The following is a 144,179-nucleotide window of genomic DNA, read 5'->3' as shown; positions in this document are numbered from 1 at the left end:
CGTCAGATCAACTTTGCATGGTCATATGCAGACATGCCTGGGCTTGATCCTGATTTAGTCATGCATCATCTCACAGTAGCAAAAGGAGCCAAACCTGTCAAGCAGAAGCTTCGTAAGATGCATCCTCAGATTGCCGTGCTAGTCAAAACAGAACTCAAGAAACTCCTAGATGTTGGTTTCATTAGACCAATTGATTATGCAGAATGGATCTCCAATATTGTGCCAGTCGGCAAACCAAAAGGGGGCATCCGCATTTGTACAGACTTCAGAGATCTGAATAAGGCATGTCCTAAGGATGACTTTCCCCTACCAAATATCGACATCATAGTGGATTTGACAGCAGGACATGCCATGCTTTCACTCATGGATGGCTTTTCAGGATACAATCAAATAAAGATCGCACCAGAGGACCAACATAAGACAGCCTTCACATGTCCATGGGGCACATACTGCTGGAATGTAATGCCTTTCGGTCTAAAGAATGCAGGAGCGACCTATCAAAGAGCAATGACCACCATCTTCCATGACATGATGCATACTATGATGGAAGATTATGTGGATGACTTACTAGCAAAATCACTCACTAGAGATGGACATCTCCACATCTTAGATCAAATCTTTGATAGACTGGAACAATATCATGTTCGACTCAACCCAAAGAAATGTGTCTTTGGAGTGACCTCCGGGAAGCTTCTAGGATACATTGTCTCAAGCAAAGGCATTGAGGTCGATCCAGCAAAGGTTAAGGCAATAATGGACATGCCACCTCCAAGGAATATCAGTCAGCTAAGGACACTACAAGGACGGCTTCAATCCATCCGCAGATTCATTGCACAATTGGCTGATAAGTGTCACCCATTCACACACCTGCTACACAAGAACATCCGCTTTCAGTGGGATGCCCGATGCCAGCAAGCATTTCAGGCACTTAAAGACTATCTCATGAATCCACCATTGTTGATGCCACCAGATCCAAGTAGACCGTTGTTACTTTATATCTCAGCAACAAGTACAGCACTGGGTGTACTACTGGCACAACATAATGCAGAAGGAAAAGAGTGTGCTATTTACTACATCTCTCGCACACTGGTGGGCTATGAACTCAATTACACACCTATTGAGCGAGCTTGCCTAGCAGTAATCTTGGCAGCCACTAAACTGAGGCACTATCTGTTAACACACAAGGTGCAACTCATTGCAAAGATTGATCCACTCAAGTATTTACTTAGCAAAGCAGCATTGACAGGTCGCTTAGCCAAATGGGTGATGATTCTAAGTGAATTTGATATTGAGTATGTGGACCGTAAAGCTATCAAAGGTCAGGTTATTGCAGATCAGTTGGCCGATGCACCACTCATAGGCGATCATCCTCTCATTTCCAATTTTCTAGATGAAGAGATATTCATGATCACAGAAGCACAGCCATGGAAACTATATTTTGATGGTTCATACACTAGGCATGGCTCGGGGGCAGGCATTCTGTTTATCACACCTCAAGGTGATAGCATCCCGAAGTCTTACAGGCTCACATTTCCATGCACAAACAACATAGCAGAGTATGAGGCTTTGATCACAGGACTCAGGCTAGCCATACAATGGAAATTAAAAGAACTACAAGTATATGGCGATTCCCAACTAGTCATTCGACAAGCAACAGATGAATATCAGACCAAGGATGATAAACTCATGCCATATAAGCAAATGGTGGACACTCTAAAGACATCATTTACTACTATCACTTTTGAGCAGATACCAAGAGATCAGAATCGAGCTGCTGACGCCATGGCTACCATCGCATCTCTCTTAGATCTTCCACAGAATTCAACACGCTACGAGTTCTTGGTAGAACAGCTTTGGATTCCCGCTTATGATATCCCCGAATCCGACATGATATGTCACCTTGTCGATTCTGAATCCCCATGGTACGGTGAGTTCTACACCTATCTCCGCGATCACACCCTTCCTCCCAACCAATCAAATAACCAACGTAAAACCTTCATTCGCCAAACTGCTCGATATACCATTATTGCCGAAACCCTATACCGACGCGGTCTTGATGGTACTCTCCTTCGATGTCTGGAACAAGGTGAGATAACAAAGGCTTTGGAAGAGGTACATGAAGGAATTTGCGGGACTCATTCAAGTGGTCCATCACTAGCCAAGAAACTCATGCGAGCTGGATACTATTGGCCATCTATGGAAAAGGATTCCTACTACTTTGTCAGGAAATGCAAGAAATGTCAAGTTCACGGCGACCTGATACATGCACCGGCCCAGGAACTGCAACCAATCACGACACCATGGTCTTTCTGTCAATGGGGCCTTGACCTTGTGGGTAAGATTCATCCATCTTCATCCAACGGCCATAAATTCATTATTACCGCCACCGAATATTTCACCAAGTGGATCGAAGCTGTTCCACTTACCCAAGTCACCGGCAAGCAGATCCCCTCATTCATCCTCAACTACATCATCTGCCGGTATGGTGTACCCATGTCCATCGTCACAGATAACGGTCTTCCTTTTAAAAATCAGGATGTCCGTGAACTTTGTGAGAAATTTCATATCCAACACCGCTTTTCCACTCCCTATTACCCACAAGGCAATGGTCAGGCCGAAGCATCCAATAAAAACATATTGAGGATCCTAAAGAAGACAGTCAATGATGCCGGCCGTGATTGGCATGTTCAATTGAATCCAGCGCTATGGGCATATCGAACTAGCATTCGGACCCCTACAGGTGCAACTCCTTATTCATTGGTCTATGGTGCTGAAGCTATCTTACCTATTGAGGTCGAGATACCATCCTTACGAGTTTCATTGCACAATCTCATCGATGATAAAGCATACAGAGTATCTCGTCTTCAGGACTTAGAGTTACTAGATGAGAAGCGACAAGATGCATACAATCACCTCAAAGCCTATCAGCAGCGCATGAGTAGAAGCTACAATCACTGAGTTAGATCTCGTACATTTGAGGTAGGTGATCTTGTTCTTTGCGAAAATCCTCGCAACCAACCACATAGAGAACATCAAGGCAAGTTTGAATCAAATTGGCTCGGCCCATATGTTGTCACTGCTGTATTCGGGTCCGGGGCATATCAGTTGGCTACATCAGAAGGAGAACCGCTTGCAGATCCAATCAACAGCATGCACCTCAAAAGGTTTTATACCTAAGGTGTACAGAGCATCAGGCTCCACTGCACATCAGAAAATACCAAAAACATTCAGAAAATGTCCTGAAGAAAATACAAAAACATTCACAAAAGTAAAGAAAAAAATCATGCATCCAAACGGTGAACAACCACTCCGGTGGCACCTTGGGTAAGTGCGATGGTGAAAACCTGGCAAACAGGCGCCACTCGTAAAGGCAATGGCTCCAGTATCTTTCAGGCTCATTGCGATCACATTCATGCACACATACATCCATCCATCCAAACCATGGCTTGTTATTTGATCTGCAATTAAGAAAATACTCCATGCGTCTAGCATCCCACCTTTTCATAGTCAGGTCTACAAACTGGGGGCAATACCCTTACCCTCGTGAAGGAAGTGGATTCTACATTGTCTCATATGATTCATCACGCTCTTCATTCAGGCAATCATCAGAAAATATCAAAAACATTAAAAAAAATGACTCTCAAAATACCAAAAACATTCAAAATTGTTTCACAAAATCCAAAAAACATCAGAAAACCCATCAAAAATCACACAAAAACATGGCAACACCTTGTACATATTCATCCGATCAGATACAAAATACTCACACAAATGACCACTTATCACTCGACCAACACAATCAACATCAACAATCCAAACTGTCTTAAACAAGGATGCATCCTTCCTTATCAAAACAAAGACAAGATGACATTTTCTTTGACAAGAAAATTATGTTAAGCTATCAAATACTTGGTTGATTTGTGAGTAATTCATTTGTTTATCTGTATCGGGATCTTTCAGCATTGTTTTGTATCGTTTGCGCATTATTTCCGATGAAGTACTGGGGCATGTACTAATGGTGTCTACGTGGGAAGTTCACCAAGCTACATGATCTTATGCAAAATGCAGTCATAGATCATTACGGCTTGCTGACTACAGCGTATACCTCGACCATATGAGCATGAACCATTACCAAGGATCCTTATTCTTTATTCTTTATGTATATACTATTTGTTTGCAGGTACAATGCTCTTCCTTTGGTTCCTTCTACCTCGTCCAAACTGGATAAAGGTTTTATTTCTTAATACGGTATGCACTTGTCTCAGGATATGATCAGCCTAAGATCAAGGAGGACGTTCCAAGTCATGCATGAACGGAGATAATCCTTGTCTGTTCCGCAAGCAATACTCAGGTCAACTTGATCCATTATATCAAGTTGCTTGTATTAACTTGCTATATCAAAATCCATGTAAGAAATACTCTGGTCATCTTGAATCTTTATGTCAAGTTGCTTGTATTTTCTTACAACATTTTAAAGCTCAATGATGAAAAATAATGCACCATGGATCATCATTCCATCTCATTTGTATATATTGCATTTCGTTGCATTCCACCCATCCATACATTCATAAATAGCTGCATATCATTCATACATAGTAATGACAATGGATACTCTATTTTCCTCTTCTTCCATAGGAATGAGTCATAGGTCCTCCATTTCTTCTAACATCGAACCCCCCCAACCCTCCCCATCTCAACAATCAGCATCACATACCCTACATCGTGTCCCAATCAACCTAATCAAGCCACGTTCATCACCATCCATCTCTAAATAGGAGGGATTGTGTTTCCTATCCTAAGTCATCCAATAAGTCAAGCCAGTTACTCTGTCTACACAGATACATCGACTCACACACACCTAGACTATCAACAGATACTCTGATCAAGTATCTTCGGGTCTCAACAGGTAATCGATTATGGTAATCCTAGACTACATCAGGCATTTATCACAATGACCTAGTCTCAACGGGGTTGCCATGATTCCCCACAACCATCCATCACACGCACATACTATCAATTGATCAACCAATCAAACACAATCCAATGGACAATTACATCAATTGTCTACGTCTCAACGAGTATTTTTCTTCATATACCTTGACTTCATCGGGCAATTACATCAATTGTCTAAGTCACATCAGGTCACTTTGATTCACTTACTCAGACTTTATCATGTCCAAGTGACCAACTGACATCAACTGTCACGCTTTGACTTGACCGGGGCAATTAAACCGATTGCACCAGATTGTCCAACCAATTTTGATCAATTGTATAGCATCAATCCAAACCCCACACTACATCTGCTATGTATCTCTTGCATGACCTCAGGGTACTCGCTGGCTTGTTGTTTCTTCATATTCACTCCATTTTCTCCCATTCTTTCATCATTAGTTCTAATTTCTTCTATTCTACCTCCCCTCCGCTTTTCATTCTTTTTCGAGAGATCGCCCGATTTTTCAAAAAAAATTCGGCCCATCTCTCGAGGGGGCATACCACCCATTAAATTTACATTTTATGGGGCATTTCTTCACACCTATTTTTCTTTCTTTGAAACGATGCGATAAACCACACCGTCTCAAAGAGGGGCAAATGTAGTCACATAAATCTGTCCACTTAATTAAATGAATACTTAGTATTTATTTGATTATTTAACCATCAATTAATAATTAATTAAATTAATATTTAATTAATTCATCTTAACCCTATTCTCCTATTAATTAAATAAATTATTCAATTTATTTGATTTAATTCACTTAACCAAATTCAGACCATTAATTAAATAAATAAATCATATTTATTTAATTAAATCTTCTCTCACATTTAAATAAATTAATATTTATTTAAAACCCCCAAAATCCCACCTCTCACATTTAAATAAATAAATCATTTATTTAAATCACCTTTATCCTCCACCCACTTGCATTTTCCTACAAATGCAAGTTGCACAATTATTTTAAATAAATAATTTATTTAAATCACCTTTATCCTCCACCCACTTGTATTTTCCTACAAAAGCAAGTTGCACAACTATTTTAAATAAATTATTTATTTAAAATCCTATTTATCCTCACCCACTTGAAACCTTTAATGGTTTCCCTTAAAGTAGTCAAACTTGATGGCTTTAAAGTCTTCAAACTTGATGGCTTCCTTCTATAGTCTTCTTAAGACTTTAATGGTTTTCCTTAAAGTCTTCAAGCCTTTAATGGTTTCCCTCAAAGTCTTCAAGCATTTTAAATGCTTTATCTTCATTTTTCTCATTTAAATAAATTAATATTTATTTGAATATTTATCCAAATGCAAATTACACCATTTAATTGAAATAAATGATTTTATTTTAATTGAAAATACCAAAATTTCTCCCACTTGCATTTTCCTACAAAATCCACTTGTATGCCTAAACCCCTTCTAGATTCTTCTAAACCCTTCCTAATTAGCCTAAATTCATCCCTTAAATATTGTCACATTCCTAAGCAAATTGGAGTCACTTCTCAAAGACTCCAAAGTCTTTGAAAAGCAATTAATGCTTTGTGTGTTCAACAAATTAACCCTCAAAGTCTTGGATAACCTTTGAAAGCTTCCAACCTTCAACCACTAAATGGCTCAAAGTCTTTGATAACCATTGAAGGCTTTCAACCTTCAACCACTTAATCCCCAAAGTCTCCAATAACCATTAATGGTTACCTCAAACCCTCCCACATGGTTAAAACATTTGTTTTGACTCAACCTCTACCCAACCCAAAGGTCTCATCAGGCCATTAATGCTTTGACCATGATTATCTCTTAAACATTTGCACAAAGGTTTATCCTTGGATTAACTCTTAATCCAGTGGGTAATCTTAATTTAGACTTGACCCTTGCCTTCTAGATAACCATGAGGTCTTCTCAGGCCTTTAATGCCTCCAACCTCTTCTCTCAACCCAATCCTATGTTGAAACTTGTCACCATTTTATTGGTGCCAATTGTGCACATGGATCCCCAACTTTCAATCCTAACCCTTGTTAAGATTGCTCAATCTTAACCCTTCATTTCCCTATTTCTTCTATAAATAGAACCCTTCTCCTCAAGCAAAAAGGGAAGCATTTTAGAGTATTGTTGTTATACTGGCATTAGCATAGAGCTTTTTCATAGCATCACTATCTACTCTAGCATAGTATTTAGCTTTTCATTTCATATTTGAAGCTTAGTATTAAATCTCAATCCTCCATAAGCATCCATAGTGCAAAAAGCTGCTGAGAGCTACACTCATTTGGGACTTGGAGAGGAGAGGAACAAGGGAGGAGCAACTATGAGCATCTTGATTAGCTATTTCATTTTATGTTTATATGCTTTCTATTTCATGCTTAATATCTCTCTTGATATGCCTGTTTAGGATAATCTTTTGTTGCTAACACTAACGTTTGTTTCTTGTGCTCTTGTGTGTGTTGCCATCAAACAGATTTTCTAATCCTTTTTGCAGAGCATCATAACCCATAACAACACCATATTGTTTCCTAACGGGTCATATGGTGTCCTAAGGGGTCATAGGACACCATATGAACCCTTAGGACACCATAGGACCCATAATGACACCCTATTGTGTCCTAGGTGGTCCTATGGTTTCCTGTGGGGTCATAGGACACCATATGACCCCTTATGACACCATAAGACCCATAACAACACCATATTGTGTCCTAAGGGGTCATATGGTGCCCGAAAGGGTCATAGGAAACCATATGACCCCTTACGATACTATACGACCCATAACAACACCCTATTGTGTCCTAAGGGTTCATATGGTGTCCTAAGGGGCCATAGGACACCATATGATACCTTATGACACCATATGACCCATAACAACACCCTATTATGTCCTAAGGGATCATAGGACACCATATGACCCCTTACGACACCATAACGACCCAGAACAACACCTAAGGGGTCATATGGTGTCCTATTGCCCCATAGGACATCATATGACCTGTTAGGTGTCCATACGAAGCATAACAACACCATATTCTGTCCTAAGGGGTCATATGGTATCCTAAGGTGTCATAGGACACCATATGACCCCTTAGGACACCATATAACCCATAACAACACAATATTGTTTCCTAACAGCTCATATGGTGTCCTAAGGGGTCATAAGACACCATATGACCCCTTAGGACACCATAGGACCCATAATGACACCCTATTGTGTCCTAGGAGGTCATATGGTTTCCTAAGGGGTCATAGGACTCCATATGACCCCTTACAGCACCATACGACACATAACAACACCATATTGTGTCCTAACGGGTCATATGGTGTCCTAAATGGTCATAGGAAACCATATGACCCCTTACGACACTATACGACCCATAACAACACCCTATTGTGTCCTAAGGGGTCATATGGTGTCTGAAAGGGTCATAGGAAACCATATGACCCCTTACGATACTATACGACCCATAACAACACCCTATTGTCTCCTAAGGGTTCATATGGTGTCCTAAGGGGCCATAGGACACCATATGATACCTTATGACACCATATGACCCATAACAACACCCTATTATGTCCTAAGGGATCATAGGACACCATATGACCCCTTACGACACCATAACGACCCAGAACAACACCTAAGGGGTCATATGTTGTCCTATGGCCCCACAGGACACCATATGACCCCTTAGGTGTCCATACGACCCATAACGACACCATATTGTGTGTTAACGCGTCATATGGTGTCCTAACGGGTGATAGGACAACATATGACCCTTTTGGACATGATACGACCCATTACGACATCGTATTGTGTCCTAAGGGGTCATATCATGTCTTAAGGGGTCACAAGACACCATATGACCCCTTAGGAAACCATACGACCCTTAACGACACCCTATTGTGTCTTAAGGGGTCATATGGTTTCCTAAGGGGTCATAGGACACCATATGACCCCTTACGACATCATATGACCCATAACGACACGTAAGGGGTCATATGGTGTCCTATGGCCCCATAGGACATCATATGACCCCTTACGTGTCCATACGACCCACAACAACACCACATTATGTCCTAAGGGGTCATATGGCATCCTAAAAGTTCATAGGACACCATATGACCTCTCAGGACACCATATGACCCATAACAACACCATATTGTTTCCTAAGGGGTCATATGGTGTCCTAAGGGGTCATAAGACACCATGTGACCCCTTAGGAAACCATACGACCCATACCAACACCCTATTGTGTCCTAGGGGGTCATATGGTGTCCTAAGGGGTCATAGTAGACCATATGACCCTTTAGGACACCATACAACCCATAACAACACCATATTGTCTCGTAAGGGGTCATATTGTGTCATAAGGGGTCATAAGACACCATATGACCCCTTAGAACACCATACAACCCATAACAACACCCTATTGTGTCCTAAGGGGTCATATGGTGTCCTAAGGGGACATAAGACACAATATGACACCTTAGAACACCAAACAACCCATAACGACACCCTAATGTGTTGTAGGGGATAATATGGTGTGCTAAGGGGTCATAGGACACCATATGACCACTTATGACACCATACGACCCATAATGACACATAACCGGTCATATGGTGTCTTGTGGCCACATAAGACATCATATGACCCCTTGGGTGTCCATATGACCCATAACAACACCATATTATGTCCTATTGTGTCATATGGTGTCTTGAGGGGTCATAGAACACCATATGATCGCTTACGACACCATCCGACCCATAATGACACCATATTGTTTCCTAAGGGGTCATATGGTGTCCTTAGGGGTCATAAGAAACCATATGACCCCTTAGGACACCATACAACCCATAACGACACCCTATTGTCTCCTAGGGGGTCATATGGTGTCCTAAGGGGTCATCGGAGACCATATGAACCCTTAGGACACCATATGACCATAACAACAACATATTGTTTCCTAAGGGGTCATATGGTTTCCTAAGCGATCATACGAAACCATATGACCCCTGAGGACACAATACGACCCATAATGACACCCTATTGTGTCCTAGGGGGTCATATTGTGTCCTAAGGGGTCATAGGACACCATATGACCCCTTACGACACCATACGACTCATAACGACACCTAAGGGGTCATATGGTGTCCTATGGCCCCATAGGACACCATATGAACCCTTAGGTGTCCATACGACCCATAACGACACCATATTGTGTCCTAATGGGTCATATGGTGTCCTAAGGGGTCATAAGACACCGTATGACCCCTTAGGGCACCATACAACACATAAGAACACCCTATTGTGTCCTAGGGGGTCATATGGTGTCCTCTGGCCCTGTAGGATAGCATATGACCCCTTAGGTGTCCATATGACCCATAACGACACCATATTGTGTCCAAATGGGTCATATGGTGTCCTAAGCAGTCATAAGACACCATATGACCCCTTAGGACACCATACAACCCATAACGACACCGTATTGTGTCCTAAGGTGTCATATGGTGTCCTAAAGGGTCATAAGACACCATATGACCCCATAGGACACCATACAACCCATAACAACACCCTATTGTGTCCTAGGGGGTCATATGGTGTCCTAAGGGGTCTAGGACACCATATGACCCCTTACGAAACCATACGACCCATAATGACACCTAAGGGGTCATATGGTGTCCTATGGCCCCATAGGACATCATATGACCTGTTAGGTGTCCATACGAAGCATAACAACACCATATTATGTCCTAAGGGGTCATATGGTATCCTAAGGTGTCATAGGACACCATATGACCCCTTAGGACACCATATAACCCATAACAACACAATATTGTTTCCTAACAGCTCATATGGTGTCCTAAGGGGTCATAAGACACCATATGACCCCTTAGGACACCATAGGACCCATAATGACACCCTATTGTGTCCTAGGAGGTCATATGGTTTCCTAAGGGGTCATAGGACTCCATATGACCCCTTACAGCACCATACGACACATAACAACACCATATTGTGTCCTAACGGGTCATATGGTGTCCTAAATGGTCATAGGAAACCATATGACCCCTTACGACACTATACGACCCATAACAACACCCTATTGTGTCGTAAGGGGTCATATGGTGTCCTAAGGGGCCATAGGACACCATATGATACCTTACGAGACCATACGACCCATAACAACACCCTATTATGTCCTAAGGGATCATAGGACACCATATGACCCCTTACGACACCATAACGACCCATAATGACACCTAAGGAGTCATATGGTGTCCTATGGCCCGATAGGACACCGTGTGACCCCTTAGGTGTCCATACGACCCATAACGACACCATATTGTGTCTTAACGGGTCATATGGTGTCCTAAGGGGTGATAGGACACCATATCACCCTTTAGGACACCATACGACCCATAACGACATCGTATTGTGTCCTAAGGGGTCATATGGTGTCTTAAGGGGTCACAAGACACCATATGACCCCTTAGGACACCATACAACCCATAACGACACCCTATTGTGTCTTAAGGGGTCATATGGTGTCCTAAGGGGTCATAGGACACCATATGACCCCTTACGACACCATATGACCCATAACGACACCTAAGGGGTCATATGGTGTCCTATGGCAGCATAGGACATCATATGACCCCTTACGTGTCCATACAACCTATAACAACACCACATTATGTCCTAAGGGGTCATATGGTGTCCTAAAAGGTCATAGGACACCATATGACCCCTCAAGACACAATACGACCCATAACAACACCATATTGTTTCCTAAGGGGTCATATGGTGTCCTAAGGGGTCATAAGACACCGTGTGACCCCTTCAGACACCATACGACCTATAACAACACCCTATTGCATCCTAGGGGGTCATATGGTGTCCTAAGGGGTCATAGGACACCATATGACCCCCTAGGACACCATACAACCCATAACAACACCATATTGTTTCCTAAGGGGTCATATGGTGTCATAAGGGGTCATAAGACACCATATGACCCCTTAGGACACCATACAACCCATAACGACACCCTATTGTGTCCTAAGGGGTCATATGGTGTCCTAAGGGGTCATAAGACACCTTAGGACACCAAACAACCCATAACGACACCCTAACGTGTTGTAGGGGGCAATATGGTGTGCTAAGGTGGCATACGACACCATATGACCACTTACGACACCATACGACCCATAATGACACCTAAGGGGTCATATGGTGTCCTGTGGCCCCATAGGACATCATATGACCCCTTAGGTGTCCATACAACCCATAACAACACCATATTATGTCCTAATGGGTCAAATGGTGTCTTGAGGGGTCATACAACACCATATGACCCCTTTCGACACCATCCGACGCATAATGACACCATATTGTTTCCTAAGGGGTCATATGGTATCCTTAGGGGTCATAAGAAACCATATGACCCCTTAGGACACCATACGACCCATAACGACGCCCTATTGTCTCCTAGGGGGTCATATGGTGTCCTAAGGGGTCATCGGAGACCATATGAACCCTTACGATACCATATGACCATAACGACACCATATTGTTTCCTAAGGGTTCATATGGTGTCATAAGGGATCATACGACACCATATGACCCCTTAGGATACCATACGATTCATAATGACACCCTATTGTGTCCTAGGGGGTCATATTGTGTCCTAAGGGGTCATAGGACACCATATGAACCCTTATGACACCATACGACCCATAACGACACCTAAGGGGTCATATGGTGTCTTATGGCCCCATAGGACACCATATGACCCCTTAGGTGTCCATAGGACCCATAACGACACCATATTGTGTCCTAATGGGTCATATGGTGTCCTAAGGGGTCATAAGGCAACGTATGACCCCTTACAACACCATACGACACATAACAACACCCTATTGTGTCCTAGGGGGTCATATGGTGTCCTTTGGCCCTGTAGGACACCATATGACCCCTTAGGACACCATACGACCCATAATGACACCATATTGTTTCCTAAGGAGTCATATTGTGTCATAAGGGGTCATAAGACACCATATGACCCATAATGACATTGTATTGTGTCCTAAGGGGTCATATGGTGTCCAAAGGGGTCATAGGACACCATATGACCCCTTAGGACACCATACAACCCATAACAACACACTATTGTGTCCTAGGGGGTCATATGGTGTCCTAAGGGGTCATAGGACACCATATGACCCCTTACGACAACATATGACCCATAACAACACCTAAGGGATCATATGGTGTCCTATGGCCGCATAGGACATCATATGACCCGTTAGGTGTCCATACGACCCATAACAACACCATATTATGTCCTAAGTGGTCATATGGTGTCCTAAGAGGTCATAGGACACCATATGACCCCTTACGACACCATACAACACATAACGACACCTTATTGTGTCCTAAGGGGTCATATGGTGTCCTAAGGTTTCATAAGACACCATATGACCCCTTACGACACCATATGACCCATAATGACACCTAAGGGGTCATATGGTGTCCTCTGGCCCCATAGGACACCATATGACCCCTTAGGCATCCATACGACCCATAACAACACCATTTTGTGTCCTAACGGGTCATATGGTGTCCTAAGGGGTGATAGGACACCATATGACCCCTTAGGACACCATATGACCCCTTAGGACACCATACGACCCATAAAGGCACCGTATTGTGTCCTAAGGGGTCATATGGTGTCCTAAGGGGTCATAAGACACCATATGACCCCTTAGGATACCATACGACCCATAACGACACCCTATTGTGTCCTAGGGGGTCATATGGTGTCCTAAGGGGTCATAGGATACCATATGACCCCTTACGACACCATACGACCCATAATGACACCGAAGGGGTCATATGGTGTCCTATGACCCCATATGGGATCATATTACCCCTTAGGTGTCCATACAACCCATAGAGACACCATATTATGTCCTAAGGGGTCACATGGCATTCTAACACCATATGACCCATAACGACACCATATTGTTTCCTAAGGGGTCGTATGGTGTCCTAAGGGGTCATAAGACACCATATGATGCCTTAGGACACCATACGACCCTTAAAGACACTCTATCATGTCCTAGGGGGTCATATGGTGTTCTAGGGGGTCATAGGACACCATATGACACCTTAGGACACCATATGACCCATAACAACACCATATTGTTTCCTAAGGGCTTATATAGTGTCATAAGGGGTCATAAGATACCATATGACCGCTTAGGACACCATATGACCCATAAAGACACCGTATTGTGTCCTAAGGGGTCATATGGTGTCCTAAGGTGTCATAAGACATTATATGACCCCTTAGGACACCTTATTGTGTCCTAGGGGGTCATATGGTGTCCTAAGGGATGATACGACACCATATGACCCATAACAACACCCTATTATGTCCGAAGGGGTCATATGACACCATATGACCCCTTAGGACACCATACGACCCATAATGACACCATATTGTTTCCTAAGGAGTCATATTGTGTCATAAGGGGTCATAAGACACCATATGACCCCTTACGACACTATACGACCCATAATGACACCGTATTGTGTCCTAAGGGGTCATATGGTGTCCAAAGGGGTCATAGGACACCATATGACCCCTTATGACACCATTTGACCCATAACGACACCCTATTATGTCCTAAGGGGTCATATGGTATCCAAAGGGGTCATAGGACACCATATGACCCCTTATGACACCATTTGACCCATAACGACACCCTATTATGTCCTAAGGGGTCATATGGTGTCCTAAGAGGTATTAGGACACCATATGACCCCTTACGACACCATAACAACCCATAACGACACCTAAGGGGTCATATGGTGTGCTATGGCCCCATAGGACACCATATGACCTGTTAGGTGTCCATACAACCCATAATGACACCATATTGTTTCCTAATGGGTCATATGGTGTCCTAAGGGGTCATAAGACACCATATGACCCCTTAGGACACCATACGACCCATAACAACACAATATTGTTTCCTAGGGGATCATATGGTGTCCTAAGGGGTTATAAGACACCATATGACCCCTTAGGACACCATACAACCCATAACGACACAATATTGTGTCCTAGGGGGTCATATGGTGTGCTAAGGGGTCATAAGACACCATATGACCCCTTAGGACACCATACGACCCATAACGACACTAAAGGGGTGATATGGTGTCCTATGGCCCCATAGGACACCATATGACCCCTTAGGTGTCCTTATGACCCATAACGACACCATATTGTGTCCTAAGTGGTCATAAGACACCATATGATCCCTTAAGACACTATACGACCCATAACGACACCTAAGGGGTCATATGGTGTCCTAAGACACCATATTATGTCCTAAAGAGTCATATGGTTTAATTTTTATGGTTGTGGCTATCAAACTATAGGGTATAGAGTATAAATTTATCAAAGGTTAAAAAATCTCAAAGGAAGCCATTTGGCATAGCCAAATGGGCTGCACAAAAAAAAGGTTATAGGGTATAGAGTAGAAATTTATTAAAGGTAAAAAATTTCAATGGAAGTCATTTGGCACTAGTCAAATGAGCTGCACAAAAAAAGGGTTATAGGGTATATAATTAGTGTTTAGTTTAAAGTAAAAAATTTCAGTGGGAGTCATTTGGTGCTAGCCAAATGAGCTGCACTAAAAAATGGTTATATGGGACCCTTGACCTATGATCCAAGCCCACATTCTCTCATTTTGTCTTCTTTCTGCGCATGATCAGACAAAAAAATGCTTTTTGCATGGTGTTGATATTTTATGCAAGGTTATTTTATACATTCCATTAGCTCTCCACCACCTTTTTTTTCATTTGGCAACGTCAAAGAGGAAGAACATAGTTTTTTTATCAAATTTGAATAATTGAGGTAATGTTTTCTTGTTTTTAGAATTCAAATACTTATTAAGTGTTATTTTGTTTAAATGTTAGAATAAAAGTGTGAGTCAAAATTGATTATAATCTTATTAGATTTACATTAGATTTAACAATGCATTTGAAGGAAGTTGCATAAGAAAATTATTTGTTTAGTGGTTTAAAATAAAATTTGTAATTTCATACATCCTTTTTAAGATCTTATGAAATAATTTAGAAAAGGAATACATGAAATAATTTCAATTTCATATACCCATTTTAACTTATGCATAATCATCATCATGCCAAGGAAACGACCAAAAAATGTAACACTGGAAGAGCATGAAGCTAAGAATGCAAAAAAAAGAGAAGGAATGAAGCAACTTCATGAACAAAGGAAATTGAATACCATAGAAGAAGAGGTGTCAATTGAAGAAGTGCCAATTGAAGAGGAACATGAAATATCCATCCAATCTAAGAGAGAGACAAAATTGGCCACACAAAGGCAACAGATGCAAAACCTTCGTGCAATGAGACAATTGAATCCTGAGGTTGAGAGCATGTCTACCACAATTCAAGTTGAAGGCACCCCATCTCTTATATCTCAAGTTGAAGGCACACCATCTCTTATTGGCACACCATTGGTGTCTACAACATCTCATATTGAATGCACTCCCTCTATGACATTTGACGTTGCAAGTACTTCATGACTGACATCAAGTATTGGAGCTACACCATCTTGTACACCTCAATTTCAAGGTATGTCATCATTTTCATCTCCAGTTGAAGGTATGCCACCTATCCCTAATGTTGTTGACATTCCTAATCTTGAGATAACTCAAAGTTTGAGAACACCTCCTAGAGTTTTGCATAGAAAGCCTAAGTATTTGATTGATATTGACGCTAATGTTTTGAAACCAATGGTTGACAAGTTTCCGAAGCGTACTTGTCAAAGACATGCTAACCGGATATGGAAAATATTTTTTGAGCCTTTAAATGAGACAGGAAGATGTCAACTATTTGTTGAAATGATGAGAAATCTGAAATTTAAGCCTATAATGAAGATTCTTGGGCTAAGAACATCAATTGAATCAAGTGACAAATCTATTGTGAAGAATCTGATGAATGCATATGATATTGTTGGTTCTAACTCATGCACAAAAGATAGTAATGCCACACGACGTGTCATTGCATCAACAATTGTAAGAACTCAAACTAAGAAAGCTCACCTCCTTAGAAAGACAAGTAAACAATTGGAGATAAGTAGACAAACTCTAATGAGAGCTTTGGGAAGGTGAAAAAGAGCGGAGGATCCATATAACAATGAGTTATGGGCATTTTCTGGTAGATTACGATGGAAAGATAAAGCAATTGTTGAAGCCTTGAGATCCCTAATTGAAGATTTTTGGAAGAATAACACAAGGGTCTCTCCAAATCAAAGAGATGTTGTAAGAAGGAGGATTGGTAGTAAAATCCATGATCCACATCCAAAACATTTTTGGGATATGATTCAAACACAATTTTTTGCCCAGTTTCAACTTATGTATCCTCAAATAAAAATTAGTCAAAGGTTCTTTGAAATGGTAAAGCCTTTTTATATCAAAATAAATCACACACGCACAACTTTTTGTTGTAGAGTACATATTGAATTTTCTAACCATTATGATGTTTATCAATGCATATGTATAGATTTGCATGCTAACAATGTTTTGCAGGAATGCAACATAAATGCTCCACTGACATCTTCAAGGGAATTCATATCTAGCATCTTATGTGAAAGAGTAGATGGTCAAGTATATTACAATAAGCATTGCTTGGATGGCACACATGTTGATTATGGTGGATTGTGACATTTACAAATTTGTCAACATATGGATATTGGACAAGAAATTGGTAATGAATTAGTAGAATTTGGAAAATATAAGAAAGTGGCCTACATGCTAAAAGATGGAAAAGAAGAAAAAAGGTGTGAATTGGTTAGTGAGAAGATTCCAGTGTATCAGTTTATGGGCATCTTTCATGAGAATATAGTGTATGAGTATGCAAGGCATAACCATCGAGCTCATTGTTTGGACTCACAATTTAAGCTATGCAAGGACGCATTTCCACTTCATACAATCATTTCAATTGTTGACTTTGTAGAGAACTACACACTACAACCACAGAATGAGGTGCAATCACAATATTACAACTCCACACAAGTTGCCATATTTGTGCATATAGCATTCATTCATGCACATGATAGTATGGAAGAGGATAGGAAGATATTAAGGGAGTATCATTTTTACATCAATGATGATCACTCGCACTCTATAGAGTTTGTGCAAGGTTGTTTTTAGATATTCTATGATGATTTGGCTAGCCGAGGCATATCATTCCGTCAACATATCATATGGTCAGATAATTGTGCATCACAATTTAAGAACTCTCAGATGTTTTATTGGTTGAGTAGGATGTATAAGTTGACTACTATTCAACATATGTGGAATTTCTCTGAGGCTGGGCATGGAAAAGGGGAGCATGATGGTGCAGGAGCATGTATTAAAAGAGCTTTAGCATGAGAAGAGTTAAAGTACGAAGGGAATGCAAACTTGAAAGATGCAAAATCAATTGTTCAATGGTACAATGGGACAATTGGTCTAGGTAATCAAGGTAAGTCTTTAGTTCGTAGATTTTTTTGGTTGGTAGATGATACTAACATTGCAATATTAGAAGATTGTTGTACATTGATAGGATCGAGTGAGCTACACTCTTTCAAAAGCTCTAATGTAGGTTCATGGACTATCCATACGCAGCAGATGGAATGTTATTGTTCTTCATGTAGAGATGGTGCCTATAATGACTATGAGTCAAAGGAGTGGGTGGATGAATGGTGTATGAGACCTCTAATCCCACTTGAGACATATCGACCTCTGAGTGCACTACAACTCACACAGATGGAAGCATCAATTGACTTTGACCATGTGTCAGATTTAGTCTAACAAGGTAAATTATCCACATGCAATTTTTTGTACTTTAATATTTTACCTTAGTTGTTTGCTAAATTCTTCTCACTTTATCATTGCAGGGCATGTTTATGCAGTAATTGCAGCTGAAGACAATGAAGAAGGAACAAATTATTACTTGTGTCATTGTCCAGACGTAAAAAAGAAATTGGATCACCCTATGGTAGATGGAGAAAATATTGAGTACCCCACAAGATTAGTAGTTGTTACTAGTACATGGCTTAGAAGGTACCCAGTGAAGAAGTCTAACTTGTGGTTGTTCGAGGACTTCAAGACACATAGGAAGATTCTTCATTATTCTAAACTTGTTGTAGCTTCAAATGTTCATTTGATCAGATATGGGGGTAAACTACTAAATAAGAACCTATGGAAGGTTTGTGAGTCTGACCATGATGCCATACTAGACACGATAAAGAGTAGAGCAGATCCAGATGGTTCATTGGATTAAATGTAAATGTAGAAAATTGTAATATCAATCTTATTTGGATATATGTACATGACTTGTATTTTTTACTACTCGAGGCATTGTAATATAAAAATTATGTTTTTGTCTTGTTTTATGTGATTTTATTTAAATAATGTCATTTTGGACCATTAGAGATCACATGGGATCATTTCGTGAAGTATACCCTGTTAATATGGTAAAAGATGTAAAAAACGCTCATTTGTTGTCAATCACTCAAAGTGTGAAAAATTGTCAAAATTTGGCATGGTTTTTCTCAATGTTAGTGACATGTAAGAATGATCTGTCTAATCTTGTAGGGTCATGTTATGACACTCTAAAAAAGCCTCTCTTGGTTTGTGTAGACTCGGATCTAGTTTCTTGTGGCAACTCTTTCTCGGTCGCGACAAAAAGCATCAGATGAGTTCAATGAAAAGTTGCACAATGCCCCATCTTTCAATTCGCTTGTCGTGACACCAAACTGTCAGCTCATACGCATTGGGGTGGTCAGGTTTATGCTAGGAATTCCTTCTTTTTTCTCTCCAACTCACCTGATCGTTGCGGGCCACACCTTAGTAGCCAAATCGCTCAAGTGCTCAAATTACTCAAAGTCGTCAATATTTGGCATCATGTTTCTCCATGCCCGTTAATCATAAGAATGATCCATCTGATCCTACGGGGTTGTGCTATGGCACTCTAAAAAAGCCTCTCTTAGTTTGGGTAGACTTGGATCCAGTTGCTCGTGACAACTCTTTCTCAGTTACGACAAAAAGTGTCAAATGAGTTCAATGAAAAGTTGCACAATGCCCCATCTTTCAATCTGTTCATCATGACACCGAACCATCAGCTTGTACACATTGGGGTGGTTGGGTTTATGCTAGGAATGCCTTCTTTTTTCTCTCCAACTCATCCAATCATTGCGGGCCACACCCTAGCAGCCAAATCGCCCAAGTGCTCAAATTGCTCAAAGTTGTCAATATTCAGCATCATGTTTCTCCATGCCCATTAATCATAAGAATGATCCATCTAATCCTACGGGGTCATGTTATGGCACTCTAAAAAAGCCTCTCTTAGTTTGGGTAGACTCAGATCCAGTTGCTCGTGGTGACTCTTTCTCGGTCGCGATAAAAAGCATTAGATGAGTTCAATGAAAAGTTGCACAATGCCCCATCTTTCAATCTGCTCGTCATGGTACCAAACCGTTAGCTCATACGTGTTAGGGTGGCTGAATTTACGCTAGGAATGCCTTCTTTTTTCTCTCCAACTCACCCGATCATTTCGGGCCACACCCTAGCAGCCAAATCACTCAAGTGCTCAAATTGCTCAAAGTAGTCAATATTCGGCATTGCACTTCTCCATGCCCGTTAATCATAATAATGATCTATCTAATCCTATAGGTTCATGTTATGGTACTCTAAAAAATATTCTCTTAATTTGGGTGGACTCGGATCCAGTTGCTCATGGCGACTCTTTCTCGGTCGCGACAAAAAGCATTAGATGAGTTCAATGAAAAGTTGCACAATGCCCCATCTTTCAATCCGCTTGTCGTGGCACCAAACTATTAGCTCGTACATGTTGAGGTGGCCTATTTTATGTTAGGAATTCCTTCTTTTTTCTCTCCAACTCGCCCGATTGTTGCCGGGCACACCCTAGCAGCCAAATCTCCCAAGTGCTCAAATTGCTCAAAGTTGTTAATATTCGGCATCACATTTCTCCGTGCCCGTTAATAATAAGAATGATCTATCTAATCCTATAGGGTCATGTTATGGCACTCTCAAAAAGCCTCTCTCAGTTTGGGTAGACTCAAATCCAATTGCTCGTGGTGACTCTTTCTTGGTCACGACAAAAAGCGTCAAATGAGTTCAATGAAAAGTTACACAATGCCTCATCTTTCAATCTACTCGTTGTGGCACTGAACTGTTAGCTACACATCAGGGTGGTCTAGTTTATGCTAGAATGCCTTCTTTTTTCTCTACAACTCACTCGATCATTGTGGGCCACACCCTAGCAGCCAAATCGCCCAAGTGCTCAAATTGCTCAAAGTTGTCAATATTCGGCATCACATTTCTTCATGTTCGTTAATCATAAGAATGATCTGTCTAATCTTGCAGGGTCGTGTTATGGCACTCTAAAAAATCCTCTCTCAGTTTGGGTAGACTCAGATCCAGTTTCTCATGGCAACTCTTTCTTGGTCGCAACAAAAAGCATCAAATGAGTTCAGTGAAAAGTTGCACAATGCCCCATCTTTCAATCCGCTCGTCGCCGCACTGAACCATCAACTCGTACACATTGGGGTGGCTGGTTTTACGCTAGGAATGCCTTCTTTTTTCTCTCCAACTTTCCCGATCATTGCGGGCTACACCCTAGCAGCCAAATCACCCAAGTGCTCAAATTGCTCAATGTTGTCAATATTCAGCATCATGTTTCTCTGTGCTCATTAATCATAAGAATGATCCATCTAATCTTGCCGAGTCATGTTATGACACTCTAAAAAAGCCTCTCTCGATTTGGGTAGACTCGGATCCAGTTGCTCGTGGTGACTCTTTCTCGGTCATGAGAAAAAGCGTCAGATGAGTTCAATGAAAAGTTGCACAATGCCCCATCTTTCAATCCACTTGTCGCGACACCAAACTGTCAGCTCGTACACGTCAGGGTGGATGGGTTTATGCTAGGAATTCCTTCTTTTTTCTCTCCAACTCACTCGATCATTGCGGGCCACACCCTAGTAGCCAAATCGCCCAAGTGCTCAAATTGCTCAAAGTTGTCAATATTCGGCATCGCATTTCTCTGTGCTCGTTAATCATAAGAATGATCCATCTAATCTTGTGGGGTCATGTTGCAGCACCAAACCATTAGCTTGTATGCATCGGGGTGCCTTGTGTCTTGGATTACAAACACATATTTAGGTTCAAAGCTTAAGTAATAATAAACTTTGTGCAATTATTCATCTAATCATTTGTACTGCAATTATGGATATCCATGATAAATGATTTGCATTATCCAAAAAGCTACAAATCCATGCAACATTGTATACCGTTAAAACTATCAAATATATCCAATACAAACAAATAGGCTTGCCAAAAGCCATATGGACTTAGAATTTCACATATTCATAAAACAAAACATATGTTCAAAATTGCTATAAAGGCATACAACATGATATCCAATAAAGTCAAATAGGGGCTTGCCAAAAGCCATATGGACATAGAATGTCACATATTTGTAATACAAAACATATGTTCAAATTTTCCATATACACATACAACATGGTATCCAATAAAGTCAAATAGGAGCTTGCCAAAAGCCATATGGCAATAGAATGTCACATATTCGTAATACAAAACATATGTTCAAAATTGCCATATAGGCATACAACATAGGACCCTATTCTATTCATTTCCCTCTAGGGGAAGGAAACATATCACGAGATATCTTTGCCTGTCAAGGGGATGGAGATGTATATGATGTAGGTGTCTTTCGAGTACGTCCACTCGACCTCCTCTCCAAACGTTTTTGTAACTCCACCTTATACAATGAAAAGAATGATGTTAGCATATACAAAAATTGAATTTTAGAATGACATATAATAGAATAGTCACTTACTGCATACAAATAATCATGATGTTCATCCACAACAGGTGCACGTTCATGATCTGGAGTGACAAGCCCCTCCTATAAGCATCACAATATAATTTAAACTAAATACAAGTGTTGTTAAAATTTTCAATAACATATTATTAAGATAACAAATGTAATGCTAAATTTACTAAATTTATAAATATGTCTCATACTTCTATTAAAGAAGTTGAACTTGCTACTGCTGCAGCAACACCGTGCTCCATTGACGCATGGACAACAGGAGGAGTCTTTAAATTCAACATCTGAAAATTAAACAAAGTATATTGATTAATCGCCAAAACTATCTATATTATTTAATAACAACATTAAAGATAAATTGTTTACCTGGGTGAAAGATTGTCGATGAAATACACTACGAGGTGTTGATGTTCAAGCTCTAGCATCAAACTATTTGACATCCAAAATGAGTAATTAGAAAATTATTCACATAAGGTTCAACTATCTACATATAATAATTATATTTTTTCACTCGTTGTATACTTGTGGAGTCGACGAAGTAGTGAAAAAGGGTGCTGCTGGAATGTTGCTAGTATTGCGAACACTTTGACTCTGATTTTTTATCATAATAATTTACTAATTTAGATATATTCTCAAATTTACATATAAGATTTAATAAAAAGAATGAAATGAACTTGTAATGAAATTCACCTGGGTATTAATGCTAAATGTTTCGTTCAGCAAGGATTCTGTCATGACAATGTTTTCTGTAGAAAACTCCGCTTGTGCATGTGCATTCTTAGAACTATTAGGATCATAAGTGCAAAGAGAACCACAAGATTGACAAAAATGAGCTAGAACTTGATGCCTAGAAGAATCAACATCATCACTCGCATCACTCTCTACTAGAGAACTAGCATACTGTATAAGGGTTTGAGTGAGTGAGCTAATTGAGTCTAGAGTTTTGACCTCAATACTCTCCTTCACAATGGAAGGAATAATAACATGCTCCACCATAGGTCTGGCTAAGGGTCTTGGTGGGAGATTTGGATCATGATGTGCACCGTCTCTATCATGCGAGGAATCCCCACCTCTACCTTGGAAAACTAGAAAATCAAAATAGTTTGGGATCTCATTAAGGACAAATTCATAGTACAATTTTCTCAAAAAGTATTGGGGTACCTCATGATTATTGCATGGGGGCTGATCAAATACCATCCACCACCTATCCCAAAAATTGTTCTTAATCCCTTCATGATGACACCAATGAATAGGGAATCTCCTACATCTAGGGTGTAAAGGTTGATTCATTTGGGGGTCCATAAAAAGAGCACACAAGTCAAATTTATTAATTTTCTTTTTCTTCACTTCCACATATGATAATTTGTCAGCATATAATTGCTTTTGTTCTTCCTTCTTACAGGACCAAAAATTTATTTGCCCACTCACAGATTGTATGTGAGATACAATAGATTGCAAAGAACTGGCAAGGTTTGTCCTATGGGAGTTTGTTCTAGTGGGGTCTTTTAGCCTTATGATTAAACCTTCAAGCTCTTTTTGGCTACTTTCTATTTGAACTAATAGGTTTTCTTGTGTACCTATGGGGTGTCTAGGGATTGTAGGAGGTTCTTGATGTGCTTCTTCTTCAATATGGTCTTCATGAGGAGGTGATTGAGTGTTGTCAACATTTTCTTGTCTAATCTCATTTCCTGATAATGAAAATAAATTTAAATCAATAAACCTAGTTTAATCTTCAAATTAATAAAAAAAATGACAATAAGAAAATAAAAATACATACCTCTTCAAGCTCTTTGATGGCATGGTAGAATTTTGATGAGAGATGGACAACTTCTTAGTGCCCAATTTCAAGCTTTTACAAAGGGCGAGCGCAAGAAAATAGCACCGAAAAATGCCAAAACGTGGGTTTGGAATGTAGAAATGCGGAGCAAGGTTTTTTTGATGTTTACAATGCACATACGCCTTATAAGGCACACACCTTATAAGGCATGTGCACTATAGGGCGTGCACCCTATAGTGCATGCACCTTATAAGGCATGCACCTTATGAGCTTTTTAATTTTTTTTTGAAGTGTGGAACCTTTTTGGTACCACAACTTCGTGCATATACCCAGTTGTCTTCTAATTCCATTCACTTCACAGAATGTATTAAATTTCTTAGATGTAAATTCTCCACCTTGATCTGATCTTAGACATTTGATTTTCTTACCGGTTTCATTTTATACCATTGCTTTGAATAGTTTGAACTTCCCAAGTGCTTTTGATTTTTCTCTGAGAAAAGTAACCCAACACATTCTAGAATAGTCATCAATGATTAGCATGAAATATCTATCACCTTGTACGATTTTAGTTCTAGCTGGACCACATAAATTAGTGTGAATTAAATCAAGAGCATTATTGGATGTTTCTGGAATACTTTTGAAACTAGCTCTAACTTGTTTTCCAAATTGACATTCCTTACATACTGTATTGTGAGGTTTGACAATTTTAGGTAAATCTCTAATTGCCTTAGTAGTACTATTTTCACCATGCAATAAAATTTTAAATGACAAAGTCTCTTATGCCATAGCCAACTTTCATCAATATGTGCAATCAAGCATGTCTTTTCATTGTTATTCAAATGAAAGATATTACCTCTAGTCTGATTACCGGTTGCAATTTCCAAACCACTTCTATTCCTGATTTTGCATTTTCCATTTTTGAATTGTAATTGAAATCCTTTCTCAACTAATTGACCAACACTCAAAAAATTATGCTTTAAACCTTCAACATAGTAAACATTGTTAGTATTATGCTTACCATCAAGAGATATTGTACCCTTACCTTTGATCAAACAAGCTTTGTCATCTCCAAATCTCACTAAGCCTCCATTATATTCTTGAAAGTTCAATAATTTAGCTTTATCTCCTATCATATGATGTGAGCAACCTGAGTCAATGATCCACTCATCCTTTACTTCAATTTTAGCTGCCAAGGCATGTTCTACCGGTTGAGCAATAGGTGTCAATTGATCTTTTGTTATAGCAACAAAGACCCATCCATTGTCTATCAGATCCTCATCAGAATTATCAGTCACACCTTCATCAGCAACATAACAAGATTTGTCTTTATTCTTCTTAAATTTGTATCTCTGATATTCAGGGTTAGGCTTGTATGTCCTTCTAGCTTCTTCTCTTAGTCTAGCATGTCTATCAGGGCATCTTGAAGCCATATGACCAATCTTATTATAGTTAAAACATTTAAAGGGTGCTTTACCTTCATACTTACTTCCAATTGGACCTTTAGGCTTTTTCCTTGCAAATAGTGCTTCAAGTTCTTCAAGTTCTTCATTTTATTTCCTGCTTTCCTTAAGTTCTCTTACATAAAATGATTTCCAATCTGATTTGTCAAATGATGGTGCAGATGATGTAGATGCTTTAAAGGCTAAATCTATGTTTATAGTAGCAACATGATCAAATTCCTCAATTTCAAAAGCTAAAAGTTTTCCAATCAATGTATCCCTAGTTACTGATGTATTAGGCATTGTTCTCAACTCATTTATAGCAGTAACCTTCATTTTATATACCAGTGGCAATCCTCTTAAAACTTTTGAAACAATTTCATCTTCACTTAAGGTTCCTCCACAACATTTAATACCCAAAACAATTTCATTAACTCTTTCCATAAAAGCAAAAATCCTTTCATCTTCTTCCATTTTTAGATGTTTATACCTGACCCGAAAGCTTTCAAGTTTTGCAATTTTGACTGTGGAATCTCCTTCATTTAGTGTTTCCAAATGATCCAAATAGCTTAAGCAGTAGACCTATTTGATAGTCCCATGATTTGCTGATCTGTTAATGCACTCAAAAGTGCTTCTCTTGCTTTGCAATCATTTTCTTCATCTTTTCCCAAGGTAGGTGGATTAGGCTGACCAGGAGTAGGAGTAGTATAACCATTCTTTGTAACATCCCAGATGTCCTTTCCAATGCAATTTAGATGTGTCTCCATTCTGATCTTCCATATGCCATAGTTGGTTCCATCAAGTTTAGGACTGTCCTTCCTGGAATAGTTAGTAGACATTGGATCTCCTCAAGCTATTAAACTTCTACAAAAAGAGGACTCATCTTTGATACCAATTGTTAGCTCCCGAAGACAATTGAGAGGGGGGGGGGTGAATCAGTTGTCAAATAAATTCAAACCAAAAGCAACTTAGCCAACTTAATGCTTAATATCGGTGAACTAGTCTTTTATGTCGGTAGACATTTTTTATCAATTAATTGCAATACCGGTAAAGATTAATGCATGAAACAAAAGGACAAAGTTATCCACAACACATAACACCAATGTTTGTACGTGGAAACCCTTTAAGGGGAAAAACCATGGTGGGAAACCTTACCCACAATCAGATGATACTACTGTAGATAGTAAGTGTATACAAATGGGGTCTGCACATGTAGAAAGGCCAAGTGCCTAGAGCTCATTGCTCAAACATAAAATGGGAGTCACACTGACTACAATTGGATGGTTAAATCCAATAAGAATGTACTACTCAAAATAGCATCTTCATATGTTGGATTCAGTACCAGTGTAGTTCTGATTGTCTTCACAAAAACCCTCCTTTAACCTTCAAATGATGTTTACGTGTATAGCTCTATTTATTCTCGCATATACCTTCACACAATTCTTTTTCGCATTCCACACTTGATCTTACAAATAAGATCTTACATTTATACCATACCCTAAGACCAATTTTAGTAGGTCGGCTCTAAAGGATAATACAATAAAATCAATTTACAAATAAAGTAATGCCCAATGCAATAACTAATTCAACATGTTGGCTTAATGCATTTACAACAATAATAAGTTATCTCCATAGCGTGCCATGTTGATTTGGAAAAGATAAACCTATCGGTGTAACCTGGACCTATTTGCTAGTAACAACAAATATGCAAATACGAATATGCCAATTAACAAACCTTCAAGACAAAGTGTCCAAATGATGTCTTCGACATAACCATGTGCTTTCCATATCATTCCAAGTGTCGGTGATCATTATATCCTGCTGGTGTACCAGATACTGGTGACTATTCATAAGTCATTTGTTTGTCGGTGAATGTTGTTGATTCTCCAAAGTGCCAGAGTTGATAAGTGTTTAGTAGGTGTTGACATCAATGACAAAACCATACCAAAATACCAACACTGTTTCCTTATTATGAGGAGCTAGTAAATGTTATGCAGTGACATACAAAATGTCTTGAACATACTTACTTGAAAAAAAGGTTCCACATTGTATTGTCGATATAGAGCTCCATGGACCGAACAAGAAATATCAACATTGATTATTGATCATGACCGCAAGCCAAGTTATTAACCAGCAAGAAATGATAGTTGTTTAAATATCCACAATCTGATTATGCTTGCAATATGGCAGGCAAATGTCGATTTCTAGCTATGTTGACATGCTCAAAAAAATAGTTGTTGCATCTAATACTAAAGATACCATTTTATTGGCATATCAAAAATTCATGAATGGGATAGTTGCTGATTGAGATACTAGTGCACAAGAAACTTGCAATATATTGCAAAAGCTACCATTGATCAGTTGTAGCCATCATTTTGTCTCCCTTAATGTTGGAAGGAAAGTTCTCCACTATGTTGCTATTCCAAATGACAATACCAAACTTTGTATATCTTATATTTATGCTTATATAGAAAGGCTTATTGAGCTGGAACATGTATCATTGGTACAACCAACACAACAATTTTCATACAATAGGTCGTGCAAAAAAAATGGCAAAAACTACAAAAGAGAGCAATTGCCAATGTTTATCCACAATTTAAATGCTCACCAAATGAGGATGATGACAACTTTGAAGCCTAATGTTGGAGTGAGTTTCTCCTATACAAACCCTTTCATCATATTCCTACAAATATAGGAACATCAAGAGACCAGATCATTACAAATTGGAAGTAATTGCACATGATGGTTACTTATGTTGGCATATTAATGGAATCGAAGAAGATTGCATAGCAAAAAATGATGCAAACTCTGATGATAATGATTTCTTGCATTCACAAAATGTAGACTAGTATGAATGGGAGTACCTTTCACAAATGGGCGCTTCAAACAACTTCAACATGAATGACCTACAAATGTTGGGCAGATATGATTATGATATTAACTTCAATTGGAATACCACTAACCTTTCCAAATAACTTGATAATATTGTTGTTAACTTCATATCCACAAAAAAATAGAATTTCACCCTAGTGTTCACAAAATAGCTTCTTCTAACAGTACTACTTTCCCATTGGTAGCCAAACAAAAACTTGCACTTGACATTATACTTTCCCATTATGTAGCTCGTCAATGCATTCCACCTCTTTGAATGATTATACAAGGGATTGAAGACACTGGTAAATCCTACTTGATAGAATGCATTTAAAAAAAACTTTCTCCTAATGTAAAGCATAATCAATTTCTTGTACTTGTCCCAACGGGTGTTTCTGCATATAATATTCAAGCAATAACAATCCACATTGCCCTCCTCATCATTATTAAAGATATACAACCTTTAACAGGACAATATTTAATGTTGTTCCAAGAGAAATATAAAGAGTTACAATATATTCTAATTGGCGAAATGAGCTTTTTAGGTCCTAAATTGCTTTTGAAAATAGAAAGAAAATTATGCCAAGCATTTCCTTATAAACAACATGAACCATTTGGAGGTATCTCAATAATCCTTGTAGGTGATCTTGGTCAGCTACCTCCTCTAATGGACAAACCTTTGTATGCATCACACTCTACAATACTTATATTATGGTGCTCTTTCACAACTATGGTTACATTGGATACCACTTTATGGCATCAAGGTACATCTAAAATGCAACAATGATTGCGTTCAATCCTACACAAAATTAGAAATGATTTCATGCTCCAAGAAGATTGGGATACCCTTATGTCTCGATCATCCCCTAAATTTATTGTTGAAGAGAAAATATTTTGACACTTTGATACATTTATTTGCAACAAATGCATCTACCAAGTAGCACACTATTAAAATGTTAAAGCAATTGCACTTGCCAATTGCATGATGTGCTGCTCAAATAATAAGACAAAACAATGTTAATTATGATAATGATGAACAACTCCCTTCTAAGATACTCCTCTATCCAAATGAACAAGTAATTTTAATTGCTAATTTATGGATAGAAGTTAGTCTTGTCAATGGCTCATTAGGACAAATCAGAACCATTGTCTACAATACAAATTCTAAATCTCTAGACTTGTCAAAGTATGTGGTTGTTCAATTCCAACATTACAGTGGGCCACATTCAGACAATGCGAATCCAAAATCTATTCCTATACCTCTTATAACTCGAGGGATTCACACACAACTCCCCCTTACAATGGCTTGGGCTATTACTATTCACATATCCCAAGGTCTCACTTTGGATAGAGAAATAATAAATATTGGGAAGATTTAAAAAAATACCTCACATTTACTGCAATCTCAAGAGTCAAATCATTTCAAGGTTCAAGAATTTATCCCCCTTTCAGTTTTGAAAGGTACTCAAAATTACAAAACAATGCTTATACCACTATCAGGAAAAAAAAAGAAAATAGACTACTAGATCTATCTAATCGAACTTCCACCTCCCCTTCCAAAAATCCACTCTACTCACTATCATCTTCATACTTTGTCTTAAAATCCCATTTTTCTTCCATCCTATCTATGATTTCTACATTTCTTGTCTCGTTGCATTGTGTAGGATACCTCATAGGAAAAAAAGAAAAAAATAGCTCGCTCTTGATGTGTCTTCTACATAGGTATATGGTGCAGGAGCACCTATCCCAAAGGTAAAACAAGAGGTTAAAGATCATTCCATGAGTAATTTCACTCATATTTGAGTTTATATGGTCATTTTAATGTATTTTGAGTCATTACGAGGTCATATGTAAGGCTAAAAGAGCCAATTGTAATGAGTTGTCCAAGTTGTCCTAATAAGGCCTTGATTGGGTTTATGAGGTCAATCTTGTGTAAAAGAGCCATGAAAGTGTAACAATGATGTTAAAGGTTGTTTTGAGTCCATTATAAGGTGTTCAAAGTGTCTAAGTGAAGTTTATAAGTCATTTTTTCTAAAATGTGAAAGTTGTCAATGAAGTAAAGTGTTGTCAAGCAACAAACCATGTTCTAAAAGTTGCAAACCATAGATATAATTGCTCTTGGGTAGTTTTAACTTCCATATTAATGTGTGGAGGTTACAAAATCCATCATTTCATAGAATATAATGGGGATGTGTATGATTGGAGGAAGGAAATGAATAACATTTGAAGTTTTTACACACTCCATATTCTTTTATGGGTATTACAGTCCGATCATTCACGTTTTTCTTTATGAAAAAACATTTTTCTTCATTGGAAATATATTGTATATGATAATGGCATGAGTTAATTTTTTTTCCCTTTGGTTTCATTTAATTTCAATCACTTTAAAGAAATTTATGTAAGTTTTGGTGAAAACTGTCAAAAAACCCTCAAAATTGGGGTTTGTGGAGAGTTCCACTAAAATATTTTGATTGCACCATTGGAAATTGTTGTAACTTTGAGTTTGATAGAAATATTTTATATTGGATTGGTTGATATTAATCTTTTTAGATGCCTCAAACATAACAAGGTTGTAGATTGATGATTATTCTAGGTCATTGAGCACCCTAGGATTGGGCCTCCATGGTTGATTTGGGGTTCTTGGTTGGTTTTTCATGATGGTCTACATCAAATTGGTATCAGAGTCTAGCAAAAGATCTAGGCTAGGAAAGTTATTTATGTTATTTTTGGTTGCAAGTGTTGGATCCACCTAACTCCAGAGGAACAGGTTGAGGAGATAACCTAGTTGTGGTTGCCAAAAGACTAGGGAGAGAGGAAAAAGATATTCCTAGGTGAGGAAAAGGAAGTATGAGTTTGTGTGTGTGTAGTAGGAGAGGTAGATACCCGAGGAACACCTTGAGTTGCAGCTATTGGATACTCCATGGATGCGAGTAGTTGAGAGGATGATTACCTTTTTGAACTTGGTAGCAGCAACATGAGGATAATGAGAGAATGATGAAAGGAAGATGCAAAGATAAAGATGAAAACAAAGACAAAGTTTCAGTCCAAGATACAAAATTTTCCTGTAGGTTTTTTTCAAGGGACTTGGAAAGCTTTCAAGGTTTGTAGTATGGTGCAGGAGAGCCTAACCAAAAGGTACACTAGGAGGTTAAAGATCATTCCATTAGTCATTTCACTCATATTTGAGTTTATATAGTCATTTTAATGTATTTTGAGTCATTATGAGGTAATATGTAAGGCTAAAAGAGCCAATTGTAATGAGTTGTCCAAGTTGTCCTGATAAGGTCTTGATTGGGTTTATGAGGTCAATCTTGTGTAAAAGAGACGTGAAAGGGTAAAAATGATGTAAAAGGTTGTTTTCAGTCCATTATAAGGTGTTCAAAGTGTCTAAGTGAAGTTTAGAGGTCTTTTTTTCTAAAATGTGAAAGTTGTCAATGAAGTAAAGTGTTGTCAAGTAACAAACAATGTTCTAAAAGTTGCAAACCAATGATATAATTGGCCTTGGGAAGTTGTAACTTCCATATGGATGTGTGGAGATTACAAAATCCATCATTTGGTTGAATCCAATGGAGGTGTGTATGATTGGAGGAAGGAAATGAATAACATTTGAAGTTTTTACACACTCCACATTGTTTTCTGGGTATTGTAGTCTGATCATTCACATTTTTCTATTTCAAAAATCATTTGTTTCCATTGGAAATATATTGGATATGATAATGGAATGAGTTAAATTGGTTTTCCCTTTGGTTTCATTTAATTTAAATCACTTTGAAGCACGTTATGCAAGTTTTGGTGAAAACTATCAAAAAACCTTCCAAATTGGCATTTGTGGAAAGTTTCACTAAAATCTTTTGATTGCACCATTGGAAATTGTTGTAACTTTTGTGTTTTCTAGAGGGTTGAGTTATTTTTCAAATTAATTCAGTTTCAATGTGATTGGTTTAGTATTTTATGATATTTTTGATGCCCTAGGCTACTCGAAATGCAAATTTCTTGTTTTTTTTGTAACAGTTAAACCGGTCTCAATGCAGCGACCATAACTCTTAAGTCTAGTTTTGGATTGTTCCCAATTTTGGATATGGTTTTAGAAACCTATTTTAATATATCCTCACTGAAGAGATCTTCAAAATATTGTCGGGTTTGAAAGTTATTAATAATAGAGTACGGGTCTATTTGACTGTTATTAACTGGGACAACATAATGCATTGTTTGGGTCCTGATTAATGTTTAAAGATTTATAAAATGATATGAAAGATTTGATATTGGATTGGTTGATAGTAGTCTTGTTAGATTCCTCAAACATATCAACGTTGTAGATTGATGATTATTTTGGTTCATTGAGCACCCTAGGATTGGGACTCCATGGTTGATTTGGGGTTCTTGGTCAGTTTTTCGTGATGCTCTACATCAAATTGATATCTGTCACGACTCAAATTAGACCTCAGTTAGATTTATTTATTATGTTAGATAACTTTTGATTAACTTTTAATAATGATGGATGATATTGTGTGGTTTAGTGACAATGATGATGGTTAGTTATTTTATGATGTTAGTTTACTGTTATGATTAATAATACTTAATAATGATGTTTTGTTGATATGATGTCGTTATTTAATAATGATGAATAATATTGTTTTGATATTTAATGATTTTAATATTTTGCTAGATTCTTTTATGTAATGGGATCTAATGAATTTTTGTCAAGTATAAGCTGCAGGGTAACCGTCGAAGGCAGATATATGACCGAGGAGGGGTTTTTCTAGCTCGCCAGTAGCAACCTAAGTATTGGAACCCTTTGCAAAGTACCCAGTTAGATAAGCAATTAATAAATTAAATTATGGAGTCTAATATAAATTGATAAAATAAAATAAAATAATAATAATAAGGATAAATTATTAAATCAAGCTAGAAATTTATTTGTAATATAATTATTTAAAAGAGAGTAAATAAATTAATTAGTTGAGTAATTAAAAATAAAATTATTTGATAATTAAATTATAAAACATAAAAAGCTATTGAAGATATAAATAAATACTAAAGTTAGAGGACTAATTAAAATAAAGAATGAGATTAATTCAAGAAATTAATTAAAATATTAGTTAATAAATTTATATAAATGATCAAGGTATGCAAAAATACAATGTTGGGGTAAACTTATGTACTACAAATATAGATGACATGCGAGAGCCTAATAATTAATTATTTTCTTAAAAACTAAATTTTTAACAAATTGTAATTTAATAAAATCAATTAATTATTTTGTGAGTTCTAATTTTAATAATTAGTTTTATTTTAAGAATTTAATCATGCAAACAATTAAATTTTATTTTTAGAGAATTCAATGTTTATAAATATAGGAATAAACCTATTATTTGATCATTCCAATTCTTTTTGAGCTTCTTGATTCATGTGATTGCTATGAAGTCGACAAGGTAGATTGAAGAGATTGTCTGAAATTTGGGAAACGCCCGCGATTCTTCTTTCTCACAGCTAGGTTCATTTATTTTACATATTTTATTTGAGTCTTAATTTGATCTTTTCCTTTAAAATTTGTTCCTCTTGTCATAATTTCTAATTAAAAATTTAAGTATAGGGAATAAATTTGTTAAAGGTAGGTTTCTAATCTCTTCTTTGCCACAAGACTTCTATCTATGAAATCGAATGACTAGTATTGTTTTGTTGCTGAGAGTAATTGGATATTGTGGATTTAATGCTAGTTTGTTTGATGTGCCAGTTGTGTTGTCAATGCCTTCTACTCCATGTATCATGACAAATAGAAACTGGGTTTTAAGGACATTTACTGGGTTTTAGCGATTCAAATATTTCTAATTTTTGTCAAAATTTTAGAGAAATTGGGATCTAGGTTTCTAAGAAGTGATTGAAACATTATGACTGTATCATGACTAAATATGATATGTGCCATGTCAAAGTATATCTATGAAATTTTGACAGTGAAGATATTTTAAATTTGTTTTGAATATAGTTTTAAACTTGACAATTGGTGTGGTGGCAAAAGTTTATTTTTGGAAGCTATAGGTTAGGGGATCAAATCCCATTAGGTATGTGAATCTTGATTTCTTTTTAATTATTCGCGGTTATTTTTTTGTCATAGAATATGCATTATGTTAATTGCTTGTGAGAGTACTAACAAAATATGGAGAAAAATTGATAATTGAAAATAAAATAACTTTCAAAAACAAGGTTGTTGTATTTGGAAATTCTTGATAGTGGTAAATTCTAACTTCAAGATTGATTTAAAAATTTTTAAGAAAAGAATAAAAGAAATAAAATATTATATATATATATATATATATATATATATATATATATATATATATATATATATATATATATATATATCTGACATTAATCCCCGGAGGGTTAATTATTTTTTTTGTCTATGAGGGATATTTATGGAACGAGAGTGTTTGTTATGGGCTAACCAGGGAAGGGTGATTTTCTTCACCTCCCCAATAGGGTAACGATGGCCATCATATTTATTTATTTATTTATCTCCCTGTCATAACACATGTAGTTAGTTCAACTAGGATGGGTTATTAGTTCTACCTGATTGCATAGGATTCCTTTACTACCAGTTGGTACTGACTTGCTAGGATACTCCGTCATGAGGGACGAGAGCTTATTAAGAGCATCGGGAAGCTTATTCTTCATTTGATTGGGCGGCTAAAATGCTTGGGTCATATGTCCATCATCTGGTTTGCGAGAGGAGGTTATCCAGATCAAACGGAGGCAACACATTCAGAGACAAAGAAAGTCAGAGATTCCAGATAAAATTTTATGTAATAATTAAAGATGTATATTTTATTTCATTGTAAGACCAGAATGGTTGCATGTAGAAGTTATGAAAAAGGACCTGTAAGGTCACATGATGTAATGCAACAAGAAGTCGCCATGCAATGTAACTAACAAAAGAAAAGAAGAGAAAATGCTACTAACATACTAACCTACTAACATGCATGGTTTACTTTTTTTTTTAGATTAGATTAGTTTTCATTTACGCATGCATGCGTGGTCATATTTAATTATCTGTTAGTTGACTTGATTATGCGATTTTGCATGTTAATCTATCACATAATAACTCATGCATATGATTTATGCTACACATGTGCACACGTAACTTGACATCGTAACTAATTATGGTTTGCATTCTATTTGGCCCTCATACGTAATTTTACTCATGTTATTTTCCACATGCACATTTAATTTCCACATGTTAATAATGAGATGCATGGTTGTTCAATTACTTAACTATTACTTGCATGGGCCAAAATGGTTAATTTAAATTTTTAATTATAACTATGATTTTAATTCTTGTTTAACTAGGGTTAGGACAAGCGGGTCCTTACATTTTGGTATCAGAGCTTAGGGTTTAAAAACTAGGACCTTGAGCCTTCTATGCTAAGACTTAGTTTGTAGACATTCAGGATATCTAATGGGCCAACATGGTGCAAACAATGAACAAAGTTGGACCTAGAAATAGTGGACCCAACAATAATGAGAGGTTCGAACAGATATTTGAACTACTCAACTGTCAGGGAGCCTGAATGAATAGTATGGAACAAGATATACAAAGGGTTCTAGATGGGAATCCTAGGATTGAGTTAGATGAAATACCTAGAGTAGAGGAAGTGAGACTACCTAGGGCGGAAGTGGAACCTCCTAGAGGCAGAATATCAGAAGAACTGGGCAGAGACCTCAAGAAAGTGACCCCACCAAAGTTTGATAGGAAAACCATAGGTGATAGTGTAGAGGCATGGATCATAGAGATGGAGAAGTACTTTCTACTTAGAGACTTATCTGATGAGACTAAAGCTATATGGGCTGCCTACCAACTCTCAGGAGAAGCTACTACTTGGTGGGACAATGAGAGAGCACAACATAACTTTCAACTCAGAGAACTTACTTGGAACCTTTTCCTTCAACTTTTTTGAAGCAGGTGGCTCCCACAACACTTCTTTAGTAGTAAGATAAAGGAGTTTCAAAAACTGACTCAAGGAAACATGACAGTGACTCAATACTGGGAAAAGTTCTCACACTTACTAAAGTATGTGCCATAATACCAAACAAATGAGAACTTTAGAATCCGTAAGTTCATGTTAGGGTTGCGAATGCAAATAGGAGTAGAAGTGGAAATGCATAGCCCAGAGACTATGGTAGTAGCATTTGAGAAGGCAACTATGCAAGAACAGAAGTTAATACAGATATATGAAGCTAGAAATAACAGAAACTAGGAGTTCAAGAAGAGAAAGTTTCAGAATAATAATCAGAAGGATGGAACTCAACATATCAGGAACCTGAAGAGGAACACTACTGGGGACAATAAGGGTTAGAACTTCAATAAGAAATTCAACAATATAGGAAGCAATAATTATGGAAATAACAGGTAAAATGATAGAAATAACAATGGGAGGGATAAGCTAGAGTATAAGATGGGACCTAGAGGTGGATGTTTCATCTGCGAAGGAAAGCATTATTCTAATTAGTGTGATCAATGCATAGTGGAGAAAGGAAGAGAAAGACAGCCACATCACCAGATTCATGTCGCAGTTGACAATTGCCAAGTAGACTTCCAATCCTCACCTATCCAGCTTGATGGTAAACGTTTTGGTCATGTAGTTTCCATTCTTATAGATACAGGTGCTATTGAATGTTTTGTGGATCCTAGAGTTGTATCTAAGTTAAATGTTAAGCCTGGTTATATATCTAAACCTTGGAATGTTCAATATGAGAACCGAGAAGAGCGGAGGGTAGACCAATGTTTGGCATATAGTGAATTACTACTTCCCAACTTCCTCATTGAAGTAAATTTTTATGTAGCTCCATTAGGAAGTTATGATGTCATCTTAGGAATCAATTGGTTGACCAAGCATAAGGCTATAGTAAATTGTGAGGATAAACTTGTGGAGTGTTTTGATGACTTAGGCAATCAAGTAAAGATACAAGGGGATAAGAAGCCTTTGCAACCTAGACAAATTTCTGCAATGCAACTTAAGAAGGCCCAAAGTATAGGTTGTGAAATTTACTCAATGCACATTAAGGATATAAGGGTGGATAACATGGTACTTGATACACACCCTATCCTTCAAGAGTTCCAAGATGTCTTCCCAAAGAAATTGCTTGGATTTCCACCTAAGAGGGAGTTTGATTTTACTATTGACTTGCACCCATAGACTGAACCCCAATCTAAGGCACCTTATAGGATGGCAACCACAGAGTTATACAAGATAAAGGTGTAGTTGGAGGAGTTAATGGACAAGGGTCTAATTCGACCAAGTGTGTCACCATGGGGAGCACCCATAATCTTCATCAAGAAGAAGGATCGTACACTCCACTTATGCATTGATTATAGAATATTGAACAAAGCCACCGTCAAGAATAGGTACCCACTCCCTAGGATTGATGAGTTGTTTGATCAAATGAAAGGTGCAAAAGTTTTCTCCAAGATTGATCTCAGGTCTGGGTACCATCATCTTAGAATAAGGTATACAGATATACAAAAGACAACTTTTAGAACTCGTTATGGACATTATGAGTTTGTGGTGTTACACTTTGGGCTGACAAATGCTCCTGTAGCCTTTATGAACCTTATGAATAGTGTTTTTAGAGATTTTCTAGATGACTTCATCTTGATTTTCATAGATAATATCCTCATCTACTCCAAATCTATAGAGGAGCATGAGAAGCATTTGAGAATAGTCTTGCAAAGACTAAGGGAACATAAGCTCTATGGTAAATTGTCTAAAAGTGCCTTCTTTCAAAAGAAAATACACTACTTAGGGCACATCATTTCCAAGGATGGAGTCTCCATCGATCATGAGAAGATCAAGGCAATCACAGAATGGCCAGCCCCTCAAAGTGTTCCCGAGGTTCGTAGTTTCATGGCATTAGCTGGATACTATAGGAAGTTTGTAGAAGGGTTCTCTAAGATTGTAGCTCCTATTACTACACTCCAAAGGAAGGGAAGAAAATTTTATTGGACCGAATAATGTGAGCAAGCCTTCAACTTATTAAAATAAAAGTTGAAATCAGCACCTATACTTACCATACCCGACCCAAATGGACCATTCACAATTATCACCGATGCATCAAGAGAAGGAATAGGAGTATTAATGCAAAAAGAACAGGTGGTAGCTTATGAATCCAGGAAGTTGAAGATACATGAAGTCAACTATGCACCACATGATTTAGAATTGGCTGCTATTGTTCATGCCCTCCAAATGTGGAGACACTACCTTTTGGGTAAGCCCTTTGAGCTAAAGACTGATCATCATGGGTTGCGGTACATCTTTACCCAACCAAATTTGAATGCAAGGCAAAGAAGGTGGTTAGAGTTCTTAAGTGAGTATGATTTTGGGATAGATTACATAAAAGGGAAAGAAAATCGAGTGGTTGATTCTGTAAGTAGAAGAAAACACCTAATAGTGATAGCCACCACCCAGACTACCTTGAGATAATAGGTGTTGGATAATCTTTAAGGGGATGAGCACTATAACTTAGTCAAAAATGCCTTAGATACTAATCCTTCTGACCATCATTTTGATGGGTACATGTTGAAACCAAATGGACTTCTTAGATACATAAGGAGGATGCATATTCCCAATAAAGGGAGATTAAGGGATTTGATCTTAGAGGAGATGCATAACGTAGCCTATGCTGGACACCCTGGTGTCAATAAGATGGTTGCAGATATGAAACTGTTATACTTTTGGCCTAGACTTAAGAAGGATGTGGTACCTATGTAAGGAAATGTTTTGAATGTCAATGAGTCAAGGCTAAGCATATGCATCTGGCAGGGTTGTTATTTTCACACCGTGTACCGAATTACAAGTGGCAAGTCATTAGTATGGATTTTATCCAGGGATTACCTATGTCTAGCTATGAACATGACCTGATACTATTTATGGTAGACAAATTGACCAAAGTAACTCACCTCATACCTAGAAATCTTAAGGATGGATCAGTAACCCTAGCACATAAGTTTGTTAAAGAGATCTTTCGGTTACATAGGGTACCTAAGACAATCATTTCAGATAGGGATGTGAGAATGACTTCACAGTTTTGGACCACCCTGAATGCAGCTCTGGGGACAAGGTTGAACTTTAGCATAGCCTATCATCCTTAGACAGATGGACAGACTGAGAGGGTAAATCAAGTAGTAGAAGACCTATTAAGGATGTATTGTATGGACCAACAATACAAATGGGAGGATTTTCTTTCCTTAGTGGAGTTTTCATATAACAACTCCTATCACTCATCTATAGGTATGGCACCATTTGAGGCTCTTTATGGACGTAAGTGTAGGACACCTATTATTTGGGACCAGGTAGAAGATAGAGTTTTAGTTGGACCAGAATTACTCAAGGAGATGGAAGAACAAATGGTAATAATAAAAGCTAGACTTAAGGAAGCACCTGATAGATAGAAGAGCTATGTAGATAAGAATAGGACCTTTCGACAGTTTTCAGTAGGAGATAAGGTCTTTCTGAGAGAGACCTCAGAAGAGCTCTATTTCCTTTGGGAAATCTTCCAAATTGGCACCTAGATATGTTGGACCTTTTGACATCCTAGAAGTGGCTAATCTAGTTGCTTACCGACTTCCCCTACCACCAACTCTTGCCTGGATCGATAATATTTTTCATGTTTCATTGCTTAAGCCCTACCATCCCAATATAAATCATATCCTTGATTGGCATTCACTACAGGTACAGGACCCAAGGGTGGTGCCAGTGGAGCCTACTTGAATCATTGATAGGCATACTATTAAGTTGCGCAAGAGAGAGATATTGCAATATAAGGTCCAGTGGCATAAATATTTAGAGGACGGTGCTACATGGGAAAACGTTGAGGGTATTGAGCGTTCTTTCCCACATTTATTTTGATAGACTCAGTTATTATTTTTATGCATGTTTTGTTTTGTAATAAGACATCAGGTCGATGTCTCTTCCTAGTGGGGAAGGATGTCATGACTCAAATTAGACCTCAGTTAGATTTATTTATTATGTCAGATACCTTTTGATTAACTTTTAATAATGATGGATGATATTGTGTGGTTAGCTTGATTTAATAATTTATCCTTATTATTATAATTTTATTTTATTTTATCAATTTATATTATACTCCATAATTTAATTTATTAATTGCTTATCTAATTGGGTACTTTGCACAGGGTTCCAATACTAAGGTTTCTACTGGCGAGCTAGAAAAACCCCTCCTCGGTCATATGTTCACCTTCGACGGTTACCCTGCAACTTATGCTTGACAAAAAATTGTCAAATCCCATTACATAAAAGAATCTTGATTTCTTTTTGATTATTTGCTGTTATTTTTTTGTCATAGAATATGCATTATGTTAATTTCTTGTGAGAGTACTAACAAAATATGGGAAAAAAATTGATAATTGAAAATAAAATAACTTTCAAAAAAAAGGTTGTTGTATTTGGAAAGTCTTGATAGTGGTAAATTCTAACTTCAAGATTGATTTAAGAATTTTTAAGAAAAGAATAAAAGAAATAAAATTTAATATATATATAAAATTATCTAACATTAATCCGCAGAGGGTTAATTATTTTTCTGTCTATGAGGCATATATATGGAATGAGAGTGCTTGTTATGGGCTAACCAGGGAAGGGTAATTTTCTTCACCTCCTCAATAGGGTAATGATGGCCATCATATTTATTTATCTCCCTACCATAACACATGTAGTTATTTCAACTAGGATGGGTCATTAGTTCTACCTGATTGCATAGGATTCCTTTACTACCAGTTGGTACTGGCTTGCTAGGATACTCCATCATGAGGGACGGGAGCTTATCAAGAGCACCAGGAAGCTTATGCCTCATTTGGTTGGGTGGATAAAATGCCTGGGTCATATGTCTATCATCCGGTTTGTGAGAGGAGGTTATCCAGGTCAAACGGAGGTGACACATCCGAAGACAAAGAAAGTCATAGATTCCGGATAAAATTTTATGTAATAATTAAATTTCTATATTTTATTTCATTGTAAGACCGGAATGGTCACATGTAGAAGTTATGAAAAAGGACCTATAAGTTCATGTGATGTAATGCGACAAGAAGTCACCATGCAATGTAACTAACAAAAGAAAAGAAGAGAAAATGCTACTAACATACTAAACTACTAACATGCATGGTTTACTTTTTTTTTTAGATTAGATTAGTTTTCATTTACGCATGCATGCGTGGTCATATTTAATTATCTATTAGTTGACTTGATTATGTGATTTTGCATGTTAATCTATCACATAATAACTCATGCATACGATTTATGCTACACATGCGCACACGTAACTCGACATCGTAACTAATTATGGTTTGCATTCTATTCAGTCCTCATGTGTAATTTTACTCATGTTATTTTCCACATGCACATTTAATTCCACATGTTAATTATGAGACGCATGGTTGTTTAGTTACTTAACTATTACTTGCATGGGCCAAAATGGTTAATTTAAAATTTTAATTATAACTGTGAGTTTAAGTTTGGTTTAACTAGGGTTAGGACAAGCGAGTTGTTACAGTATCAGAGCCCAGCATAATATCTGGGATAGGAAAGTCTTTTATGTTGTGTTTGGTTGCAGGTGTTGGATCCACCTAACTGTAGAGAAATAGGTTGAAGAGAGAACCTGGTTGTGGTTGTCAAAAGACTAGGGAGAGAGGAAAAAGATACTCCTAGGTGAGGCAAAGGACATATGAGTTTGTGTGTGTGCAGTAGGCGAGGTGGATGCTTGAGGAACACCTTGAGTTGCAACCATTGGATAATCCATGGATGTGAGTAGTTGAGAGGATGATTACCTTTTTGAAGCTGGTAGCAGTAGCATGAGGATAATGCGAGAATGATGAAAGGAAGAGTTGAGATAAAGATGAAGACAAAGACAAAGTTTCAGTCCAAGATACAAAATATTCTTGTAGGTTGTTTCCAAGGGACTTGGAAAGCTTTCAAGGATGGTAGTATGGTGCAGGAGAACCTAACCCAAAGGTACATAAGGAAGTTAAAGATCATTCCATGAGTCATTTCACTCATATTTGAGTTTGTAGTCATTTTAATGTATTTTGAGTTATTATGAGGTTATATGTAAGGCTAAAAGAGCCAATTGTAATGAGTTGTCCAAGTTGTCCTAATAAGGTCTTGATTGGGTTTATGAGGTCAATCTTGTGTAAAAGGTCCATGAAAGGGTAACCATGATGTAAAAGGTTGTTTTCAGTCCATTATAAGGTGTTCAAAGTGTCTAAGTGAAGTTTAGAGGTCATTTTTTCTAAAATGTGAAAGTTGTCAATGAAGTAAAGTGTTGTCAAGCAACAAACCATGTTCTAAAAGTTGCAAACCAAGCATATAATTGGTCTTGGGCAGTTGTAACTGCCATATGTATGTGTGGAGGTTATAAAATCCATCATTTGGTCGAATCCAATGGGTGTATATATGATTGGAGAAAGGAAATAAATAACATTTGATGTTCTTACACACTCCACATTGTTTTCTGGGTATTGCAGTCTTATCATTCACATTTTTCTTTATGAAAAATCATTTGTCTCCATTGGAAATATATTGTATATGATAATGGAATGATTTAAATTTTTTTCCCCTTTGGTTTCATTTAATTTCAATCACTTTGAAGCAAGTTATTTAAGTTTTGGTGAAAACTATCAAAAAACCCTCCAAATTGGCATTTATGGAGACTTCCACTAAAAGCTTTTGATTGCACCATTGGAAATTCTTGTAAATTTGGTGTTTTCTATAGGGTTAAATTATATTTCAAATGAATTTAGTTTCAATGTGATTGGTTAAGTATTTTATGAGATGTTTCATGCCCTAGGCAGACTGGGAATGCAGATTTCTTGTTTTTTTTGTAACAGTCAAAGCGGTCTCGGTGCAAAGACCATAACTCTTAACTCCACAGTTTGATTGTTCTCAATTTTGGATATGGTTTTAGAAACCTAGTTTTATATAGTCTCACTAAAGAGATCTTCAACATATTTTTGGGTTTTAAATTTATTAATAACAAAGTATGGGTCTATCTGACTATCATTAACTGGAACAACATAATGCATTGTTTGGGTCCTGATTAATGTTTAAAGGGTTATAAAATAATATGAAAGATTTGATATTGGATTGGTTGATAGTAGTATTTTTAGATGACTCAAACATATCAAGGTTATAGATTGATTATTATTTTTGGTCATTGAGCACCATAGGGTTGGGACTCCATGGTTGATTTGGGGTTCTTGGTTGGTTTTTCATGATGCTCTACATCAAATTGGTATCAGAGCCTAGCAAAAGATTTGGGATAGGAAATTTGCTTATGTTTTGTTTGGTTACAGGTGTTGGATCCACCTAACTACAAAGGAATAGGTTGAGGAGAGAACCTAGTTATGGTTTCCAAAAGATTAGGGAGAGAGGAAAAAGATACTCCTAGGTGAGGCAAAGGACGTATGAGTTTGTGTGTGTGCAGTAGGAAAGGTGGATGCCTAAGGAACACCTTGAGTTGCAGCCATTGGATACTCCATGGATGTGAGTAGTTAAGAGGATGATTACCTTTTTAAAGTTGGTAGCACCAACATGAGGAAAATGAGAGAATGATGAAAGGAAGAGGCAGTGATAAAGATGAAGACAAAGACAAAGTTTCAGTCCAAGATACAAATTTTCTTGCAGGTTGTTTCCAAGGGACATGGAAAGCTTTCTAGGTCAGTAGTATGGTGCAAGAGCACCTAACATAAAGGTACACTAGGAGGTTAAAGATCATTCCATGAGTCATTTCACTCATATTTGAGTTTACATTGTCATTTCAATGTATTTTGAGCCATTAGGGGGTCATATGTAATGCTAAAAGAGCCAATTGTAATGAGTTGTCCAAGTTGTCCTAATAAGGTCTTGATTGGGTTTATGAGGTCAATCTTATGTAAAAGAGCCATGAAAGGGTAACCATGATGTAAAAGGTTGTTTTCAGTCCATTATAAGGTGTCAAAGTGTCTAAGTGAAGTTTAGAGGTCATTCTTTCTAAAATGTGAAAGTTGTCAATAAATTAAAGTGTTGTCAAGCAACAAACCATGCTCTAAAAGTTGCAAACCAAGGATATAATTGGTCTTGGGAAGTTGTAACTGCCATATGGATGTGTGGAGGTTATCAAATCAATCATTTGGTCGAATCCGAAGGGGCTGTCTATGATTGGAGGAAGGAAATGAATAACATTTGAAGTTTTTACACACTCCACATTGTTTTCAAAGTATTGTTGTCTTATCATTCACAGTTTTCTTTATGAAAAATCATTTGTCTCCATTGGTAATATATTGTATATGATAATGGAATGATTTAAATTTGTTTTCCCTTTGGTTTCATTTAATTTCAATCACTTTGAAGCAAGTTATGCAAGTTTTGGTGAAAATTGTCAAAAATCCCTCCAAATTGGCATTTGTGGAGAGTTTCACTAAAATATTTTGATTGCACCATTGGAAATTATTGTAACTTTGGTGTTTTCTAGTGGGGTGAATTATCTTTCAAATGAATTTAGTTTCAATGTGATTGGTTAAGTATTTTATGAGATATTTGATGCCCTAGTTGGACAGGGAATGCAAATTTCTTGTTTTTTTATAATAGTCAAAACCATGTAGGTGCAAAGACCATAACTCTTAACTCCACTATTGGATTGTTATCAATTTTGGATATGGTTTTAGAAACATATTTTAATATAGTCTCCCTGAAGTGATATTCAAAATATTGTCATCTTGGAAAGTCATTAATAACCGAGTGTGGGTCTATCCTACTATCATTAACTAGGATAGCATAATGCATTGTTTGGGTCCTGATTAATATTTAAAGGGTTATAAAATGATATGAAAGATTTGATATTCGATTGGTTGATAGTAGTCTTGTTATTTGCCTCAAACACATCAAGGTTATAGATTGATGATTATTTTGGGTCAATGAGCACCCTAGGATTGGGACTCCATGGTTGATTTGGGTTTTGTTATGACATTTTCACATATCGCCCCATTACAAATGGAGACCTCCTACTTTTTAGGCCCTTCTGGTCTTTTGGCTTAATTTTTTTGGGTCTTTTCATAGCAATTTCTTCAGTCTCTTCTCTGCTTTGCAGGTGTTCGAGGGTCATTATGATTTAATCTACTTTTCATTTGAGCAAGTTTGGTGAAGTCTAGGGCCTATTTTGTCTTTTTTTATGGTTTCTTCCTTTTGTCATAGATTTTAGGGGTTCTTGTTAGGGTTTTAAAGAAGCTAAACATACGAATGGAATCGAGACCCTTCAAGGAACCTCCTAGTAAAATTTGAGCCAAAACAAAGTAACTTTCTATTTTAGAAAGTTCCTATTTTTTAGGGATTTTACTAAGTCTCGGAATGTCATCATTTTGCCAAAAATAAAAATTACTATTTTTAGTGATTTCTATTTTTAGTAAGTATCTATTTATAATAAGTCATTCATGTGTCCTATCAAGGGATCTAACACTGACACTTTAAAGGTTTCTACATTTGGAAAGTTTGTTCTGACAAGACCATTTGGGCAAGGTGACAAAGGTCAGGCATTTGCAACTACTTCTAATTCCGGAAAGTTAGAAAGTAGACAGAGAGAGCTAGAAAATGGTTGAGTATTGGAAGCTCATTTCTAAAATGGAAAGCTCGAGAAATTTGTCAAAGTCTGGAAAATCATCCCAAATTCTTATATGGTGGCCTGATCCGTAAGAGGCTCAAAATCTATCCAAGTCCGAAAGAGGCATGAAATGTTGAAATTTCTCCTCTAAGGAAAAATTCCACCCCAGGCCAAGGACAAGCACCAAAATGAAGAGGTCATAGAGGATTCAATATTCAGTGAAATTCCTCCACAAACAAGAATTCTGCCCTAGAAGGTACCAATGAGCCAAAACCACCCTACCATGGAATTCATGAAAATTGTTGAAACCCTTGCCTTAGGTGAGATTGTACCCTAGGAGAAAGGAGGGTGCTAAAGGAAGGTGATCAAGGAAAGATGAAATATGCATGAATCCCCCACCAGTACAAAATTTCACCCAAGATGAAGGATAGGTGCCAAAATCAAGAAGGCATGGAGGATTCTCAAATTCATTGAATCCTCCACCAGTACAAAATTCTGCCCAAGATGAAGGACAGGTGCCAAAATCAAGAAGGCATGGAGGATTCACAAATTCATTGAATCCTCCACTAGTGCAAAATTCCGCCCAAGATGAAGGATAGGCACCAAAATCAAGAAGGCATAGAGGATTCACAAATTCATTGAATCCTCCACCAGTGCAAAAATCTACTGAAGATGAAGGACAGGTGCCAAAATCAAGAAGGCATGGAGGATTCACAAATCCATTGAATCCTCCACCAGTGCAAAATTCCCTCTCTAGTGAAATATCTGTTAGGTCCCAGAGACAACTAAGAGGGGGGATGAATCAGTTGTCTAATAAATTCAAACCAAAAGCCACTTAACTAACTTAATGCTTAATACCGGTAAACTAGTTAAGTATGTCAGTAGATAGTGTTAACAGTAAATTGCTATACCGGTAAAGATTAATGCATGAAACATAAATACAAAGTCATCCACAACACATAACACCAATATTTGTACATGGAAACCCTGTAAGGGGAAAAACCATGGTGGGAAACCTTACCCACAATCAGATGATACTACTGTAGATAGTAAGTGTACATAAATGGGGTTTGCACATGCAGAAAGGCCAATAGCCTAGAGCTCACTGCTCAATCACAAAATGGGAGTCACACTAACTACAGTTGGATGGTTAAATCCAATAAGAATGTACTGCACAAAATAGCATCTTCATATGCTAGATCCAGTACTGATGTAATGCTGATATGCTTTCACAAAAACCTAGCTTCACCTTCAAATGATGTCTTCATGTATAGCTCTTCTTAATCTCGCATATACCTTCACACAATTCTTTTTTGCATTCCACATTTGATCTTACAAATAAGATCTTACATTTATACCATAACCTAAGACCAATTTTAGTAGGTTGGCTCTACAAGATATTATAATAAAATATTTTTACAATCAATATAATATCCGATGCAATAACCGATAAAACATGTCAGCTTAATGCATTTACAAAAATAATAAATCATCTTCATAGCATGCCATGCTGATTTGGAAAAGATAAACATGCCGATGTAACCCTAGACCTATTTGCTGGTAAAAGCAAATATGCAAATATGAATATACCAATGATTAATTATTCAAAACAAAGTGTCCACATGTTGTCTTCAACATTACCAGGTGTCTTCCACATAATTCCAAGTGTCAGTGATCATTATATCCTGCCGGTGAACTATATACTAGTAACTGTGCAATAGTTGCTTGTCGGTGAATGTTGCTGGATCTCCAGAGTGCTAGTGTTTTAGTAGGTGTTGACATCAATGACAAAACCATACCAAAATACCAACAATCTCCCCCTTTGGTATTGATGGCAACACAAGATGGAAAAACCATCAAAGTACCAAATCAAAAATGCCAAATACCAAAAGCCAACAATCTCCTTTAAACAACAATCTCTCCCCCTAGGAACAACATGTGTTTATCTAAAGATTTTCAATATCAGTCTCTTAAAACATAATGTATAATGTGTTTTTCCATAGATATCTCCCCCCCTTTGACATCAAGTGCCAATGTTATAATAAAACCAAGTTCATATACAAAATACCAATCAATTCAATATACCAACTACTCCCCCTGAGAAGTAGCTTCCTCATCAAAGACCAAAGTAAAAGATTTGTCTTTCAATTCTGTCGGTTGATGACAATCATCAACTATCTAAGTTTCTACCAGTGGTGGTATTACTCCAAGCCGATCTCTGAGATATTCAAAAGTCTCCTTAGGCAAAGGTTCTGTGAAAATATCTGCAAGATGTTCTTTACTATTCACATAAACTAGTTTTATCTCCTTTTCTTTAAGTTTTTCCCTTAGAAAATTTAGTTTGATAGAAACATGTTTTGTTTTAGAATGTAATACCAGATTCTTAGATATATCAATTGTTGCAGTGTTATCACAATATATAGTGATAGGTTCCTTGCATTTTACCTTTATGTCTTTCAACATTTGTTTAAGCCATAGTACCTGTGTACAGTTAGTTGCTACTGCAACACATTCTGATTCTGCTGTTGATAAAGATGTAACACTCTGTTTCTTACTCAACCAAGAAACTAATCTCTTTCCAAGAAAGAATGCTCCACCGGTGGTGCTTTTTCTATCATCCACATCTCCTGCCCAATTTGCATCTGTGTATGCACATAGATCAAAATTTTCATCTCTAGGATACCATAATCCAAGATTTGCAGTACCTTGTAAGTACCAAAAAATCCTTTTTACTGCTGATTCATGATTTTCCTTAGGATTACTTTGAAATCTAGAAACAATACATATTGCATTCTTAATATCAGGTCTAGTTTATGTCAAATACAGTAAACCTCCTATCATAGATTTGTATCTAGTTGGATTAACAAGTTTAGATTCATCCCTTTGAGATAATTTGTCATTTGTAGTCATAGGTGTGCTTACCAGTTTAGAGTTCTCCAATCCAAATTTCTTTAGTAACTCTTTCAGGTACTTAGATTGACTCGAAAATATACCTTTATCAGTCTGTGAAATCTGCAATCCTAAAAAGAATTTTATTTCTCCAATCATAGACATTTCAAATTCTTGCTGCATTTTAATAGAAAATTCTTTACATAATCCATCTTCTCCTCCAAAAATTATATCATCAACGAATACTTCTATAATCAAGATGTCATCATTAGTTATTTTGTAATATAAATTGTCGTTTGCATTTCCTTTAGTAAAACCAATCTTTAAAAGATACTTATCCAACCTTGCATACCAAGCTCTTAGGGATTGTTTCAATCCATACAGAGCTTTTCTTAACCTGCAAACCATGTCATTGTCATCTGTCAAAGAAAATCCATTAGGTTGTTCAATATAGACTTCCTCTTCAAGATCTTCATTCAAGAATGCACATTTAATATCCATTTGATAAACTTTGTAGTTCTTGTGAGCTACAAAAGCCAAGAATAATCTGACTGCCTCAATTCTAGCTATTGGTGCAAAGCTTTCATTGTAATCAACTCCTTCTTTCTGAGAATATCCCTTACACAATAGTCTTGCTTTATTTCTAACAACCTTACCATCTTCATTAAGTTTGTTTGTAAATACCCATTTAGTTCCAATTACATTTTTATCTTTAGGTCGGGGAACTAATGTCCAAGTATTATTTTTCTCAATTTGTCCTAATTCTTCTTCCATAGCTTTAATCCAAAAATTTTCTCCACATGCCTCATTAATAGGTGATGGTTCAATTTGGGAAATAAGACATACGTCTTCATTTGCCAATCTTCCTCTTGTCATAACTCCTTTAAATTTGTTTCCAATTATTTGATCTTCAGAATGATTCAATCTTACATACTGGGGTTTCTTAGTTTGTTGTTGTTCTTCAATTACCGTGGAATCCTCTGATGGTACCAGGGTAACTAGATCTTCATTCTATACTGGTGGATTTGGTGTAGGTTCATTTGTCACAATTTCTGTTGCCGGTTCAGAGTCTATATACCTTGAAGTTCCTCTGAATTGTTCATCAATCTTTACATTTGTACTCTCAACAATTTTTTGTAATCTCTTGTTAAAACATCTATATGCCTTGCTCTTAGATGAATAACCAAGAAATATTCCTTCATCACTTCTAGGATCAAATTTGCCAATATACTCATCTCTTCTAATAACATTTACTTCCAAAAATTCTGAAATATTTCAGAGTAGGAGTATTACCAAACCATAGTTCATGAGCGGTCTTATCAGTTTCACCTTTGATGTAAACTTTGTTAAATATATAGACAACAGTGCTGACTGCTTCTCTCTAATACACATGTGGTAGATTTTCTTCTGATAACATGCTTCTTGTTGCATCCAAGATAGTTCCATTTTTCCTTTCAACAACTCCATTCTGCTATGGTGTTTGAGGTGCTGATAACTGTCTTCTGATTCCATTCACTTCACATAATGTATTAAAGTCCTTAAATGTGAATTCTCCTCCTTGATCTGATCTTAAACATTTGATTTTCTTACCGGTTTCATTTTCAACCATTGCTTTGAATAGTTTGAAGTTTCCAAGTGCTTCTAATTTTTCTCTGAGAAAAGTAACCCAACACATGCTAGAATAATCATCAATAATTAGCATGAAATATCTATCACTTTGTAAGCATTTAGTTCTAGCTGGACCACATAAACCAGTGTGAATTAAATCAAGAGAATTATTAGATTTTTCTGGAATACTTTTGAAACTAGCTCTAACTTGTTTCTCAAATTGACATTCCTTACAAATTCTATTATGAGGTTTCACAATTTTAGGTAGATCTCTAACTTCCTTAGAAGTACTGATCTTCACAATGCAATCAAAGTTTACATGATAGAGTCTCTTATGCCATAACCAACTTTCATCTATATGTGCAATCAAGCATGCCTTTTCACCATTATTCAAATGAAATATATTACCTCTAGTCTGATTACTGGTTGCAATTTCCAAACTAGTTCTATTCATGATTTTGTATTTTCCATTCTTAAATTGTAACTGAAATCCTTTCTCAACCAATTGACCAACACTTAAAAGATTATGCTTTAATCCTTCAACATAGTAGACACTGTCAGTGTTATGCTTACCATCAAGAGATATTGTACCCTTACCTTTGATTGAATAGGCTTTGTCATCTCCAAATCTTACTAAACCTCCATTATATTCTTGAAAGTTCAAGAATTTACCTTTGTCTTTTGTCATATGATGTGAGCATCCTGAGTGAATGATCCATTCATCCTTTACTTCAACTTTAGCTGCTAGGGCTTGTTCTACCGGTTGAACAGTAGGTGTCAATTGATCTTCTATTATAGCAACAAAAACCCATCCATTGTCTGCTAGATCCTCATTAGAAACATCAGTCACACCTTCATCAGCAATGGAACAAGATTTGTCTTTGTTCTTCTTAAATCTGTATCTCTGATATTCAGGATTAGGCTTGTATGTTCTTCTAGATTCTTCTCTTAGTCTAACATGTCTATCAGGGCATCTCGAAGCCATATGACCAATATTATTGCAGTTAAAACATTTAAAGGGTGCTTTACCTTCATACTTACTTCCAACTGGACCTTTTGGCATTTTCCTTGCAAATAGTGCTTCAAGTTCTTCAAGCTCTTCATTCTCCTTCCTAGTTTCTTCAAGTTCTCTTGCATAAAAGGCTTTCCAATCTGATTTGTCAAATGATGGAGTAGATGATGTTGATGCTTTAAAGGCCAAATCTGTCTTTATAGTAGCAACAGGACCAAATTCCTCAATTTCAAAAGCTGAAAGTTTTCCAATCAATGTATCCCTAGTTACTGATGTATTAGGCATTGTTCTCAACTCATTTTTAGCAGTAACCTTCATTTTATATGCCAGTGGCAAACCTTTTAAGATTTTTGAAACAATTTCATCCTCACTCAAGGTTCCTCCACAACATTTAATACCCAAAACAATTTCATTTACTCTTTCCATAAAGGCAAAAATCCTTTCATCTTCTTCCATTTTTAGATGTTCATACCTGACTTGGAAGATTTCAAGTTTTGCAATCTTGACTATGGAATCTCCTTCATTCAGTGTTTCCAAATGATCCCAAATAGCTTTAGCAATAGACCTATCTGATAATCCCATGATTTATTGATTAGATAATGCACTTAAAAGTGCTTCTCTTGCTTTACAATCATTCTCCTCATCTTTAGCTAAGGTAGTTGGAGTAGTCTAACTAGCTAGAGTAGTAGTATAACCATTCTTTGTAACTTCCCAGATGTCTTTACCAGTGCAATTCAGATGTGTCCCCATCCTGATCTTCCATATCCCATAGTTGGTTCCATCAAGTTTAGGATTGTCCTTCCTGAAATAATTAGTAGACATTGGATCTCCTCAAGTTGTTAAACTTTTGCAAAAAGAGGACTAAGCTCTGATACCAATTGTTAGGTCCCAGAGACAACTGAGAGGGGGGGGGTGAACCAGTTGTCTAATAAATTCAAACCAAAAACCACTTAACCAACTTAATGCTTAATACCGGTAAACTAGTTAAGTATGCTGGTAGACAGTGTTAACAGTAAATTGCTATACCAGTAAAGATTAATGCATGAAACATAAATACAAAGTCATCCACAACACATAACACCAATATTTGTACGTGGAAACCTTGTAAGGGGAAAAACCACAGTGGGAAACCTTACCCACAATCAGATGATACTACTGCAGATAGTAAGTGTACATAAGTGGGGTTTATACATGTAGAAAGGCCAACAACCTAGAGCTCACTGTTCAATCACAAAATGGGAGTCACACTGACTACAATTGGATGGTTAAATCCAATAAGAATTTACTGCACAAAATAGCATCTTCATATGCTAGATTTAGTACTGGTGTAATGCTGATATGCTTTCACAAAAACCTAGCTTCACCTTCAAATGATGTCTTCATGTATAGCTCTACTTAATCTCGCATATACCTTCACACAATTCTTTTTCGCATTCCACATTTGATCTTACAAATAAGATCTTACATTTATACCATAACCTAAGACCAATTTTAGTAGGTCGGCTCTACAAGATATTACAATATAATCTTTTTACAATCAATATAATATCTGATGCAATAACTGATAAAACATGTCGGCTTAATGCATTTACAACAATAATAAATCATCTTCATAGCGTCCCATGCTGATCTGGAAAAGATAAACCTGCCAGTGTAACCCTAGACCTATTTGCCGGTAAAAGCAAATATGAAAATATGAATATACCAATGATTAATTCTTCAAAACAAATAGTCCACATGATGTCTTCGACATTACTAGGTGTCTTCCACATAATTCCAAGTGTTGGTGATTATTATATCCTATCAGTGAACTATATAGCAGTAACTGTGCAATAGTTACTTGCTTGTCGGTGAATGCTGCTGGATCTCCAAAGTGCTAGTGTTTTAGTAGGTGTTGAAATCAATGACAAAACCATACCAAAATACCAACAAAATCCATGCCTAGGATTGAAAATTCAGAAAATCTTCTAAGGTATGGAAAGTTCAAGGTTCAGGAAGGAAACTTCAAGAATTCAAAAAATTCCTTCCTTGGGAAGGAAATGCATCCAAGGTGAAGAATTCCAGAAAGTGGAATTTTTTTGGCTAAGTGTCGTAAATTCCTTTCTTCAGAACATAATTCCATGAAAGGTGAAAAATAGACTGTGTTGGAAATTCCTTACTTCAAGACAAAATTCCAAGCAAGGAAGAAACCACACCCAAGGATGAATTGAAGATAAAATTTCTAAGGCAAGGAAGAAATCAAGGATGAATTGAAAAAGAAATTTCCCCTAGGGAAAAATTTGAAAAATCCATTCTTGGGCATCAAGAGTCATCTGAATTTGAAAATGATGGTAGACTTGGAGTCGTGGGGTAATTTTGTCTCTCTTGGACCATGGAACCCTAATTTGTGGAAAATTCCTAAAAAATAGGAGATGGTGGAAAATCATTAAAATATCCTCCAGAGCAAGGAAAGTTTGAGAAACTTCAAAAAAATTCTTCATGGATCAAATTCTTCTCTCTTGAATTTTTCTCTCTCCAAGGTTTTTTCTCGCCAAGTAGCAGCCGAGTCAATGGACATTGAATTAATGAGGCATCTCTTTGCATGTAGCCATCACATTTATGGAATATCCCATCTACATGCACTCGTCACGTTCAGGAGATGATGGTGCATTTATTGCATCATGGGTGATTTTTGCATGAGGGTACATTCATTGCATAGTAGGCACTTTTTGAATGTAATGGTTAATTAATGCTTTATGGGTGCCATTTTTGGTAGGATTGGAATTGATTGTATATGGGCTTTATGGTATATTTATTGTTGATTCCCACCTTGTTGCATCTTGAGTGGAAATCTTTTGGGGAAACCATAATTAGGGTTTGCATGTTATCATGGCTTGAGGCCTATATAAAGGGGTGACCCCCCTCATTTGTAAAAAGATGGAGCTTTATATGAAATTATTGTGATAAATTTTAAGATAATAATAGTGAAACATTATTCTCTAATGGTGTCCACTTAAGTTATTTTTTCAAAGCTTGCATGGTTTCACCTTCCTCACTTAGAATAGAAGTAGTAGTGCTTTGATTTCAATGGAGAATGTAATGGTGTTTGATGAATTTCCATGGTTCATACTTTTTGCATCTTGTTGATTGTAAGTTACAATGTAAAGTTAGCTTGAACCCCCTAAATTTGTGCTAAATTCAATTGTAGATGGTCATTTGGATTGCGCCATTTTTGGGTATTCAAATGTACTTTCTCGATTTGAAAATCCTCTAGCATTCCCAGAAGATTGCACTAGTTCTTGCAAAGTTGTAGTTGATCTTAGCGAAGGAGAGCTTTGTTTATTTGGAATTTGTCCACAAGAGCACTATTCATCGATATCGTTGCCCTTAAGAGTAGATTTAGATCCTTCTAAACCCTTTTCCTTTTACTTTCAGTTCATTTTAGTCCATTCGAAGTAGTAGCTTCACATAATTGCCATATCCAATGATGGAGTTTCATCCATAGCAAAGAAGTGAAAGAATAATGTAAACGTAAGGTCCCTTGGATTACCAGCAATAACATCAGCCAACTGACTCATGTTCGTAGCATAAAGGAACCTTGGAGTCGATTGTTTGAACTTATTGCAATTTTATAATGCAATCATACTTTGATCAAGAGAGAGTGTAGTGATCGTTAGGCAACTTTATTCTGTGTTCGACGCTATCATAAAAAACATGTCAATGGGGTTCTTGGTTGGTTTTTCATGATGCTCTACATCACATTGGTATCAGAGCATAGTAAAAGATATGGGCTAGGAAAGTTGTTTACGTTGTGTTTGGTTGTAGGTGTTGGATCCACCTAACTGCAGAGAAATAGGTTGAGGAGAGAACCTAGTTGTGGTTGCCAAAAGACTAGGGAGAGAGGAAAAAGATACTCTTAGGTGAGGCAAAGGAAGTATGAGTTTGTGTGTGTGCAGTAGAAGAGGTAGATACCTGAGGAACACCTTGAGTTGTAGCTATTGGATACTCCATGGATGTGAGTAGTTGAGAGGATGATTACCTTTTTGAACTTGGTAGTAGCAACATGAGGATAATGAGAGAATGATGAAAGGAAGAGGCAAAGATAAAGATGAAAACAAAGACAAAGTTTCAGTCCAAGATACAAAATTTTCTTGTAGGTTGTTTCCAAGGGAATTGGAAAGCTTTCAAGGTCGGTAGTATGATGGAAGAGCACCTAACCCAAAGGTACACCAGAAGGTTAAAGATCACCCCATGAGTCATTTCACTCATATTTGAGTTTATATGGTCATTTTAATATATTTTAAGTCATTATGAGGTCATATGTAATGCTAAAAGAGCCAATTGTAATGAGTTGTTCAAGTTGTCCTAATAAGGTCTTGATTGGGTTTATGAGGTCAATCATGTGTAAAAGAGCCATGAAAGGGTAACAATGATGTAAAAGGTTGTTTTCAGTCCATTATAAGGTGTTCAAAGTGTCTAAGTAAAGTTTAGAGTTCATTTTTTCTAAAATGTGAAAGTTGTCAATGAAGTAAAGTGTTGTCAAGCATCAAACAATGTTCTAAAAGTTGCAAACCAAGTATATAATTGGCCTTGGGAAGTTGTAACTTAAATATGGATGTGTGGAGGTTATAAAATCCATCATTTCATTGAATCTAATGGGGGTGTGTATGATTCGAGGAAGGAAATGAATAACATTAGAAGCTTTTACACACTCTGCATTGTTTTGTGGGTGTTGCAGTCTGATCATTCACATATTTATTTATGAAAAATCATTTGTCTCCATTAGAAATATATTGGATATGATAATGGAATGAGTTATCTTTTTTTTCCCTTTGGTTTCATTTATTTTCAATCACTTTGAAGCAAGTTATGCAAGTTTTGGTGAAAACTATCAAAAAACCCTCCAAATCGACATTTGTGGAGGGTTTCACAAAAATGTTTTGATTGCAACATTGGAAATTATTGTACCTTTGGCATTTGCTAAAGGGTTGAATTATATTTCAAATGAATTTAGTTTCAATGTGATTGGTTAAGTATTTTATGAGATATTTGATGCGCTATTTGGACTAGGAATGCAGATTTCTTGTTTTTTTTGTAACAGTCAAAACGGTCTTGGTGCAGAGACCATGAATCTTAACTCCACTATTGAATTGTTCTCAATTTTGGATATGGGTTTAGAAACCCTATTTTATAAAGCCTCACCGAAGCAATCTTCACAATATTTTTGGGTTTGAAAGTTATTAATAATAGAGTATAGGTCTATCCGACTATCATTAGCTAGGACAACATAATGCATTGTTTGGGTCTTGATTAATGTTTAAAGGGTTATAAAATGATATGAAAGATTTGATATTGCATTGGTTGATAATAGTCATTTTATATGCCTCAAACATATCAAGGTTGTAGATTGATGATTATTTTGGGTCATTGAGCACCCTAGGATTGGGACTCCATGGTTGATTTTGGGTTTTTGATTAGTTTTTCATGATGCTTTGCATCAAATTGGTATTAGAGCCTAGCAAAATATCAGTGCTAGGAATGTTGTTTATGTTGTATTTGGTTGCAGGTGTTGGATACACCTAACTGTAGAGGAACAGGTTGAGGAGAGAACCTGGTTGTGGTTGCCAAAATACTAGGGAGAGAGGAAAAAGATACTTCTAGGTGAGGCAAAGGAAGTATGAGTTTGTGTTTGTGCAGGAGGAGAGGTGGATGCCTAAGGAAAAACTTGAGTTGCAACCATTGGATACTCCATGGATGTGAGTACTTGAGAGGATGATTACCTTTTTGAAGTTGGTAGCAGAATCATTAGGATAATGAGAGAATGATGAAAGGAAGAGGCAAAAATAAAGATGAAGACAAAGACAAAGTTTCAGTCCAAGATACAAAATTTGCTTGCAGGTTGTTGCCAAGGGAATTGGAAAGCTTTCAAGCACGGTAGTATGGTGTAGGAGCATTGAACCCCAAGGTACACAAGGAGGTTAAATATCATGCCCTGAGTCATTTCACTCATATTTGAGTTTATATTGTCATTTTAATGTATTTTGAGTCATTATGAGATCATATGTAAGGCTAAAAGAGTCAATTGTAATGAGTTGTCCAAGTTGTCCTAATAAGGTCTTGATTGGGTTTATGAGGTCAATCTTGTGTAAAAGAGCCATGAAAGGGTAAAAATTATGTAAAAGGTTGTTTTTATTCCATTTTAAGGTGTTCAAAGTGTCTAAGTGAAGTTTACAGATCATTTTTTCTAAAATGTGAAAGTTGTCAATGAAGTAAAGTGTTGTCAAGCAATAAACATTGTTCTAAAAGTTGCAAACCAAGGATATACTTGGCCTTGAGAAGTTGTAACTTCCATATGGATGTGTGGAGGTTATAAAATCCATCATTTTGTCTAATACAATGGGGGTGTGTATGATTGGAGGAAGGAAATGAATACCATTTAAAGTTTTTACATACTCCACATTGTTTTCTGGGTATTGCAGTCTGGTCATTCACATTTTTCTTTATGAAAAATCATTTGTATCCATTGGAAATATATTGGATATGATAATAGAATGAGTTAAATTTATTTTCCCTTTAGTTTCATTGAATTTCAATCATTTTAAATCAAGTTATGCAAGTTTTGGTGAAAACTTTCAAAAAACCCTCCAAATTGGGGTTTGTGGAGAGTTTCACTAAAGTCTTTTGATTGCACCATTCGAAATTCTTGTAAATTTTGTGTTTGATAGATGGTTGAATTATATTTCAAATGAATTTAGTTTAAATGTGATTTGTAAAGTATTTTATGAGATATTTGATGCCCTATTTGGACTGGGAATGTAGATTTCTTATTTTTTTTGTAACAGTAAAAATGGTCTTGGTGCAGAGACCATTAATCTTAACTCCACCTTTGAATTGTTATCAATTTTGGATAAGGGTTTTGAAACCCATTTTTTTAAAGCCCCACTAAAGCGATCTTCAAAATATTGTTGGGTTTGAATGTTATTAACAATAGAGTACAGGTCTATTTGACTGCCATTAATTGGGACAATACAATGCATTGTTTGAGTCCTAAATAATGTTTAAGGGTTATAAAATGATATGAAAGATTTGATATTGGATTGGTTGATAGTAGTCTTGTTAGATTCCTCAAACATATCAAGGTTGTAGATTGATTATTATTTTGGGTCATTGAGCACCCTAGGATTGCGACTCCACGGTTGATTTGGGGTTCTTGGTTGTTTTTTCACGACACTCTGCATCAAATTGGTATCAGAGCCCAACAAAAGATCTAGGCTAGGAAATTTGTCTATGTTGTGTTTGGTTGTAGGTTTTGAATACACCTAACTAAAGAGGAACAAGTTGAGGAGAGAACCTGGTTGTGGTTGCCAAAAGACTAGGGAGAGAGGAAAAAGATACTCCTAGGTGAGGCAAAGGAAATATGAGTTTGTGTGTGTGCAGTAGGAGAGGTGGATGCCTAAGGAGCACCTTGAGTTGCAGCCATTGGATACTCCATGGATATGAGTAGTTGAGAAGATTATTACCTTTTTGAAGTTGGTAGCAGCAGCATGAGGATAATAAGAGAATGATGAAAGGAAGAGTAGAGATAAAGATGAAGACAAAGGCAAAGCTTCAGTCCAATATACAAAATTTTCTTGCAGGTTTTTTTCAAGGGACTTGGCAAGCTTTCAAGGTTTGTAGTATGGTGTAGGAGAAACTAACCAAAAGGTACACTAGGAGGTTAAAGATCATTCCATGAGTCATTTCACTCATATTTGAGTTTATATGGTCATTTTAATGTATTTTGAGTCATTATGAGGTAATATGTAAGGCTAAAAGAGCCAATTGTAATGAGTTGTCCAAGTTGTCCTAATAAGGTCTTGATTGGGTTTATGAGGTCAATCTTGTGTAAAAGAGACATGAAAGGGTAAAAATGATGTAAAAGGTTGTTTTTCAGTCCATTATAAGGTGTTCAAAGTGTCTAAGTGAAGTTTAGAGGTCTTTTTTTCTAAAATGTGAAAGTTGTCAATGAAGTAAAGTGTTGTCAAGTAACAAACAATGTTCTAAAAGTTGCAAACCAATGATATAATTGGCCTTGGGAAGTTTTAACTTCCATATGGATGTGTGGAGATTACAAAATCCATCATTTGGTTGAATCCAATGGAGGTGTGTATGATTGGAGGAAGGAAATGAATAACATTTGAAGTTTCTACACACTCCACATTGTTTTCTGGGTATTGTAGTCTGATCATTCACATTTTTCTATTTCAAAAATCATTTGTCTCCATTGTAAATATATTATATATGATAATTTCATGAGTTAAATTTGTTTTCCCATTGGTTTCATTTAATTTCAATCACTTTGAAGCAAGTTATGCAAGTTTTGGTGAAAATTGTCAAAAAACCCTCCAAATTGGCGTTTGTGGAGAGTTTCACTAAAATATTTTGATTGCACTATTGGAAATTGTTGTAACTTTGATGTTTTCTAGAGGGTTGAATTATATTTCAAATAAATTCAGTTTCAATGTGATTGGTTAAGTATTTTATGAGATATTTGATGCCCTAGTTGGACTGGGAATGCATATTTCTTGTTTTTTTTAACAGTCAAAATGGTCTTGGTGCAGAGACCATAACTCTTAAATCCACATTTGAATTGTTCTCAATTTTGGATATGGGTTTAGAAACCTAGTTTTATAAAGCCTCATTGAAGCGATCTTCAAAATATTTTTGGGTTTGAAGGTTATTAATAAGAGAGTACGGGTCTATCTGACTGTCTTTAACTAGGACAACATAATGCATTGTTTGGGTCCTAATTAATGTTTAAAGGGTTATAAAATGATATGAGAGATTTGATATTGAATTGGTTGATATTAGTCTTGTTAGATGCCTAAAACATATCAAGGTTGTACATTGATGATTATTTTGGGTCATTGAGCACCCTAGGATTGGGACTCAATGGTTGATTTGCAGTTCTTGGTTATTTTTTCATGATACTTTGCATCAAATTGGTATCAAAGCCCATCAAAATATTTGGGGTAGGAATTTTTTTATGTTGTGTTTGGTTGTAGGTGTTGGATCCACCTAACTATGGAGGAATAGGTTGGGGAGAGAACCTTGTTTTGGTTGCCAAAAGACTAGGGAGAGAGGAAAAAGATACTCCTAGGTGAGGCAAAGGAAGTATGAGTTTGTGTGTGTGTAGTAAGAGAGGTTGATGCCTGAGGAACACCTTGAGTTGCAGTCATTAGATACTCCATGGATGTGAGTATTTGAGAGCATGATTACCTTTTTGAAGTTGGTAGCAACAACATGAGGATAATGAGAGAATGATGAAAGGAAGAGGAAGAGATAAAGACGAAGACAAAGACAAAGTGTCAGTCCAAGATACAAAATTTTCTTGCAGGGTGTTTCCAAGGGACTTGGAAAGCTTTGAAGGTCAGTAGTATGGTGTGGGGAGAATTCTTCTAGTATTTAAAATTTTGATGCATGCTATGTATACTCTCATGTTTATCTCTATAAAGAAGTAGTATACATTGTATTTTTTGAAAAGGGATAGTGTATATGCTTAGGGGGAGTAATTTTGATTATGGCATATTTTTGTTATAAAACACTTAGATGTCAAAATTTTCGTAAGTGTTGCCATCAATGAAAATCACAACATAATCATCAAAAATGCCAAAATATAAGGGTTGCCTAATTGTGGTTCTACCTATTTGATTAAGCTAAAAAATGATCAAAAATTTTTTGTCCCTAGCTAGGTTCAGGATTTTGCCCCAAGCCTAGAAACAAATTCATTACGATATACCCAATGATCCAAACCATGGTGAGGAGCCACCTGAGATGCCTGCGTATGTACAAGGCTTTATTATGGATATGAACAACACTGAATGAATGCAAGTAGAAGGATGCATGAACTAATAGATGGAAGAGCTAGTGGACAAATAGCGCCTATTTGCCAGGTTTTCACCATCTGTTTTTATTGCACTTTTTCTCATATTTGATTTTTTTTGCTTTTGCACTGTTTTTTATTTTTCTTATTTTTAACTGTTTTTGATTTTTTTGCTTTTTCACTATTTTTGGATTTTTCTGCTTTTTCACTTTTTTTTCTTTTTCTGCTTTTTCACTGTTTTTGATTTTTCTTCTTTTTTAGACATAAAACTTTAGATGCATGCTATTGATGGGTTCATCGAGCTAATCTCCATCCTGTGTTGATAGCTGATAAGCTCCTGACCCAAATACTACTGTGACCACAAACATGATCACAATCACTTCTTCATTTATAGAATTGATCTATTTTATTTTGAACTATAAACCTCAAATTGAGACCAATATGACCTATTCTTATGATTGGTGTATGTGATGTAAGAGAATACAAGCATTTCATTTATGGTCCTTGATATTGCATATAAAGGGATAATCCTTGTTTATTTTAAAAATGATGCTAAATCATTCTATCCAATAATTGTTAGACCTCAATACTACTTGAGTATGTTATCAAGAATATTTATCAAGGAAACTAATTTGCAAAATAATTAGGAACATCTTGCATGCTTGAGATTAGTGTCCTTGATCATTATCCATTTGATGGATCAATATCATTCAATGGTTTGGGATAGGGGAGTAATTTATTTTAAACATGAAAACCAACAAGAACTATAAAAAAATTTCAAGTGAATGTAGATTTAGAACACTAGGACAAATAAAGAGTGATAATACTAAAAATGGAAAATAATATATTTGTAGGCATAGACTAGTTTCATGAAACAAATTAGACCTCAAATTAAATTAATATACACTAGTTCTAACTTTATTTGATAAAAAATTTAGAATATGTGATTGTGTCAAGGTTATGATGCTATTTTAATTCAATTTTATCAATAAATTGTGAAAGGACATGAGATTATATTCAATCACAGACTGTGTGGCATAAGGTTTAACTTTGAAACTCTTTTGAAAAATAATATTATCGCAACAAAAGGGAGATAATATTTATATTAATATGTGAACATAGAATTGATATATAATATATTTTTCTTATTTTACATTCTTAAATCTACAAACCTATAGTGTATAGCCTTTACATGCACTTGTCAATCATAGCATCATTATCAAACCCCTCTTTCCATGTTATAGAATAAATGCAGAATGAGTCCTTTTATAGATATGAGTCAATTGAAAATTCTAGCTTCTTCAAAATGTTAATGGTTGTGGAGATTGTCCTTATCATTGATGCAAACATCATTGAGGGAGATGGATCTCTTGCACCCTGTTATGGATTTCTCTCCATCATGGGGTTCAATCTAGTGGCATTTGATGGTGTTTGGGGTTCCTCTAGTGAGGGATCTGTGGTCTCTTTTTTCCCCTCTTTATTTTGGTGTGGGGGAGAGATTTGGGACCCAAGTGGTGTTTCAGTTGCATGACTCTATCTAGGGTTTTTGAGCTTTCCTCTCCCCTTGGTTTGTCTTCTATCCTTGGGGTGGGGTGTTTTGTTTTCTACCATTTTGTTCCTTCTCTTGGCGATGGTTTTCCTTTTGGAACCCTGGCTTAAGGCCATGAGGGTGGGAGTGCACTATTTATTTCAAGAGCCCTTTCCCCTTTTATTGTTGCTTGATTTGGCTGGCCTTTTGGGGTTGTTTTTGGTTCCTCTGGTTCTTTCTTTTCCTTGGAGTTTGTTTGAAAATCTATTGATAGGTTGTCTTCTTGGGTCCAACTGTATTTTTGCTAGCAATATCACTTGGCCGGCCCTCTCTCTGTAGCATGGGTTTTCTTCATTTTTCCTTATTGAGGTGTCCCTTCCTACTACGATGGTGGGGATGGATGGTTTTTGAGACTATTTCCCTCCTATTGAGGTAGAGATGGGTGCTACGGTGTAGTTTGGGTGGTGTTGGTGGCTGGCTGGTGATGACTTGTGTCGTGCTTGTGAAGTGTGATACCTGCAGCTGCAACACAAACCACTCAATAGATCATTACAAGCATGGCTATCAAATAATAAGAAAACAAAGATGAACCATGATAAAGTGACCTATCACCTCCTAAGAGATGCGAGTATGGATTTTCTCTCAGATCTGGATAAGAAATCCCAGTGATTTGAGTACACCTAGACAGAGGATTTGAAATGATAATGATATGCAGATATGGGATTGATTAAGCTAGATTGATCCAAGAGACTAATTAAGCTAATGATATGCATGATTAAGCTATGATTATGATGCAATTAAGCTAGAAAAGAGATTGATTAAGCTACATGATTCAACCATTATGCTAGAAAATGATCAAATTAAACTAAATCTAAGATGTGATTGCTTAAAACAATAATGCTCAAATGATATGCCTATAGTAACAATGTATAAGATGAAATGAGATGGGATCCTTATTGCTTCAAAATGGGGAATATTTATAGGATTTCCAAGGCCAGGGGTGAGGTGGCAGGAATCAACAGGCAGGAATCAAAGGTCAAACATTATCAAGCAAAAAATAGGACACATCCAACGTTGAACACGAGATCAAATTATCAACCATCAAACTATCACAAATTCAGTCTTAGCACATTTGCAGACTTTTCAATGGATGATATCTTTTGGATAATTATTTTAGCATACTTGTTCAACTTTTCTATCTTGATTTTTTCTATCATGATTTTTGAGTAACTCTAGGATGTCTTTGACTAGAGGAACAAGTATATCTCTTACTTAGCAAGATATGTCAACCCCATCTATTCTGTGATGGTGTGCATGCTTAGAAAGACAAACTGCAAACTAATTTACAGACATTCATAAGCACCTTCAAGATTCCCTATGATTCCTTTACTGCTTATGGGAAAACCGTTCACTGGTTTCAACTTCAGGCTACAAGAATTGATTTGGAGATCAACAACCGGATCAGGGATTTGCAAGAACTACAACTAGTTCTACTACCAAGACTACAAATAATTTAGAAATGCTATCTCAATCTGGATGCCTTGATGGTTACTCAAGAGATGATTACCTTGGACACCATGGAGGAATAGGTATCCCAGATGCCAATGGAGAGTGAGGTTGCTACCTCATTGCTTGAGTCATGGTCCTTATCCATGAAGCAATTTATGCAGGACTTTAAATCTATTTTTGACAAGTTTCACTCTTTATTATCATAAACATTTATTCAACTAATAGAAACAGGGGTTATTCAGCTATATTTTGTTATTGTTGGCAAAGGGGGAGAAGTATTCTAGTATTTAAAATTTTGATGCATTCTATGTATACTCTCATGTTTATCTCTATAAAGAAGTGGTATACATTGTATTTTTTGAAAAGGGATAGTGTATATGCTTAGGGGGAGTAATTTTGATTATGACATATTTTTGTTATAAAACACTTAGATGTCAAAATTTTCCTAAGTGTTGCCATCAATGAAAATCACAACATAATCATCAAAAATGCCAACATATAAGGGTTGCCTAACTATGGTTCTACCTATTTGATTAAGCTAAAAAATGATCAAAAATTTTTGTCCCTAGCTAGGTTTAGGATTTTGCCCCAAGCCTAGAAACAAATTAATTACGATATACCCAATGATCCAAACCATGGTGAGGAGCCACCTGGGATGCCTGTGTATGTACAAGGCTTTATTATGGATATGAACAACACTAAATGAATGCAAGTAGAAGGATGCATGAACTAATAGATGGAAGAGCTAGTGGACAAATAGCGCCTATTTGCTAGGTTTTCACCATCTATTTTTATTGCACTTTTTCTCATATTTGATTTTTTTTGCTTTTGCACTATTTTTTATTTTTCTTCTTTTTCACTATTTTTGATTTTTTTGCTTTTTCACTATTTTTGGATTTTTCTGCTTTTTCACTTTTTTTTCTTTTTCTTCTTTTTCACTATTTTTTATTTTTCTTCTTTTTTAGACATAAAACTTCTTTAGATGCATGCTATTGATGGGTTCATCAAGCTAATCTCCATCCTGTGTTGATAGCTGATAAGCTCCTAACCCAAATACTACTATGACCACAAACAGACCTAACCAGTTTGGTTCAAACTTTCCTTTCTTTTCTTGATCTGACTGGTATCATGGATTTTCGTTTAGTACTAGTTCCCCAACTTGAAAGACTCGTTGTTTGACCCTGTGATTGTAAATTTAGCATATTCTTTGCTGATATACCTTTAAATGATCAAAGTCATTTTGTCTTCATTCATGAATTAATTCTAACTCCTGCAATCTAGATACTCATTGTTCTTTATCTGGGACAAGACCTTTTAATGATACTCGTAGAGAAGGTATCTCTACTTCTATTGACAGTATTGCTTCTAATCCATAAACATGAGAGAAAGGTACGTCAACCCCATCTGAGCATGCACATCATCCCAATATAGATGTGATTGACATACCTTTCTCTCTTGTTTATGGATCAGAAGTAATGCTGTCAATAGAAGTAGAGATACCTTCTCTATGAGTATCATTAAAAGGTCTTGTCCTAGATGAAGAACAACGAGTATCTAGATTTCACGAGTTATAATTAATCCATGAATGAAGACAAAATGCCTTTGATCACTTAAAGGTATATCAACAAAAAATGTGCTGAATTTATAATCACAGGGTCAAACCACGAGTCTTTCAAGTTGGGGAACTAGTACTAAAGGAAAATCCACGAAACCAGTCAGATCAAGAAAAGAAAGGAAAGTTTGGACCAAATTGGTTAGGTCCATTTGTGGTCATAGTAGTATTTGGGTCAGGAGCTTATCAACTATTAGCACATGATAGAGATTAGCTCGACGAACCCATCAATAGCATACATCTAAAGAAGTTTTATGTCTTAAAAAGCAGAAAAATCAAAAATAGTGGAAACGTAGAAAAATAAAAAATAGTACAAAAGCAGAAAAATCAAAAACAGTGCAAAAGGAGAAAATCAAAAACAGTGAAAAAGCTCAAAAAAAAAAGTGAAAAAGCAGAAAAATCCAAAAACAGTGAAAAAGAAGAAAAATAAAAAACAGTGAAAAAGAAGAAAAATAAAAAACAATGCAAAAGCAAAAAAAACAAATATGAGAAAAAGTGCAATAAAAATAGATGGTGAAAACCTGACAAACAGGCGCTATCTATCCACTAGCTCTTCCATCTATTAGTTCATGCATCCTTCCGCTTACATTCATCAGTGTTCATATCCATAATAAAGCCTTGTACATACGTAGACATCCTGGGTGGCTCCTCGCCATGGTTTGGATCATTGGATATATTGTAATGAATTTGTTTCTAGGCTTGGGGCAAAATCCTGAACATAGCTAGGGGCAAATTTTTTTGATCATTTTTTAGCTTAATCAAATAGGTAGAACCACAGGCAACCCTTATCTATTGGCATTTTTGATGATTATGTTATGATTGTCATTGATGGCAACACTTAGGAAAATTTTGACATCTAAGTGTTTTATAACAAAAATATGCCATAATCAAAATTACCCCCCCTAAGCATATACACTATCTCTTTTTAGAAAATATAATGTATACTACTTCTTTACAGAGATAAACATGTGAGTATACATAGAATGCATCAAAATTTTAAATACCAGAATACTTCTCCCCCTTTGCCAACAATGACAAAATACAGCTGAATAGCCCCTATTTCTATTAGCTGAATAAATGTTTATGACAATAAAGAGTGAAACTTGTCAAAAATAAATTTAAAGTCTTGCATAAATTGCTTCATGGATAAGGACCATGACTCAAGCAATGAGGTAGAAACCTCACTCTCTGTTTGCATCTAGGATACTTGTTCCTCCATGGCATCTAAGGTACTCATCTCTTGAGTAACCATCAAGGAATCCAGATTGAGATAGCATTTTTGAAGTATTTGCAGTCTTTGTAGTAGAACTAGTTGTAGTTCCTGCAAATCCCTGATCCGGTTGCTGATCTCCAAATCAATTCTTGCAACTTGAAGTTGAAACCAGTGAACGATTTTCCCATAAGCGGTAAAGGAATCACAGGGCATCTTGAAGGTGCTTATGAATGTCTACAAATCAGTTTGCAGTTTGTCTTTCTAAGCACGCACATCATCACAGAATATATGGGATTGACATATCTTGCTAAGTAGTAGATTCCTATATGATCTAATATTGTTTGCATGTTCTAGCTATCTAAAAAGAATCTTGTTCCATAGTTGGCCAATAATAGCCCAAGCGTATGAGTTTTTTCAAAAGGGTAAGACCACTTGAATTAGTTCCACAAATGTCATTATGGACTTCATGTAAGGCCTTCTTAGATTCTTCTTGTTCAAGACATCTTAAAAGAGTACCGTCTAGACCTCATTTAAACAGGGTATCCGCGATGAGAGTATAATGGGAGGATTGGCGAATAAAGTTTCTCTTTTGATTTTTCAATAAGTCGGGAGGGAGGATATTATCTTTTAGGTATGTATAAGTTTGGGAATAGCATGAGGAATCATGCCCAACAAGGTGACACATAGTTTGGGAATCAGGACAATTATGAGCAGGGTTAAACAACTCTTCTACCAGGAAATCATAATGTTGTTGATTTTCCTGTGTCTGAAGTAGAGAAGCAAGTGTGGCCATGGCATCTTCTGCTTTGTTGTCATTCCTTGAAATCTACTGAAAATTTATTTCTACAAAGTATTTCTTGATATCATTGACCATGTTTTTATAAGGCATCAACTTTTTGTCCTTTGTTTGATAATTATCGTTTATTTGATTGATGATGAGCTGAGAGTCTCCAAAGACTTGAAGTTGTGTAATGTTCCATTCTATAGCCATTTTGATGCCTATAACCAAAGCTTCATATTCTATTGTATTGTTGGTGCATGGAAAGCTTAAATTGTATTCTTTTGGAATTGTATGACCTTGTGGTGTGATGAATAGAATGCCTACTCTTGATCCATGTTGTGTATATGAACCATCATAGTATAATTGCCATGTTAGGATATCCACATCAGGAGATTCAATCTGCAAAGGATGATTATCTTGAAGTGGTGCCTTGGCTAGTTGGTCTACAATGACTTGCCCCTTGATAGCTTTTCTGTCTACATATTCAATATCAAACTCACTCAGGAGCATGATCCATTTTGCTAATCATCCTATTAATGTTGCCCTATTGAGTAAATACTTTAGAGGATCGATTTCAACTATCAACTTGATGGAGTGAGATAATAGACAGTGTCTTAATTTTTGAGAAGCAAAAACTACCGCCAAGCATGCCTTTTCTATTGGTGAATAGTTGAGCTCGTATCCCACTAGTGTTCTATTGATGTAGTAGATGGCTCGTTCTTTTTCTTCATTATCCTGTTGTGTGAGCAGAACCCCTAATGATACTTTAGTGGTTGATACATAGAGTAACAACGGCTTTCCTAGAATTGGTGACATTAGGATAGGTGGTTGTATGAGATATGCCTTGATCTTGTTGAATGTGTCCTCACATTGATGTTCCCACTTGAAATGAACATTTTTGTGTAATAGATGTGTAAATGGTTGACATTTATCTTCTAGTTGAGCAACAAATCTTCTGATTGGTTGGAGTCTTCCTTGGAGTGATCTAAGTTGACTTATATTCTTGGGAGATGTCATCTCCATGATTTCTTTGACCTTAGCTGGATCTACTTCGATACCTCTAGCTGAAACAATGTATTCCAATAGCTTGCCTAAAGTGACACCAAAGGCACATTTCTTAGGATTGAGCTATAGCTTATACTGTTCTAACTTGTCAAAGATCTTTTTGAGTATTCCTATATGGTCTTCTCTATTGTATGATTTTGCCAAGATGTCATCTACATAGTCTTCCATGAATGTATACATCATGTCATGGAATATCATTATCATAGTTCTTTGATATGTAGCACCTGTGTTCTTTAGTCCAAAAGGCATGAGGCTCTAGCAGAAAGTAAACCATGGGTATGTGAAAGCTGTCTTTTCTTGATCTTCAGGTGCTATTTTAATCTGATTGTATTCAGAGAAACCATCCATTAAAGAGAACATGGAGTGTCTAGTAGTTAAATCTATAATGATATCAATGTTAGGCAAAGGAAAGTCATCCTTTGGACATGCGTTATTAAGATCTCTGAAGTTTGTGCATATTCTAATGCTTTTATTTGGTTTAAAAATAAGAATGATGTTGGATACCCATTGAGGATATGCTATAGGTCTGATGAATCCTACATCCAATAATTTCTTTAGTTCTGCTTTGACCAGGAGAGTGATATGTGGATGCATTTTCCTTAACTTCTATTTGGCTAGTTTGGCTCCTGGATTGACATTTAAGTGATGCATAATAAGCTCTGGATCTAACCCCGACATGTCTGCATATGACTAGGCAAAATTGATTTGCCATTGTTTGAATAATTCCATATATTGTTGCATTTCTTCTTTTGATGGAGAAGTTGTTTGATGTAGGATCTTTGGTTGCTCTGTTGTCCCAATGTTAACTACCTCTATTGGTTTGATCAAAATGGATGACATTTCTTGATAGTGCACAGGTAAAGTGTGTTATCCTTGATTTTAGTTTGGCCAAAATCATGAGGCAACCCTATGAAACTAGTCCATTTCATACCTTATGGTCTTTGGGAGAGCTTAATCGACTTGGTCAGTTAGTTTGTTTCGTTATTTGCTTTTCATTTTTATTGTTTTCTTTGTTTCTTAGGATTGTAGTTTAACTTGTAGTTTGGACTATAGGGGTCTTTGTTAATGAATCACACTTCAAATTTTAAAGTCTGAGTGTATTTGAGATTTGTTATAGTCTGTAGTTCGTACTTTAAAGTCCGAACTGCATATGGTTTTGAGTGTAGTTCGGACTTTAGAGTTTGAACTGCAGTCAAAACCATATGCAGTTCAGACTTTAAAGTCCGAACTGCATGTTGTCTTTGCTTGCAGTTCGGACTTTAAAGTCTGAATTGCATGGGGTTTTGTGTTAGTTGCATGTCGGGTTTTAAAGTCTAACATGCAACTGCGAGTTATATTAATTAGCAGTTATCGCTAATTAGGGTTTTCTTAAAATCTTTTTTAAATTTAATTTTATGCATTTTGGTTTTCATTGTGCTCCATTTTCCTCTTCCGCATGCCCTCCTCTGCTCCTACTCATCATGAATTGGATTTCCCTTGCCTGATTGTCAGATCTTTTTCATCAGCGAATTGGAAGAGGTAAGTTCTTCGATTTTCGGGTTTTTATTTTGCCTTTGTTTGCATGTTTTTGTTTTTCTCCTTTTCTTTTCATTTTGGTTTTTTCTTCGGATTTTAATCCGGATGGCAATTGGATTTTGAAGTCTAATTGCCTCCTTAGATCCTACGTGAAATCGGACTTCAAAATCTGATTGCCCTCTGGATACCCTTATCTTCCCTGCACCCCAGACTTTAAACTCTGACATGCAGGCGAAGAGTTGTCCCTCCACATATCGGATTTTAAAGTCTGATATGTGACATGTTAACCTTTGCATATTGGACTTTAAAATCTAATATGCAGAGGGGTAGGGGTTGACATGTCAGGTTTTAAAACTTGACATGTCAACCAAATTCTTTCCTTCTAAAAACAGCACATCGGAGTTTAAACTCTGATGTGCTGATTGTAAGTTTTTCCCTGCACATCAAGTTTTAAACTCTGATGTGTAGGTTGTTTTTTTCCATATTACACATCAGAGTTTAAACTCTGATGTGCTATTAACCTATCCCAAGTCTACACATTAGGTCTTAAACTCCAATGTGCATGTTTTGTTTGTTAAGAATCAAATCAGACTTTTTTGTCCGACCTATTGTTTTAGCAGTTTTTACTCCTTGGCCTATTTTGAGTCCCTTTTTTCAATCCGTTTGAGAAAAAAATGATTTTTGATAATGATGGATGGCTAATCATCAGTATTGAATGTAGTCATTGTGCACGAATGTCAAAGAAGCCCGAGTCTTCCTCAGGACAGCCTTCTCTAAGCAAAGCATCATCAAAGAAGATGAAATACAAGTACGATAGGTACTTGAATATGTACCCTAAGAGTTCAGTGGACTCAAACATTAAGGAGATCAGGGACACCAAAATTGGGCATGTTGACATGCAAGAGTTTCGTGACCCAGTTCACAAGGCTCCTGCACACTTGACCAGTTTAATCAAATTTGAGCTGCATAAGTATGCATCTTTCCTAGTTGCAGCTCATGATCCTAAATTTATACTAGCAGTGGTTGATCACTTTGATCCAAGCACAAGGTAGGTAAAAGATGATGATCAGAAGTTCATAATGACTCTAGATAGTGTATACTTTAATAGTGTTTTCAAAGGCTCATTAGTTGAAGAAGTGGCTGATATTTCTCAAGAGAGTGCTCAAGAGTACTACGAGAAACATGAGGATAAATGCAAAAAGGTGATTAATATTGTTTATCTCTCTACTGCTAGATCTTCCCTCACCTCACAATGGCCTAAGTCTTTCCACAAGAGTGATTTTAATGAGGAGTATAATGACATGGTCACCATGTTATCCAGAGTGAGAGGATTAAAAGACTCATTATTTCCAAAGCTGGATGATTTGCTATATGAATATAATTAGAAAGGGAGCTGCAAGAATTGATTGGGGAGAACAAATCAGTGATGTGCTTTGTGCCCACCTAAAAGAGGTCAAGGTAACACTGAATTTTTATATGACCTCATACTTGGTTTATGTAGTTGCTTCTATGAGGCAATATCCAGGCTTGTCAACCAAGGGTGACAGAAGAGTGGTTCCCGTTTGGGAGTACTATGATCAGCTAACTATAAAAAATCAAGGTAATCATTACAGGAGGGTTAATGATGCTTTCTTTGTTGTTTGGAAGTGCATTTTTGACAAAGGCCTACAGAAGAGAAGAATATCAAAGGCTGCTTATAGCAGGGTGTCCCATTTTGGGTGTGTATTCCTACAATTTCCCACATTCACCTATATCTAGATTGGATGCTTCTCAAGTGAGCCCTTCATCCTTCCAAGGTTTCCTTTAGACAAAATTGTCCTTATGGAGCTGTGCAAACAACTGATTAGTGTGCATGAGAAACAATCACAAGCACACAAGACTGGGCTGAAATTCCCAGAGTCAATTGGCAGGTATTCCGTGCTAACTAATCCCAAAGCCAAAAATATGGAGGAGGAATGCAGCAGAATACCATGAGAAGATTCAAGGCCCGAACCGATTTTGATTTTTGGGGTATAAAGAGAAAAATCAAAAGGACATACACTCATGTCTATAGGTTTGAGGATGTTTGGGCGGATTGTCAGAATGAGGAGGATATAAAAAGGATGGACTTCAGTCACCTTACTCTAGAACAAATTAAAAATCTGGATCTAGCTAAGATCCCAATAACTATGGAAGACACAGATGACATAGTGGATCCTGTTTACTATGAGAAGAAGATTGTTGATTCCCCACTTCCACTTGTGCAATGGTCAAAGAAGGAAAAAAAGTCCATTACTCAAAGGATCTCTCCCATCATAGCAAATACCAATGCTTGGTTGCTAAAGAAGAATCTTAGGATGAAACAGTTTCCCACTAGTTCAAGAGATGATGAAAATAGTGATGGTCCATTGGGCAAGATAGTGACAGCTGAAACAAGAACCAAGAACAGGGAAAACTCACAAGCACTATCCTCAGCTCCTGTGGTACAATCAAAGGGTAAAGGGCCTAAAATCAAATTTACAGTTAAAGGGTCAAAGCAAGGTGAATCATCATCAGCATCATAGGAGGCAGTGGCAAAGGAGCCAGAACAACCACCTGTCAGTGAAGCTGAAAAGGGTAAGGAGGTCAAAGAAGGTGAAATTCCTTAACAAGAGGAAGTACAAGCAGAAGAAGTACCACATTCAGTTGAAGTAGATATGACAACCACTTCACAAGTAGTCATTCACTCTATTGATTCTGACTTTGATTCTGATCAAGAAGATGAAGATGTTCATGAAGATGGAGATCTAAGTATGGGCATGCCACAATCAGAGACCGCTGGTCAATTTTTTACAATAACCAACTTCTCTACTTTAGATGATATCGCTTCATCTACTTTTGAGTCTACCATGATGGATTTTAATGAAACCTTACAAGATGCACTTGTAGAACAGGTTTCGGTAGATTCACCCACCATTACTACCACCGTCACAACAATCCCTTTATTGGTAAGTGCTGAAGTTACACTCACAACACCCTCAACTCTTCCACTTGTAACTGAAGGGGTAGTAGCAACAAATGTTCTACTAGATGCTTCAATATCAGCACCATTAGTTATACTTACAACTGCTCCAAGTTCCAATCAACCCCATCCAGAATCTTCAACCCCAAGTCAGCAAGGAGCTACTACTCCATCATCCAATCTAGAACTGCCCCCTTGGATGGAAGTACTAGCCCCTAAGAGGAAAAAATAGGTAATATCTCCTGATGAATTTGACTTTGAACTTTTGGTTCCTCCAAAGCCTAAGGGAATAGAGAAGCCAAAGACAGTATCTCAGGTGGTAGTAGACCCGACTTCCAAAAGAAAATACATTGAAGTTATGGTACCATCATCAGACAAGGACAAAGGCAACATATGATCAGAAGATTATACCATGTAGGTTGTGGAGCTCGGAGTGGAGACACATGAAAGTGTGAAATTAGATTCTCACATAGCCCTTAATTCTTTGTTAAGAAGACTGGATTAGGAGAGGGATAAGAAAAATATCCTAAAGTAGAAGTGTGAGCAGTTGACCAACGTCCTCTTAAAGGTAACACAATCTTCTCAAGAGGTTGAACCTATAGGATCATCAATAGATACTGAAGCTCTCAAGAAGATTGATCAGGTAGGAGCTAAGGGCCGAGTAATGGATGAATGGATCTCGCGGATAAGGTCAGAAGGCTCTCATCTTCTGAGTTCAATGGTGGAACTATTGTCTGATTATGAAGTGATCCAGAGTCGGATGCAAAGAATCAAAACCTCTTTATCCTAGGAAATTGAGGAAGTTGTGAAAAGCACTACCCGTTGGAGCAAAATGGAGGATTTCAAGATAGATGTCCTAGTTGAGAACAAGGTAATTCCCACAAGGGAAAAGTATATTCAGATCTTGTCATTATTGTCTCATAAACAAGAGACAATGAAATTAATGATTACAAAGCTAGATCACGAAAAGAAAGAAGGTGATGATGAGGTTGACCTTTTTTTTGCTAAAGTAGGTGATCTCCCTTGCTATTTGTATGATGGTGATCAAAATCTCATCACTTCTGAAGTCATCACCCAAGAATTTCTTTCCTTGATGGACCAATGCATGGGACAAGACTTATTGCTTGATACATTTGATAAATTATTAGAAATTCAAGTCAACTTTGAAGTACTCGCATCCATGCTAAAGGATATTAAGAAGAAGCACGTGAAGATCCAAGATGTAATGTCCCGTGTTCAAATCATCACAAATTCTACCTTGATGCCAAACGAATCAGATGTCAAAGCTATCCTTGCCAACTTTGAAGGTTTTCAAAAATCCAATGAAGAAGAGAATCAAGAATGAAGTTCCCCCTTTTGGCACTCTTTCTTCATGCAGCTGCACCAATAGATGTTGTAAATTTTGTGCAGCTACACATTTTCTTTATGTAGTAGTTGTAGTAAAATTGGACTGTGTGGATGAATAAGTCAACTGTGCCCACCTTTTTCTCAACTTCTTTTCCTATATAAGGAGGACCTTTTTGTAAATATTTTGATCTTTTTCATGCTTAGTGAAACTCTATTGGATTTTTATCCCAATTAAGACTTTGGGTTTTTGTGTTGAGAATTCAATCAAGCAAATAAAGAAAATAGTTTTGTTGATTGCAAACTTTTTGTTGTATCAATAAATTTGTTTATACTATTTAATGTTCCTATGTCAATTGAATACATATTATCTTTACTTATTTGATCTTTAAGATATTGCTACATGGTTAAAGAGCTCTCAAATCTTGCCAATAGACTTTGTGCTTTTACCATACTTGAGAAATCTGCTGATAAAACAAGTAACTTGTAGTAGGCTTTATATTGCTATGGTTATTAGTAGTTTAAGGGATTAGAAATCTATACTCAAAGACTTTGTGCTTTAAGCTAAGTTTGTAATTGTTTGTTTTGTAACGATCAATGTGAATTAATGTTACCGTAAAGGAGACTTTGTGCTGCTTAAAAGTAACTCTTTGTGTAGTTTGTTATATTAATAGTTCTTTTCTTTAAGTATCTGAAGAGGTAGAGAAATTGTAAATAGGTGAAGGGTGAATACATAAACTCTGAAAAAAGAGAGTTATATGCCCAACACCAACCCACAAATTTAATTTCTTGTAAATTAGATGAGAAATTTCATAGGGAACCTCCCCTTGATGAGAGGAGAGATTAATTTCTTAGCATAGCATTGTGTGAACTCTATGTTTTGTCATTAGTATGCTGGTGACAAAATATTCACCCAACAAAGTGTCAAATCTCCCATCTTCTGATGCCTCAAGGAGGTTTTCACCGTTAGATGCATCCTTTCTTTTAACTTTTTCCTAATCTAATGTTGCCAAGAAATGGTTTTCAGCATTAGACCTGATATTGTTTTCTTTATTTTCATTTTTGCAACTAGGAGATTTCGCACCCACTTGACTAGAAGATGTGTTGCTAAAATTCCTAGTGAGACTTGTTGCAGGTTCGATTGCATTAAGATATACAGATATGGCATGGTCATTTAGAAAGGTATCAATGGCAGTATGTCCTTCATTTTCCCAACCAATAAGTTTAGGGTGGATTAGAGGTAGGGGGTCCTCAAGTTGAGATTTTTTGAGAGTATCAAGAGTCATGATGGATGTATCAAAGTTTTGGATATGTATGTTGATGTCTAGAATAGTACTCTCATCAGAATGACCTCGCACAAGAAGCTCCTGATTATCCTCAATTAAGTCCAAGTCAGCCAAATGTGATTCTGATTCAAGTGAGCTAGTTCCTAACATTTTCCCTGCATACATGTGAACTACATTGACTCCTACATCTTCTTCAAAGCAATTTTCTTTAGCTAATTCTTTAGAGTGATAGGAATCCCATTCCCATTCATTAGAATCTGTATCAATTTTAGCCTGCAATCTATAGATTTGTTCATATAGTATTTGATTTGTTTCTTCAGCTTTTGTTGCTATATCCTTTCTTCTTTCATATTCAACCTCTTCAAGACTGAGATTGAGTTTTGTCAACCTTGCTATGAGCTCTCCTTGATTAGTACTAGGTTCATGCTTGTTTTGATTGAGATTTAAGGCTTCTTGAGAGGTGCTTTTAGTTTGTTTTTCCTATTGATTTGAAGCTTGCTTCTTTTCCCATTTCATGCTTGCTTGTGTTTGTTTCTTAGTTGATGTTTCTTCTCTTTCAATTGCTAGTTGTTCTTGCCTATTTTCATATTCTTCTTATTGTTGGCTAAAAGATCTATCTTCTGGTAGAGTAACTTGTCCATATCCTAAGCTTGTTTCATTTATAGCCTGTTGAGTGTAAGGTTGGATAGGTTCTAATAAACCTTCTTTTCTTTTCCCTATAGGACTTGTTCTTGTGTATCCCATCTTTCTGAGAATCTTAAATCCTTTTTCATACTTTTCTGTAGGTATGTAGACATTCTTGATCTTTTTGTTGAACTTCTTCGTCTTTGTATAGCCACTGTAGTACATCTTTGTCTTTTGTTTCCTCTGATAAGGTTCCAACACTAACAAATGCTTCATCAAATATTGAAAGATGTTTTACAATTAGTTGTTGTTTAGAGTTTGATGGCTTTCCAAAGGATTTAGGAGAAAGGGATAATTGTGATATTGAATATTATCCATTCCCTCGATCTCTTAGCTGCATTTGTTTTTCCATACTTGACAAAATTGAGGCAAATGATTTTTCTTTAGATTGTGTGTTTGAAGATGATGCCTCTCTACTATGAGGAAAAATGACTTCTTGAGCTAGTTTAAAGTTACTACAATACTGAAATCTATTTGAATCTACTGAGATCGTGATTTCCTACCCATTGTAGGGAAACTTTAAGCACTAATGATATGTTGTTGGAATAGCTTGTATGTGTGAGATTTTGCCAAGATCAAGAGGCAATGGAAAGCACAAATAAGAGAGATAAAATAGATGATAGGAATAAACTGTATTCTATCAAGATGCAAAATATGATCAACTGGATCATTACAAGATATAGATTGATTGTCCATACAAACAATGTAGATGAGCCTACTTACATAGGCAAGGCTAGGGATATGTGATAACACAAACATGACATGTGGCTCAATAAGAAACAAGGGTAGGTAGGAGAAACAATATAATATTCCACATGAGGTGGATGACCCACTGAATGTGGAGTGTAACAACAAGATCACACCATAAAAGGTGGAAATTCTCCTACACACTATCCCAATGTGGCACAAACACCCAAGTGTCTCATACCCAAACTACTATGAGATGCATTTCCTAAGTAAACTTAAGTAAGGTGTAATAATATCCAAGATGAATAATTATTTACACCAAGACCCCCCCTTAAGTGCAACTTAGGGGAATGCACTTAAGTCTACAATGCAACTAAGCAATGCAAGATGGGTCCTGACTACGAGGCCATGATAAGTACCCATGTACAAATGCAAATGCAATCTCCCATAAAGTGGGGAAAGAGAGAAAAACCCAATAGAAAAAAACCCTCACCCAAAAGAGAGATGATGAAAGCACACAATGCTCTCAATGATGAATGAGAAGAACAAAACTATGTCCCCCCATAAGAGAGAAGATGAGACCATGAAGCCCCCCCTCAATGTCGAATCTCCTACAAAGATGGTCCAATGATGATGACCAAAATACCTCCCCATAAGGAAGAAAAAGAGCCTATGCTGCACCAATAATGTCAAAGTGTGACAATACTAGGTACCAGGTCGATGACGATGAATCACTCGCTGCAACAAAAAATAAGATCAGGCATGGAGACAACCTGCTATGAGCATCATCTGGATACTCAGAAATAGAAAAAATATCGGTACAATCAAAGTCTCACAGGAGCCATGCACAAATGTGTACAATCTAAGTCTCAACTAGAGCCATGCACCAAGTCTCACAAGTGTAGCGTCGTAAATTGTATGCACTTGCTAGGGTGGTACAATTTCACACCTAGTTTAGCACCCACCTTAGTGCATTTTACATTTTGCATTGCATTTCTCCTTTAGCACTTAATTAATCAAATTAATTAGGTCTAAGGTCCTATTTCATCGTCTTCTACATCATAAAGTTGGGCCCTTTCGTTAAAGCATGCCCCTTTCATTTTATTCCTCCAATACATCATTCAATCAAAAACCCTAATTAAGTCCTATTTCGAACTTGGGGGCTTGGTTTCAGGGGTCAAAACATCTCGAAATCACCTATAACTTTGGGATTCTCTCTAAAATCATCATATCCGACGACCCTGAAAATTTGGTGAAAAGTTGTCAGGACCATGGCGCCCGGAGTGCACATGGTCCCGGACATTTTTCCCGAAATTTTAGGAGCTCAATCCAATCATAAAATAAAGCTTAACCCCAAGAAATTGGCAGGATATTCAATCTCTAGGTCGGCCAAAAGATGAAATTATGACCTAGGGTTTCCTACATAAGAGCTCTCTTTCTTCATTTGAAAGGATCCGATTTTTGTTTTCAGGAACCTGATATGCAGTGAAAGAGCAGATCTTTGAAGACTTCAACAACATTCAACATTCCTCTATCAAGCATTCATCAATTTCATTCATCCATTTAGGGCTTGGAAGACATTGAAGAACAATAGGAGATTACCGACTGAAGATTGGCTTGTACTCCTCCCTTGAGGGTTGGGTATGATTTCATGTTGTTTTCATGTCTTTGCATAAGCTTCAATATATCCTTTACTCATGCTTTAGATCACTTTGCATCTTGATTTGAAGCATTTACATTATCATTTGCAAGCAATTAGGGTTTACTTTCTAGGTTGCTCTAGCTTGCTTTCTTGCATTTTAGGACCTTGCACACACACTAGGTCTGCACACACAATACATTTTACAAAACAACTTGGCTATTCATGGAGGTGGAAATCACCGAAGCGGGGGTTTGACTAAGGCAAAACCCTATATAGCCACCCATACACCCTTTTCAGATATCAGTGCAGGTTTCGGGACTCGGACGACGCTGCAAGATACAGATCCGAAGAGAATAGGTCAAGACAACACTCTGCATCAAATTGCAAAGCAATAGACTGGGACAAGGGCGCTGGGCACCCTGGTCCTGCTAGGATAGGGGTGCTGGGTGCCCTGGTCCCTGGGACAGAGGCACTGGGTGCCCTGGTCCTCCGGACAGACAACATTTCTGACAGTTTCCGACAGTGTTCCAGAGTGCAAAACAACAGTTTCCGGTGTAGTTTTCAGGACAGAATCAGGACAGTGGCGCCTGCGCCCCCATCCTGAACATTTTCAGTCTGATTTTGACTCCGGGTACACATCTACATTCTTATTTCATCCTTGTATTTATAGCTATTCATTGTTTAATCTCAATTCTGCAATCTTGTTATTAGTTCATACTTGCATTTTGGGATTAGGGTTTGAACTTTCATCATTTGATCTTCCAATTTCAACAAGGGAATAGAAATCCTAATAGATATCCCGTGGCTCTCTCTTTCACAAAAAAGAAGTGGCCAATTGTGTGATATCTCTAGGCTCTTTCGTATTCCGTAATGTGTGTCAAAAGGTAGGATTAGGGCATGTTAACCTAGTCTCGCTTTTTCCCCTACACATTTTGGTGAACCCGACGTGAATCTATCATTGCTTCCTCTTGCATTGCATTTGTTAGATCTAGATCTAGATTTAGTGTGTTTCCATTTCATTTTCATTAAAAAGAAAAAAAAAAAGAGAAAGTGTGTTTCTTTGCATCGTGTGTTTAAATTTTATGCAACCTTTATTTCAAAATGTCAGATTTTTATTTGCAAAATGTTCATGCTTTTGATGATTATTATGAGTATAGCCAAGATGAATTAGATGAAGCTTTAGATGAGTTTTTAAACCCTAAAGATGCCAAACCTTCATTTTACCAAAAACTCATAAACCTTGTTACTATGCCATTTAGGTGTGATGAGAAAGATAAGTCGAATGATTCCTCTCAAGGATACATTCCTATCAACTCTTCCCCTGAATCTAGTAACATGGTTGTTTTCAATAATCCCCTCTATGAGGAGATGTCTCCTTTTGAATCAAAAGATAAACCTTTTAACCGATATGATCATGCTTTGTTGGATGATGCTCTTGATGACTTTGTGGCTTTATCGAAATCTTTAAACAAGAACAAGACTTCTAAATTGGTTAACATGATAAACTTGAATGAGTATAATAAGCCTCTCTTTGAAGTCCAAGGTGCTTATCCTTCTCCCACCTTTCAAGTTCCTAAATCACCTCTCCTTACTATTCAAGGAGGGTATGATCATGATTCCTTTCATACCCCAAATAAACCAATTATCACCGTGCAAGGAAGAAAACCTATAAGTCCTTATAGTTATGCCAAGCAAATAACTAGAGAGAGTTATCATGCGGTTGCCCATACTTATCACACTAGAAACAATAGGCAACCTAATCCTCCTCCTGTTATTCCAGTTTCTCTTCCTAATCCTCAACCAATTCTTCCACAAGCTCCCCGTATCTCGCAAGTTATGGGTAAGGAATATGATCTCATAGAACAACTTAAAGCTACCCCTGCTAAGATATCCCTTTGGGATTTGATTCAAACTTCTTCCACTCATCATGGAATGTTACAAGATGCCTTGAAAGATTTGAATGTTCCTCCACTGAATACATCTAGTAATATAGCATCTTTGGTTAACTCTGTGATGAATCCTAAAGCTCAAATTGTGTTTACCCAAGATGAGTTGCCTACTAGTGAAATTCAACAACAATATGATCCCTTGATGATTGTGGTTATCATGAAAGACATTGCTATAAGATGAACACTAGTAGATAATGGCTCTGGCCTTAATGTGTGTAGCATTAATCTATTGCATAAGATGAATGTGGATACGTCTCTTATTGAGCTTGACTCTCATCCCATTCGTGGCTTTGACAATGTGGCTAAGAATTCATTAGGTATCATCACCTTACCCCTCACAGTAGGACCTATTACTTTGCCTACTCCTATCCATGTTATGTCGGGAAATTTAACATATAACTTGTTATTAGGGAGGCCTTGGATTCACAGCATGCAAGCTGTCCCCTCTACATTGCATAGACAAGTTAAATTCGTCTATAACAATAAGACATATACTTTGATAGGTGATACTAATTTTCAAGCTTGTCTACAAACATCTACTTCCAAAGGAGGTTCTTCTAAGCCATCCTCGTCTAGTAATGACTCTTTAAACAAGAAACCTATCGATGAATCCTCACTCTTCGATGATCAAAATTCTTTGGATGAGTCTAGAGTGCCTGAAGAAGATTCTTCTCGACTTGGAACTACACATAAGAAGGATTTTGATCCTGAGAAGATCCTTGAAGAAGATGATTGGGGATCTCTTGATTTCAATCCCGCTTTTGTAGGTGAATATAAGGTTCCTTCTAGAGAGCTTAAAGTTGAAAAGAAGGAAGAAGCTAAAAATCAATCAACCTTACCTGAATCTATGAGTAATAATTTTGTGGCCGCTTCTCAAACTTCTTCTCCTCACACCTCTAGTTATGAAGAGTTTGATTCTTTGTCTTATGAAAAACCACCTTCTCTTCCTGAAATGGCTGATCGTTATGGTCGTGGTTTTCGCATTTTTGCTAAGCATGGGTATCATGGAAAAGGTTGTGGTGCTCATGAACAAGGGATAAGAGTTCCTCTAGAGACTAATTTCCACAATTATGCCTTTGGACTTGGCTATAATCACTGCAAACGTACTAAAGCTTCTAAAAGACCATGCATTAGTGTTAATGCTATCTCTACATCTCTATCAATACAACATCCTAAGTATATTGATGGGGATCCTTCGGGTGACTGTGCCTTGGATATCTTCCCTACCGACCATGCTTTAGCTGAGTTCTTGGGAGCCTATGACACTCTTCCTCGTTATCATCACAATAGGGGACTCCCTTATTGTTTGAACACTGAAGCCTATTTTGGAAAAGAGATCGATAATGATGAGATTGTGAAAGAATTCCTTCAGTTAAAGGATACTCCTCAACAAAGTAATCTTCTCATAAGTGACACCACTAATGTTAAGATGGATCCTTGCAATAAAGAGAAAGTTATTAAAATTGGGAAATGTTTGGATGAAGAGGAACAAAAACAATATGAAGATTTATTGCACGAATTCCCCGAGATCTTTGCTTGGACATACTCTGACATGCCTGGTATAGATCCTAAGATTGTTACTCATAATATTGTCTTAGTTCCTGATGCTAAGCCCGTGAAACAAAAGATTCGAAAAATGAATCCCAAGGTGGCTTTTCTTGTTAAGGCTGAGATTGAAAAATTATTGGAGGCTGGATTTATCCGCCCTATTGACTATTCCCCATGGATTTCAAATATTGTCGCTATGGCTAAACCAGACAACAAAATAAGAATGTGTACCGACTTTCAGGATCTAAATAAGGCTTCTTTAAAAGATGATTTTCCTCTTCCAAACATTGACATGATAGTTGATTCTATGGCAGGACATGCCTTGTTATCCTTCATGGATGGTTTTTCAGGATACAATCAAATTTTTATTAACCCTCAAGATCAATTTAAAACCTCTTTCACCACTCCTTGGGGTACGTTTTGTTGGATAATGATGCCTTTTGGACTTAAAAATGCCGGTGCAACTTATCAACAAGCGATGACCCTTATCTTTCATGATTATATGCATAAGATTTTAGAGGATTATGTTGATGATATTTTAGCCAAATCCTTTCTTCGCATGGATCATGTTAAAATCCTTCATCAAATATTTGAAAGAATTCATAAATATCACATGCACTTGAATCCCCGAAAATGTGTTTTTGGTGTAGATAGTGGAAAACTATTAGGATTCATAGTTTCGCATCATGGGATTGAGGTGGACACTAAGAAAATAGATGCTATTGTCAACATGCCACCTCCTAGAAATGTGTCTCAACTTAAAAGCTTACAAGGAAAGATTCAAGCTATTCGTAGGTTCGTATCTCAACTTGTGGATCGTACCTTTCCTTTTACTCAACTTCTTAAAAAGGATATCACTTTTCAATGGAATGAAGATTGTCAGCAAGCATTTGAAGATTTAAAAGTGTATTTGGCTAGTCCTCCTATTCTTCAACCTGCCAAACCTTCTAAACCTTTCCTTCTATATATAGTTGCTTCCTCTCATGCTCTCGCAGCATTGTTGGCACAACATGATAAAGATGGTAAGGAATGTCTGGTTTATTACATAAGTCATACCTTACTCGATTATGAGACCCGATATTCTGCGATAGAAAGACAATGCTTGGCCTTGGTGTTTGTGACTCAGAAATTGAGACATTATCTTTTAAATTCAGAAGTCCACGTCATGGTAAAGTTTGATCCTTTGAAGCATCTTTTCTCTAAAACTGATTTATCAAGATGCCTAGCTAAGTGGGTTATGATGTTAATTGAATTTGACCTTAAATTTGTTTCACAAAGAGCAATTAAAGGACAAGCGTTGACCGATCACTTAGTTGAGGCCCCTTCACCTTTCTCCTTCTCTAACCCTGAGTCATTTCCTGATGACTTCATTCTTTCTATAGAGAAAGATGAAACTTGGGAGTTATACTTTGATGGCTCTAAGTGTCGTACGGGATCGGGGGCAGGTGTTGTTCTGATTTCTCCTACAAGGAAATCTATTCCCTTATCCTATCGTCTAAATTTCCTGTGTACCAATAACATTGCTGAGTATGAGGCTCTTATAGCAGGAATAAAAGCAGCCTTAGCTCTGAATATAAAACACATACATATCTATGGAGATTCGCAATTGATTATAAGACAAGTAATAGGAATATATCAAGCAAAACAAGACAAATTATCACAATATAAAGACCTTGCCATCTCTTTATTACAAAAATTTGATTCTTATACCATGGAACCTGTTCCTCGAAAAGATAATCGACATGTGGATGCAATGGCATGTGTGGTTTCTCTTGTGTCTTTAGAGAACCCTGTGGTTGATCTTAAATTTGTTATTCACAACCTTATTTCTCCAGCTATTGTGGACGATCCTAGTCTGGTAACATGTTGTGACTTTATAGACTCAAATGAATGGTACTCGCATATCATAAGATATTTGACCGATGGTACCTTTCCGGATTCCGCTAATGGGAACACTAGGGCTAGAATCCGAAAGTTGTCTACTAGATATATTATTCTTTCTAATGTTCTTTACCGAAGGGGTTATGATGGTCTTCTCCTTTGTTGTCTTAAAAAATTGGAAATCCCCGTTGCTCTTGAAGAGGCACATTCAGGTGCCTGTGGGGGGCATTTTGGAGGCAAATCCTTGGTTCATAGATTGCTTCGTATGGGATACTATTGGCAAACTATGCAGAAGGATTCCTTTTCATTTGTTAAAAAATGTCATCAATGTCAACAACATAATAATTTGATTCATGCTCCTGCCCAAGAACTTCATTCTCAAGTAGCTTCTTGGCCTTTCTCCGCATGGGGTTTGGATCTTATTGGTAAAATCTCTCCTCCTTCATCTCAAGGACACACCTTCATTATAACCGCAACAAATTACTTTACGAAGTGGGTAGAAGCTATTCCCCTTCGCTCTACCACTGCTAAAGTAATTTGTCAATTTCTTCTAGAAAACATCATTTCTCGATTCGGGATACCTTCTACTATAATCTCAGATAATGGGACATCATTTAAGAACAAGGACGTGAAGAAATTCCTCAAGAAGTATCATATCAAACATTGATTTTCTTCACCATACTATCCTCAATCAAATGGTCAATCCGAATCATCCAATAAAATAATTGAACAAATTCTTTGCAAAACTGTGAATAAGCATGGTAAGGATTGGAGTAACTAGCTAATCTATGCTCTTTGGGCCTACCGAACGAGTGTACGAATTGCTACAGGAACTACTCCTTATAATCTTGTTTATGGTGCTGACGCTATTATTCCCTTAGAGTTAGAGATTCCATCACTTAGGGTTTCTCTCAAAGGTATAGTAGATGATGACTCTTATAGAGAACAACAACTTCAACAGCTTGAGATGCTTGATGAATAGCATATAAATGCTCTTGAGCATATTCAAGCGTATCACAAAACTCTACAACGAAGGTTATTCAATGTTCCTTCTCAGTAGGTGACTTAGTCCTTTATGAGAATCAATGCAATGTGAATTCCTTACCTGCAGAAAAGGGAAAATTTAGTCCTAATTGGCTTGGACCATACATCGTTATCAAAGATTATGGATTAGGTGCTTACAAAATAGCGGATTTAGACGATACGCCTCTTAAACAACCTATCAATGCTATGCACTTGCATAGATATTATGCTTAATTCTTCATTCCTTATTTATCTTCTTTTCAGTTCTTCAACATGGGATAATATGTTAGTATCTCCTAATTAGAGCAAAATAGAATTAAATGTTATGGTGTTTAATCTATGTTGCTTCGTTCTTGACAAGCGTGACTCTTTACTTTATAGTTTGTCTTGAATTCATTTATGTAAGTTGTAAAAGATTTACATTTCTCTTATGCTAGCATATTATACAGTGTCTTTATGTGTTAAGTAGAATCGTATCATGTTGTGTTTAAGTTCAAAATTAAATCACATTAGTTATATGATTCTTAGACTTAAGTAAGGTGTAATAATATCTAAGATGAATAATTATTTACACCAATAGTATGTCATGTATCCAAGGTCTTCCCAAGAGTATGTTGTATGATAAGTCCAAGTCTAGAACTTCGCATGCTGTGTCTTTCTATAAAGGTACCACTCTGATGGGTAACATCACAATTCCTTTAGAGGAATGTTCTTCTTCATCATAGGCTTTAATGGTGATCTTTTTCTAGGGATCAGCTGCATCTTCTGAATAACCCAGAGCATGGACTAGACTTAAAGAGCAAATGTTTAAGCCAACTCCTCCATCTATTAGGACATGTTTAACTCGCATCTTATGAATGATGAATTCTATATGCAAGGGAGAATTATGGGGATATTGCAAGGAAATGTCATCTTCTTTAGGGAATGATAAGCACTGAGGGGTCGTGAGGTATCCCACCATGGTTTGAAATTAATCTATATCTAGATGTTTAGATACTGTTGTATCTACTAATGATCTTTCTATATTTTCTTTGTGTGCGGGTGAAAGCTTTAAAAGTTCTAAGATGGATATTTGGGCAGGCAGTTTCTGTAATTGTTCCACTAGATTATATTGTTTTGTAGTGGATGACGTGTTTGTTGTAGGACCTGACAAAACAACTTTAGCTTTTCTCCTTGTGATAGCATGAGCAGCTTCTTGATTTTGCTTTTCTTTAACTATAATAACATTTACCACATTATCATATGTATGAGCATAGTTTACCTTCGCTTTAACCTTACCATTATTTGTTGTTGATGATTCACCTTTCTCATAGTTTGGAAGTGGAGTTTTAAAAATTGTATGAGATTTTTTTGTTGCATGTCCATCCACAATTATTACTCCATTATCAATCAAATCTTGGATGACATGTTTCAACTGCTGACAATTATCTATGTGATGTCCCTTGTTTCGATGGAAATCACAATAATGGTTATCATTCCACCAAGGTGGTTTTACTTGAGGTTCATAGTTCCTTTCTTCAAGTAAAGTAATCAATTTTTTTGTGAGAAGAGTCTTTAGTATGGATCCAAGGGGTTCACCAATGTTTGTAAATTGTCTTCGAAATAAAGTTTTGATAGTTTCTTTTTGGTGATGATTGTTTTGTTGAGCCGTTGTTGAGTGATGGGATAAATTAAAAACTAGTTGCTTTGGTTTCACATTGTTGTTATCCACTATTTCATCATTGACAACATTACGATTTCTATTCCAAAACTTTGGCTTATCATTGTGGTTGTTGTTAATGTTGTTAGGAGGGTTAACTCCTTCTTTGTATATTTTCAACGCACCTTTCTTTATCATGGCTTCCTCCATTCTGATTCCATTATCAATCATCTATCTAAAACTTTGATTTCCTTGCATTTTTAGATGATAAATCATTTGATCATTTAGGTTGTCGATGAATATGTCCATTTTTTCATACTTTGGCACTGTACGAGGATATCATGAAGCTAACCATCTCCATCATTGTAAAAATGTCATGAAAGGTTCTCCACTCTTTTGTTTGGCATTACATAGGTCTAGCATTGTTACTTAATGTTGTATGTTGTAAGAGTATTGTGAAACAAACTTATCTGCCAATTCTAAGAATGATCTGATACTAGGTGAAATTTTGGAGAAGCATTCCATAGCTAGTCCAATTAAGATTTTTGGAAATAATATCATCAAGTAGGTATCCTCATGTGCAAACTCCATACTCATTGTGAAAAATTCTCATATATGATCTTGAGGGTTAGTGCTTCCATCATATTTTTTGTATCTAGGAGTTTCACAACCTATAGGAAATGGTATCATGTTTAGATTTCTGTCGAATGGATAAGGATAGATTTCTTAAAGTGAGTATCTTCTAACATTTCCTCTCTGCATATCTTGAATTTGTGTTTGCAGTGTTTGTATTTGTTGCATGAGAGTTGTGATAGGATTATCAACATGATTTGTTCTTGCATAACCATGATTCTACATTCTAGGAGGATCTAGATCTCTTCTTGTATCATCTCTACCCCTTCTTGTATCTTCATTGGATTGAAAGTTATTTAGAATTTCTACTTCATCCCCTTTGGGAATTTAAGTTTCCTCATTGGTTCTAGTGTTACTAGGGATTGACATGTCATTCATTTTGAGACCAAAAATATCCTCATATTGTTAATTATTAGGGGAGGGGTCACTTCTCTTTTGTGTCAATTTGTTCACATCAAAATCTTGAGGGAGTGTAGCACCAAATTTTGCTAACATTAGGAAATATTTTTCTTTTTCTCCCTCCAATAATTTCTGTATAAATTTATCGAATTGAGGATCTTTTTTGATGTCTCTGACATGTTGTTCTATTATTTCTTCTTCAACTTGTATTTCATCTTTGTGTTCCATGGTTCTATAATCTTCAGTTATTTCCAATGTTTCATTTTCCGTCTCTGGGATCTTTCATCTCTAAGCCTTGGTTAAAACGGGCATACACGTGTGTTAGATATTGTGTTAGGATTTGATTGTCTAAAATTTGTTTCGATAAGTGATCAACTATCAATGCAAATGCGATAAAGTGATATGACATGAAAAGATGATTGAAGTGTTTAAAAGTTTGCAAGTTTTTTGAACTTCAGTTTTAGAGTGCAATGATGATAATTTTGATAAAAACCAAGTCCAATAGGAACAATATATCCTATGATGTGGAACAAGGTTGTCCTGACCAAACATTGTAGTTTCATAATAGAGGATGATAGATCTTGATGAGAAACTATGTTTTTGAGTGATCAGTTTATCAAAGAGGGTGATGATGCACTTTGAGATGTTTAGATCTTGAATTTGTTCAAGGTGAATACTTGAGAATCTTGAGGTGTCTATTTCTAGAGTTTGATTTGATAGATGATAACTTGACCAAGCTAACCAAGAAGACAATCCAAGCACAAAATGACAAATGAGAGGTGTTTATGCTCACTGTAAACTGACCAAGCAAATATGGCAGACCTAAAAAAGATGTGCAAGAAGACAGCTCTAGATCAACAGAGACATAAATTTGTACGACAGTTTAAGCAGCCCTAGATGACAATACATACAGGCCCATATGACAAATCAGGAATCTCATATGACAAAGCACAAGCTCATACGACAATTCCCACTGAGCAAAATGATAAACCAAAGACCTCACATGACAAAACTTTCTAAGACATACGAAAAACAAAAAGGCTCGTATGACAAAAGTTTCTAAACCATACGACAAACAAAAAGGCTCGTATGACAAAACACAAGCTCATATGACTCAACATAGAATAGAGGTAGAAAAATGTTGTTTGGATAGATTTTTTATAATTGAAGTTTAATTTTTTGCTTCCGTTTTCTAGTTTTAGAGGTTGATTTTCTATTTTAAGTATGCAGACCCAAGAAACTCATGATATGATAAGTGACCTCAAGCACATTACGATACCTAAGGAAGTTGGCTGAGAGAGAAAACCTTTGCTTGAAAACTTAGGTACATACCCAATAGCTTATCCGAATATGGCCGCTGAGTCTCACGCAATGGATTCTCAACACCGTATTATCTGACTCCAAATGCTAATGGGGGCACGATATGGCAAGTGTCTTGGGAGAGTTACTATCTCTCTCAAAAAAAGATTATCACCCTTTCGGAGGTGAATCGCGTAGCTTCTAATCTTAATTGGAACTAGTAAGGGATCCATTCAGCACGTCAGGGTATAAACTCAATTAAGAGGTCTCCTAGCCTTCAAAACCAAGGTTTGATATACCCGAAGGTACGAAGGAGAGCTATTCTCGAGTACTATCATTGACTTTATTTTCATCAAATCACATTTATTTTATGGGTAAGTGCACCAAGATGGTGAACAAAAAGGGGGGTATAAGTGGCCACTTTTTTTTTTTTTTTTTTTTTTTTTTTTTTTTTCTGAAAACAGGCAAACCTGAACTTCAAAGAGCTATTTGAAGGTCATGCACTCAAAACTAGGAGTTGAGAAAATAATAAGAATTGTATTACTCTGAATCTAGTCTTTAAGATACTAATTTTTTTAAAAATTGGATAAGATTAAGAGGGTCAAACATTTCATGCATGAAAAACTATTCCTATTTTTTTTAGAAAAAATACAACATAGTTGTTTTTGTGCACTACACAAAATATATAGTTAGATTTAGTATTTTGCAAAACCCTTTGGTAGGATGATAGGTAAGAGTGAGATCTAGAAGTTGTGTATTGTATTGTAATTTTTTGTTGAGTATTTTATTTTTTATGATTTTTGGAAGTGACCGCATCCTGAAAATTTGGTACCTATTCATGCGCTAGGCATAACTTGCATCAAAATAATAAAAAATGCAATTTTTTTTTTTAAAGTGTATAGAATCTAGTGTAGAACAATAAAATATAATTTATTTTAAATTTGTTGAAGTATATTAAAAGTTATTAAAAAAATGGTAGACATATGTCTGTGAGGACTGTCAAGACACTGATAAAGAAAATTAAAGTTTACTATGCTAATGTTGTCCAAAAATTAAAAAATTTATATGGTTAGATAACTAAGAAGATGTGTGAGATTATGGTCATAATTTTAGAGATATCCACTTCATCATTTGTAAACCTGATGATGATGAAGTCAAGAAATCATGGTGGAGGATGAAAAAATGTGTAAAGGAACAAAAAAGGGGGGAAAATGGGCTTGCAAGCCTTAGGATCATTTTCCAACCCTCTTACCAAGCCAAAACCCACACGGCTTTTGAAGAACCAAAAGTACTATTCATAGTTCTAAATAACCCATATGGGTTATGAAGATCTAGAATTTTTATTTTTTGTTTCACAAAACCCGTATGGGTCATGTAGAACCAAAAACATTTTTTTTTTGTTTCACAGAACCCATTTAGGTTATGAAGACATAATAATGTATGCTTGTAAACTTAGCATTTACTACACATGTTTTAGACATACCTAGATAATATGTGTTTATGTATGCATATATGCATATCTATAGTTATATAGATATATGTATATATGTTTGTATACATGCATGTACCTCTTCTTTTCCTCTCTCTCTCTCTCTCTCTCTCTCTCGTCTTACTTCCCCCATCATTGTCTTTGTCTATTCTGAGCCCTAATTATCTTCCTTGAGTTCTATCTCATCTCTCTCCCCCTCACACTTCTCTATTTTTTGATTCTCTCACCCTTTTCTCCTTCTTGTTCTCTCTCTACCTCATGTCTCTCACCCTCTCCTCCTCCTACTCTCTCTCTCTTTCTCTCTCTCTCTCTCTCTCTCTCTCTCACACACACACACACACACACACACACACATTATCCTATCCTATTCTCACCCTCTCCCCCTTCTCTCTCTTTCTCTCCCCCTCCCTCTCCCTCCCCCTTTTGTTATCTTAAATCTCTCTTTCTCTCCCTTTCTCTCTCCTGTACTCTCTCTCTCTCCCTCTCCCTCTCCTTATCCTATTATTATTGGAAAATGCACACTCCAATGAGATATTATAGGTGATTGAAGGTATTGTCATTGATGGCAACCTTACAATCATGTGATACCTATAGGAAGACACCAACACTAGCACCACTAGACTCTACACCGACATATAGAACACCGACACCAAAAGGGAAGAATACCGACACCTTGGCCGACAATAATTTTGTATTAATGTATTTTGTAATTAATTGTAAAATATTTTGTAAGCCGACATGGCGGATTGTAATATGACTCATATATGTATGAGATTATTGTAGATCATTTAGGATATGATAAGATGTGAAATATGATTAGAAGGTAGCAGACCTAATGGTGCAGGAGCACCCTTCAAAGGGCTCCCACCATTTTATTTTGTTGTGTTCTTGCTTTTTTAAGAAGCCATTGTAAATATAATAAGAGCCATGAGCTCATAGGTCTTATTTAGGTCCTAGTTTAGGTCCTAGTTTGGGTCTTAGGTTCATAAGTCTAGTTTGAGTTTTCTTGTGGAGTAGAGGGTATGTATTCCTTTGATGTGGTTAGGGTCCTTCTTAGAATGGTGGTGTCCATAGGATAGCCCAATGTGGGCCTAGGAGTCAAGAAAAGCAACATTGAGAAAGTTGCTCAAAAGTTGCAAAAGTTGCATGACAACTTTTCAAAGTTGTTAAGCAACTTTTCCACCTAGTAGGTCAAAATCCTTAGCTTAGCATGGACAACCCTAATGTGGGCACACAAACTGAGGAAAGGGTACTATATGTAGTTGCAAACCCTAAGATGATGGGTTGGATGTTAGTTTTGGTACGACCCAAGGAAAGTGACTTGACTGTGACTGTAATTTTGTTGCGAGTCGACACTAATGGAGCAATGAAGAATTCATAATGGACTAATCTTCAAACAAAACTATGTTAAAAGTATTATATGGTGTATATACCTTCATTTTGAGCATTTAGATTAGGTTTTGTTTTGCAGGTGTTGTGTGTTTGTAAAAAATTTGTAAACTCTCTTCTCACTGTCCAGTTTTGGACTCGTTTGTGTCAATGGGTTGATAACTCCTTTCCCCATTGTGGAATCACCATGAAACCATGGGGAGTGGGAGTGGAGACCCTGTACATTACCTCAGAGAAAGAAGGGTCCTTGAAGATGCAGGGAAGCCAACCAAAGACCCACTCCTAGGCGAGACTGAATAGTGTCTGGCTAGGAAGGGTTAAAGTTGTAGAGGTTCGTGAGAGCAAGGAAGGTCAGAGGAGGATGCACCCTTTGGAGGAGTTGTAGAGGAATGTGTGGAGAACAATTGGTGAGAAGGAGGAGCTTCCACCAATATAGACAAGGTGGTAAAAGTATCAAACCAACACTGTGACCCTGGTAGGCGTCTTAAAACCCTTAAAAACCCCAAAATTCACCTAGGGCAGTGTACAGACACTTGGAGGCCCAAAACCAAAAAAATCCTTGAGCCCTTGCCAAATTATTAGCAACTCTTTTGGGAAGTTTCACAAGCATATGCATCATTTGCAAGAGGGAGCCCTAAAATTCTAGATTGGAGGCCTAATTGGGCACATTCCTTGTAGCCCTATTTTGTAGGAAAAAGAGAAAATAGTGAAATCGGTAAGGAGATGGAAGTTGAAAACCTCTTGGGGGCACATGAATGGATGGAAAACCATGTCTAAGACCTATCCTATCCTTGCTAGGACCTAGGAAGGTGTGGGACAAGCCAAACCCTTATTAGCCTGAGTAAGGGTTCTTTGAATCTCATGAGTAGGTGAGACCTTAGGAGAAGTAATTCTAGTTGTTCGTGGGTGGATTGGGCAAGGTTAGGAGATTCCACAAGTAGGGGAAGTCCTAGAGACCCTAGGTTGTGGTTAGAACACCTGGTGATCCAAGGAAAGGATCTAAGAGCATAGAATAGGCTAGTCTATCCCATATCTTATCCCATTAGATTGGTATCAGAGCTAGGTTAAAGATTTGGTGGACCATGCATGTCTCTATATTCTGGTGAATCAGTAGGGGAGAGTATAATGGTCACTAATGCAGAGCTAGATAGGGAGGTAGAAGAGCAGAAGGAGAACAATAGACTCCTTGAAGAAGCTATGAGTGAGATAAGGGACAAGTTGCGAGAAGTGGTGGATTAGAGGACACATGGACCTTGGGGTGAGGACACCAAAGATAAAGGCAAGAAAACCATTGAAATAGATGACATTATACCTGAACCAGATCCCTTATTCAATGAAGAACCTTTTGTAAAGGCCATCAAGGCTTTAAATACCAAAGCTTTTGAAGGATTGCCACATTTTAGTGGAAGGATGGACATTGACACTGTCATGGAATAGATTGAGGGTATGGAGAACCACTTTGAGTGTGAGGGAGTGACAAAAGCTCAAAAGGTTAAGGTTAAGGTTGCTAAATCAAGACTAAGGGGAGAAGCCTTGACATGGTGGTAGTACTCGCAAGAAGAGAGAGTTAGCATGGGGAAGCTACCTATTGCAAATTGGAAGGCCATGGTGAGTAAGATCAAGGAGAACTACTTACCAGAGGATTATGAAGTCCAACTTCATAAGAAGAGACAGGGATTGAAGCAAAAAGACCTTGATGTGACTTCCTACACCAAAGAGTTTCAAAAGCTTTCTCTTAGATCCAAAGTCCAAGAAGAGGAATCTATCAAGGTGGCTAGGTATTTGAGTGGCCTAAAGTGGAACATTCAAGAGGAAATAAGCCTATGAACTCCTACCACTATCCAAAAATGTCATCAGCTTGCTGCCAAGGTGGAAGAGAGAAACAAAAGGAAGGGAGACCCTAATAACAGGGGTAGAGGGAGAGGTAGAGATCAAATGAATCACCAAGGTGGTTACCAAAGCAAGGAAAATGAGAAAAGGAACTAAGGAGAGTCCAAGTTGACTGAACATAGCAGTGAAACCAATCTTAGAGGAGGCCATTCTAGAGGGAGAAGTGCACAAGGGGGTCCAAGTAGGGGTAACTCCTACTTTGCAACTATGAAATGTTACAACTGTGGTCAATTGGGACACCCGGCCTATAGATGTCCTAACAAGCCTACCTCATCAAATAGTGGAAAGAGGGTTGCTTATGCTCATGAAGACACATCAAGTAGCAAGACACCTGAGGTGGATCACATTGAATCAGAGACTGGTGAAAATCTAATGTTCAATAGGGTCTTGATAAGACAACCGGTTAAGAATGAACCTAAGCATAGGAGAGCATTGTTCAGGGTGAGGTACAAGATCCTTGGTAAATTTTGCAAGGTGATAGTTGATTTAGGGTCAACTGATAACATAATATCAGATGAGGTAGGCAAGAAGTTGAAACTCACAAGGATACCCCACACTAACCCTTACAAGGTGACATGGTTGAATCGAGAGCAGAGTGTTCTTATCAATGAACAGACTTGGGTAGAATTCTCCTTTGGAGGATACAAGGATAAGGTCCTTTGTGATGTGTTACCCATGGATGTCTGTCATCTATTGCTAGGTAGACCTTGGCAATTTTATAGGAAGGTGATCTATGATGGAGAGGAGAACTCCATTTCCTTCAAGAAGGATAGCAAAACCTTTAAGATTCAGTCTTTGACAGAGAATGATGAGGGAACCTCAAGAACACCTAGTGTCGTATTGGCTACTAGTAAAGAGTTCTTATGCTTGCTACATGAGGAGGAGATAGTGAGGTGTGCCATCTTTGTGAAGCAAAAGGAGGAGGAAGACAAGTTGCAGGTAGAGGTACCCAAGGAGGTGAAGCAAATGTTGCAAGAGTATAAGGACATAGTGAGTGATGGAGCACCTGCAACACTCCCTCCAAGAAGGTCTATAAGCCATCAAATAGACTTTGTTCTCAGTGCATCCCTACCTAATAAAGCTGCATATAAGCTCACACTTGACCAAAACAAGGAGGTGGCAAGGAAAGTGTAGGAGTTTTTGGAACAAGGACTGATCAAGAAGAGCATCAGCCCATGTGCAGTCCCGGTAGAGCTAACATCAAAGAAGGGAGGTAAGTGGAGACTTTGCACTGATTCAAGGGAAATCAATAGGATTACCATAAGGTACAGATTTCCCATTCCTAGAATAGAGGATCTGATGGAATGTTTAGGAGGTGCTATGTATTTCACTAAGTTTGACCTTAAAAGTGGGTATCATCAAATTAGAATTAAGGAGGGTGATGAGTGGAAGACCGCTTTCAAGACCACAGAAGGGTCGTATGAATGGCTTGTGATGCCATTTGGACTCACCAATGCCCCAAGCACCTTCATGAGGTTGATGAATGAGGTGTTAAAGGACTTCATAGGTAGGTTTGTGGTGGTGTACTTAGATGACATACTCATCTATAGCAGAACCAAAGAGGTTGCATGAAGAGAAGTTATCAATCAACCTAGAGAAGTGTGACTTCCTAAAGCAAGAGCTGGTCTACTTGGGATTTGTGGTGTCTAAGAGAACCTTGAAGATGGATCCAAGCTAAGTGGAGGCAATCTTGAATTGGCCTGCCCCTGGAACAGTGACTGAAGTTAGGAGTTTCCATGGCTTAGCTCAATTCTATAGGAAGTTTGTGAGGAACTTCAGCGGCATATGTGCACCATTCCTTGACACCATAAAAGGAGGCCTTAAAACTAAGTTCAAATGGACTGAATAGGCTAGTAAAGCATTCCAATTATTGAAGCAAGAAGTAGCCACAAAACCCATCCTACTCTTACCTACTTTTGACAAACTGTTCACATTGGAGTGCAATGCAAGTGGAATTGCAGTAGGGGGTGTATTGAGTCAAGAGGGAAGGCCTGTGGCATTTTTCAGTGAGAAGCTTAATGAGGCCAAGAAGAAGTACTTAGCCTATGACCTAGAGTTGTATGCACTAGTTCAGTCTCTCAAAAAGTGGAGGCATTACCTACTCCCAAAGGAATTTGTGGTGTTCACAAATAACCAGGCTTTGAGTTACATTAACACTCAAGAGAAGCTTAGTAATAGACATTTGAAATGGATGGAATACCTCCAATCCTTCACCTTCACCATCAAGCATAAAAAGGGGCAACTCAACAAGGTGGTAGATGCTTTAAGCAGGAAGTTGTTGATAGTTCAAGAGTTACAGTTGCAGAGCATAGGAATAGAAGGTTTCAAGGACCTCTATGAAGGAGATGAAGACTTCTCATCAGCCTACAAGGTTTGCAAGGAGTTTGAGGATCATTTTCATGGTGAGTATGTAGATTACACTCTCCAAAATGGTCTCTTGTTCAAGGGTAATTAGTTATGTGTGCCTAGAGGATCCATGAGAGAAAACCTCATCCAAGAAAAACACAATGGTAGTCTAAGTGGACACTTTGGAGTCAACAAAACTTTGGATCTAGTACAAAGGTACTACTATTAGCCCAAGTTGCCAAGAGATGTGAAAAGGTATGTGGAGCAATGTGGTGTGTGTCAAAGGGAAAAAGGAGGATCAAGTAATCCAGGCCTCTATCAACCACTACCGGTCCCTAATAGGCCTTGGGAATGTGTAAGCATGGACTTTGCAGTAGGAATCCCCAAGATAAAGACAAGTATGGATAGCATCTATGTGGTAGTAGATAGATTTTCCAAGATGAGCCATTTCATTCCATGTAAGACCACTCATGATGCTAGCTATGTTGCACATCTCTTCTTTAAGGAGATTGTAAGGATTCATGGACTCCCATTAAGCATTGTTTCAGATAGGGACAACAAGTTCATGGGCCATTTTTGGCAAACTTTGTGGAGGAGACTAGGAACTAATTTATCATTTAGCTCAGCTTACCATCCACAAATTGATGGCCAAACTGAAGTCATTAATAGGGTTTTAGGCAACTTGTTGAGGTGTCTAACCAAGGAGTATGGGTAGACATGGGATCTAGTCATTCCACAAGCAGAGTATGCCTATAATGACAGTGTAAATAGGACCACTGGAAGGAGTCCTTTTGAGGTTGTCTATGGTAGACACCCAAGGGGAGTGTGTGAACTTAGGGAACTTGGCTCCATGGAGATGAAGAGTGGCCAAGCAAAGGACTTCACTCAAACCATCAAGGAAGTCCAAGAACAGGTCAAGAAAGCCATCCTAGAGTCTACTCAAAAATTGAAAGAAAAAGTGGATGAAAGAAGGAGAGAGGTTCAGTTCAAAGTGGGTGACTATGTGATGGTCCATCTGAGCAAAGCTAGAATGCAAAGTGGCAAGCCTACTAAATTGCAAATGAAGAGGGTAGGACCTTGTAGAATTCTATCAAAATATGGTGAGAATCCTTACAAGGTTGATCTTCCTTCAGATTTAGCCATTTCACCAGTCTTCAATGTTGTTGATCTGATAATGTACAAGGGTGAGATAGCAGGGTAGACTGAGAATCAAGCCAAGGTACTGCAAGACTTGGATGTGAATGCCTTACCTCAAGTGAAGTAGCCCATAGAAGAGGAGATCTTGGAGTCAAGGGTGAAGAAGTCTACTAGACACCAAGTCTACATGGAGCACTTGGTGAAGTGGGTAGGTCAACCTATGTCTGAAGCTACTTGGGTTGAAGAGAGTAGGTTCAAGAAGCTTGGCATTGATCTGGCTCTTCTCACTCCCCTAGTTCCTTAGTTTGTTACAAAGGGGGAGTATGGTGCAGGAGCACCCTTCAAAGGGCTCCCACCATTTTATTTTGTTGTGTTCTTGCTTCTTTAAGAAGCCATTGTAAATATAATAAGAGCCATGAGCTCATAGGTTTTATTTAGGTCCTAGTTTAGGTTCTATTTTGGGTCCTAGGTTCATAAGTCTAGGTTGAGTTTTCTTGTGGAGTAGAAGGTATGTGTGCCTTTGATGTGGTTAGGGTCCTTCTTAGCATGGTGGTGTCCATAGGATAGCCCAATGTGGGCCTAGGAGTCAAGAAAAGAAACATTGAGAAAGTTGCTCAAAAGTTGCAAATGTTGCATGACAACTTTTCAAAGTTGTCAAGCAACTTTTCCACCTAGTAGGTCAAAATCATTAGCTTAGCATGGAAAAACCTAACGTGGGCACATAGACCAAGGAAAGGGTACTATATTTAGTTGAAAACCCTAAGATGATGGGTTGGATGTTAGTTTTGGTATGGCCCAAGGAAAGTGACTTGACAATGACTGTAATTTTGTTGCTAGTTGGCACTAATGCAGTAATGAAGAATTGATAATGAATTGATCTTCAAACAAAACTATGTTGAGAGTCTTATATGTTGTATATAAATTCATTTTGAGAATTTATATTAGGTTTTGTTTTGTAGGTGTTGTGTGTTTGTAAATATTTTGTAAACTCTCTTCTCACTGTCCAGTTTTGGACTGGTTTGTGTCAATGGGTTGATAACTCCTTTCCCCATTGTGGAATCACCATGAAACCATGGGGAATGGGAGTACAGACCCTATACATTACCTTAGAGAAAGAAGGGCCCTTGAAGATGCAGGGAAGCCAACCAAAGACCCACTCCTAGGCGAGACTGAATAGTGCCCGGCTAGGAAGGGTTAAAGTTGCAGAGGTTCATGAGAGAAAGGAAGGTTAGAGAAGGATGCACCCTATGGAGGAGTTGTAGAGGGGTGTGTGGAGCACCATTTATGAGAAGGAGGAGCTTCCACCAATCTAGACAAGGTGGTAAAATCATCAAACCAACACTGTGACCCTGGCAGGCCTAAAAAAACCCTCTTAAAACCCTTAAAAACCCCAAAATTCACCTAGGGTAGTGTACGGACACTTGGAGGCCCAAAACCAAAAAAGTCCTTGAGCCCTTGCCAAATGATTAGCATCTCTTTTGGGAAGTTTCACAAGCATATGCATCATTTGCAAGAGGGAGCCCTAAAAGTCCGGATTGGAGGCCTAATTGGGCACATTCCTTGTAGCCCTATTTTCTAGGAAAAAGACAAAATAGTGAAATCGATAAGGAGTTGGAAGTTGAAAACCTCTTGGGGGAACATGAATGGATGGAAAACCATGTCTAAGACTTGTCGTATCCTTGCTAGGATCTAAGAAGGTGTGGGACAAGCCAAACCGTTATTAGCCTGAGTAAGGGTTCTTTGAATCTCATGAGTAGGTGAGACCTTAGGGGAAGTAATTCTAGTTGTTGGTGGGTGGATTGGGAAAGGTCAGGGGATTCCACAAGAAGGGGAATTCCTAGAGACCCTAGGGTGTGGTTAGAACACCTAGTGAACCAAGGAAAGGATCTAAGAGCATAGACTAGGCTAGTCTATCCCATATCTTATCCCATCACCTAATATGTGAAATAGTGTATAAGGGTTTATGTATGTAGGAAAAATTAAAATGGTACTGAATCTAGCATAGCAGATGCTAATCTGAAGTAGTACAAGAAATTGGATTTGTATATTTCATTTTTGTAAGTTAGTGTGACTTCTTTTGTAATTGAGCAGTGAGCACTAGGCACTTAGCCTTCCTGCATGTGCAAGCCCCTATTGTAGCAATAATATTCTCTTATTGGCCAATAAGTGAATATTGTGGGTCACAAATCCCACCGAGGTTTTTCCCACATTGGGTTTCCTCATTAAAACATTGTTTTATGGTGTGCTTTTCATGTTGTGGTTGTTATTCTTATTTGCTGCATTATTTATGCTTTACTGGTACACAGTTTTAATATGCTTTTCATGTTATAAGTTAAGAAAATATTATTACCGGTCAGATACTGATTCAACCCCCGCTCCCAGTATCTTTGGGAATCCTAACAATTGGTATCAGAGCCTGGTCCTATATTTTCAGAAGCCTAATAGCTTGAGGAAGATCTTGTCACTGGTAGAGATGGAAAACTTGAGAAAGCAATTGGAAACAACTCTTTTAGACTATGATGCAGAAAAGGTGAAAATTATCAAACTTGAGGATGATCTGAAGGTTGCTCAGGATATCATTCAAGCACTTCAAGAAAATTACACTATAGCAAGGAATAAAAGAAGAGAACTTTGTGAGAAGATGTAGAAAGAGGAAGATGAAAAGGAAACTCTTAATGATTTGGTAAACAAGCTAAGACAAGAAAATTGTACAACAAAGAATGAGACGCAAGATATGACTATGAGATTTTGTAAAGAAATTGAAGACAAAAAGAAGAATGAAGAAGACTTGCTCAGAAGACTAAATGATGCTAGAAATAGAAACAAAAGACTCAGTCATGAAAATGATATGTTGAAGACAGATTTAATGCACACACAAAATGACAGAATTGGACTCATAAGACCAAAATGAATCTTGGAGAATGAACTGACTATTGCAAATCAACACAAGGATAAATTCAAGAAAAGTTTAGAAGAACTTGTTGACATGCTGAAGAATCAGAAATCTAATGGTGATACAAATGGCCTTGGCTTTGAAACTGGTGAAAGCTCCGGTACTGCAAACAATCATGATCATAGCAAACTGGTAAGACAACCTAATGCTTACAAATTTAATGGGAAATGCTTTAACTGTAACAAGTATTATCAGAACATTTCCCATTGAATTTGTAGATCTAGAAATTATCAGAACACTATTACACCCACCGGTCAATATTCTAAATGCAACAACTTGGTCATAACTCAGAAAATTGCAGAATGAATGTAAGATGTTATGTTTGTGGAAGATTTAGACACTTATCTAATCAATGTAGAACACATACCGGCATAGGATATGGGAAAGCTATTCAGAAAAACAATGTGACTTGTTATGCCTATAAAAAAATTGGACATATTGCAAAATTTTGTAGAAGCAAGTCCCCACCAGCAAATAATGAAGGTCCTAGTTTGAAAGGTAAAGAAAAGGTTGAAGAGGTAAAGCAAGAATTCTCAAAACAATGGATCAAAAAGTTAGATCAAAATGTTGATGGGAATACTCCTCCACTGGTAGAACAGAGTATCACTCCACCGGTAGGAGACTCTTCATCTAACTGAAGGAAAATCCTTTGGGGGTTTAGCAACAAAATGAAAAACATGCTATTATTCCCTTGGATCATGGTGAGAATTTGAAATTACTTCTATGCCGACAGATGAGTTAAGTTGTGACTTAACCGATGAGCAATAAATGTGGTAGCTGGAGAAAATAACATTATAAAGCAAGTGTTTTGGCTCCTTTTTCATTCACCAAGTATTCAAACCTTTGAGAGTGCGAAAATTCCCGAGCGAAGGCATCCTTAGCAAAAAAGTGAAGCAATTCATCAAAACATTCATCCTAAAGGCAGATTGAGGTATTTATAATCATGGCATCTTCATCCACTCCTAAATTTATTGCAAACCCTACTATGATTGAAGTAATTAAGCGCCCTAGACCCGTATTCAAGCTGGTTCCTGAAATTGTGAAGAAAGATGATAGCATAGGTTTCTCAAATTGCTAAGGGAGTAGTATATGCTGAAGACCCTAGGATGTATATACATTGTCATATAGAGGAATTAGGTGATGATGTGATCAAAAACATGTATAGCATTGTGATTTGTGATGAATCTGGAAATATCAAGCCAGAACATAAGATAGTGGAAACCCTAGGTTTTACTAAAATCCTTAGTATCCCAAATTTTCCCAAGGATATTATAAAGACTATGCTAAGCAGAGTTCATGGTGAATTCTTCTATTTGGATACAATTCATAAAATCACAAAGGAATCCATTAAGGCAGTAATAGGGTTACCTTCCACTGGTAGTAGACCTGACAGAACAAAGAAGGTCTCAAATGGCATAGTGATAAACCTAACCAGTGCAACATTCGACAAAAGGTCTCTAAGGGTAAATGATGTAAATGACATAAATGTGAGATTTATTAGTATGATCGTATGTTACAAAGCTACACATGCAAATAGGTTGAACTCAGTTTCTAGCCTATGTATTAAAAGTGCTTATGACATGGTTAATGAAAATGCTAGAATAGATGTATGTGAATGGCTCAAAGATGAATGGATAGACAATCTGGAGAAGATTAAAGGAGATAAGAAAGGAACATTCAAATTTGGAAATTTACTTGTTTGTCTAATGTTGTACATAACTAAACAAGTACTTGGTATTGGTGCAAGAAATTTTGGCTTTGACATACTGGTAGGAAAGCAACTATTGGATCTACTAAACAACATGGGAGAAAACAGGGAGAAAAACTTAAATGAATATTTTCAAGCATTGAAAGCTTGAATGAAAACTAGAATAAGATTGTCACAAGCTATTGTGGACAAGTATCAGAAAGAAATTTGTTTTGTAATTAAAAAGGATGAAATCTAGATGGAGGCAGTTATCCCTAGAACTATTTGGGTAACTAAAATGGGCTATGAAATAGATGACAATATTATTGAAACTTATGCAAAAGTCCTCCTTGAAGCACCAAATGAACCCACTGAGAAAGTTTTTGGAAATGCTGAAACAATTGAGAGTGGAATTCAGTCTAGAAAAAGGGTTAAGAAGGTCAAAGAAATAGTAAGAAAAGGAACCCAACAGGCTAAAGCAATTAAGGAAGATGTTTTGAAGCAAACTGGTATAAAGGAAAGTTAGTTGGAAGGACTTCAACTAGAAGCTCATCTTTCACCAGTTGGAACCTCCTCTGAGAGTGATATGCTAGGGGTATTTAAAAGGGTAGAAAGGAAAAGAAAACCCTCACTGATACCCTCACCTACACCTAGGAAAACAAGGCAAAAACAACAAGCAGTGAGGCCTCCAATGAAAAACAAGTTGACACCTAAGAAGAAAAGAAAGGTAAAACAAGATATTTCTCCACTAGATAAACTTCTAAGCAAAATAACTGAAGATGGTAAATTGAAGAACATTAGCAAAATATACAACACACTATCTGCATATGACATGGAAAGTATAGACAATAGTGTAATCTTACACTTGGATATATATAAGAAATTTTGGATGGAAGTTGTTGATGGAATACCAAATGATCTATATAGGAGATTAGAAGCTAGAAGGTTAGCCATCATTGAGATGGACAAGAAAATTAAAATTGAGAGATTACTTGTAGTACATTCAGTCAACTCACCTAATGAAATAGATAAACTAATCAGTGAAGCAAACCAAACAGTATTCTCCACTGCTCATCGACATGTAGCACTAATGGCATGTAGAGTAAATGAAGTCTCTGAGGAAACAACAGAGGCATGAGATATATTCTTTGTGGAAAAAGAAAAATGGGAAGAATTACTCAGACCAAAGACTATTAAAGTATACCAAAAGGATAGGGATAAGGGGAAAGGTAAGGTAGGTGGACCTCCAAGCCTAAAAATAACTAATAACTTAACCCCACCTCCTTCGAATACTCCACTGATAGATACTATAGATAGACAACTAGCTACTGAGAGTATGGAGACTCCATTAGAGGATACAAATCTCGAGTCTGAAGTTTTGTACACTATGAATATAGATACTCAAGAAGTAAATGTTATGGTTGACAGAGAAACCACTAAGGACAAGAAGATAGATGTGACTACTGAGTCACTGGATACAGATGTTGAGGTTGAGGAAAATGATACTATAAATATAAACCTACTTAGATAGAGCAAACAACAGAGGATACCACTGGTAAACCATTAGAGAAACTGGTAGATACAACTGATAAACAATCAGGAGAACCAAAAATGGATAGTGCAGAGGTACAAACAAAGAAACCAGAAGTGCATACAGAGACACAGATTAAGAAACCAGTTGTTGAGAGCTCAGAGAAATCTTCTGAGATAAAGATGGAAAAAATGGAACAGGTACAGGTTGAGACACAAGTTCAGACTGAGATAGTGCCACTAGCCAAAATTGAAAAGCCCAAACCTTTGTTTGTAGAAATGCAAACATAGACTGACCTACCAAAGGTCAAACCAAGCAAGGTGATTACTACAACCGGTAGCATGGCTATTGTGAAGATAGTTGGACAAACATCTGGTACTTCTATGGCAGAATTTAGACCTACGGATGTAACAGAGGTCTTATTGGATTCAATAAAGAAGATCACAGAGTGCAATGCACAAGATTATAAGGCTATTGATGACACAATTCCCATTCTTAAATTGATAGCACCAAAGTGTATTGTAGATAACAAAGATTCTTTAGGTCAACTAGACACATTGTCTAAATTTATCACTGGCAACATATTGACTATTGATCAAATAAATGAGGACACATTCAAGGAAAGAATGAGCAAAGAAAAATAGAAATTCTTTGAGGAAATTGTGAAGAAGAATAAGGAAAAAATTGAAACATTATTACCGGAACTTGGAGAGATAATTCTTGACTTCAAGAAACTGTATATAAATTCTTGTAAAACAAATATCTTAACAAAAGATCTAGACAAGGAAATCAGCAAAGCACAAGATAAGATTAACAATATTGCTGACAATCTGATAGGTACATCGGATTCATTTTTGGAGATAGAGAAGAAGATTGTAGAGCTAGAAGAGAAAATCAAGTAGTTAGAGAAGGACAAAGAAAGAATAAAGGATAAAGCAAAGGACTTGAAATGTAAACTTAGTCCCAAACTAGACTACCTCATTTCTTTGAGAAATTTTTTTTCTGAGGCTCTAGTTCCTGGACTTAAGACACCAGAAGAGAAAATGCAAATACTCACTAGTACAGTGTAGAGAACTCAAGAGGCACTAAAAGACAACAAATCATTCAATAATTGTTTAAATTTGGTTTTGATAGATATTTTTCAGATTGTAACCCATCGGTTACAAGAATCCAGGCAGGACTCCACTGACAGCGAATGACAACCTTTGTCATTGATGTCAAAGGGGGAGTAGTAGAGATGAGAAAAATAAAAAATAGAGATCATCTACTCAGGGGGAGCACACATCTGGTACAGTTTTTGGCAAAATTTTTGGACTTCAATTTTTGGATACATTCTTGAATTTTTCTCATGAGTGTTGCCATCAATGCCAAAGGGGGAGATTGTTGGCAAATGCACACTCTAATGAGATATTGTAGGTGATTGAAGGTATTGTCATTGATGGAAACCTTAAAATCATGTGATACCGACAGGTAGACACTGACACTGGCACCGATAGACTCTACACCGACATATAGAACACCGACACCAAAAAGGAAGAATACCGGCACCCTGGCTGACAACAATTTTGTATTAATGTATTTTGTAATTAATTGTAAAATCTTTTGTAAGCCAACATGGCAGATTTTAATATGACTCATATATGTATGAGATCATTGTAGATCATTTAGGATATGATAAGATGTGAAATATGATTAGAAGGTAGCGGACCTAATATGTGAAATAGTGGTTAAGGGTTTATGTATGTAGAAAAACTTAAACTAGTATTGAATCTGGCATAGTAGATGCTAATCTGAAGCAGTACAAGACATTGGATTTGTATAATCCATTTTTTTAAGTCACTGTGACTTCTTTTGTAATTGAGTAGTGAGCTCTAGGCACTTGGCCTTCTTGCATGTGCAGGCCCCTATTGTAGCAATAATATTCTCTTATTGGCCAGTAAGTGAATATTCTGGGTCACAAATCCCACTGAGGTTTTTCCCACACCAGGTTTCCTTATTAAAACATTATGTTATGGTGTGCTTTTCATGTTGTGGTTGTTATTCTTGTTTGTTACATTATTTATAGTTTACTGGTACACAGTTTTAATATGCTTTTCATGTTATAAGTTAAGAAAATATTATTACCGGTCAGATGTTGATTCACCCCCCCTCTTAGTATCTTTGGGAATCCTAAAAATTCTCCCCATCTCTACCCTCCCTCTCCCTTCCTCTATCCTTCTCCCCCTCTCCTTTTACCAATCTCCCTCTCTCTCCCTCTCCCCCTCTCCTTTCCCTAATCTCCCTCTTTCCCCCCCTCTCCTTCTCTCCCTCTCTCCCTCTCCTTTTCCCAATCTCGCTCTCTCTCCCTCTCTCTCTCCCCCTCTCCTTTTCCCAATCTCCCTTTCTCTCCCCTCCCTCCCTCTCCCTCTCTCTCTCCCCCTCTCCTTTTCCCAATCTCCCTTTATCTCCCCTCCCTCCCTCTCCCTCCCTCTCTCCCTCTCCTCATCTCCTTTTCCCAATCTCCCCCTCTCTCCCTCTCCCCCTCTCCTTTCCCCAATCTCTCCTTTTCCCAATCTCCCTCTCTCTCCCTCTCCCCCTCTCCTTTCCCCAATCTCCCTCTCTCCCCCCCCTCTCCTTCTCTCCCTCTCTCCCTCTCCCCCTCTCCTTTCCCCAATCTCCCTCTCTCCCTCCCCCTCTCCTTCTCTCCCTCTCTCCCTCTCTCCCTCTCCCCCTCTCCTTTTCCCTCCCTCTTGCTCCCTCTCTCTCCCTCTCTCCCTCTCTCCCTCTCCCTCCCTCTCTCCCTCTCCCCCTCTCCTTTTCCTAGTTTTACAAAGCCCGTATGGGTTATGTAGAACTAAGGCCAAAACTTCTAGTTCTGCATAACTTGTATGTGTTATGAGAAATTGTGAACATTGACATATAAGGTTTCCATAACCCATACAGGTTATGGGAAAATCTTTATATATTTTAGTCCCAATGGCCTAAAAAATAGCATTGCAAATTGTTTGAAAGCCCCACTGCTTTTGCACATGATTTTCTGGGACAGTAACAGTTAGGTTTTCATATTCTTTTCTCACTTTTGCTTTGGAATGATTGACTTTTAAGTTATTTTATAATTGTTACTTTAGATAATAACAAAATCATGATCATTTGTATTTTTTTTGCTTTGATTATGATTTATTTGTCTTGTATTTTGGTTTTTTTTGAAGTTATTTTATTATTGTTACTTTAGATTATAACAAAATGATGATAATTTGTTGTTTTTTTGCTATTTTATTATGGATTGTCATCATGATGTTATGTGTAGGACAATGGGATAGAATAAGAGAGGAAAAAATGAACAAAGAGAGGCAGCAAGGAAAGACAAAGGGAGTGTATGAAGAGATTACATGAAGGTACGTCATCTAATGCACCTAATGAAAGAGATGAACATTCAATAATTAAAATTGATATGATTAATGCATCAAATCATAATGATCAACATACAACAATTCAAATAAATATGATGAATGCACCGAATGAATGCAATGAACATACACCATTTAAAAATGATTTGGTGATTGCACATGTTAATGAAATTGAAGAAGATATACCATTTGAATTTGATGTGATCAATTCACATAATGCACCTAATAAAAACAAAGAGCATGTGCCAATCTTAACACCTCTTAGAATAATTCGTAGAAAACCAAAGTTCCTAATAGATATTGATGAAAATATTGTGAAACCAATGCATGATAAATTTTCTGAAAGAACTTGTAGAGGAACGGTTAGAATAATTTGGAATAACTATTTTGAAAACTTAATTCAAAGTGGAAGATGCCAATTAGTTGTTGAAATGATTAAAAATCTGAAATTTAGATAGACAATGAAAATTTTGGGGTTAAGAACATCCGAAAATAATGGTGAAAGAACCATTGTGAGAAATCTTTTTGATGCATACCAAGCCATTGGTTCAAAATCACTCACTAAAGATGCTAATGTTACTCGTTGTGTCCTCACATCAACCATAATGGGAAAGGAAATGAAAAAATACTGTTTAATAAGAAAAACAAGCAAGTCATTAAGGATAAGTAGAACCACATTACACTATGCCTTAGAGAGGTGAGAGAAAATCAAGCGCAAGGATAAGGTTGCTTTTGATGCACTAAGAACGTTAATTGAGAGATTTTGGCATGACAACACAAGGGTTTCACCCAACCAAAGAGATGTTGTTAGAAGGCGAATTGGAATTAGTAATCGTGAGCCACATCCAAAACACTATTTAGATACAACTCAAACACAATTTTATGAAAGGTTTCTTCAAATCTTTCCTCAGAATAAAATTAGTCAAAGATTTTTTGAGATGAAAAAACCATTTTATGTTAAGATTAATCATGCACATACTACATGTTGTTGTAGGGTCCATGTTGAATTTTCCATGCATTATGATATTTATCACTATATCTGTTGTACTTTGCACACTAACGATGTTTTGTAGGAATGTGGTCTACAAGCACCTCCTAAGTCACCAAGAGAATTTATTTCAAGTGTACTATATAGATGATATGATGGGTGCATTTATTATAATATGATGTGTTTAAGAGCTTTTGGTCCTACATGTGGTGGTTTGCAACAGTTGCATAGATGCCTACATCTGGATAGCACACATGAAATTGGTAAGGAACTAGTTTCTATTGGAAAATATAAGTCAGTAACATATGGTGTTAAAGATGGAAAATAATTAAAGAGGTGTGAGTTAGTGAAAAGGGATATATGCGTAGCTGATTTTATGAAGATGTTTCAAGAGAAACTAGTATATGAGTACATAGGTCACACACATAGAGCTAGATGGTTAGATGAGCAATTCAAATTGTGTAAGGACACTTTCCCCCTCGACACTATTGTCTCTGTCATTGATTTTGCTAAGAATTATACACTAAAGTCACAAAATGAAGTACAATATATGTATTACCACTCTACACAAGTTACAATTTTTGTACACATAGCATTCATGCATGCACATGATAGCACCAAGGAGGACAAAAAGGTTATAAGAGAATATCACTTCTATATCAGCAATGATTGTACTCATTCCTCAGAGTTTGTGTAAGGATGCTTTATAGTCTTCTATGATAGTTTAAGGGAAAGAGATATAAGATACAACCAACACTTAATATGGTCGGACAATTGCACCACATAATTCAAGAATGCAAGGATGTTCTACTGGTTGACTAGGATGCATGTGACAAGTGGTGTGCAACATTTTTGGAATTTCATTGAGGTAGGGCATGGAAAGGGAGAGAATGATGGTGCCGAAGCATGTGTGAAAAGAGCTCTTATCAGAGAGGAATTGAAGTACGAAGGTAGTGCAATGTTAATAGATGCAAAAACAATTGTGCAATGGTGTAGCTCTATGATGGGACCAGGTAATGCAGATAAGTCTATGGTTTCTAGATATTTTTTGTTAATAAGTGAATCTAACATTGAAAACTATCTAGATTGTTGTACACTTACTGGATCAAGTGACATGCATTCATTTAGAAGTTCAAATGCAACATCACTAGTTATTTATACTAGACATATTGCATGCTTTTTCTCTTCATGTATGTATTTGTTGTGGGATGAATGTGAATCAAAAGAGTGGGTTGACCAATGGTCTTGTAGACCTTTGCAAACCCTAGATACATATCAACTTCCTAGAGCACTACAAATGAACCAAATTGAAGCATCAATGGATTTTGACCATGTATTAGACATACTTGAATCAGGTAAAGGGTTGCAATTTGCTACAATTTTAAGCTTAATTTATTAGTATATCAGTGATGCTGATTTTGGTATTAACTTATATCCTTCTATTAAATACAGGTAATGTATATGCAGTTATTGCGGGTGAGAACAATGAAGAAGGAACATATTACTTTATGTGTCATTGTATTGAGGCCAAAATGAAATTGACTTCTATAGTGGTTGATGGAGAGGGTATTGAGCACCCAATAGGATCCGTTGTTGTGACAGGGACATGGCTTAGAAGGTACCACGTTGTTGTGTCAAGTTGTATTGATACCTCTTAAACTCATTTATTTAGCAATCATTATATTGATTTTGGCATTATCCTTCTATAAAATGTAGGTACCCTATCAAAAATTCTAATGCCTGGTTGTTTGAGGACTTTGAGATACATAGACATATTCTTCATTACTCAAACCTTCTTGTTGCAACAAATATTGATTTGATTAAATATCGTGGTAGACCTCTTAACAAGGATTTGTGGAAAGTTCATGAATCAAACCACGAGGCAATACTTGAGACACTAAGGGTTAGAGCTGATCCAAAAGGTTCACTTGATTGATTTTGGGCCATCTAGAAGAATAATTCTACAACATGGTAGAATAATTTTGACAATTTTGTATATATCTTTTGCGAAACATTGTAACTTCGCTTTTTTGGATGTGCTCTACATGCATATGAGCTATAATATGCATGTGAGCTATAATGTGTATATGTAGATGCCAAATTTTGTATATAAAAACATCAATGAGATGTAATGTGCGTATCTAGATGCTAAATTTTGTATAAAAAACAACAATGAGTTGTAATGTGCATATCTAGATGCTAAGTTTTGTATAAGAAAACAACAATGAGTTATAATTTACATATTTAGATACAAAAATTTGTAAATATAAAAAATAATGAGCTTGATCATTTATATAAGATGCCAAATTTTATATATGAAAGTGTCCATGGGGCTGATTTGCAAATTTTGAATATGAATTTGCAATTTTTTTCCAAGTGTTTTGCGAAAGTTCTGAGTTATTATTGAATTAACTGATTTGAAGGGCTAGTAGGAATAGTCCAAATTTGAGATAGAATTTTTGTAGGCAGTGACAACATGACCCCATAGGTTCAAATGGATCATCCATAAGTGCCACGGTCTCCGAGTTACACTACATCAAAGTTTGACTGTTTTTCCGCTTTGAGCGTTCAAGGGAAAATGTCGCTAGGAGGTGGCTCGTAATGATCAGACACCTTGGGGAGAAAGACAAAGGAATACCTAGTGTAAACTTGGCCACCCAGATGTGCTCGCGTTGACAGTTTGTTCCCACGATAAGCAAAACGAAAGATGGACTATTTTGCCACCTCTCACTGATGGTTTTTGATGCGACAGAAAAAATATCACCACAAGAAAATAGAATCGAGTTGCTTGAAACTGAGATAGGATTTTGTAGGAAGCGATAACATGACCCCATAGGTTCAAATGGATCATCCAAGTGCCATGGTATCTGAGTTACGCTACATCAAAGTTTGACCCTTTTTTCCGCTTTGAGCGCTCAAGGGAAAACAACGCTACGAGGTGGCTTGTAATGATCAGATGCCTTGGGGAGAAAGACAAGGGTACACCTGGCATAAACCCAGCCACCTGGATGTGCTCACATTGATGGTTCATTTCCATGACAAGTAGAATGAAAGATGCACTATTTTGCCACCTCTCACTGATGGTTTTTCATGCAACAGAAAAAATCTCACCACAAGAAAATAGAATCGAGTTGCTCGAAACTGAGATAGGATTTTGTAGGAAGTGATAACATGACCCCATAGGTTAAAACTGTTAGGGTTCCCATAGATAATAAGAGGGGGGTGAATCAGTATTTGACCAGTAATAAGTATTTCTTAATTTAAAACATGTTGAACATAATATAACAGTGTACCAGTATGCAAGAAATAATGCAATAAACAGAATCAAGAACATCCACATGAAAAGCACACCATAACACAAGATGTTAATGAGGAAACATGGTGTGGGAAAAACCTCAGTGGGATTTGTGACCCACAATATTCACTCACTGGCCAATAAGAGAATATTACTTACAATAGGGGCCTGCATATGCAGGAAGGCCAACTTCCTAGAGCTCACTGCTCAATGGGAAGTCTCACTGACTTACAATAAGGATTATACAAATCCAATATCTTGTATTGCTTTACAATAACATCTTCAATGCTAGATTCAGTACCGGTTCCTACTCTGTTCTTTACATATACCTCTTGACCTATATTTTGCACAATAGGTCTGCCTAATATTTTCCTATCTTCTTCTACTTCTTCCTCAAATTGTCTACAATGATCTCTTTTATATATATAAGATTCATTTTACAATTTGCCAAGTAAACTTACATATTTTTACAATAATAAACAAAATATAATATAACAAAATCTTGTTGGCCTTTGTGCCAGTGTACTTCCTTTCTTCTGTGCCGGTGTCGGTGTTCTGAGTGCCAGTGTAGAGTGTGATCTGCTGATGCCGGTATAATGCCTTTGCCAGTGCCATAGGATTGCAAGGTTTCCATCAATGAAAAAACCTTCAATCACATACAATGTCTCATTGGAGTGTGCATATGCCAACAAAAACAGATTGTCCATAAGTGCCACGGTCTCCGAGTTATGCTACGTCAAAGTTTGACCATTTTTTTTGCTTTGAGCGCTCAAGGGAAAACGTCACTACAAGGTGGCTCGTAACGATCGAATGTCTTGGGGAGTGAGACAAGGGCACACCTAGTGTAAACCTAGCCACCCAGATGTGCTCACACTAATGGTTCATTCCCATGACAAGCAGAATGAAAGATGTACTATTTTGCCACCTCTCACTAACAATTTTTGATGGTTTTTGATGCGACAGAAAAAATCTCACCACAAGAAAATAGAATTGAGTTACCCAAAATTGAGATAGGATTTTTTAGGAAGTGATTAAAAAACCCCATAGGTTCAAATGTATCACCCATAAGTGCCACGGTCTCTAACTTACGCTACGTCAAAGTTTGACTAGTTTTTTCGCTTTGAGCACTCAAGGGAAAATGTCGCTACAAGGTGGCTCATGATGATTGGATGTCTTAGGGAGAAAGACAATGGCACACCTACCATAAAATGGGCCACCCAAACATGCTCGCATTGACAGTTCATTCCCACGATAAGCAGAATGAAAGATTGACTATTTTGCCACCTCTCACTGACAGCATTTGATGTGATAGAAAAATCTCACCACAAGAAAATGGAATCGATTTGCCCGAAACCGAGATAGGATTTTTTAGGCAGAAATAACATGACCCCATAGGTTCAAATGGATTGTCCATAAGTGCCACAGTCTTCGTGTTACGCGACGCCAAAGTTTGACCCTTTTTTCCGCTTTGAGCGCTCAAGGAAAAACGTCACTATGAGGTGGCTCATAACGATCAAACATCTTGGGGAGAAAGAAAAGGGCACACCTAGCATAAACCTGGCCACCCAAATGTGCTCACATTGATGGTTCATTCCCGTGACAAGCAGAACGAAAGATGCACTATTTTGCCACCTCTCATTGACAGTTTTTGATGGTTTTTGATGCGACAAAAAAAATCTCACCACAAGAAAATAGAATTGCGTTGCCCAAAACTGAGATAATATTTTTAAGTAGTGACAACATGACCCCATAGGTTCAAACGGATCTTCCATAAGTGCCACGGTCTTTGAGTTGTGAGATGTCAAAGTTTGACCATTTTTTCCACTTTGAGCGCTCAAGGGAAAACGTTGCTACGAGGTGGCTCATAATGATTAGATGTCTTGGGGAGAGAGATAAGGGATTACCTAGCCTAAAATTGGCCACCTAGATGTGCTTGCACTGATGGTTCATTCCCACAACAAGAAGAATGAAATATGCACTATTTTGCCACCTCTCACTAACAGTTTTTGACAGTTTTTGATGCGATAAAAAAAATCTCACCACAAGAAAATGGAATCGAGTTGCCCAAAACTGAGATAGATTTTTTTAGGAAGAAATAACATGACTCCATAGGTTTAAACAGATCATCCATAAGTGCCACAGTCTCTGAGTTACGCTATGTCAAAGTTTGACCATTTTTCCACTTTGAGCGCTCAAGGGAAAATGTCGCTACAAGGTGGCTTGTAACGATCATACATCTTGGGGAGTGAGACAAGGGCACACCTAGCATAAAATTGACCACTCGGATGTGCTTGCATTGACAGTTCATTCCCATGACAAGCAGAATGAAAGATGCACTATTTTGCCACCTCTCACTGACAGTTTTTGATGGTTTTTGATGCGATAGAAAAAATCTCACCACAAGAAAATGGAAATGAGTTGCCCAAAACTGAGATAGGATTTTTTAGGAAGCAACAAAAGACCCCATAGCTTCAAATGGATCATCCATAACTACCATGGTCTCTGAGTTATGGGATGTCAAAGTTTGACCATTTTTTCCACTTTTAGTGCTCAAAGGAAAACATCGCTATGAGGTGGCTCGTAATGATCGGACGCCTTAGGGAGCAAGAAAATGGCACACCTAGTGTAAACCCAACCAACTGGATGTGCTCACACTGATGGTTTGTTCCCACGACAAGTAGAATGAAAGATGCACTATTTTGCCACCTCTCACTGATAGCTTTTGATGGTTTTTGATGCGACAAAAAAAATCTCACCACAAGAAAATGGAATCGAGTTGCTTGAAACTGAGATAGGATTTTTTAAGCAGTGAGAACATGACCCCATAGGTTCAAAAAAATTGTCCATAAGTGCTTCAACTCTTCTTTTATAGGTGATGAAATGATGAACTTCACTCCATAAGCATGAAATGATGAACTTAAGCATGAAATGTCTTAATTGGTTCTTGAAATGATGAACTTCACTCCATAAGCATGAGTTTATGAAATAATAACTTCACTCCAGTCTCTTCATGTACAAAGGACTCAAATCAAATTCACTCAATCAAAATACAAAATATCAACATTACCGGTATCAATACTTGGGTATACACAATATGAGAAATAGATAGTTTAAAAGTATATGCCATATGAGTTACAAGTAATGAACAAATTGGATCACATTTCAAGACATATAGACAACTAACAAATTTGATCACATTTCAATAGAAAGTAATGAAGTTTTAGGAATATCATGTTTCATATATATTAATTAACAAATTGGATCGAATATCAAGTTTGATATATATCAAAATGAACAATAATAGTGTACATATATCAAAAAATGGCATAGAATCCAAATCAATAATAGTTACAAAAATGTGGCATGTGCCATGTTTGTCAAAGTCGATATATACATATACAAATGTCAAATATATAAAAAATTGGTCCTTCAATGACCACAACTATAACTATATGTCTCTATCAGTATCTATGACTATGGTGGATCATCAAAATCGAGCCTCTTCGAAGTAGTACGTGGCTCTGTAGGTGGCTGCACAAGGACAATTCAAATGTCTAATCAGATATATTTTCTCAATATAACATCAAAATAACTAAATACTAAACTCTAAATTGTTTGAAATTGAAATGTTGATTACCTCATCTTTGTCTTCTGCAATTCGGTGAGGCCGAGGATCCGTGGGATGTCCTGTAGGAGGTTGTAATTGGTAAAACAACATTAATACATGTTAATGATATATATGTCAAATAACACATAATAACTAAAAATGAATAGACTAAAAAAATAAAGCATACCGAAGCCTCAGATGGATGTGATGTGGTCATAAAAGGCAAAGTCATAGATGAATCAGTTACGACCATTTCCTATGTCCATGGTAAGTGATCCAAAAGGAGTTAACTAGACGGTTTCAACTCCGTTATGCACTTAGTGAAAAGGAGTTGATATAAGACAAACATACCTTTTGCCTTGGTCGTGTTGGATCCCATAATATACATGTAGGACTTCTACTGAAATGGAATGGTAGAATAACAGTAGGAAGTTTGGAAGGGGCCTGTAATAGTTTAAAGACAATCCTACAAGTTAATAACCCAATGTTGTTGACAAACTAGATAAAACAAATATTTTTAACCTATGTAGAAAAAATGCACACCGAAGCCTCATATAGTTCCCCTGTAACCTTAGGAGGCCTAGTTGAATCTGATGCAACTATTACCATTTCCTGTATGAAAAATGATAACATATGATATAGACATAAAAGGATTTAGTTATTTCAAACAAGCAAGAATGCAATCCAAAGTGAATATGAAGATATCACCTCTTCCCTTTGCTAAACCTCATCGACATCAGGTGCATTTATTAATTCCATAAACCCCATATGTTTTTGTATATAGAACAAATAAATTAAGTGCACTTATCAATATCTACATATACATGTTTAATCATAATACATTTCAACAATTGAATTTAAATTGTAGTGAATTACCTTCTTTCATTTGGGTGTCTGAGAGGATATCTTTTTCTGCCTCAGAGTGCTAGAGGATGGCTTTCTCACATGAGATGTCCTCGATGTAGGTGGGGTAAACTAATGGAAAAAATTAACATAAGGGAAAAGAACATGTATCTAATATATCGCTTAAGTAAAAAATATATAAATCTAAATGGTACCGCATAGCTATCTTGGCCAAAGTCAATGGCTGAAAGTGTGATATCATCAAGTTGGGACATCTCAACCACTGATAAGCCCTACAATGTATCAAGTAATGATACATATAATTAACAAAATATATTTTGAATCTAATGTATTATTATATTTTTAACAAATTTACAAATCTTTACCTCTGGTGGCAAAACTACTCATGACCGTGGAGTCGACTGAATAGTATGTGGTGTACCTAACCACCTGTTGCACCCTACAATGCATTTTAATTATATGTCACTTTAAATTGTTCTAAAAATAAAAATTCATTTCTTTTTATAAGATTTAGTCACTTAATTGATAGCATGTCATAAATAGAATTAAACGCACCTGTGTCTGATAGAGAGGGTACAACATATTGAGCAGTTCGTCGGTGAGGGCCACATCCTCTATAGTGGAGGCATGGCATCTACTCCCACAACATGTACATGAATGAGATGTCCCACCATCCTCGTCCGTGTCAGTGTCTACACAAGAACATACACCCTGGCAAGTGGGCACATATGATGAATGGGCTGGCTCATGCCAAATGATGCATGAGGTGCTACTGATGAAGGAGTTGCCACTAAGGAAGGAGGTAATGTTGGTGAAGGAGGTGCTACAGGTGTTGGTACATCCTTTTCTCCAACCAGTTGTGTGCCATGCTGAACAATGACATCAGTCAATGATGCAGCTACCTGAAGAGTCTATAATTCCATAGACTCCTTCAAGGATATGGGGACAGTGACATGAACCATGGGTTTAGGAGCTATACGCCTCCTATGTTGTGGATCTACCACCCTATGGGCCCCAGGTCTATCCTGCACAGAGCCTTTCCCTCTACCCTGAAATTGTCAGATGTCAAAGTAATTCAACTTCTCGCAGAGGATAAACTCACAATACAACTTTCTCAAAAAATATAGAGGCACCTCCCAATTATTACAAGGTGGTTGGTCAAATACCATATACCACCTATCCCAAAAAGCATCTTTCAACCTAGCATGAACACACCAATGTATACAAAACCACATCGTATTTAGTTCTAGGTTGTTACTGGTAATAGGATCGATGAAAAGAGCACATATGTCAGCTTTAACTATGCCCTTTTTCTTTACGTGATCATATGACAACCCATCCACATAAAATGTTTGACATCTATCCCTCCATGAACCCCATTTTGTAACCTCCCTAGATACCTCATTTGCACTACTAGCCATTGTTTCTAGTGTTTTGGCAAGGGTTGAGTGGTGCTCAAGCCTAGAGGTCCTCAACTTATTCACCAATATAGAAATTTGGGCATTATTTTGTGTAAGGCGATTGATGAGATCCTCTTGTGTGACATCTACATGATCTAATGGAGGATGTGGAGGGTTTCGGGGTGGTGGTTGTTGTTGAGGAGTAGCATTTTTCAAGATTTTGAGGGTTTTCTTGTTGCTCTTGTGCAATGTTAATAGGGTTTTCTTATGTTGCTTGTGCAGGAGGAGGTCTTTGTTGTCTATTCCATTTTTAGGGATTGCTTGAAGAATCTGACATCAAATTAATAAAAACAAAACTTAAATCAATTAAAAAACCCTAATTTAATTAAAATGCAAAGAAAAAAAATCAAACAAATCAAATCTTACCTGTTTGATGGGGTGCCATTGTTGAAAATTGCTTTCGATGATAGGAAAGTAAAAAATAGTTGCAAACCCGTGCGGGTTCAATGCTTTTTTTTGCTTCTCCTTGTTGTTGTTCCATGGGTTTTGGCATTGAAAATGGCCAAAACCCATGGCCTAAACAAAAGAAATATGTTTCTCAAAACCCATACAGGTTTTGAGAAATTTAAATTTTTTTATTTAAAAAAAATGTTCCTCAAATTTTTTTTTCTCTACGCTTGGTGTTACCAAGCCTAGCATGTTTTTGAAATTTTAGAGCCCACACAGGTTATGAATTTTTTTTTTTTTGGCATGTGGCCACTTTTTTGTTCACCATCTTGGTGCACTTACCCTTATAGTGGGTTGGAGTACTTGGTGTTAGTCATTCCCACTTGGGTCGTTCCCCTCTCACCGGCCTTAATGGCTTAGAGTTATTAGCTCCTCGGGAGGGGAGGCCCACTAAATATATGCACTAATGAAAGAAAAAGATGAGTCTAGCTTTTTGATTACCTAAGAAAGGTGAGAGCATACTCGCCTATCATCAAAACACATGATACATGATTGTTCATTCCCATTAGCAAAAATAAGTGTGCCTCAAAAATTTAAAGAAGACATAAATTTTGGTTGAGTCCTCCTCGGCAACCTGCAAAATAAATGCATTAGTAGTCATGATGCATTTTGGTGAAATGAATCTTTGACAAGTGTAATCTTCGACAATCGTCTTGCAAAAACCAGTTAGGCTGTTGAAAAAATCACAAACAGACCAAGGTTAGCATTAGTAATAATCAAATTGAAGCATGAAAACCCTAAAATGCAAACTGTTTTGAAAACACATAAGCAAAATTTCATATGACACTATTTACCTGATCGTACGAGTATCCTTTCATGACTATACGAGTGAAAAAATGGAGATCATACGAAAATTCAGTATCCTTAAAATCTCGTACGAGTAAGAAAGAATTCTCATCTACATGCACAAAGGAGCTCGTACAAGGCTGAAAAGGAACTCATACAAGATTTTGATTTAGACCCAGCCAAAAAAGAAGATTTGAGGATGCTTGAGAGGCCAAAAATGAGATTTTTGGCCCCACGATGGGTACCAAAATGTCGTGCCTATGAAGTGTGATACTTGCAGCTTCAACGCAAAACACTCAATAGATCATTACAAGCATGGTTAGGAAATAATAAGCAAACAAAGATGAACCATGACAAAGCGACCTATCACCTCCTAAGAGATGCGAGTATGGGTTTTCTCTTAGATCTGGATAAGCAATCCTAGTGACTTGACTACACCTAGATGGAGGATTTGAAATGATAATGATATGCAAAGATGAGATTGATTATGCTAGATTGATCCAAGAGTATAATTAAGCTAATGATATGCATGATTAAGCTATGATGATAAGGCAATTAAGCTAGAAAAGAGATTGATTAAGCTACACGATTCAACAATTATGCTAGAAAATGATCAAATTAAACTATTTCTAAGATGCGATTTCTTAAAACAATAATGCTCAAATGACATGCCTATAGTAACAATGCATAAGATGAAATGAGATGGGATCCTTATTGCTCCAAAATGGGGGATATTTATAGGATTTCAAAGGCCAATGGTGAGGTGGTAGGAATCAACGGTCAAGATTGAGTCTGAAGATATCAAGGGTGAAATTGGAGGAGGTTGGAGAAGAGGTTGGAGAAAGAGACACTTGTCATCTCTGTGGTGACAAGTGTCAAGGAGCTTTGCTCATAAAAGGGCAAGTGTCCAAGAGAGGAGACATATGGCCCAAGGTTAGGTGGAATGGGTTATGTTAGAGGGATGGTTAGGTTAGGTGGTTAGAAGTTAGGAGGCATGTGGGTAATTTGAATTTAAAAATTCAAATAATAGGAAAAGACTAATTAATTCTCAACAACTCATAAATTGATTTGTTTTAATTAATTAGAGGATTCAAAGAATTGATTGAAGTGGGAGGGAAGATTAATTAATTTGAATTAACTAATCAAAGGGGACCATTGAAATGAACATATTAAATAAATCCTTAGATTTATTAATAAGTAGATGAAAGGGAGAATTTAGTCAAATTGACTAATGAATTAAATTAAATTAGGAAGGGGGATTAATTAAATAATTGCTTATTTAATTAAATATCTTCAGACCATTTTTTAGGTGTATACAACTTTTATCTCGAGCCCAGATGGTTGTTCGCTACTACTTCCTGGTTGAAGAGTTTCTATCTCTTTTCTCCTGTTGAGGTGGAGATTTTGGTTATGTTTTTCTTCTTCATCTTTTAGTTCTAGGAGCCTTTTTAAAACCTAGCTATCTAGCAAATCTTTAAGATTCTATCTCTTGGAGGCTAAACTTTGGTTTGTGGTTTGAAGCTTTGTTCTCTTTGCTGATGGTTTCCTACCTTTTAGCCACTATGGAGGTGGGTTCCTATCCTATTGAGGTGGATAGATGCTTTTCTATTAAAAGTTTGATTATCAGAAGCTTTGAGGTTTCTCTCTTCATCCTGGTGGTTCTGGGAGCCATTTCAAAACCCATTTTCAAGGTTAGGAGGGCCTTTCAAAAACCACATGTTTTAGATCATCTTTTAATGCTTTCTTTGTGTAATCTTGCTTGGCTGGAGGCTGATAGTTTTCAAGGGCCCAATTTAGATTGGGGCTATTTTTGGTTAAGGGTTGGGCTAGCCTTTTGCTGCTTGGAGATTTTATTATAGTTTAAGGGAGTTAGGAATATCCCTGTTGTTTGGTTGAGGGTGCCTGTTAGACCCTCGTCATGTTCTTTTAAGTGCTATAGTTTGTGGTTGTAGCCTTGTGGGTGTCGCCATCTTGTTTTGTATTAGCTAAATCTTGCTAGTTTGGATGGCACTTTCTTCTTGTGGTTGCTCTAGTTTTTGGTTGGTGTTAGTCTGTTCTACTATGTTTGGGCTGCTAGTTTTCATGGTTTGTTATCTTTAGCAGTGTAGTGTTGTGGGTTCTAGATCATGGTAAAATTTGAGGGTTTTAGGTCCTTCAAAACCTATTGTACGGGTTTTCAGGTCCCCTAAAAACCTATTTTACCCTTAATAAAAAATCTACACTACAAAAGAATAATGAGTTTATTATAATGGGTAAAAACCACAAACTTGTGTCACACTTTAGGCCAACTAAATAGTTTCCATCAAAATATTTTTAGTTAGAAAGGTTTCAATCATAAGGGTTTCACCCAAAAGGACATGGCTTCTATATTACCCATAGGGTTTCAAGTGAGTGGTTGCCTAGCTAGTAGCCACCTTATCAATTTTTACAATTTACTAGAACTTTCCTAATGAATGGATACTTTTTTAATCAAATTAGATTTATTTGTTTTAAATTAAAAATAACTTTTAGTAGACATTGGTGTCTAAAATTCAAATATATAATTTTTAAAATATTTTGATTAGTTTCAAAATGTTTTTATTTCAAAATATTGCAAGTAGGTTGGTATAAAAAAATATAAGGCTGATTTTAGATTTTTCTTTTTAAATACTAAAACATATTCTTTTTTAAAAATCCAATAGTAGTGTTCAATAATAGATAGAATCCCCTCCAAAAGTGCATAATTATTTCTCTAAAAATTATTATTTAAACAAATTAGGCAAATTTTACATTAAATAAAAACTATAAAATTCTAATACGTTTGACTTTAAAACATTATTATGAGAAAAAATTCCATTGAAAATTGAATTTTTTTCATGCACTATATTGAAGTTATCTATCTGGGAAAAAATCAAGAAAAATAAACATTGCTTGATATTTATTTTTTGACATTAATTAGACCTTAATGTTTATAATTTTCTTAGCAATTCAAATTTTGTGTTTAAATTTATTAAAAAATGCACATCAAATCAATTTATTTTTTTACACTATAAGCATAAAATTTATCGAGAGTTCTATATTTGATTGGTTTACATCATTTCCAATTTGAAGAAAATGTCTCTTTTATGTATTTTAATTTTACAATTTACATTTTTGATGTTGTAGAGATAAGCTCCAATAAAATGCATCCGAGTTGGATGCAAGTGTTGATAATCTTTCCTTTACAAACTATAGAGTTGAATAGAAATGTGGCCACATACCATGACAACACATCTTCAAATAAGTATTGATAGTTTTGACATCATGAGGTTGAGCTCCAATTAGGTCAAGTTGTGTTATATTTAGGAGTAGAACCTTTCTTCAGACAATGGGCTTTCTCGAACACATGGCAATATCTTGCAACATTGTGGCTCTAATAGGACTAATAAATCTAAAGCATAGGGGATTGTAGGGTCCATTTATCTTAATTAACAAGGAAAGATAATGTAAGACTAAGGACATAGAAAAAAATAAGCTCTCAAATTAGGAATTCTAAAGCATTTTAGACCAACTAGTTACTAGGGGACAAGGCTAGTAATAGGATGACTAGCAACCCTCTAAGGTTATGACATAAAATTGGCAATTAGGAATAACAAGTCAACTTGAAAAAAGAAACCAAGGGTTTAAGGATTTAAGGAATGAACATTAAAGCTTAGAATTTGAGAATTAGGAAAACTAAGGCTAGGATTTTCATAGGGTAGAGATCCAAAAATTTATAAAGCTTCTACCAGGTTGGTTACTATAGACACTTGAGAATTTTTTCTATAATTGATTAATTAAATAGGTATTTATTTGATCAATGATCTACTTTTACATCCCACAATTAATTAAATTTTCTTTTAATATTTAATCACCAAGAACATTGCTTAACACTATTCACCTAACTTTATTCATAGCATTAAATCATTAATCATATCTCTCTAATAGTCCAAACTAAGATAAAGTAAATCTATTTTTATTTTATTTTTCTATATCCCTCATTCTCATCCCAAAAACTAAATTAATATATCCAATTTATTTAATTCTTAGGTTCATCCACTTTTTTATAAAATCAAGGATAAAGTCAATTAGCCCACTAATCACCCACCTGCACATTCTTAAACATTGAAACACTCATTCAAAAATTGCACAACACTAAATGATACTTAGACATGGGTCTTGGTATAGATCACATAAGACAAATATATTTTCATGCCCCTATGGTACATAAAGGCATGCTTTTGATCCTATTCATCCACTTCTCTTAAGGAAATCCTTAACTATTGATTTTCATTGAATAGTACATCCCTCCATGTGCACACACCACATGGAGACACTTTTCCTCATCTCATCATCCCAATCCTCTCAATCAATATGAGCCCTCTATCTTTCAAATCAATCTTACCCATTTGATCCTAACTATGTAAAGTGGATTAAGGTAAGAATTTAAATAAAAGCATAAATGAGACATAATTTTTGTATATATAATGGTTCCATTAGATACTATACGCAAAATCAACAAGCATTGACCAAACACAATCACTATTTGATTAATATATTTTAATTTAAGTTAAGGCATAAACCACATTACTTACATAATAGCTAGTTATGCCCATCATATAAAGAAATCCCACTAACTATTCTTAACCTTCACCCTTTATTCAAGACTCATTCTCTTTTCCAGTAGATTCAGTCTCTCTTCATTATGTAGTCCAATTTTCTCAATTTCTCTCTCTTCATTATATTTTTTCCTTCATCCTTATCTTAGCATCTCTATACCATTGTTTGCCCATTTCTCCCCTTCAATGAATTCCTTATCCCTTCATGATGATAACTTCATCCCCATATTATTTTTTGGTTGATTCATATAAATATGCCTAGGAATCTCTGCCTATTTGGCCACTACCAACATAAGAAAATAATCACTCTCTTAAACATCAACTCTTATTTCCTTAACTTCTCTTATCACTCTCAACTATTTTATCCTTCAACATATTAAATGTCTCTTAATGACACTATGACTCCCTTTTTTTTACCCACCAACTTTGCTACCTCTTATTAGTTCAATGTACTAAAACTAATTCAAATTTAACTTTTATCAATTTTGATTTCATGAATGATCTTTTAGATAAAATGTGAATACATAAAGAAGATATAGACATTGATCTAATTGTCACAAAGTGACCTAATAATATCAAATATTTCAAGACAACATATAACCATTTCCCTATACATCTAGAATACATCATTTGACTAAATAATTACAAACTTGTAAAAATGTGTGGCTCTCAAGTTATGGTTCACCTATCATCTTGTCAATATATTCCTCTCTCAAATGATACTTTCCATTGAAACACTGGAGGCGAAGAAATTATAGTTTGGACCCACCTTAGATATTGCGATTGTATTTAGTCTATTATTAATACTATAATACCAAATCAAACAAATCAAGGTCGTATAAAGATAAATAAATTCTTATTATTCTATTATAGTGTGATAATTAATTTATTTTTTTCATGTTGAACAAGTATCTAACCATTAAAAGTATTTCTAAAATAAGTGATTAAAAGAGGAACATAAGAGATGTCACTATGGGAATTCAAACTTGGATATCTGTCTTGAGAACCCTTTGACCTAGAAATTTGAACACAAACCCTTGAAATGGAAGAACTATTTTTAGTTGGCTAATAGTTGTTTTATTTAATTCAGACTTATTGTATTATACTTAATTAAATAAGAATTATTTTGTTCTATTTATATTATTATTTTAATTTATTTTAAATGTTTTTATAATTTTACCTATTTTTAAATATATGTAACTCTTTAATACTTTTTGTTTACAAGATCTTCAATTACAAATTTCAATATAATTATCATATGTATATGCATCAAACTAAATTGGTTAATTAATTTATATTAATTATACACTTGTTATTTTTTATATTTATGTAAACTAGATTTTATTCCTTTATAATAAGTTATGAGAAATAAAGATTGATAACTCACAATTCAAAGAGACAATATATTTTTCATTCATATGAATAAGCATCTATATTGTCATTTATGAAATAATGTTACACATTCACAAAACAAAAGACTTTTTTTTTTAAAAGATCTCGTACTCTTGAAGTCCATATGAGGCTAAATTATAGTATAAAAGTATAAATAAGATATTATATTGACTAGAGTAGTACATAGAAGAAGGAAGATTCTAGTCATTAGATTTGCCACATATATTAGTAAAGCCTAAAATATTCATAAGAAAATCCCATCCATCACTATTTTCTCTTTATTTTCATTCTCTCCAGCACAAACAAACAAAATTGCAAAATCTAAACTAAAAAGCTTGCTGAAATCAAACCAATTAAAGATACCACCTAGCCATTCCTCCCACAAGAGACTAATAGATGACAATATATTTAAAATTCATGCAAGGACAATTTAAGTGTCACATGGATTTGGTGACAATCATCACATCAAATTATCACTCTTTATTGCTAACAAGATTGATTTTGACAAATCAAGTCGACTGATGCCAATCATTTGTTGAGATTCTATGAGGAAAGTCCACTCTCCTTAACTGAGCTTGCATTTCAAATGTAATGCCTTGCCAAGAAACCCCGAAGGGATAAAGCTAAAATACAAGAATAGAGTGCAAATATATATATATATATATATATATATATATATATATATATATATATATATATATATATATATATATATATATATATATATATATATATATATATATAATTAAACACAACACAATGATATAATGCATTATCAAAGTTTAGATTACACAGCGGAAGACTTCAATAACACCTAAAGAGTTTCCCAACATGATTACTTAATTCAACACTTAACTGAACTCATGCTAATTAATCCAATTAAGTTGATTAACTTAATGACATGATAATGTTTTAAACAAGGATAAATTCTTTCTGTAAATTAAAATTATAGAAAACATGATGAGTTCATCCATTAAGGTTAAAAATATAGATAACATGGTTAAGTTCATCCAATAAAATCTAACCATACATTACGTTCAAAATTTCATTAAAACACAAGTCATGCATCTAATTTCATAACATACTTTAATTTCATTAAAGACTAACAAATACTTTCCATTATACAAATACACATTCTTTCATTATCTAAATTACTACATTTAATAAAATGACTACATACATGCATTTAAGATTAAATTCATCTAATCCACATTATACATTCTAAGATAATGCCATCCATACATGCTAAATTAAAGAGGAAACATAAGAACATAAACACCACATAACACTGAAATGATATTAGAGTTTATCCCTAGTGGGCTACATCTCCGAGTTTTCTCAACTGCAAGACCCCTCTAATAAATAATAGGGTGAAGAATACAAAACCATCACACGAAAACAATCAATACTCAAGATCAAGGACATAAGCGGATTCCAAAATAAACATATGACAATATCCAACAATCACCATCAAGGAATGGCTATTATTCAAGCAAATGTGAATACAAAAAATTAAACATGCATAGGCATAAATCGGAAAAGACAATCTTTTTCCATATTGTTTAAACATTAAAATCGATCCAGTTTTCGAATGGATCTAAGTTTGATTACAGTTTGTCTACCTTGTCTAGGTACATGTCGCTCATGGTTTTCTAACTCACTAAAGTTCATTTTGCATCAAAAAATAATATAATCACTTCATCCTGAGTTTTCAACCAAAATCACATTAATATAAATATAATATACGTAGAACACCCAATGATATAAAATCAATTATTCATTAATCACATAAAAATATGATATTCATTTTCAAAATAAAATATCATTTTCATTCTATCTCAACACAGTGTATCTAAACTTATTTTCTTTTCGAAACCAAGATATACTTTCCAGAAACTAGAAATATACATTTAAGGAAACTTAAACTAGATAATCATTTCCTAATAAAATAAAGATCCCAAGCATATATTAAAACAAATATACCAGCTAAAGATATATATACCTTAATTAATAATTCATAATTAACAAAAATTAATATATATTTAAAAATATACATTAATTAAAATGACAATTAATATATGTAGCATCCTAAAATTGTGACACTTGCAATTTCGATCGCATTTGGGTCTTCATGATGGCGACGCAACACTGAACCTGAATGGAGACCCCGAAACTTGTTCATGACACCAAAAACTGCATTTTTCAGCACCCTGGCCTGATCCTCCTTGCACCCTGCTATCCCTGGAGGTGGGACCATGGTGCCCAGTGCCCTGGCCCTTCAGGACTAGGGCGCCCAGTGCCCTGGTCCCCCAGGACCATGGTGCCCAGCGCCCTGGTCCCTGGCCCTATTTTTGGGCCCAGTCTCTTTTGGGTCTCGGGTCTTTATGTTTGCAAATTGGAAAATAATCTTCCTAGTCGGCCTAAGGTTGGAAAAATCAGTCTTTTTAACCCTAATTGGCAAGTATATAAACTACATTTCCTCTCCCATTTTAAATAGATGGAAAAAAAAGGTGGAAATGATATTCAAACATTCAAACATTCAAGCATTCAAGCATTCAAGCATTCCTTCAAGCAATTGAGCATTCTAAGTCTCCATTCAAGGCTAAGTGTTGCATTCAAGACAAGGATTCAACCATTGAAGAGGAGATCACTTACAACATACAACATACAACAACATTTACACCTTCGCATGTAAGAATACAAACATTCTTACAACAAGGTACTAGTACTTGTTTTACATTACGATCATTTACATTTACAGCATTTCTCATTTCTTGGTTAATTCCAAAACCGGGGTTTGACCTAAGGGCAAACCCCTAATCCCTAACCCCCCAATCATCCTCTCTTTTCTGTGTGTAGGTTGCAGGTACGCGGCTGTAATTGAAGATCTGGAATCCTTGTGCAGAGACGAATAGATCCCCCTTCGTTTCGCGGATTTTTCGGAGGACCGTGTGCACGTCGGGCACCATCGTCTCGTCAACTTTCGCTCAAATTTGCAGGACAATGTCGTCTCAACATTTTACTGCTAATTCCAGGTCCGCAGCTTCATCCTATATTCCTATCTCTGTTTATAAGTGAATCTTTCTCACTTTTCATGCATTCTTAGCTTAATCCTTCTATCTACATTCTTTACAAAAGAGGGTAGCCTTGCTGTCTTAACCCTTGAAACTCATTTAGAATCCAATCTTGCATTGTGTGGGATTGGATCTTGTGGGTTTCAACCCCTCTTTTTGAATGTAAAGTCTCCCCTAAGTGAAAACCGTCAACCCTAGTGACCCCCTTTCCCTCTCTTTAGAGTGGTGGGGGGAACACTTAGGGTTCGCTCGCGATTTTCCGCTTTACATTTTGGTGAACCCGACATGAACATCCTTTCTGATTATTCATGGTTAGATCTGAAAAGTTGGCTTCCTTGATTACATTTCCATGTTTGATCTTTTGCAAATTTTAGAGGTTAAATGCATAAAAACCCTAAATTTTCTTTTTAGTAATTGAGATTGTCAAATGTTTAATTATTAATGCTTGTTTCTGATCTACCCTTCTATTACAAATTGTCAATTCATATTTGTGCTTTAATTCTGAAAATTAAGTGGTTAAGTGTCAAAACCCTAATTTTTAAAACCTTCTTGATTCAACCTTTGACTAATAATTTCACTGATCAAAACATTTCCAAATTGGCTGTAACTTTGGATTCCGCAATAAAATCATAATATCTTTCATCCCTGAAAATTTGAAAAAAAATTGCGAGGACCGTGTGCACCCCGAGCGCCATCGTCCCCGACATTTTTTTTGAAATTTCGGGAGCTAGATCTTACTGTATTTTTCTGCTAAAATCCAGAATTTTGGCCGATTTTATCAATTATAACACTTTCAAAATTAAAGTCAAAGTTGGGCTAGTGATTGCTTGGATTAAGGCTCCTAATCATTCAAAAATCGTTGAAATTGAAATTTTGTGTCAAAATTGTGTTCTTACTGTCCTAAATCTGAAAAGTGTGTCAGCATTCATTCAAAATTTCAGTGCTTTATTCAAAATTCTTGCAATTTGTGACTTTTGAAATTAAGTGTTTAATTACACCAACTTTGATTTCCGCTCTCGAAATTGAATTTTGCATGAAATTGAGTCAACTTTTAAATTTCAAAGATTGCATTGCTTTTGGTATTCCCTCTAAAATCATAAAAGTCAAAATTTCAGTTTCCCTCTCTTTTTCAAAATTCAAATTTTGCATTTTCTAACAATCTTGGTAGGGTTCAATTTTGAGATTGCAACTTTAATTTGGCCTATCTACAGATTGTAAAATCACTCAATTTTTTCAAATTAGCTTTAAAATCATCATAACTTTCATCCCTGAAAATTTTGAAAAAATTTGCAAGGACCGTGTGCACCCCGAGCGCCACGGTCCCTGACATTTTTTCCAAAATTTTGGGAGATTGTCCTGATTGCATTTAACAGCTTAAATCTAGGAGATTGGCTGATTTTACTGAAATTTGCTACCTCTAAATTCAAAATCTTCTCTCCCTCTCTAGTGCATGATTTTTACAACAATAAGCCCTACTTACACTATTCCCGTTAGACGAAGCCTTAGAATTAAGTCTTTCCAAGGTTTAATTACTGAGGAGATGGAACCTAATTTGAATAGCCTTTTTAATGAGGACACGGGTAATTCCTCTAATCCTCTTAATGATGAAGAAGCTCTCCATGAGGTTTTTGTAGAACAACTTTTGAAATTGGATAACCAATTTGATGATTTTCAGCAATGGATGTCTCAAGAGTATCCCGATAGTCAATCTCTTTCATTAATTGAGGGTCTAAAACGTATGGTTCAAAATGATAAGAATGGAATTGATATTTTGTGTGGTATTGCACACATTGTGGATTCAAATGTGATGCCTATGAAGAGTTGTGCTGAAACTTTAGGTTATACACAACCTCCTACTCAAGTCAATCATTCTATTCCTTTGACAACCTCTATTGCTAGCATACCTACCTTTACATCAAACATAATGACTACTTCTATACAAGACATTCCCCCTATGATCATTAGTCATGGGGGCAATCCTTCTTCTTCAATTAACCCCCTTCCTTCATTCAATCCTTCTTCTTCATTCATTCCTTCAATGAGTGTCCCTATTACATCTCCACAAATGAACCTGACGCAAGGGGGCAATTCATTTAATCATTCCATTCCTCCTTGTAGTGTTCCTCCTTTCCAATCATCTCCTATGACTAACTATCATAGTGTCCCGCCACCTTACTCTCAATCAATACCTTCTTTCAATAACATAATACCTCCATCACAATCTAACACGTCTAATATGAATTCTTCAACTGAAGCGACCATTAATAATCTTGCACAAATTGTCTCTTCTTTATAGCAACAAATTGCCTCTATGAATCAATCTAAGTTTAGTGTGCCCACATTTGATGTTGCGAGCCCACTTTCTCTTGACATTGTTCGAGCTATCCCTCCTAAACATGTTGAAATCCCGCATTTGGAGCTTTATAATGGTAAAGGTGATCCTCTAACACATGTTAAGACTTTTCAAACAATATGTACCGATTTTGCTTATGACCAAAGGTTGCTTGCAAAACTGTTTACTAGGACATTAAGAGATAAAGCCCTACAATGGTATTGCTCATTGCCTTCTTATTCTATTACTTCTTTCGAACAACTTGCAAATGCTTTCATTCAACAATTTCAAAACAATATAAGTCCTAAAGTTACTTTGATTGATTTAATGCATTGTAAACAAGGTGTTAAAGAAAAAGTGATTGATTTCATTGGTAGATATAAGCATTTGTAAGCTCAAATCTCTTTTCCAGTGCCTGACAATGATATTCAAAGAATCTTTATTTCTAATTTACAAAAAGATATTCGAGATAAACTTTTGTTTTCTAAGTTTACTTCTTTCCAACAGCTGTGTGCAACTCTTCACAATTATCAACTGACTGTGAGTCAAATGGAACAAGCAAATCCTATGGCTCTAAGTGATAAGGGTGATAGTAGTCAACAACCTTTTGGGAAGTTTAGACTGAACAGAGAGTCCATTAAATTCAATGAAAACATCATCAACAACAATGTGAATGCAGCATCAGGTGTGCCTCCTATTTCTAAGTTTTTCAAGAAAGAAAGAAAGTTTACTCCTTTGAATGAATCATTGTGTAGCGTCCTAAAATTGTGACACTTGCAATTTCGACTGCATTTCAGTCTTCACGATGGCGACGCAACACGCAACCTGAATGGAGACCCCGAAACCTGATTACGACACTGAAAACTGCATTTTTCAAGCACCTTGGCCTGAACCTCCTTGCACCCTACTGTCCCGGGAGGTGGGACCAGAGCACCCAGCGCCCTGGTCCTTCAGGACTAGGGTGCCCAGCGCCCTGGTCCCCAGGACCATGGCGCCCAGCGCCCTGGTCCCTGGGTCCTATTTTGGGCCCGGTCTCCTAAGGGGTCTCGGGTCTTTTTGTTTGCAATTTGGAAAATTATCTTTCCTGGTCAGCCTAAGGTCGGGAAAATCAGTCTATCAGCCCTAAATGACAAGTATATAAACTACATTTTTCTCTCTCATTTGGCATGAAGAGGATATGTGTACAAAGCGTGGAAACTATACTCAAGCATTCAAGCATTCAAGCATTCTTTCAAGCAATTGATCATTTCAAGTCTCCATTCAAGGCTAAGTGTTGCATTCAAGACAAGGATTCAACCATTGAAGAGGAGATCACATACTACATTCTACAACATACAACATACAACATCTATACCTTCGCACATAAGGATACAAACATCCTTAGAACAAGGTATTAGTACTTGTTTTACATACATTTACATTTACAGCACTTGCTCATTTCTTGGTTAATTCCAAAACCGGGGTTTGACCTAAAGGCAAACCCCTAATCCCTAACCCCCCAATCGTCTTCGCTTTTCTGTGTGTAGGTTGCAGGTACGCGGCTGAAATTGAAGATCTGGAATCCTTGTGCAGAGACGAACAGATCCCCCTTCGTTTCGCAGATTTTTCGGAGGACCGTGGCGCTCGGGCGCCATCGTCCCAACAACTTTTTCTCAAATTTGCAGAACAGTGCCGTATCGACATTTTACTACTAATTCCAGGTCCGCAGCTTCATCCTATATCCCTATCTTAGTTTATAAGCGAATCTTTGTCACTTTCTATGCATTCCTAGCTTAATTCTTCTATGCACATTCTTTACAAAAGAGGGTAGCCTTGCTGTCATAACCCTTGAAATTCATTTAGCATCCAATCTTGCATTGTGTGGGATTGGATCTTGTGGGTTTCAACCCCTCTTTTGAATTTAAAGTCTCTCCCCTAAGTGAAAACCATCAACCCTAGTGAACCTCCCTTCTCTCTCCTTGGAGTTGGAAGAGGGGAGGGCAACTAGGGTTCGATCATGATTTTCTGCTTTACATTTTGGTGAACCCGACGTGAACATCCTTTCTGATTATTCATAGTTAGATCTGAAAATTGGATTCCTTGATTACATTTCCATGTTTGATCTTTTGCAAAATTTTAGAGGTAATTGCATAAAAACCCTAAATTTTCTTTTTAGTAATTAAGCTTGTGAAATGTCTAAATGTTAATGCTTGTTTCAGATCTGCCCTTCTATTACAAATTATCAATTCATATTTGTGCTTTAATTTTGAAAATTAAGTGGTTAAGTGTCAAAACCCTAATTTTTGAAACCCTCTTGATTCAACCTTTGTCCGACAATTTCACTGATCAAAACATCTCCAAATCAGCTGTAACTTTGGATTCCGCAATAAAATCACAATATCTTTCATCCCTGAAAATTTGGAAAAAAGTTGCGAGGACCGTGTGCACTCCGAGCGCCATCGTCCCCAACATTTTTTCCGAAATTTCGGGAGCGAGATCTTACTGTATTTTCCTGCTAAAATCCAGAATTTTGGCTGATTTTATCAATTTTAACACCTTCAAAATTACAGTCAAAGTTGGTCTTGTGATTGTTTGGTTTAAGGCTTCTAATCATTCAAAAATCATCAAAATTGAAATTTTGTGTCAAAATTGTGTTCTTACTGCCCTAAATCTAAAAAGTGTGTTTGCATTCATTCGAAATTTTAGTGCTTTATTCAAATTCTTACAATTTGTGACTTTTGAAATTAAGTGCTTAATTACAACAACTTTAATTTCGGCTTTCAAAATTGAATTTTGCGTGAAATTGAGTCAACTTTTGAATTTCAAAACTTGCATTACTTTTGGCATTCCCTCTAAAATCATAAAATTCAAAATTTCAGTTTCCCTCTCTTTTTCAAAAATCAAATTTTTGCATTTTTCGACAATCTTGGTAGGGTTCAATTTCGAGATTGCAACTTTAATTTGGCCTATCTATAGATCGTAAAATCACTCAATTTTTTCAGATTAGCTCTAAAATCATCATACCTTTCATCCCTGCAAATTTCAAAAAAAGTTGCAAGGACCGTGTTGCACTCCGAGTGCCACGGTCCCGGACATTTTTTCCGAAATTTTGGGAGACTGTCATGATTGCATTTAATAGCTTAAATCCAGAAGATTGGCTGATTTTACTAAAAATTGCTACCTCTAAATTCAAAATCTTCTCTCTCTTTCTAGTGCATGAGTTTTACAACAATCAGCCCTACTTACACTATTCCCGTTAGACGAAGCCGTAGAATTAAGTCTTTCCGAGGTTTAACTACTGAGGAGATGGAACCTAATTTGAATGGTCTTTTTAACGAGGACATGGGTAATTCCTCTAATCCTCCTAATGATGAAGAAGCTCTCCATAAGTTTTTTGAAGAACAACTTTCGAAATTGGATAACCAATTTGACGATTTTCACCAATGGATGTCTCATGAGTACCCCGATAGTTAAGCTCTTCCTTTAATTGAGGGTCTAAAACGTATGCTTCAAAGTGATAAGAATGGAATTGATATTTTGCGTGGTATTGCACACATTGTGAATTCGAATGTGATGCCTATGAAGAGTTGTGCTGAAAATTTGGGTTATACACAACCTCCTACTCAAGTCAATCACTCTATTCCTTTGACAACTTCTATTGCTAGCATACCTACCTTTACATCAAACATAATGACCACTTCTATACAAGACATTCCTCCCGTGATTACTAGTCATGGGGGCAATCCCTCTTCTTCAATTAACCCTCTTCCTTCATTTAATCCGACTTCTTCATTCATTCCTTCAATGAGTGTCCCTATTATATCACCACAAATGAACATGACGCAAGGGGGCAATTCGTTTAACCATCCTCGTAGTGTTGCTCCTGTCCAATCATCTCCTATGACTAATTATCATAGAGTCCCACCACCTTACTCTTTACCTTCTTTCAATAACATAACACCTCCATCTCAATCTAACACATCTAATATGAATTCTTCGACTGAAGCGACCATTAACAATCTTGCACAAACTGTCTCTTCTTTATAGCAACAAATTGCCTCTATGAATCAATCTAAGTTTAGTGTGCCCACATTTGATGTTGCGAGCCCACTTTCTCTTGACATTGTTCGAGCTATCCCTCCTAAACATGTTGAAATCCCACATTTGGAGCTTTATAATGGTAAAGGTGATCCTCTAACACATGTTAAGACTTTTCAAACAATATGTACTGATTTTGCTTATGACCAAAGGTTGCTTGCAAAACTGTTCACTAGAACATTAAGAGACAAAGCCCTACAATGGTATTGCTCGTTGCCTTCTTATTCTATTACTTCTTTTGAACAACTTGCAAATGCTTTCATTCAACAATTTCAAAACAATATAAGTCCTAAAGTTACTTTGATTGATTTAATGCATTGTAAACAAGGTGTTAAAGAAAAAGTGACTGATTTCATTGGTAGATATAAGCATTTGTATGCTCAAATTTCTTTTCCAGTGCCTGACAATGATATTCAAAGAATCTTTATTTCTAATTTACAAAAAGATATTCGAGACAAACTTCTGTTTTCTGAGTTTACTTCTTTCCAACAGTTGTGTGCAACTCTTCACAATTATCAACTGACTGTGAGTCAAATGGAACAATCACATCCTATGGCTCCGAGTGATAAGGGTGATAGCAGTCAACAACCATTTGGGAAGTTTAAACCGAACAGAGATTCCATCAAATTCAATGAAAACATCATCAACAACAATGTGAATGCAGCATCAGGTGTGCCTCCTATTTCTAAATTTTTCAAGAAAGAAAGAAAGTATACTCCTTTGAATGAATCATTGCATAGTATTATGAATAAGTTATTGGAACAAAATGTGCTCACTCTTCCTCCTATAAGGCAAATTGATCCTGCAAAGATTACTTCACCTTATTTTGATAACAAAGCTTTTTGTCACTTTCATCGTCAGCCTGGGCATGATACTGAAAAATGTTTTTCTTTAAAGGGTAAAATTCAAGATTTGATTGATAATAATACTATTTCTGTTTTGGGAGTGAATGATAAAGGCAACACATCTGTAGCTCCTCCTAACCAAAATCTTCAGATTTTCACTGATCCATTACCTTCTCATACCTCTAATGCAATTGAGGCTAATGATTCTTCTCTCTCATCTGATGGTCTTGTGTCTATGACTCCGAATGTGATTAACTTTGTAGAGCAGCAAGAAAACCCTAAAGAACCTTCCATCACATTTGATTTTAGTGAAACCATTAGGGCACCTGATGGTCCTTTATACATAGTTGCAAAAGTCAAAAATACACCTTGTCGTGGAGTGCTTATTGATCCTTCGTGCATGATTAATGTTATTACTAAAGAATTTCTTTTTACTTTGCAATTGAATCAAGTGATTTATGACAAAACAGATGTGATTGTGAAACTATTTGATGCATTTTCTTCTCCTGCAATGCGTTCTATTACATTGCCTATTGAGGTCCATAACAAATCTCTTGATGTGAACTTTGCTATTATTCCATCTTCCGAACAATTTCGTGTGAAGCTTGGCTATCCTTGGCTATCTTCCATGAAAGCTATTGCTTCTCCTATTCACAAGTGTTTGAAATTTCCCCATAATGGTGAAGTTGTTACTGTCAATCATAGTCTCTTTAAACCAGCTGAAAGAACTTCTAGCGTTCCTATTGATTACTTTTGGCCTAAACAATTCCAATCTCTTCCTCCGCGAAGTGATCATCTTTTCAAATCTTATCAAAAGTGGAAAACAGATATGATCCTATCTCTAAGTGAACCTAGAACACCTAAACTTGATATTCCTATCATTCTTGAGAAGGAAGTTCTTCCTTTGAAAGATAAAACTAATGTCTTTCCTCAAGAAGATTCCCAACCCGTTCCCATGGATGTGATTATGTCTATGCCTAATAAACCTTCTAAGAGTAGACCTATACCTCCTCGTCATGATGGACTTGGTCTTCTTCCTAAACCAAATATTCCTCCTTTGTATGGAGCAGTCCCTCCTCCTTCTTTTTATAGAGAGAAGAGACCTTCTTCTTCTCCTATTATCCAGCCTAAGAGACCACAACCTAAACACCCAAGTGCTAAGGATGAGAACATTCCTCCTCCTCAATCTTCTCCACTTCCTACTAAGACTAGACGAAATCGTTCTGCACATGAACGCCGACGAAAGCGTCGTCTTAGAGCTCAAGCAGTTGCTTCTCAAACTTTGCAATCTCCAAAAACACCTTCAACAAGTATTATTCCATTTTCTCCAAAATCTCCAAAACATAAGATGCATGATGGTCTTGATCCTGTGCGAATTAAAGACCCTATTTTTATAAATCTTGATGATGATATGGATGAAAATGTTATTCATGATGAAAATGTTACTTCTCTTGCTTCTGATAGTGAAAATGAAATTGTTGATATTGATAACCATTTATCTAATGAATTTTCTAAAGCACTTATCCTAGCTCCTAGACAAGAACAACGTGGCTCAGAACATGAACATAGCCCTTGTTTGGATCTTGTGATAGCTCCATTTGCTGTGTTGGATGTTCCTCCTCTAGCGTGTTCCCTGCCTTCCCAAAACATTGATCAGAAAGATCGGGGGGTAGATGACGTGCTAGACTAGTTAAATTAGCATAGCAGATTCTCTCCCCCTCTCTTGTGTTACTTCTTCTATATGTTATTCTCATTCTTCTATTTGTTGTCCTTGGTGTTGTCTACTTGAGGATGATGCAAAGTATTGAGATCTCTCGATCTCTCTCATGTTGACTCAAAAGACACATGTGTTCCCTTCTTCTAGGTGACCTTCCTTGATTGGGGAATGAAGAACAATTATGCATACATACATATGATATACATGAATTATCATACAGCATACTGACCCCGAGGAAAGCGAGGTCACCTCATGCTTTGTGTTTGGTGTCTATTATCCTTGGGCTTATCTCACACTTGGGGGCTAAATCCTTGCGATAACGTGCTCCTTTCTCATTTCTTATATGTATCACTACCTTAAAGCAATCACCCCTGGTGAGGCATGTGCGATCGCTTTAACGTAGGGGGGCATACATCCCGTTCATATCTTTTCAAGATACTTGAAAATTTCTTGACAAATTTAGCCTTGCCTTGAAAATTTTTGATATCTTTCTTGTATGACTCATAGTGAGGGAACCTTACTACTGACAGTCATGGTTCTCCCTCGTGATCTTCCCTTTTACTTTGTCAATCGAAGTCGTAAGATCCTTAGTCCACTGGGGGCTTGGTGTATCTTGCCTCCTTGACATGGTGAAAGTCATTCAATGTTGTTTCCTTGTACTTTACCGAAAGTATGAGCATACATACTCCCGCTAAAGTGGGGGCTAAATGTAGCGTCCTAAAATTGCGACACTTGCAATTTCGACTACATTTCGGTCTTCACGATGGCGACGCAACACGCAACCTGAATGGAGACCCCGAAACCTGATTACGACACTGAAAACTGCATTTTTCAAGCACCCTGGCCTGAAGCTCCTTGCACCCTGCTATCCCAGGAGGTGGGACCAGAGCGCCCAGTGCCCTGGTCCTTCAGGACCAGGGCGCCCAGCGCCCTGGTCCCTGGGTCCTATTTTGGGCCCGGTCTCCTAAGGGGTCTCGGGTCTTTTTGTTTGCAATTTGGAAAATTATCTTTCCTAGTCGGCCTAAGGTCGGGAAAATCAGTCTATCAGCCCTAAATGACAAGTATATAAACTACATTTTTCTCTCTCATTTGGCATGAAGAGGATATGTGTACAAAGCGTGGAAACTATACTCAAGCATTCAAGCATTCAAGCATTCTTTCAAGCAATTGATCATTTCAAGTCTCCATTCAAGGCTAAGTGTTGCATTCAAGACAAGGATTCAACCATTGAAGAGGAGATCACATACTACATGCTACAACATACAACATACAACATCTATACCTTCGTACATAAGGATACAAACATCCTTAGAACAAGGTATTAGTACTTGTTTTACATACATTTACATTTACAACACTTGCTCATTTCTTGGTTAATTCCAAAACCGGGGTTTGACCTAAAGGCAAACCCCTAATCCCTAACCCCCCAATCGTCTTTGCTTTTCTGTGTGTAGGTTGCAGGTACGCGGCTGAAATTGAAGATCTGGAATCCTTGTGCAGAGACGAACAGATCCCCCTTCGTTTCACGGATTTTTCGGAGGACCGTGGCGCTCGGGCGCCATCGTCCTGACAACTTTTGCTCAAATTTGCAGGACAGCGCCGTATCGACATTTTACTGCTAATTCCAGGTCCACAGCTTCATCCTATATCCCTATCTCAGTTTATAAGCGAATCTTTGTCACTTTCTATGCATTCCTAGCTTAATTCTTCTATGCACATTCTTTACAAAAGAGGGTAGCCTTGCTGTCATAACCCTTGAAATTCATTTAGCATCCAATCTTGCATTGTGTGGGATTAGATCTTGTGGGTTTCAACCCCTCTTTTGAATGTAAAGTCTCTCCCCTAAGTGAAAACCATCAACCCTAGTGAACCTCCCTTCTCTCTCCTCAGAGTTGGAAGAGGGGAGGGCAACTAGGGTTCGATCGCGATTTTCCGCTTTACACATTGCATAGTATTATGAATAAGTTATTGGAACAAAATGTGCTTACTCTCCCTCCTATAAAGCAAATAGATCTTGCAAAGATTAATTCACCCTATTTTGATAACAAATATTTTTGTCAATTTCATCGTCAACCTGGGCATGATACTGAAAAATGTTTTGCTTTAAAGGGTAAAATTCAAGATTTGATTGATAATAATACTATCTCTATTTCTGGAGTGAATGATAAAGGCAATACATCTATAGCTCCTCCTAACCAAAATCTTAAGATTTTTACTGATCCATTACCTTCTCATACCTCTAATGCGATTAAGACCTTGTGCTCTCCTTTCCAACCACTACTTCTATTAACACCCCTATAGTTGACTCTTCTCTCAAGGACCAAGACTTGGAAGAGGGTGAAATCAGTGAGTGGCTCCCTAAGAAAGAGCAACCTGGTATGACAAATATGTTACCATCTTGCTCTCTTATCCTACTAGAGAGAGAGAGAGAGAGTCCCTCGAGCCCCCCCCTCTCTAGGATCTTACCTTCCTGGTGCAATCAAAAGAGATAGATAATCCTCTCTAGAATCCAACAATGGCTTCTCTGTAGGATCAACCAATCTCTCAAGTCTCATGGATGAAGGCCCCTTTGGAGGAAGGAGCTCGCCCTCCATCTCCAAGGGATGATCCTGTTAGAATTGTAGAATCTAAGAGTGAACGTGTGACTAAGGAAGTTAACATCATTGCCAATTTTATAGGGGAAGAAGTAGTAAATGACCTTATGGATCAATTGGTTGATGAAATCTATGATGATGAGGAATTGGAAAGACAAACGGATCTCCTTGTCAGTAATCTAGTAAATATTACTAGAGTTGACATAGAAATAGATGAACTCTTTATAGCATCAGATAACTTGGAAAATCCTAATCCTAACACCCTAGGAATTCTCTGCTCTAATAAAAGCAAAGACTCTCCTGATTGTGTTAGAATCAGTAAAAGTAGGGGCAGGAGATCCCTCGTTGAACTGAGATTAAAGGATGGAGAAGCTAGAGGTCGGTTTAAAATATCTACTCTTTTTAATGTAGGTGAGGGGAAGTCCCTCCCCACAGAGCCATGAAAATCATAACATGGACTATTAGGGGTCTGAATGCCCCTAACAAACAACACATCTTAAAGTGTTGCATCTCTGATTCTAAACTAGACTTAATGTTAATTCAAGAAACAAAAATGAACTCCTTTGAGATTTCCCTTTTTGAGCAAAAACTAGGCGCTAGACAACTAAAACACTCCCCGGCCATAGGCACCTTAGGGGGTTTAGCTATCATTTGGGATTCTAGATCCCTTTTGTTTACACATTTAGAGATTAAGAAAAATTGGATAGGAGAAGTAGTAAGTTATAAAAATAACCTTAGATTCAAACTGATTAACATTTATGGCCCTATCCAAAATAGGGATAAGGTGAAGGTATGGATGGAACTTGAGTCCTTCCTAAGAAGTTTCCCGAATGAACTAAGCATCATTGGAAGAGATTTCAATGCCATCACCAAGGTATCAAACAAGAGAGGAGGAAGTAGCAAGCTCCCTCCATCAGTTGTAGATTTCAATATTTGGATCAATAGGAATTCCCTGTTGGAAATCCAAATGGTAGTGAATGCCTTCACCTGAAACATCTGGTTTATGTAACATTGCTAAGAAACTTGATAGGTTTTTTATCTATGGGGGGCTCTCAGAGTTGAATTACTCCCTGAAGGCAGAGCCTCTCCCTTTATCAAGATCTGACCATTTCCCACTCCAATTAAACTTATTATCTGACCATGCCCCTAAAAAATGCCCCTTCAAATTTGAGAGCATGTGGTTTAGAGATGACAAATTTCTAAACTTAATTGAGAATTGGTAGAGAAGCTCTATTTTCTTAGGCTTGAAGATGTTTATTGTTGCTAGTAAGTTGAAGCTTATAAAAAGGAAGCTCTTAGAGTGGAATAGGACAAATTTTGGTAACATCTTTGACAAAAAAACCCTAATAGAGAATGATCTTAATAAGGTTAACATTGAGGTACTTGAGAAGGGGATGGATGAACATCTCTTCTTTAAGGAAAAGGGCCTACTCACTGAGTATGAGAAGATACTATCTTACAAAGAGATCTTCTTGAAACAAAAATCTAGGGAGACTTGGTTGAGTGATGGGGACCAGAATACCAAATTCTTCCACAATAGTACTGAGCAAAGGAGAGGGGTCAACTGAATTTCTAAGATCATGAACTGCCAAGGATCCATCCTATCTGAACCGGATGAGGTTGCCTCTAAGGCAGTCAGGTTCTTTGAGAAAATCTTAAGCAATCTTGAAGGTTCCAACCTTAGGGGCCAACTCAATATTATTAAGAATCTCCCAAAACTCATTATCGATGACCACAACCAAGTCCTATTAAAGAAATTCTTAGTGGAGGAGGTCAAATATGTCCTCTTCAACATGAATCCAAATAAGGCTCCAGGCCTGGATGGCTTCCCCACCAGCTTTTTCCAAAAATGCTGGGGTTTTATGGGGACAAAAATCACGGATGCCTTAGAGGGTGTGAGGAATTCTAGTAAGATTCTCAAAGAGGTCAACAATACCTTCCTTGCCCTCATTCCAAAAAAAGAGGACCCTGATAGCTTCAATGACTTCAGACCAATTGCTCTCTGCAACACTTTGTATAAGCTCTTAATTAAAACCCTAGCAGCTAGACTCTAGAATCTCCTCCCCTTAATTATTAGCGAAGAACAAACTGGCTTCATAGTGGATAGATCAATCTATGATGGGGTTATTATTACCTAAGAGGCCATTCATTCGGTTCAGCTCAACAAAACCCCAAGCATGCTAATCAAATTGGACATAAGTAAAGCATATGACAAAGTTGATTGGTGCTTCCTATGCTAATGCATGGAGGCCTTTGGCTTTTCCAAAACTTGGATCAACCTTATCTTCAAATGCATATCCACCCCTAAATTCTTAGTTCTGGTTAATGGTTCTCCAGAAGGTTTCTTTAGTAGCTCGAGAGGGCTCAGACAAGGTGATCCTATGTCCCCCTTCCTCTTCATCATCATGGCTGAAGCCCTAGGCAGATCCATCTCCATGGCCAAAGAGGAGGGGAGGATCCAAGGAATCCCCATCACTAGTGGCCTTCCCCCCTTCACCCACCAGCAATTTATTGATGACACAAATCTTTTTGGGCAAGGTTGTGCGGGGGAAGCTCAGGCCTTCAAAGGCATCCTCAATTCCTACATGTTAGCCTCGGGTTAAGAGGTAAATCTGGCTAAATCTACAGTTTTTTTGTTCAACATAGACCCCTATTTAGGAAAAGAAATCTACAATGTCCTGTAAATTAGTCAAGGAACCCTTGCAAATATCTAGGCATTCCCCTTGACAGGGGCAGGAGATCCTCAAATTTATGGGACAAATTGGTGGACAAAATCAAGTCTAGGATTAGCACTTGGAAGGGGAAATGGCTCTCTTCGGCTAGTAGGGCAACTTTGGTTAGATCAGTCTTATCAGCTATGCCCATTTACCAGCTCTCCTACCAACATCTATCTTCTTCCAAACTTACTGAGCTCAACAAGCATCTCAGGACCTTCTTTTGGCAAGGTGCTAATAGCAGCCACAAAATCTCACTTATTTCTTGGGACAAGATTTGCACACCTAAGGAAGATGGTGGTGCTGGCATCAAAAACCTACGGGATCAAGGTAGAGCCTTGGGTGCCAAGCTAGTTTGCAGATTGTTCAGAACTCCTCACCTCAAATGGGTGAGATTACTAAACCATAAATACCTTAATGGAGAAGATCCAATCCAAATCTTCAGAGAGGCCAACCCTCCCAGAGGATCCTACTTGTAAAATTTTATGCTCGACTGTAGGAATATCATCTCTGATAGGCTAACCTCCATGACTTCGGGGCTACTCGGGCCCTTCTTGAATCACATAGAGGACCCTTGTTAAATAATTATCTCTCCCCTTCAAAGGAAGGGGTTGGCTGGCAGTGGATTGAAAGGGAAGATGAAGCCATCCCAGAGAAGGACAAGCACAAACTTATGTCAATTCTCAATTCTAAGAACTTTGTCTTAAGTCATAACGAGGACAAGCTTGTATGGGAGGGCTCCATAAGTGGGGAATACAATCCCAAGGATGGGTATTCTCACATCTCCAAAGCATTTTTAAGACCTAAGTTAGAGCTTCCCTTGAATCTCTGTTGGGATAGAAACTATCTGCCTAAGGCAGGTATCTTCTCCTAGCTTGCGATCCAAAACAAACTCCTAACTGCAAACAAATTTAGGCATATGGGATATGAGGGTCCTAGTAGATGTCCTCTTTGCGAGGCAAACGAGGAGGACACCAATCATATACTCCTTAACTACCCCTTTTCTCATCAATTTTGGATATGGTTCACCAATAAACTTGAATGGTCTGGAGCCTTCCCCCAGACCATCTTAGGAATGCTCAAGGCTTGGCCTCTCCTTAGGTGTGGTTATCTCTTTGAATGTTTATGGATAGCTCTCCCATCATCCATAATGTGGGAACTATGGAAGGAGAGAAATAGATGTCTCTTTAAGAATGAAAAACTAGATGTCCTTAGAATCATCAATAAGATAGAGTCAGTTGTCATTGAGCTCGTGAACAATAGACTCACCTCAAGCTCATTAAAAAATGCCTCTATATCTTATTGAGATGAAAAGATGAAAAAATGATGGAAGGGCTTATCCTTCCCTCCCTTTGT

Source organism: Cryptomeria japonica, chromosome 5, assembly GCF_030272615.1.
Source record: "Cryptomeria japonica chromosome 5, Sugi_1.0, whole genome shotgun sequence".
Lineage (NCBI taxonomy): Eukaryota > Viridiplantae > Streptophyta > Pinopsida > Cupressales > Cupressaceae > Cryptomeria > Cryptomeria japonica.
The sequence above is the reverse complement of the archived record's forward strand: the minus strand, read 5'-3'. Positions refer to the sequence as shown.